The sequence below is a fragment of the Schistocerca serialis genome, chromosome 6 (assembly GCF_023864345.2).
Source record: "Schistocerca serialis cubense isolate TAMUIC-IGC-003099 chromosome 6, iqSchSeri2.2, whole genome shotgun sequence".
NCBI classification, from domain to species: domain Eukaryota; kingdom Metazoa; phylum Arthropoda; class Insecta; order Orthoptera; family Acrididae; genus Schistocerca; species Schistocerca serialis.
Window position 1 is genome coordinate 306,988,088 of NC_064643.1, and position 144,179 is coordinate 307,132,266.

The window sequence follows — 144,179 nt, forward strand, 5'->3', positions numbered from 1 at the left end:
GAGGCAGGATTCGAACCTGCGACCGTAGCGGTCTCGCGGTTCCGGACTGCAGCGCCCAGAACCGCACAGCAGAAAGGCGTTTGTATGTTAATATATAGTATCAGGTTAAGCGTTAGAAAGTATTTTCACAAAGTATTTGTCTCAAGGGTAGCTTTGACTGTGAGTGAAACGTGAACGACAAACACTGCAGGTAAGAAGAGAATAAAAGTTTTTCAAATGTGGTACTGCAGAGGAATTCTTAGTATTAGATCGGTAGATTGGATAACTAATGGCAGGTACGGAATCGAATTGGAGAAAAAAAGACATTAATGGCACATATTGACTAAATGAAGGGATCTATTGATACATCATATCCTAAACGCATGCAGGAATTTGGTTTTGGACGGAGGTGTGGGAAGTAATATTTGTGGAAGTTCCGAATATAGTAAGAGGGTTGAAATAAATGTAGGTTACAGTAGCTACATTGAGATAAAGAAATTTGCACAGTATAGACCATGGTGAAGACCTGCACCAGTTTTCGAACTGAGGTCCACAATAGATCAATATACAGGATGAAAAGTATTTAAACCGACAAACTCAGGGAGGTTGTAGGGGACATCAAAACAAATATTTTCCCCTAATGTCACTTTTTCCTATGAGGAGTATTTAAACCGGTAGAGGAAGATCTCTCTGGTCGAAAATTAATTAAACCAACAAACACTTTTACATTTTTTTATGACCAAGAGGCCAAACAATAACACAACCCAATTTCAGTTCCTCTTCTGATGCAACAGGAGTTGCGTAAACAGGGTTGCGCATCTAGCCCCAGACAAAAAAGTTCAGAGGGGACATATCTGGGGATCGAGCAGGCCATGGTACAGGACCACCTCTGCCAATCCACATTTATGGAAACTGTCGGTCCAGGAATCGACGCACACGACGACCGAAATGTGCCGACGCCCCGTCATGTTGGTACCACTTCCGTTGTCTTGTAGGGAGCGGGACGTCTTCCAGTAGTTCTGGCAATGCTCTGGCGAGAAAATTGTAATAGTGTCTGCCATTTAATGGGCTAGGTAGCAGATACGGCCCAATTAAACAGTCCCCAACAACACGGACCCACACATTAACGAAGAACCGCACTGATTGAAGGATCCCGCTCCACATGCTGCAAGACAGCTTCCTCGAATTGCAGCGTTCTTACCGTGCGACGGCGTCCCTGTCCAGGTAATCTGCTAAATGACCCGGTCTCACGCAGACGTTGGTACACAGCAGCAAAGATCGTATGATGCAGGATACGGCGATTAGGATATTGTTGTTGATAAACCCGTTGTGCAGCTCGTCCGTTGTGGTGCGCTACATAGTACGCACCAACCATATCAGTGTACTCACTCCAGGTGTATCGCTCCATTAGTAAACAGAGACAATGCACTACTACACTGGTGGACAGCAGTTGCCTTCAACTGAAGAGCGTAATACGCCCTCTAACAACTGAAGATCGTATTATGGCGTCTAACAACTGACGAGCGTAATACAGCCTCCACCGGTTTAAATAATCCTCATAGGAAAAAATGACATTAGGGAAAAATTTTTGTTTTGATGTCCCCTACAACCTCCCAGAGTTTGTCGTTTTAAGTACTTTTCACCCTGTATAAGGCAGTTGCAGAATAAAAGAAAATTCACATTTAATGGCGACTGTGTTGGAGCCGCAGACTTGGTAGTCATCACTGCCAAAGATGCAGCGCATGGTGTCCTGGAAGGCGGCCTCGTCCCGCATCGGAGAGTCGACGTCGAGCACCGCCGGGGCGGCGAAACTGGCAGAGACCATCTCCGCGCAGACGGCGAGCAGGGCGCCTGCGAAGGCCAGGGCGATGTGAAGACGCGCCATCGTGACCGCTGTCTGAGCGGGCCAGGGGTCCGCGTCTTATAGTGGGCACCAGACGTCCTTGAGGCGCGGTCTCAGGCTGACGTAGTAAGCAGCGCGAGAGGAGGCGGAACGAATGCAGCACCCCGACTTCCTGTCGCGGAGGTCGTTACTTGCCGTGCTTCGTCTTACGTCAAAGCAACGTTGCATACGTGTTATGTTAATCACAGTCCGTTGCTACCTCGGACCGCTCCGGAAAGCATGCGCTGTTATCTGCGTTGCAAACGGACGAGACTGCGGTAGAACCTATCGTAAGTGATGTGGTAAATTCACCTCGTAAGAATTGGAGACCGATAAAGCAGCGTTCAGACTAGAAAGAGTATAAGGCAGGGATGTAGACTTTCGCTCGTATTGGAAGAACCAACGTTGGAAAGAAAAGAAAGAGTCATGCGAAGGATAAAAATTTTGAGCGGAATAACGATAATACCACATAAAATCGTGGTGGCTTATGCCCCAGAGAGGAAAACAATTACTTCTGCCACGAATTGACAGCATGCAAAAAGTTCTTTTTCTTTTAGGACTGCTCCTCCTGTCGTATTTTTCTTTTTTAATTTGGTGGCAGTATTGAACACACAACAGACATATACTCAAAGTCACAAAAATACGTAACTATACTAGTATACAGGGTGGTCCCTCGATCGTGACCGGGCCAAATATCTCACGAGATAAGCGTCAGACGAATAAACTACAAAGTAAGAAACTTGTCTAGCTTGAAGGGGGAAAGTAGATGGCGCTATGGTTGGACCGCTAGATGGCGCTGCCATAGGTCAAACGGATATCAATTGCGTTATTTAAAACAGGAACCCACATTTTTTATTACATATTCGTGTAGTGGTAAAGAAATATGAAAGTTTTAGTTGGACCACTTTTTACGCTCTGTGATAGACAGCGCTGTAATAGTCACAAACATATGGCTCACGATTTGACGAACAGTTGGTAAAAGGTGGATTTTTTAAACCAAAATACAGAACGTAGGTACGTTTGAACATTTTATTTCGGTTGTTCCAACGTGATACATGTACCTTTGTGAACTTATCATTTCTGTCAACGCATGATGTTACGGGGTGATTATCTGTAAATACCACATTAATGCAGTAAATGATACCCGTCAACCGCAATGCATTTGGCAATACGTGTAACGACATTCCTCTCAACAGCTAGTAATTCCTTGATGTTCGCACATGCATTGACAATGCGCTGACGCATGTTGTGAGGCGTTGTCAGTGGATCACTGTACCAAATATCCTTCAGCTTTTCCCACAGAAAGAAATCCGGGGACGTCAGATCCGGTGAAAGTGCGGGCCATGGTATGGTGCTTCGACGACCAATCCACATGTCATGAAATATGCTATTCAATACCGCTTCAGCCGGCCGGTGTGGCCGAGCGTTCTAGGAGCTTCAGTCTGATGTCCTTAGGTTACTTAGGTTTAAGTAGTTCTAAGTTCTAGGGGACTTACAACCTCAGATGTTAAGTCCCATAGTGCTCAGAGCCAATACCGCTTCAACCGCGCGCGAGCTATGTGCCAGACATCCATCACGTAGGAAGTACATCGCCATTCTGTCATGCAATGAAACATCTTGTAGTAGCATCGGTAGAACATTACGTAGGGAATCAGCATACATTGCACCATTTAGATTGCCATCGATAAAATAGGGGCCAATTATCCTTCCTCCCATAATGCCGCATCATATGGTACGGGTGCAATCGTGTTGATGTAGCATTCTCAACACCGACGTTTTTGAGATTCCCGATTCTCGCGCAATTTGTCTACTACTGATGTGCGGATTATCCGCGACAGCAGCTAAAACACCTACTTGGGCATCATCATTTGTCGCAGGTCGTGCTTGACGTCTAACATGTAGCTGAACAGTTCCCGTTTCCTCAAATAACGTAACTATCCGGCGAACGGTCCGGACACTTGGATGATGTTGCCCAGGATACCGAGCAGCATACATAGCACACACCCGTTTGGCATTTTGATCACAATAGCCGTACATCAACACGATATCGACTCTTTCTGCAATTGGTAAAGGGTCCATTTTAACACGGGTGATCTATCACGAAGCAAATACCATCCGCACTGGCGGAATGTTACGTGATACCACGTACTTATACTACGTTTGTGACTATTACAGCGCTATCCATCACAAAGCGAAATAGTGGTCCCACTAAAACATTCGTATTTCTTTACCTACTACACGAATATGTAATAATAAATGGGGGTCCTGTTTTTAAAAAAACGCAGTTGACATCCGTTTGACCTATGGCAGCCCCATACAGCGGGCCAACCAAAGCGCCATCTGGTTTCCCCCTTCAAGCTAGACGAGTTTCTTTCTTTTTCGTTTGACACTTATTTCGTGAGATATTTGGCCCGGTCACTATCAGTGGACCACCCTGTATACTCCTAGGATCGTACCGGAACTCCTTTTGCCCGGCGTAGGACAGCAACTCGACGTAATACAAGTCGTTGGAAGTCCCCTGCAGAAATACAGAGCCATACTGCCTCTACAACCGTCCGTAATTGCGAAAGTGTTGCCCGTGCAAGATTTTGTGCGCGAACTGACCACTCGATTATGTCCTACAAATGTTCGACGCGATTCACATCGGGCGATCTGGGTGGCCAAATCATCCACTCGAACTGTCCAGAATATTCTTCAAACCTGTTTGATGGCGCATTGTCGTCGATAAAAAAATCGATCATTTGGTGGGAACATGAAGTCTACGAGTGGCTGTAAATGTTCTCCAAGCAGCCGAACAGAATCATTTCCACCAGCTAAACACAGCCCACATCACTAGGGAACCATCACGAGCTTGCACAGTACCGTGTTAAAATTTTGGTCCATGGCTTCATGGCGTCTGCGCCACACTCTAACCCTACCATCAGCTTTTAACAACTGAAATCGGGACTCATGTGGCCAGGCCACGGTGCCTCAGTCGCCTAGGGTCCATTAGATTTGGTCACGAGCCGAGGAGAGGCCCTGTAGCGATGTCGTGCTGTTAGCAGAGGCACTCGCGTTGGTCACCTGCTGCCATAGCACATTAACGCCAAATCTTGCCGCAATGTCCTAACGGATACGTTAGACGTATGTCCCACATTAATTTCTGCTGTTATTTGACGCAATGTTGCTTGTCTTTAATACAGAATAGGCAAACGCCGCTCCATTGCGCTGCCCATGGTGAGAGGTAATGCCTAGAATTTGGCGTTCTCGGCACACTCCTGACACTGTGTATCTCGGAATATTGAATTCCCTAACGATTCCCGAAACTGAGTGTCCCATACGTCTAGCTCCGACTACCATTCCGCATTCAAAGTCTGTTAATTCCCATCGTGCCACCATACTCTCGTTGAACACGTTTTCGTGTCAAAAAGTCTCACGCTAAAACTTACAGCTGGTGTGGCCCTTTTAGTGTTATCGTAAGATCTATACTGTTCTTCTGGAGAGCTCTAGCTTTTAACATGGGCTGGGGGGTGGTCCTAGCGGTTAGCTGGAGACGTGGGTGTCCGTACCTTATCGTAAGGCCTTCCAGCTTAACACGGTTCTGCTCTCGGCTTCTGTTCTCGTTTCTCCCCTCGGAACTGCGTCTGTCTCATGGTGGGAAGGTATGACATGCATTTAGGCATTCTTGTGTTAGTCTGTGGTATTCCATTTGCTCACTCGTTACTCGTATTACTTGGGTTAATTTAATGTCACGATTTATTCGGAGCTATGTGACATACTACTGGATTTGCTTATCATGTCAGGGTTTTCATGGAAGGTGTTGGATTTGCCTGACACCTTACAATCGCATTGGAAAAATTTTAAGCAAGTACGATGTGGCAACTGTTTTCACACCCACTACGAAAATAATAGAATGTTTAAGATCCGCAAAAGATGAACGACATCATCTAGCTACACCAGGCGTCTATAAAATTCCGTGCTGTTGTGGAAAGGTCTATATAGGCACAACGAAAAGAAGCGTCAACAACCGTCTGGGTGAACATAAAAGGGACTGCGCCTCGGACATATTGATAAATCGGCTTTAGCGGAACATGAGTTTCAGGAAGGTGATCATGAAATAAAGTTTAGTGAGACGACCGTCATAGCAAAGACGTCGTATTATTATGCGCGAATGTACAGAGAGGCCATTGAGACTGCCAAGCACTGCAATAATTTTAACAGAAAAGATGAAGGCATTAAGCTGGATAAGATATGGATGTCAACACTGCAGCAACAGCGAACAATCGCTTAATTTCAATTGAAAAAGTTGGCAGTATTAGAGATCATAGCACAGCCGACGTCACGTGATTGACAGCGGCGCCCTCTGGATGGCTTATATGTACGGCGCCACTCGTGCTCTCGTTGCAGTTTGCCGATTGTCCTCGGAGGGTGCCTTCCGCAGTCGAAGGCGAAACGTCAGGGGAGAGTCTTATGTATGGACCACGGCATCTCAGCCCGGAAATGTTAAGTGATGACAACACCTGCCGTGAAAGACTTCATTCTATGATCAAACGCCTCTACGAGGAGGATATGTCAGCAACGGTTCGACGGTTTGAGAGCATGCGCAAAAAGAAGTCACAACAAATGTGTTCGCACACCTTCTTGTTGCGCTGCAGGAACACATCAACTGTTCCGAAATTTCTGAAAGTGAAGAGGATGTTCCGCTCGGCACAAGCTCATCGAATTTACAGCCGTATGGAATCAGTAATGTTACGAGAGAGGACTCACCAGACGTGGCGAGCACTGGCGGAAACCAACAGTAAGCTATTTCAACTTCATATTCTCATTAGTAATACCATGCAGTATGACGATTGGAATAAGATAGACAACCTTACATTTAGAACTATGGAAGTAAGTGCAGAAATATCAGTGGTTAGACAAAAGAGGAAGTTCGATAGCTTACAGAAGATCACGTCGGGAGGCACAAGACAGTTATTAACCTGTCAGACAAAGTCTTGACAGTAGATGAAGTTTCGGTACTTGCTAAGGATAGAAATTTTGCAGTGACGCCCCGAATGGTTGTGGCTAATGTTGAGGCAGGTATCCGTCAGCGGTCACAGCAGTCCGCTGATGTTATAAGAATGGAAATAGCTAGAATCTTGCGCACATGTAAGACACCTAATAGTAATCTATCACAGGCACAAAGGAAGACACTGAGGGACATCGACACAGATGAAAACATCATCGTGCTTTCTGCAGATAAAGGCAACGCTACTGTCGTAATGAAAAGATTATCATGAAAAAATCATGGACATTTTGGATCCCAACAATTACAAACAACTTCAGAAGGAGCCGACATCGAGGATTTTAAAAATGATCAGTCAATTGGTGAAAACGTCTTTCCTCTCTTCAGTTGACAATAAGCATCTCTTTAAATCAGAAGCTTACTCGCCAAGACTCTTTGGGTTACCCAAAGTACATAAACCGCTGGAACCTTTGAAACCTATAGTCAGCGCAATAGAGTCTCCCACCCATGAATTAGCTGGATACCTTGCCTCGCTGCTTAAACCTGCTGTTGGTGGAACTGACAGTCATGTTAAAAATTCATATCACTTCATCGATATTATTAAGGATATTAGTGTGGGCCCTAATGATATCATGGTCAGTTTTGATGTGGTGTCGTTGTTTACCAAGATTCCGGTGAATGACGCTATCACACGTATAGCGGACATTCTTCCTAGTGATATTTTGCCATTATCCAGACATTGCCTTACAACAAATTATTTTCGATATAATAATGTTTTTATGAACAGATTGACGGGGTGGCTATGGGAAGTCCTCTTAGTCCAGCTGTGGCTAACTTGTTCATGGAGAACTTTGAACAATGGGCGCTGCAAACAGCTAGAAAAAGACCAGTCAGATGGTATCGTCATGTAGACGATACATTTGTTATATGGACCCATGGGGAAGAGGAACTGGATGCCTTCCTGTAACATCTGAATAGTATTAATCCAAGAATTCAATTCACTATGGAAAAGGAAATCGATGGCCACTTGACCTTCCTAGATGTGACTGTAATCAAACGTGTGGACGGATCATTGGGTCATAAGGTTTTCAGAAAAGACAGACACAGTGATCGTTATCTGCAGAAAGGTTCTAACCATCACCCAAGACATAAAAGAGGGGTGATTAAAACATTAATATACAGGGCGCAGAAAATATGTGAACCAGCTCACTTAGATGATGAGATTGAACACCTTAGACCGACCTTCAAGAAGAATGGGGATTCCAACAGAGAGATAGATCGTCCACTGTGCCCTAGACTGACAACCAGGACGGACGAGGATCGACACCAACCCAACGGGAAAGTGTTCTTACCATTCATCAGTAAGGCAACTGATCGTCTAACATTCAGCGTGGTGTCTGTTTGTTCTATATCGTGTCTCCCTACCACTTTCGCGCAACGACGCTCTGAGCGTGTTTTTTAGGGAATTGACTAGTTTGAACCTGGGACCTGTTGCTGGTAAGGAGACGCCAGACCACACATGACATGTAGAGTTCAGAAGAGTTCAGTGAGACTAGCAATGATATAACTAAATACTTAATGATTTCAGCGTCAGCTCCACTGCACTCCCTATAAAAGAATCTTAATACTAACTAAATTTAGTGAGGGGGGGAGGGGGGTTCAAGGCTTTCCTATTTTTAGTTAGCTGGTAAAATAACGTCGAAAAAGCAGTTAAGTTTACCATTGGAAATTTTATTCTACTCACAAAACATTGTTTATAAATTGCACTATTGATAAAAGGAAATATTTTAATACAGGATGGTAAAAACCAACTGCGTTCAACAAAAATGTGAACGAATATTCCCTGAATGGGTTTCCAAGTTCTACAATGGATCGAAGGATGACCTACGCCACATCTCATCTATAATCTAGGTTTAAATTAAGTTTCACAAGAGAGAAAACTATCAAAATGGTCTACAATGACCCTTAATTATCTTTAATTGCTTATCTAACTTGTCGTAAATTACAGTGGCTCATATGGCTTCTCAATAACTCTATAAGAGAAAAATCATCGCGTTTCAGATTTTTACTTCAAGTGGCAAATGTGAACACCATGAGCTTTAATTGACGATCGACACTAGTATTACGCAAAAAGGGGGTGTAACAGATGTGGCTTCTGCAGTTCTGAGTGAAGCTTTATTCGCTGTTATGCGGCATCGCGTGCGTTCATTACCTTGTCGGTGTTCGTCAGGGGGCGGCGGACAGCACAGCTCCGCTCACCTCGCCGTCTCGGAAGCAACTCCCTCCTAACTTCTCCTTACTACAATTTACCGAAGTTGGTTTAAAAAAAAACATCTGGCTGTGTTTTCATCTGACCAATCAGGGTCTCAATGTTAGCCTTAAGCTCCGCCTACAAAAATTCTGCATTCCAATGAGAAACGTTATACTTTTCGTGGTGGGGCAATGTATTTAAAGTTTGCAACGTAACAGAGACGCGAAAAAGTCTCACGCTAAAACTTGCAGCTGGTGTGGTCCTTTTAGTGTTATCGTAAGATCTATACTGTTCTTCTGGAGGGCTCTATCTTTTAACATGGGCTGGGGGGTGGTCCTGACGTAACAGAGGCGCGAAAAATTCTCACGCTAAAACTTGCGGCTGGTATGGCCCTTTTTGTGTTATCGTAAGATCTATACTGTTCTTCTGGAGGGCTCTAGCTTTTAACATGGGCTGGGGGGGTGGTCCTAGCGGTTAGCTGGCGACGTGGGTGTCCGTACCTTATCGTAGGGCCTTCCAGGTTAACACGGTTCTACTCTCGGCTTCTTTTCTCGTTTCTCCCCTCGGAACTGCGTCTGTCTCACGGTGGGAAGGTATGACATGCATTTAGGCATTCTTGTGTTAGTCTGTGGTATTAAAAAAAAATGGTTCAAATGGCTCTGAGCAGTATGGGACTCAACTGCTGAGGTCATTAGTTCCCTAGTACTTAGAACTAGTTAAACCTAACTAACCTAAGGACATCACAAACGTCCATGCCCGAGGCAGGATTCGGACCTGCGACCGTCTGTGGTATTCCATTTGCTCACTCGTTACTCGTATTACTTGGGTTAATTTAATGTCACGATTTATTCGGAGCTATGTGACATACTACTGGATTTGCTTATCATGTCAGGGTTTTCATGGAAGGTGTTGGATTTGCCTGACACCTTACAATCGCATTGGAAAAATTTTAAGCAAGTACGATGTGGCAACTGTTTTCACACCCACTACGAAAATAAAAGAATGTTTAAGATCCGCAAAAGATGAACGACATCATCTATCTACACCAGGTGTCTATAAAATTCCGTGCTGTTGTGGAAAGGTCTATATAGGCACAACGAAAAGAAGCGTCAATAACCGTCTGGGTGAACATAAAAGGGACTGCCGCCTCGGACATATTGATAAATCGGCTTTAGCAGAACATGAGTTTCAGGAAGGTGATCATGAAATAAAGTTTAGTGAGACGACCGTCATAGCAAAGACGTCGCATTATTATGCGCGTATGTACAGAGAGGCCATTGAGACTGCCAAGCACTGCAATAATTATAATAGAAAAGATGAAGGCATTAAGCTGGATAAGATATGGATGTCAACACTGCAGCAACAGCGAACAATCGATTAATTTCAATTGAAAAAGTTGGCAGTATTAGAGATCATAGCACAGCCGACGTCACGTGATTGACAGCGGCGCCCTCTGGATGGCTTATATGTACGGCGCCACTCGTGCTCTCGTTGCAGTTTGCCGATTGTCCTCGGAGGGTGCCTTCCGCAGTCGAAGGCGAAACGTCAGGGGAGAGTCTTATGTAGGGACCACGGCATCTCAGCCCAGAAATGTTAAGTGATGTCCAGTACCTTCTGATGCGAGATTAGTTTACCTGCACAAACATACAAAATGTATATAGCTATTGCTCTTAGTTTAGGCTCAATAGAACGTTCTTCATCATAGTCAAAGACAAGAGTTTCATGTCATTAACTATAAATGCGGAAGTTGTCTACGAATTACAGAAACACGTTTTATATAACTTCGACGAAATATTGAAGCGATGTTTGACATATTTTTGTTTCGCGTTTTTTTTTTTTTTTTTTTTTTTTTTTTTTTTTTTTTTTTTTTTTTTTGTATAACAAATGGCTCTGAGCACTATGGGACTTAATTTTGTATAACATCGACGAAAATTATTGAAGGAATGGGAATGTTTGATATGATATTCAGGTATTTTTGTCTTGCCTTTTCAATTTATCTTTTTTTTTTTTTTTTAAACTGCATTTTCTCGCGTTATAGATCTGTATTGTTTTCTTTATTTTCACTATTACATCTCTTTGTTTCACGTTACAAGTTACAAATCAACAGTATTCGAATTAAACCTAAATTAAACAATGACAGTTTCAATTTTTATATAAATACTGCTTATTTTTAAGCAACAGACAGGAGGATAACTTCGTAGAAAAAAAATGTTTCGTATGTTATATGGCTGTTTGTACATCCTCGCTCAGTTTCTAGGGGATTCTAGTAAAATACTGATCGCATACGCAAAGAAAGCGCTCGTTTGCAACACGCCTGTTGCTAAGGTAATGCATGTGCATCCTTAACTGATCAAATATACCAGGAAAATACATAGTACGCTTACTTACGATGGTCTACGGTAGTCTTACAACTCTACAGCTGACGCTACAAATTCTGTTTTTGTTGTAGCTGTATCCAGAATGACCACTCCTTTTTTTGCAGAATCACTACGGATCGATGCTGTACAGTAGTTCTTAAAAATCATATACACGTACACCAGAACAGTTACGTATATAGGGTTTCCCAAAGAACACGGTCAAACCTTAGGAACGAGTTCCATTTACAGAAATAAGTTAAATTGTGTTGTACATATGGGCACTAAAATGTTTACCTTAAGAGATATAAGTACTTTCTCGTCTTCGGTACTATGAAACACACATACATCCTTTTGCAAGATCTTAGCTATCCATATTTTCGGGAGGAGGAATTATTGACAAAAAAAAAAAAAAAAAGGAAAAGGGTTAGTACACAAGGAGTCTAAAGTGTATATCCTAAGAGGTGTGAGCACTTGCCCACCTTCGCCAGTGTGAAACACATCTCTTCTACTCAACAAATCGCCATATCTCTTAAGATACACATTTTAGAGCCCATGCTGGCCGCTGTGACCGAGCGATTCTAGGCGCTTCAGTCCGGAACCGCCTGCTGCTACGGTCGCAGGTTCGAATCCTGCCTCGAGCATGGATGTGTGTGATATACCTAGGTGAGTTAGGTTTAAGTATTTCTAAATCTAGAGGACTGATGACCTCAGATATTAAGTCCCATAGTGCTTAGAGCCATTTGAACCATTTATTGCCCATGTTTACTGAGCTGGTGCGTTTCTGGCGCCAGTTTCCATAGATTATCATTTTGATCTTTGAGTCGACTTCGATGCTTATTTGTCTTCTTCACATCTTTGGCGGTGGGATTTAACGGCAGCGCGTGCGCTCTTCCAGAGGCGGGTGTGGGTATCCGCCGTCTGAGATGGAGAGACGCCAGACTATGTACAGTATGTATGTGGCACGCCGAGAGGCCGAGTCGGCATCACGAAGGAGCGTGGCCAGCCACTACGACGTGTTTAATCATGTAAGGCAGATCCATTGCACATGGTGATGGGGTTTTCCTAGAGGTTGGAAGGACAAGTTCCTTCGAGTCTATTACAAGCTATACAGGCCGAATGAATTGGAGTCGTCGAGTTGCTTCGGTGGGTTTTGCGCATATTAACTGAATATTCCAGTGTACTAAAACCATTTGGGACTGTTCTACTTGTTTATCACTCAATTCGGTGTCGTGACTTGATACCTAGACGGCAGTTAAGGAAGCGTAGCTACGCCCAACCAACACACACGAAGAATGGCTACATACGTTGCTAGAAGTGCAACAAGTAGTGCGTAAGTCGATGTCTGGCGTTCCAAGCCACGCCGGGGTATTTCTCCCATTCTAACTTGTAGTTCATTATTGTAGTCTGGCGTTTAAATGTGCGTCAAGATAATAGTGTGTCTTTTTAACTTCTAGGTCATTATTTTATGGGTGCTTTTAAGCAATTGGATCATTAAATTTTAAGTCCTGTGACTGGCCAAGAAACTCACGGAGGTTAATTGTGCTTGCATTTAGTTGTGACGTATATCATTGAAAGTTACTGATAACCTGTTCTCTAGATAAGATTGTGTATCTCATGCCTCAGAATATTGTCTGCCGCTGATGTATTTTATGTTGCAGATCATTGGCAGTGGCCGACGCGAGAAAACCAGGAGCCGAGTACCACGGTGGCAGAGTGATAGTTAAGGACATGACTTCCCCCCCTCTTGCATATCGGGTTATGTTACTGTTTTGTGGCTCCATCCTTGGATTGAAGAGCTATGGTTTCTGAAGTTTAAATTACGGTGGAAAGTTGAGTACATTTCATTTTCTCTCCCGTGGATCTCTTGTATTGGTTAAAATCCTTTGGTGTGCTCGCGTCTGATTCATACGCAGAATTGAAGCGGCCTCATTTTAGGAGCTATTTGTCATATTGTTATGTTCTAGTAGCAATGGTATTATGAATATTTTTCATTAATCAACTAGGTTAACACAACTTTAACTCCCTAGTTGCAAGATCAGTGTTTTGGAATTAATGTATTTTCTTTGCGGTTGGAAGTAATTAGAGTTCTGATAGGAATCGTGTGGACATTAGTTTCATCTAAGTAATGAAATTTATCTGAGTTTGTTCTCATAGTCACATTCAATTTTTCAGGTTTTATGGGCATGGTTCTAATTAAAGAAATTTGTTTATGTCATTTGTTAAAGTTATGTGGCTTTATAAGGGAATCGCCTTTGTATTATTGTTATTATTGGTATTTGATAAAAGCTTTATAAATGTAATAAAGAAATATGTGGCAACTATAACGGATTACTCTTGCGATTTCGGTGTGTCCTTGAGGTCCTTTTTTGTTGTTTTGGTCCGTACCACCTACTCCCAAAACATGGTACTGTTACCGACGACTGTGCCGCTAAAGTGGAGTTATTGAACGCAGATTTCCGAAATTACTTCACCAGGGAAGACGAATGGAACATTCCAGAATTTGAAACACGAACAGCTGCTAGCATGAGTTTCTTAGAAGTAGATACCTTAGGGGTTGCGAAACAACTCAAATCGCTTGATACGGGCAAGTCTTCAGGTCCAGATTGTATACGGATTAGGTTCCTTTCAGATTAGGCTTATACAATAGCTCCCGACTGAGCAATCGTATACAACCGCTCGCTCACCGATAGATCTGTACCTACAGATTGGAAAATTGCGCAGGTCGCACCAGTGTTTAAGAAGGGTAGTAGGAGTAATCCATCGAACTACGGACCTATATCATTGACGTCGGTTTGCAGTAGGGTTTTGGAGCATATACTGTATTCAAACATTATGAATCACCTTGGAGCGATCTATTGATACGTAATCAGCATGGTTTCAGAAAACATCGTTCTTGTGCAACGCAGCTAGCTCTTTATTCGCACGAAGTAATGGCCGCTATCGACAGGGGATCTCAAGTTGATTCCGTATTTCTAGATTTCCGGAAAGCTTTTGACACCGTTCTTCACAAGCGACTTCTAATCAAGCTGCGGGCCTATGGGGTATCGTCTCAGTTGTGCGACTGGATTCGTGATTTCCTATCAGGAAGGTCGCAGTTCGTAGTAATAGACGGCAAATCATCGAGTAAAACTGAAGTGATATCGGGTGTTCCCCAGGGAAGCGTCCTGGGACCTCTGCTGTTCCTGAGCTATATAAATGACCTGGTTGACAATCTGAGCAGTTCTCTTAGGTTATTCACAGATGATGCTGTAATTTACCGTCTAGTAAGGCCATCCGAAGACCAGTATCAGTTGCAAAGAGATTTAGAAAAGATTGGTGTATGGTGTGGCAGGTGGCAGTTGACGCTAAATAACGAAAAGTGTGAGGTGATCCACACGAGTTCCAAAAGAAATCCGTTGGAATTTGATTACTCGATAAATAGTACAATTCTCAAGGCTGTCAATTCAACTAAGTACCTTGGTGTTAAAATCACGAACAACTTCAGTTGGAAAGACCACATAGATAATATTGTGGGGAAGGCGAGCCAAAGGTTGCGTTTCATTGGCAGGACACTTAGAAGATGCAACAAGTCCACTAAAGAGACGGCTTACACTACACTCGTTCGTCCTCTGTTAGAATATTGCTGCGCGGTGTGGGATCCTTACCAGGTGGGATTGACGGAGGACATCGAAAGGGTGCAAAAAAGGGCAGCTCGTTTTGTATTATCACGTAATAGGGGAGAGAGTGTGACAGATATGATACGTGAGTTGGGATGGAAGTCATTAAAGCAAAGACGTTTTTCGTCGCGGCGAGATCTATTTACGAAATTTCAGTCACCAGCTTTCTCTTCCAAATGCGAAAATATTCCTACCTACATAGGTAGGAATGATCATCAAAATAAAATAAGAGAAATCAGAGCTCGAACAGAAAGGTTTAGGTGTTCGTTTTTCCCGCGCGCTGTTCGGGAGTGGAATGGTAGAGAGATAGTATGATTGCGGTTCTATGAACCCTCTGCCAAACACTTAAATGTGAATTACAGAGTAATCATGTAGATGTAGATGTAGATGTAAAGCAAAGAGCTCGCAGAACAAGTGTTCATATCTCTTAAGGGATGAGCTTTAGTGCCCTTGTTTACTGGACATATTTTCTCATTTTCGTTTAAGGAATATGTTCAGGGCTGTAAGACCGTGAAACGTTTCTTCTCTTCCATGTATCGGAGGAACCGCTGCCAGACGACCAGTTCTCGGGCTCAGCCAGAATCCACACACACTTTGCCATAAGTGGCGTGCAGGACAAACTGCGTGACGTATTGCTCCGCAGTTTTTCTCGGAACCTTTATGTATGTGGTCGACCCGGATAAATTCAGTGACGCAAGTATACACTCTGTATACCAGCCAAACAGGGTTAAAATTGCCACGACTCCTATACCATTAATCAGTGCCCTTATTTCAGTTCAACTGCTTTCAAAATAAGAGGCTGAGAAACCAGCCAATCAGTTGCAAAGAAAGCTTTGTTTGCCCTTGACCTAGGTTTCAGAAAGAGTGGACCTTGTCACATCACTCGGTAGTAGATTAGAGTAGATGAAGCCGGGAGGCTTGACAAAACAAGAATCATCCCAAGCCATGGCTTTAGACTGCAGCCAGATTTTGTATATCGTACTTCGGAATGAATGCCTACTAGTAAATGCCTACAGGTAGAGGCCCTTCTCAACGTAAAATTGTAATGGGAGTCACAGGATAAAGTATTTGCGTAAGTTACATGTATATCTTGCCAGAGACTAAGGCATGATGTACACGTAAAAGTGCACGACTCGTGACCGCTCCCGATATCCAATGCTGCTGACTTGTTGATGTTCAGAAGACTGCCCGCAGCCCGTCGGTATCGCTCTATCCAGTTTTGTTGTCGTTGTACGTTCTATAATGAAAAGTGACGTCCCGCACTGTGATTTCAGATAGCGTGTGACTGAGATACCTCAGAAGTCGCTCGAGCGCGAGTGCGTAGAGGTAGGTAGAAAGGGGGTAGCCTTGTCGTAGAGGCCTCCTAATGGTCACACTTTATTAGTAATTGTAGTACAACGTAATGTCTCACGTTACTGTTACATTCTCAGCAAGTACGCCAGGTCCTTTCATCAATACATGTATTTTTCATTATTACTAACTTTTCTACAGGAACGAGTATACAATGTAAAAGGCATATTACTATGCACATAACTAGGTATACTTTGAGTCTTAGGGTCAATTCCAATATGCCACGTCTTGTAAGCGATAACATCTCGATCGGCGAAGGACTCCAGTCCAGGAAGGGAGGGGTTTTCACAACGAACGATAGCTAGGGTAAACCAACTACACTCCTGGAAATTGAAATAAGAACACCGTGAATTCATTGTCCCTGGAAGGGGAAACTTTATTGACACATTCCTGGGGTCAGATACATCACATGATCACACTGACAGAACCACAGGCACATAGACACAGGCAACAGAGCATGCACAATGTCGGCACTAGTACAGTGTATATCCACCTTTCGCAGCAATGCAGGCTGCTATTCTCCCATGGAGACGATCGTAGAGATGCTGGATGTAGTCCTGTGGAACGGCTTGCCATGCCATTTCCACCTGGCGCCTCAGTTGGACCGGCGTTCGTGCTGGACGTGCAGACCGCGTGAGACGACGCTTCATCCAGTCCCAAACATGCTCAATGGGGGACAGATCCGGAGATCTTGCTGGCCAGGGTAGTTGACTTACACCTTATAGAGCACGTTGGGTGGCACGGGATACAAGCGGACGTGCATTGTCCTGTTGGAACAGCAAGTTCCCTTGCCGGTCTAGGAATGGTAGAACGATGGGTTCGATGACGGTTTGGATGTACCGTGCACTATTCAGTGTCCCCTCGACGATCACCAGTGGTGTACGGCCAGTGTAGGAGATCGCTCCCCACACCATGATGCCGGGTGTTGGCCCTGTGTGCCTCGGTCGTATGCAGTCCTGATTGTGGCGCTCACCTGCACGGCGCCAAACACGCATACGACCATCATTGGCACCAAGGCAGAAGCGACTCTCATCGCTGAAGACGACACGTCTCCATTCGTCCCTCCATTCACGCCTGTCGCGACACCACTGGAGGCGGGCTGCACGATGTTGGGGCGTGAGCGGAAGACGGCCTAACGGTGTGCGGGACCGTAGCCCAGCTTCATGGAGACGGTTGCGAATGGTCCTCGCCAATACCCCAGGAGCAACAGTGTCCCTAATTTGCTGGGAAGTGGCGGTGCGGTCCCCAACGACACTGCGTAGGATCCTACGGTCTTGGCGTGCATCCGTGCGTCGCTGCGGTCCGGTCCCATCGAAATAAGTGTCCAAGGAATAGAAAAGCAACTGGAATCACTCAATAGAGGAAAGTCCACTGGACCTGACGGGATACCAATTCGATTCTACACAGAGTACGCGAAAGAACTTGCCCCCCTTCTAACAGCCGTGTACCGCATGTCTGTAGAGGAACGGAGGGTTCCAAATGATTGGAAAAGAGCACAGATAGTCCCAGTCTTCAAGAAGGGTCGTCGAGCAGATGCGCAAAACTATAGACCTATATCTCTTACGTCGATCTCTTGTAGAATTTTAGAACATGTTTTTTGCTCGCGTATCATGTCATTTCTGGAAACCCAGAATCTACTATGTAGGAATCAACATGGATTCCGGAAACAGCGATCGTGTGAGACCCAACTCGCCTTATTTGTTCATGAGACTCAGAAAATATTAGATACAGGCTCCCAGGTAGATGCTATTTTTCTTGACTTCCGGAAGGCGTTCGATACAGTTCCGCACTGTCGCCTGATAAACAAAGTATGAGCCTACGGAATATCAGACCAGCTGTGTGGCTGGATCGAAGAGCTTTTAGCAAACAGAACACAGCATGTTGTTATCAATGGAGAGACGTCTACAGACGTTAAAGTAACCTCTGGCGTGCCACAGGGGAGTGTTATGGGACCATTGCTTTTCACAATATATATAAATGATTTAGTAGATAGTGTCGGAAGTTCCATGCGGCTTTTCGCGGATGATGCTGTAGTATACAGAGAAGTTGCTGCATTAGAAAATTGTAGCGAAATACAGGAAGATCTGCAGCGGATAGGCACTTGGTGCAGGGAGTGGCAACTGACCCTTAACATAGACAAATGTAATGTATTGCGAATACATAGAAAGAAGGATCCTTTATTGTATGATTATATGATAGCGGAACAAACACTGGTAGCAGTTACTTCTGTAAAATATCTGGGAGTATGCGTACGGAACGATTTGAAGTGGAATGATCATATAAAACTAATTGTTGGTAAGGCGGGTACCAGGTTGAGATTCATTGGGAGAGTGCTTAGAAAATGTAGTCCATCAACAAAGGAGGTGGCTTACAAAACACTCGTTCGACCTATACTTGAGTATTGCTCATCAGTGTGGGATCCGTACCAGGTCGGGTTGACGGAGGAGATAGAGAAGATCCAAAGAAGAGCGGCGCGTTTCGTCACTGGGTTATTTGGTAACCGTGATAGCGTTACGGAGATGTTTAATAAGCTCAAGTGGCAGACTCTGCAAGAGAGGCGCTCTGCATCGCGGTGTAGCTTGCTCGCCAGGTTTCGAGAGGGTGCGTTTCTGGATGAGGTATCGAATATATTGCTTCCCCCTACTTATACTTCCCGAGGAGATCACGAATGTAAAATTAGAGAGATTAGAGCGCGCACGGAGGCTTTCAGGCAGTCGTTCTTCCCGCGAACCATACGCAACTGGAACAGGAAAGGGAGGTAATGACAGTGGCACGTAAAGTGCCCTCCGCCACACACCGTTGGGTGGCTTGCGGAGTATCAATGTAGATGTAGATGTAGACGGGCACGTGCACCTTCCGCCGACCACTGGCGACAACATCGATGTACTGTGGAGACCTCACGCCCCACGTGTTGAGCAATTCGGCGGTACGTCCACCCGGCCTCCCGCATGCCCACTATACGCCCTCGCTCAAACTCCGTCAACCGCACATACGGTTCACGTCCACGCTGTCGCGGCATGCTAGCAGTGTTAAAGACTGCGATGGAGCTCCGTATGCCATGGCAAACTGGCTGACACTGACGGCGGCGGTGCACAAATGCTGCGCAGCTATCGCCATTCGACGGCCAACACCGCGGTTCCTGGTGTGTCCGCTGTGCCGTGCATGTGATCATCGCTTGTACAGCCCTCTCGCAGTGTCCGGAGCAAGTATGGTGGGTCTGACACACCGGTGTCAATGTGCTCTTTTTTCCATTTCCAGGAGTGTATTTTAGAATTTCCAGTAGCGACATCCACAGTAAAACTAACCCTGCAGCGACAGAAGAATATAGGTCCATTTAATATAACTCCTTGGGCTGTTCCATTTCCTCCAAGTTTATTCTCCAGGCTAATAATACACTCCTGGAAATTGAAATAAGAACACCGTGAATACATTGTCCCAGGAAGGGGAAACTTTATTGACACATTCCTGGGGTCAGATACATCACATGATCACACTGACAGAACCACAGGCACATAGACACAGGCAACAGAGCATGCACAATGTCGGCACTAGTACAGTGTATATCCACCTTTCGCAGCAATGCAGGCTGCTATTCTCCCATGGAGACGATCGTAGAGATGCTGGATGTAGTCCTGTGGAACGGCTTGCCATGCCATTTCCACCTGGCGCCTCAGTTGGACCGGCGTTCGTGCTGGACGTGCAGACCGCGTGAGACGACGCTTCATCCAGTCCCAAACATGCTCAATGGGGGACAGATCCGGAGATCTTGCTGGCCAGGGTAGTTGACTTACACCTTATAGAGCACGTTGGGTGGCACGGGATACAAGCGGACGTGCATTGTCCTGTTGGAACAGCAAGTTCCCTTGCCGGTCTAGGAATGGTAGAACGATGGGTTCGATGACGGTTTGGATGTACCGTGCACTATTCAGTGTCCCCTCGACGATCACCAGTGGTGTACGGCCAGTGTAGGAGATCGCTCCCCACACCATGATGCCGGGTGTTGGCCCTGTGTGCCTCGGTCGTATGCAGTCCTGATTGTGGCGCTCACCTGCACGGCGCCAAACACGCATACGACCATCATTGGCACCAAGGCAGAAGCGACTCTCATCGCTGAAGACGACACGTCTCCATTCGTCCCTCCATTCACGCCTGTCGCGACACCACTGGAGGCGGGCTGCACGATGTTGGGGCGTGAGCGGAAGACGGCCTAACGGTGTGCGGGACCGTAGCCCAGCTTCATGGAGACGGTTGCGAATGGTCCTCGCCGATACCCCAGGAGCAACAGTGTCCCTAATTTGCTGGGAAGTAGCGGTGCGGTCCCCTACGGCACTGCGTAGGATCCTACGGTCTTGGCGTGCAACCGTGCGTCGCTGCGGTCCGGTCCCAGGTCGACGGGCACGTGCACCTTCCGCCGGCCACTGGCGACAACATCGATGTACTGTGGAGACCTCACGCCCCACGTGTTGAGCAATTCGGCGGTACGTCCACCCGGCCTCCCGCATGCCCACTATACGCCCTCGCTCAAAGTCCGTCAACTGCACATACGGTTCACGTCCACGCTGTCGCGGCATGCTACCAGTGTTAAAGACTGCGATGGAGCTCCGTATGCCACGGCAAACTGGCTGACACTGACGGCGGCGGTGCACAAATGCTGCGCAGCTAGCGCCATTTGACGGCCAACACCGCGGTTCCTGGTGTGTCCGCTGTGCCGTGCGTGTGGTCATTGCTTGTACAGCCCTCTCGCAGTGTCCGGAGCAAGTATGGTGGGTCTGACACACCGGTGTCAATGTGTTCTTTTTTCCATTTCCAGGAGTGTATGTTTGTAGACAGGCATGCGGTGGCAGCGTTGACGATACACACGTCGACGAGGCATAGTGCTTCAATGCTGTTGCAGATAGAGCTCACAGCGGAATGGTTCCGCTGGCGTGCACTGCCCGCTTATATAAGAGCATCTGTCCGTTGACCTGGATCTGAGACATGGCTGCTAGCAAACGGTGCCACAGGTTGTCGATGAGGCTCAGGGGAAGTCTATCACCTGCAGCGGTAGTTATGGGCAGCCTGTCGAATGCCCGATTAAAATCGATGGAGACGATCGCTGCTTTCAGGCGGCACACCGTGATGATCACACTATTAACTCTCACTATGTTTACTTTGGTTGTATAGCTGCATCGAGCCGTAGCCAGTAGTCCACCTTGGCACAGTGGCCTTGCACTTCTGCACGGACTACTCTTCTCAGCCCAAATTCCATTCGTGGCTCAGCTCACTTGGTACTCTCCCTAAACAGGAACAGCACTTCTGACGCTCTCCAACTGTATTGGAGTGGTCCCTCATTATCAAACAGATCCTGCCTGAAAGCCAGCCATAGCAGCTTTAACAAAATGGAACTATATGATTCCAGAGACATTTTTCAAGTCTCAAACATCTGTGATGTGTAGACTGAAGTGACGAACGAAGATTTGTCTCAAGGTCAGGACTCGAACCCATTTGATTGAAGCACCTATGTCTGGGCTTCAGGCAGGATCCCGGGTTTCTCTCGATTCTGAAGTGCTACTTCAATACAGCTCGAGATCCTCTGCAAGGCTGTTCGATTTTAGAGGAAATACCAAGTGGGCTGATGCATAAATGGGAATTTGGATTGACGAGGGAGGCGTACCAATGTAGTCCATGCGGTTGTAAAAAGCCACTGTGCCAGGGTGCCGTAGTGATTAGTTCATCTGCATAGTAAAAAGGAGATCCAGGTTTGAATCTAGGTCTTGGTACAAATTTTGATTCGTGGCTTCAGTCTGCATATATACGTCATGGATGTCTCTGGAACCATTTACATCTACATTTATAATCCGCAAGCCACCCAACGGTGTGTGGCGGAGGGCACTTTACGTGCCATTGTCATTACCTCCATTTCGTGTTCCATTCGCTTATGGTTCGCGGGAAGAACGACTGCCGGAAAGCCTCCGTGCTCGCTCGAATCTCTCTAATTTTACATTCGTGATCTCCCCGGGAGGTATAAGTAGGGGGAAGCAATATATTCGATACCTCATCCAGAAACGCACCCTCTCGAAGCCTGGACAGCAAGCTACACCGCGATGCAGAGCGCCTCTCTTGCAGAGTCTGCCACTTGAGTTTGCTAAACATCTCCGTAACGCTATCACGCTTACCAAATAACCCTGTGATGAAACGCGCCGCACTTCTTTGGATCTTCTCTATCTCCTCTGTCAACCTGACCTGGCTCGGGTCCCACACTGATGAGCAATACTCAAGTATAGGTCGAACGAGTGTTTTGTAAGCGACCTCCTTTGTTGAAGGACTTCATTTTGTAAGGACTCTCCCAATGAATCTCAACCTGGCACGCACCATAGTTTCATTTATTACAGAAGAATCTTCCCAGGTTGAAAATTACAAATATTATATCACATCTTGATTTTGAGTTATTAACGCTGGGACGTTAGACTATTACAAAATGGCTACTGGCAGGACATGAAAGGTTACCTTATCAGAATCAGCCTGGGAAACAGAAGAAAAAAAATGAGTAAAAGTTTAGCTTCCTTCTCTACAATAAAAATGATGGCTTGTGCCTTATAAACCAATACATGACAAACTGAAAATAGATTCAATTTTTTCTTTCAACATGAATTTAAGCGGCAGTAAATCAACCTCATGGCAGCTCTAGGAAACGGATTATTTAACCTGGTGGTTGGTACGTGTCTCTCGCGTTACATATAAAATCGGCAACGCAGGAGTTTTTGTGATATGAATATGGACCTTGTATTCGTTGACCTCTATTCACCAGCACTTGAAACAACAAAGACATTACGGTGCAATAAATCACGGCAAATGAATTAGCACAAATGGTAACGGAAAACGTTAAAAACGTTCCAAACTACTTTAAAAAGTACATATTCTCCTGATATCAGAGAGGTTTGCTACATAGCAATCCCTTGCTGATGAGGTACATTTGAATATATTAGAAATACAGCTATTGGTTGATGTATACAGTGTGTGCCAAAACGAGTGATCTGATTTCAAAGCTCCATATTTATTGATAAAAATTACTACAAAAATAGGATTGATTGCAGAATACAAAATCTTAAAGTTTTAGCTATGCTATTGCAAATGCTCCATTGTGACCACCAGCAGCAGCAGCACGAACAATATCTAGACGATAGCTAATTTCATCATAAACTTTACACAATGTATCTGTTTTTATACATGTTATGGTGGCTGTTCTGTTCATCACTTCTTCTGTGTCACTTTCTTTCACATATGCCCACAAGAAAAAATCACAAAGTGTCATGTGTGGCGGTTTTGGAGGGTAGGAATGCAGGGCAGTATCTTAGCGTACCATGCGCTCTATCAGCGTTGAGGCAGAGTGCCATTGAGAAACTGACGTACGTTATTGAGACATTGTGATGGTGGTGGTCATCGGAGTGCTCTTGAAGTTGTGGAAAAGGCCAGTTCTGCAACCTTTGAAGATATCTCAAGTCAGTTGCTGTGTTTTCCTCAAAAAACGAAGGGACCGTACACTTTTTCAAGAGAAATGGCACAAAAAACTTCCAGTTTAGTTGAGTCTCGTTCACACTCAGTAATGCTATGAGGGTTCTGGAGTCCCCATACGCGCACCTTACGTCGGTTTACTTTACCGCTAACATGAAATGTTGCTTCATCACTGAAAATTTGTCGTGGTAAAAATGTATTGTCTTCCGTGTTCCCTATCAGAGCGTTGCTGAAGTCAGCGCGATTTTCTTATCACCAATTCGAAGAGCTTGCACGGTTTATACAGCAAACGTCGCATTAACACTCGCCAGACAGTTGTATGAGGCACTGTCATTTTTCTGTTTGCGCGGCGCGCAGACCTTCTTGGATTTTGTTTTTTTTCTTCGTCGAGTTCCGATTCTCCCCGAAGGGGGCGGGCTGGCAGCAGCTTAGTACGCCGCTCTTCTGCCTACAGACTTTGTTTAAAAAAGATGAAGATAATAATAAAAGCAGGCGATAAAATCGGTGACCAAATGGTAAAACGGTGGAAAATCGTGGAACTTAAAACATAAAACAAATGGTTGATGATGCTAATAAAATACATATGAAGCAGACAGGTAAAAGAATAGACATACAATTAAAAGAAAACGGCGACAGTCTGGTTTCTGTTCGCAAGAGATAAAATTTACAGCCAGCGACAGCATGTTTTCTGTTCGCAACATTTTGGAAAGACAAACAACACTGAACATTCACTTGAACACTGCACTAAAAAATCGGCACAAATATGATATACCACAGCCGAGGGCAGATGGGGGGAACCTGGACAGATGACAGGAAAGGAAAGGGGGGGGGGGGGGAAGAAGAGGAAAAAAACGAGGTGGGGGGAGGGGCCGGTCGAAGTGGCCGTGCGGTTCTAGGCGCTGCAGTCTGGAACCGCGAGACCACTACAGTCGCAGGATCGAATCCTGCCTCGGGCATGGATGTGTGTGATGTCCTTAGGTTAGTTAGGTTTAACTAGTTCTAAATTCTAGGGGACTAATGACCTCAGAAGTTGAGTCCCATAGTGCTCAGAGCCATTTGAACCATTTTTTGGGGGGGAGGGGGGAAAGGAGCCGATGGAGGACGAGGGCCCATAAGATGGGGACATGTGCTGGGCAGACACGACAGGGAGTGGGGAAAGGCAGAGGAGTGGCATACAAAAGGACTCGGGGGTTGGGGGAGGGGAAGCAGGTTGAGGTTAGGTGGGGAGAAAACATGATGGATGGGGGGAGGGAACAGGGACCCTGGGGAAAGGAGAAGAAAGCAGGGGGGGGGGTGAGGATCAGAGTTGATAGGAGGGATAAATGGAAGGAGAGAGGGCATCATCAGGGAGGGGGAGTTGTCGGAAGCCACCTTGGGAAAGGAGATGAAGGGTGTAGAGATGGAGGGTAGGGGGGACACAACAGTCAAGGCGTGACAGAGGGTGGGTGTTGGAGAGGAGAGGAACAGCCAGGGTGTGAGGGGGATCAAGGGGGTGGGAGGTGTGGAGTATGCGGATATGTTAGAGGAATAGGAGCAGATGGGGACCTTCTTGGACTCCGCTAAAGCATTTGTCAGATTCTTTCCACCAAGTCATAACGAGTGCAGGATGGACCTGGACTTTTACTTTTGCACAAGCATCCACTCTCTTCATATTGGCGAGACCAACGACTATTGTTTTTGGATGCAGATGGATAGGTGCCAAAACGCCTACGAAAAGTACGCTGGACCGACATTACGGAACCACTCTTTTCAAACTGCAGCACACAGAGCGCCTTCTGTTGAGCGGACATCTAACGACGATTTCCTGAAACTCTAGGCTACGACCATTCGTACAACCACATTTCTTCGCCGGCTTGTCCCATGTTTTTCATAATTATTACCGTCCAAAGCCAGGTCATTCCTTTTGAAACACCATGTACTTTGAAGTGCCAGATTGCGACTGAACTATTACGGCAATTGTCGAAACGCCACGAGTAATGAGGGTAATGGGCAGACGCACTACGTCAGTAGTGTTTGGATGAGTTGAGAATTTGATTCTAAGGGAGACGTGGTAGGGTGGTCCGTGCAGCTGCGATGGCCACTGTGTCCGGATGGCTCAGTTGCCAGAGCACCTGCCCAGACAGCAGGAGACTTCGGGAAAATTTTTCAACTTTCCCCATTGATGTAAATCAATGCTCACTAGCAGCTAAATTAACAGCATTAATTGCTTTGTGACTTGATTATAACGGCTGCCGTATCAGAAATGGTGTCTGTTCTTTCAGACATGTCTGAAACAACAGAGGCCACATACATAACGTAGTTTCTGCCACATTTTAACAGAAAGAAACAGTTTGCAGCGCCTCCGCCATTACGAGGGCAGCATCTGGGAGGTGGTGCTGGCTGGTAGGCACAGCTTTTCATCATTGGGGGTAAGGCGACAACGATGTCGATTTATTGCAAGACGCACTGTTCAGAGTAATCTCTGTTATGTGGGTTTGGTGGAACGGCTTTGTCAATCTGGAGCCCCGATCTTCCACAGTCTACAACTGCTCGAGACGCCTGCAAGATTCCCATTCCGGAATAACATTATGACTACATTCTGCAAAAACGACAAATTCAAAAGGCTGTGTTCTGCCATTAATAGTTATTCTTGCAATACATAGTCGTGTCGGCTGGAAGTATCTTCCATTTGCGATTTCACGCAAAGCTACTATCGTATCATGGAATATAGTGTTTTTTAGCTGACGGCATTACAGCAAAAGAAGCCCTGGGTCGACTAACGCCCGAACAGGCTGGCTGTCAGTGATGAGTTCAATGAGAATTTCTGACATCTTGGTGACTGTCAGCCACGAAGATTTTCATCTGTGGCGGCCTCACTCGCAGAGATGATCGTGTTGCTTAGTTTTCCTGAATTTGACGGCTAGGAGAGCAGCCGGTACCTCTGTACAGCGATGTGGAATGGCTTCGGAGTGTTGGAAAGCGACCTGTTCAGAGTAAAGCTATGGGCTTCGCCCCACAGATCGACCGTAATCGTGTGCAGTTGACTTACATGAATAGGACGGTCGTGATGGGTGGCCCTCTGTGGCGTGATAGTCGTTGTTGAACACTCGTGGTGGGCTCCACAACTGCCATTGGGACCACATTTTGGCAATCGGCCATATTTCTCTCGTCCAGCTCGCTTCCTCCCCCACTCTTTCTCTCTCTCTCTCTCTCTCTCGTTCTCTTTCTCTCTCTCTCTCTCTCTCTCGTTCTCTTTCTCTCTCTCTCTCTCTCTCTCTCTCTCTTTTTCTTGATTCTGTGGCACCACTTGATGAATTCGTCTGTCTTTGTGACATCCTTTACCAGAAGAGCTTGGAACGTATCGTCTTTGATTCCTTACATCAAGGGTGAGATTTTGCCGTCTTCCGTCGTATTGGGATTCACTGTATCGTTTACCCATGACTTTGGGCCCTGTTATTCAATTGTTCTTCTACCAAGTGGACTTGATTATCGCCAAATATTTTCTTCAATTTTGCATGAAATTTGTCCCAGATATTTCTTTCACCGTTCATTAACCGTTCCTGGGCTGTGTCATCCAGGTGAAAGTACATATTTGCCAAATACATAATGTATCCCAGATTTTGTCTTTGGCAACTTGGTCGAATCCTTGCAACCATTTCGTCGAGTCCTCCCCAGATTTTCTGGAAACCTCTGTGGTATGCCTGAGGTGCAGCAGACCCACTGCTGTTTTGAAATCTATCTGTCTTCTGAATATACGGATTTTAGGAAAGATTTACTGTATGTATTCTGCTTCCTATCCGTGTAGTCGATAGGTTTTATGTTGCATTATAGGACTCATGCCGATTTAGATGTATTGTACTCCACCAAACAGTGTTATGTTGAAACTACAAGCAAGACTAAATCCAAAGGTAGGATCACTAGTGAAATACGACACTTAGGGACTTGAAAAACGATTATTATAGCAGCCAGAACAGAACTGATCTCCTGCACACAGAGTCTTTGTCAAATATTTGTTGAAATTTCTCAAAACCATCTTTATTATGGTTACTGAATATGTCAATTATGGCTCTCACCATGCAGTTCCTCAGTGATTATAACGTCCTGCTGTGAGTACATATCGTTCTCAAAGCTAAAGTAGTTATACAAAAGAGTAAGCTTCTACAGATTTCATCTGGACATAGTTTCTTGTACTTAATTCAGTTATTTTGAATTATACCTATTATTTTAATGGAAATATTTGTGTAAAGATTGAAAGATATCAGTTTACTTTTGTAAGGAATACTGGAATTTTGACTTGGTCCATTAGTTTTTGTGTGTTGTTTACTTTGGATTTATTTTCGTATGTGTGTCGTTCGTAGCTTAAATAAGTGAGTTGGTTTGCATAAAATATGTGAAGGGATGTCAATACTGTTAAAATGCGGTCAGATAGGTACATATTTTCTTGGAATTTTTGGTTGCACATGGAATATTGGTGTTCCACGGTTCGCAATCGTGCATTGCCTATTACCTTTGCCTGTGAAAATGCAAATGCTTTTCTAAGGGCTTTCCTGAACTGTGCATAAAATTAATTCTTAGGATCATGTTGTAACTTAATTGTAATGTTATTTCCAAAAAATTTGTAATTTTTATTTTCATTATCATCACTTTGTGTAATAAACTAACATGTAACCTCTGCCAACTTTTATACTTATTGCACCATGTAGTTTTAACTCCTTATTAATACACCACAGTGTACATTTGTCAGTTTTTACTTTGTAATAGTATTTGTTGTCACTTTTATTGGCTCTGAAATGATTGTGGGTATTTTAGAAACAGTTTTGCTTCGATCCACAATGGAGAGTTGCTCCAGTCTAAGATTACTTTTGTGTTAACTGTAAGCTTATTGATACCACTGCTCTGAAGGTTGAGACAAATTAAATTTTAATCCTTATTGAAAATTTGTAGTTATTGTTTTGTACTATTTCATCTTTATGAGTTCTTTTCGTTCGATTGTGAACTGTAAGATTAATTATTGTCTTTATATGCTTCTCCCCAACTTCCTTACTCACAACATGTGCAACATTATCGTGTTATATTGCAGATGAGACATAGGTTAGCTAGGTGTCGGTGTGACGGGTACAACTGACAGCTGAGCCATATTTTATGTTTAACACCTTATTCTAATTTCATACTTCATCCACATAATTGCACTTGCTTATAAACTGGCATTACCGGCTTTAATATTCACATAAAATTTTTTTCTCCTTCATTTGTAGCTTGAGACACTGTTTATTGCACCTAATATATTCCGTGAATCTTGACAGTTTAATCTTTGTGTGCTTATTACTGTCAGATTTATCCTTGTCTTCGTATAATAGCGTGCCATAGATCCTCTTTATTCAAAGTACCACGGCCATATACTTATTGAATGAATGTGACATTTTTCCCACTCAGCCTGTCACTTATTTAAACTTTTCTTTGGTTTGAAACCGGTTTCAGATTTTTAAGCCATTGTCCAGTGATTATCTGTGTAGAAACGCACACTATATTACCTCTACGAAATTGGGACACAATGGTGTGAAAACAAATTAGCAGAAAGATAATTACATAGAGAAGTGGCCACATGCTTAAAAACTGGCTAGTTGCCAGTAGGGCTCGCGCACTGCGGGTTCCGTATAAACTTAATTGAGTTTATAGAGATCGAGGATACCGATGATTTTTGTCTTTTATCGAGAATGATACCGACAAGGTATCTGTTTCAAGGATTCCAAGACTTTCGCGTATGTTTTAATTTCAAGTTCGACTCGTATAACAAATGACAAAAATACTTTCTTTCGTCAGATATATTTGAAAATTAACAATTTTCTGATTCTTTTTGCTTATTCGTACTGTGAAAACTTTCTTCTTGCCAAATTACACGATTCTAGTCCAACAAGAAGTACCCTATAAGTTTTGATTAAAGTTTGCGAGTACCGAAATGTGTGACATAAATAGTCTTATCTTTATTTTGCAATGACTTAAAAGATTAAATTTATTTCACCGCCAAGTGACTATGGACCTTAGTATGTGACATACATTTCAACGTGGTATGTCCACCCGTACCTGAGGAAAAGGAGGGTGAACAGGCGGATGGACAGACAGACAAGTCTGATAACAAATGACAAACATTTTTTCTCATGTGATGTAATTACAAATTCTCAATTTTCTGGTTTTTCCCTTTACTTGCACAGTAAAAACTTGTTTACTGACAAATTTCATGACCCTACGTCAAGGCGTAGTACCCTATAGGTTTTGATGAGTGAGTTTGCGAGTACCAAAGTGTGTGACATAAATAGCCGTACCTTTTGAATGCGTTGACTTAACAGCTCATAATTTTTATCCCGTTAAAGGACTACAGAAGTCAGCATCTGCGTTACGGTTATACAGCCACTCTAGCCAGCATTTCAACTTTGCGTTGTGCTCCGTATTGATCTGATCGCTGTCTCTGCTGCACTAGTGATTCGAAAAATTTTCTCAGAGGGTTACATCGTTTTCCTGGCTTATTTGTAGGTCTGTAGTCTATATAACCCCTTTTTTTGGACGTTGCAGTGTTGGAAAGACCGCGGATTCGTGTGTGGCGTATCCATTAGATGGACCGTCGTAGGTTTTGTAACGGAGGATTTGGGATCTTGGACAATTATTCCTTTATACACTGAAGCGCCTAAGAAACTGGTATGGGAATGCGTATTCAAACACAGAGATATGTTACAGCTGCTACAATGGCACGTTATCAAGATTTAAGTGAGTTTGAACGCGCTGTTATAATCCACGAACGAACGATGAGACACAGCATCTCCGAGGTAGCGATGAAGTGGGAATTTTCCCGTACGACCGTTTCACGACTATACCGTGAATATCAGGGATTCTGTGAAACACCAAATTTCCGACATCGCTGCGGCCGGAAAAAGCTCCTGCAAGAACAGGGCCAGTGACGACTGAAGAGAATCGTTCAGCGTGACAGAAGTACAACCCTTTCGCAAAGTGCTGCAGATTTCAATGTTAGGTCACCAACAAGTGTCAGCGTGCGAACCATTTAAGGAAAGGTCATTGATATGGGCTTTCGGAGCCGAAGGCCCACTCGTGTACTCTTGATGACTGCACGACACCAGGCTTTACGCCTCGCCTGGGCTCGTCAACATCGACATCGACACTGAACTGTTGATGACCGGAAACATATTGTCTGGTCGGACGAGTCTCGTTTGAAATTGTATCGAGCGGATGGACGTTTACGGGTATGGAGACAACCTCATCAATCCATGGACGCTGCATGTCACCAGGGGACTTTCAAGCTGGTGGAGGCTCTGTTGTGATGTGGGGCGTGTGCAGTTGGAGTGATATGGGACCTCTGATAGATCTAGATACGACTCTAACAGGTGACACGTACATAAGCATCCTGTCTGATCATCTGCATCCATTCATGTCCATTGTGCATTCCGACAGAGGAGTTAGGCAATTCTAGCAGGACAATGCGACACTCCACATGTCCAGAATTGCTACAGAGTGACTCCAGTTTAAAAACTTTAGCTGGCCACCAAACTCCCCAGACATGAGCATTATTGAGCATATCTGGAACTCGTTGCAGCGTGCCGTTCGGAAGAGATCTCCACCCCCTCGTACTCTTACAGATTTATGGGCAGCTCTGCAGGATTCATGGTGTCAATTCCCTCCAGCACTACTTCAAACATTAATCGAGTCCATACCAAGTCGTGCTGCTGCACGTCTGCGTGCCCGCGGGGGCCCTACACGATATAAAGGAGGTGTACAGGTTCCTTAGTTTATATCTTGTTCCATTTAGAGGTGGTTTCCGCTCCACTAATTGGGGACCACTATCTTTTATGTAGGTCCTCCTCTGTGAGAGGCTTTCTAGCAGAACTAGAATTGCAGAGGATATTCTCTCGCATGCCATGTACCATGGTTGCACTATTTTAACATAAGTTATGCATGCTTTGTGGACTCACATTTTAATGTACGTAGAAGGTCTTTTTTTGAAAGAATTCCTGTTGGTTCTGTTTAGCTTTGATAATGTTAACCATATGGGTAGGTATGGTCATCCTTTTAAAATTTTGCAGATACTCCTGAAGGTGGGGCATATGTCCTGAAATCGGGTAGCGTTATCCTGTTTAGAAAGAAATAGTTTTTTCAACTGTAGTGGATTTTATCATTGACGATCATTAGTGTAGGTTTGGCAATTTGACTACATTACCATAATAGATGTAGCTGTGGTGTAAAGAATAAAGTCGTATGGCGTGGTTGGCTGTAACACCCGCTGCGGGAGGTTCAGCCATCTCATTCGGAAGGTTTTTCCTATCCTACGTGCACGCTGGCTCCTTTCCTTTGCGAAGTGTGAGAGTCGTGTGTTAAGTGTATCTGATACGTGTATGTTACTGTGATGTATATATGTATGTGCGTTATCCTGTTTAGAAATAAATAGTTTTTTCAACTGTAGTGGATTTTATCATTGACGATCATTAGGTAATTTGGTAATTTGACTACATTACCATAATAGATGTAGCTGTGGTGTAAAGAATAAAGCCGTATGGCGTGGTTGGCTGTAAGACCCGCTGCGGGAGGTTCAGCCATCTCATTCGGAAGGTTTTTCCTATCCTACGTGCACACTGGCTCCTTTCCTTTGCGAAGTGTGAGAGTCGTGTGTTAAGTGTATCTGATACGTGTATGTTACTGTGACGTATGTATGTATGTGCGTGCGTGTGTGTGTGTGTGTGTGTGTGTGTGTGTGTGTGTGTGTGTGTGTGTGTGTATTGTGGTGTCATGTTTGCCTTGTATGATGATTAGAGAAGGGAGAGAGTGAAACCTCATGCCGACACACAGACTACTCTTCACGAATAGCATCAAGAGGCCCTCGGCAGTTAACGTCTCCACACGCCAGTCGGATCACCATCAGCTGTGTCACATGTCCTCACTGCATGAGACACTCTGGAGAGGACACTGTCGCAAAGTCTGCTGATCAGGAACCTTACGCCACCACCGCTCCTCCCCTTTGCCGAAAGGCATAGAGAAAACAGCCAACGGCGAGTGGCATAACCGGGTGTTTACCGATCCACGTACTGGCCACGGCAAGCGTTGCTCAACTTTGGTGGTCTGACGAGAGCAGGTGTATTCAACGAGGCAAGGCCGTTGCAAAATACACTAACACTCTAACATAGCATAGATGAAAGGAATTCTTACCTTGTTGAGCTCAGAATCATTGTAACATCAGTTAAAATGTAACTCGTGTAATGAGTTAGCTGCAACTCCAGACCAGCGAAGCCACGAGATTTGTGGCCTGGAAAGTGATTCGACTTCTTTATCCAGGACAGCTGTTGGGTTGCTGGACGTCATTGGGCTTTTCAGACAATGGTTCTGGCATTGGTGTGTAGCACGAGTTCTATTGTTGATGAATATTGTCTCCTGAAATTTTCTCTACAGGCATGAAAGCAAGATGATATTCAACTGGTCACACTCTAACCTGTAAGACATCAACCACACGTCATGCTGTCCATTTGTGTTCACTGCACCATCCTCCTTAACTGTGACTTAAATTGTTTCTCATTTGCCTTCTGACTGATGTCCGCCATGACTTCTTCAACCTCGTCATCTCGGAGTAGCACTTACACAAAACATTCTCAGTTGTTTCTACATCTGTATCCACATCTATACTCCGCAAACCACTGCGAGGAGGATGGCAGAGAGGACATCATATTCTACCAGTTATTAGGATTTCTTCCGTTTTCATTCGCTGGAAGTATGATCATTTTAATGCCTCTGTGCGTGCAGTAGTTATTCTTTTGTTTGTTGGCCATATTTCAGTCTCTAGCCCCCCTTCTATTCTTGCCCTCTATGGATCCCGAAATAGACACTGCAATTCAACATCTAGTGTGAAGATCAAAAAATGGAGCAGAAAGGGGTTAATATGCTGCACTAAATGTGTACAAGAACATGGGAAACTCCGGAGTGGCCAGAAGACTGGTCGAAGTCTCTCTTCAGTCCCCTACCCAAGAAAGGGTCAATCAGGAAATGCGCCGACTACCAGATTATTGCTCTCATATCTCATGCAAACAACATTTCGCTCTATATCTTCAACCAACGTTTGAAGTCATGCATTCAGCCTCAAATCCACAGAACAGACAGGCTTTTTGAAGGAAAAGAAACTCATGAACAGATTCTCAACGGACTCAAATAATAGAGAACTTGGGAGAATTCTGTGTTCTTGTCTTCATCTGCTCCCTTGACTGCAGGAAAGCCTTTGATTGTGTTGTCTGGGAAAATCTGTGGCGGATGCTTGCAGAGGTCGGTGTTCCACCACATCTGAGAGCACTGATCAGAAGTCCATACAGGTGTTAGACACGGTTATCTTCTATCCCACAACTTTACAACATTCATGCAGAACACGTAATTAAGAATACTCTCGATGGCTGGACTAAAGGCATCTCAACTGCTCATGATGTTGGGTTTCTGCGGCGCTCAATTGGGCGGTCATCAGAGCCCGGACAAATTCCCAATATGTACACACTCCAAGCTAGCCACTTTTAGGAATGAAGATGGAATGATGGGGACAGCACAACCCCCTCCCCACCCCCCCACCCCCACCCGGCCATGGGCAGAGAAAATCCCCAACTGGGAATGGAACCTGGGTCCCAGTGATCCAGAGGTAGCAACTCTAGCTACTAGCACGAGCTGCGGATATCTCAATTGCTGGCAAAACTATTAAAAAGTTTCAATTTGCTGATGACACCGTACTTTTAGCCAGCAGCGAAGATGAACTTGCTGAGCTACCAACAAAAGTAATGACATTCATCTATTATGTGGCTTAGATACCAGTCTCGGCAAATCCAGATTCATAATAACTGATCGAAGATCACAGATCCAACTCACTGATTGATTAAAACAACTGAAAGTCATGCATTCCGCCGCCTATTTTGGAAAAATTTGGGAATTTGTGGTAAGGCCAGATGAGACCAAACTGCTGAGGTCATCGGTCCCAAAGCTTACACGCTCGGCTACCCCGCGAGGGTGCCTATCTTGAATCAACGATCTGCAACACGGAATGCTGTGAAGATAAGCAGATGGATCACACTATGGCGTGTGGCAATGAAGAAGCTCACCAAGATCTGGCAGAACAGAGCAATTACGAACACCTCAAAGATCGGGCTTATTGAAACAGTCGTGTTATCCATCTATTTTTATGGTTGTCATACACGGACACTCAGGGCCAGAGACCAACCGTATACTGGTGCTTTTGAGCTTTGCTGCTGCTGCAGGGTGCCGCGCGTAAAATGGAATGAAAGTAGAACAAACGCGTCCATTACTGAGCAACTCAGTATCTTCAGGTGCCTTTCGTCTTGTGTCAATCAAAAAATTCTACAGTTCTTCGGCCATATTATGAGAGTAGGTGGAGAAAACCTGGAGAAAATATTCATGGAAGGGAAGATCGAGGGCAAGAGGCCGAGGGGAAGATCAGTGAGCAGGTGGACAGATCAGATCAAAAAGATTTCTGGTCTGCCTCTTCAGCAGGCTCTAAGAGAAGATAGCAACCGTCCAGGACGGGAACCTTGGGTTCACAGTGTCACAAGCTCAGCAGTGAGCACAATGACTTGCGATGATGGATCCCTCTAGTACCATCCCTGATCTCGTGACACATCTATCATCGTATCCCATTTTCTAGTCAGTGCTTTCCACAAAATCCTCGATGATCCTGAGAAGAACATCCTCATTTCATATCATCCCACCTACTTTTCAACATCCTTTTATGGGACCGCATCTCAAATACTTCGGCTGTCTTCTTTTTCCTTTTTCCCACACACCATGATTCACAACCATAAAGTGCTGTGTTCCATAAATACATTCCTGCGAATTTCTTCCTGAGATTAAAGCCTATGTTTGATACTAGTGGACTCCTATTTAGCAACTAATGTCTTCTTTCCCTGTGATAGTCTCCTTCTAATATCTTCCTTGTAGGCTACGGGCCAGTATAGGGGTTCACCCTCTCCCACCTCTTATCATCTCCAACACGAACATGACACTACACTCCACAAACACACGTTACCGAGGCTTAGATTTAACATATTATACACTTACCCACACAAGTCTCACTCTTCACGAAAGAAAGGCGCCTGTGGACGCGAAGGATAGGGAAAACCTTTCTGCTTAGTTAGCTTCGGGGTCTCCAAGCCATTCATGCCATACGACTTTTCTTGCTTTATATCTTTCATGACTCATACGCCATGCATAACTGTGCGTCCATGGTAGCATTTTTACTTCATTACTTTTTACTTGTTCGAGGTCATCAATTTTGATTTTACGTTTATTGCTAATCTAATTTTTGTTACTCCCCATTAGTTAGGTCTTTTTCTGGTCGCACAATTTTGATGCTGAGCTTTTCGAAGGTTATTTCATTGTCGTTGGTGCATGTGTGTTACACATTACATCTACATATATATTCCACAAGCCCCTATACGGTGCATGGTGTAGGTACTATGTACCTCTACTAGTCAGTTCCTTTGCTGCTCCATTCTCAAATAAAGCGAGGGAAAAACGACTTTCTATATGTTTCCGTATGAATCCTAATTTCTTGTATCTTACCTTCGTTATCCTTAAGCGGAACGTTCGTTGACGCCATTAGAATTGATCTACAGTCGGTCTCAAATGCCGGTTCTCTATACTTCTGCAATAGTGCCTCGCAAAAAGAGCGTTGTCTTCCCTCTTAGGGTTCCCACTTGAGTTCAGGAAACACCTCCGTAATGATTACGTACTGATCGAGCCTACTGGTAACAAATCTTACAGCACACCTCTGAAATGTTTCGCTATTCCCTTAATCCGACATGGTGGGGATTCCAAACGTTGGATCAGTACTCAAGAATGGGTCGCACTAGCTTTCTATACGCCGTCTCCTTTATAGAAGAGCTACACTTAACCAAAACTCTCCCAATAAAACGAAATTGATCGTTCGCCTTCCCTACTACCACCCGGCGTGCTCGTTCCATTTCATACAAGTTTGCAACATTACATATTTCGATTACATTTTTGATTTTTGTGGTAAGGTCTTTTGGGACCAAACTGCTGAGGTCATCGGTCCCTAATCTTATGCATTACTTAATCTAACTTAAACTAACTTACGCTAAGGACAACATACTCACTCATGCCCGAGGGAGGACTCGAACCTTCAACGGGGGAAATTAGATATTTAGTCGACGTGACTGTGTCAAGCAACATACTACTAATGCAGTAAGAACATTACGGGATTGTTTTTCCTACTCATCTGCATTAACCTACGTTTTATACATTGAGAGCTAGTTGTCATTTATTGCACCAATCAGAAATTCTGTCTAAGTCAGCGGATCCTACAGTCACTCAACGACGATAGCTTCCCCTACGCCACAGTCTCATCAGCAAACAGACGCAGATCGCCGCCCACCCAGTCTTCAAGATCATTTATGTATATAGAGGATAATAGTGTCCCTATTACACATTCCTGTTGCTCTACTGATGTGCCCTTGTCTCTGTAGAACATTCGCCATCGAGTATAACGTGCTGGGTTCTGTTACCTGATAAGTTGTTGAGCCACTAACATACCTGGGAAGCTAATCTGTATAATCATACTTTCGTCAACAGTCAGCAATGGAACACTGTGTCACACGCTTTCCGAAAATCTAGGAATATGGACTCCTCCTGTTGCGTTCTATCCATGGTCCGTAGGATATCGCTAATCTGCTGAATTTTATCCACTTGACATCTTGTGTGTGAGATTCAGCGTAAAATTTTAAGGCATGAAGATTACAGCAAAATCTGTTGAAACCTGTTGTCTGAAATAAAAGCTGTTGAATCGTTATTAACGATTAAAATAAATCGCCCTTCAGTACACTCAAACTGGAAAGATTCAAACAATTTGTGTAAGAAAAGAAAGAGAGGCGTAAGAAGAGTAGAGTCATACAGGGTGTTACAAAAAGGTAAGGCCAAACTTTCAGGAAACATTCCTCACACACAAATAAAGAAAAGATGTCATGTGGACATGTGTCCGGAAACGCTTAATTTCCATGTTAGAGGTCATTTTAGTTTCGTCAGTACGTACTGTACTTCCTCGATTCACCGCCAGTTGGCCCAATTGAGGGAAGGTAATGTTGACTTCGGTGCTTGTGTTGACATGCGACTCATTGCTCTACAGTACTAGCATCAAGCACATCAGTACGTAGCATCAACAGGTTAGTGTTCATCACGAACGTGGTTTTGCAGTCAGTGCAATGTTTACAAATGCGTAGTTGGCAGATGCCCATTTGATGTATGGATTAGCACGGGGCAATAGCCGTGGCGCGGTACGTTTGTATCGAGACAGATTTCCAGAACCAAGGTGTCCCGACAGGAAGACGTTCGATGCAATTGATCGGCGTCTTAGGGAGCACGGAACATTCCAGCCTATGACTCACGACTGGGGAAAACCTGCAATGGACGAGGCAATTCTTCGTGCAGTTGACGATAACCCTAATGTCAGCGTCAGAGAAGTTGCTGCTGTACAAGGTAACGTTAACCACGTCACTGTATGGAGAGTACTACGGGAGAACCAGTTGTTTCCGTACCATGTACAGCGTGTGCAGGCACTATCAGCAGCTGACTGGCCTCCACGGGTACACTTTTGCGAATGGTTCATCCAACAATGTGTCAATCCTCATTTCAGTGCAAATGTTCTCTTTACGGATGAGGCTTCTCAACAACAGATTCGGTGACCGATGGATTGGTAGAGGCAGACTACTTCCATGGCCTCCACGCTCTCCTGACCTCAACTCTCTTGAGTTTCATTTATGGGGGCGTTTGAAAGCTCTTGTCTACGAAACCCCGGTACCAAATGTAGAGACTCTTTGTGCTCGTATTGTGGACGGCTGTGATACAATAAGCCATTCTCCAGGGCTGCATCAGCGCATCAGGGATTCCATGCGACGGAGGTGGACGCATGTATCCTCGCTAACGGAGGAAATTTTGAACATTTGCTGTAACAAAGTGTTTGAAGTCACGCTGGTACGTTCTGTTGCTGTGTGTTTCCATTCCATGATTAATGTTATTTGAAGAGAAGTAATAAAATGAGCTCTAACATGGAAAGTAAGCGTTTCCGGACACATGTCCACATAACATATTTTCTTTCTTTGTGTGTGAGGAATATTTCCTGAAAGTTTGGCCGTACCTTTTTGTAACACCCTGTATAAACTCTTTAGAATTAAGAGGTAAAAGCTTCAAAACGAATCATACGTCTTCTCACAGGTAAAAGAGTTAGTGCTAGAAGTTCAAATTGCCATTGCCGATGACGCGGTAAATACTATTAAATATTTAATGAAGAAGTTGGTACACCAATTCTCACTCTAATCAACAATTTTGCAAGTCACGATCATGAAAATGTTAATCTCCAAGGTTTGATTCAACAAGTAACAGTGAAAACACGCAGGCCAAGCAAAGGAGAAGAATCAATATCTAGAACATACACAGTGATTCATTGTACTGAGATAGTACAAAAGTTCAAGTGTCTAAAAAAGCTTTCCTTAGCATTCGTGATGCAACATGAAAACGAACGCGAAGACTAATATCTCTACTAAAACCTGGAATGTCACGTAATGATGCAAGAAAAAAATATGAACAGAGGAACTACGGTTAAGTTTCCAGAAATACGTGAACAGGTTGCTCAGCGTGTACAACTGTTTGATGTTAAGGTAGCACAGTATTCAACTGAGCGAGTCAAGTACCTGAATGCTGGCCTAAATGTAAAAATTATGCATAGTCTTTTCAAACAAATTCAAATGTATCATATTGGTTCTATTGCAACTATTTAAAAAAAACTATTCCTTGAGATTTGGAAGACCGCAACTAGATGTCAGCAGCAAGTGCAAAGAGCTGAAAATAAAACCGAAAAGTGATACCTTTAATGGCAATGCAAAGAAAGCAGCAGCTTCAGAACTGATAGTGCACACCAGAAAGTGCATGAAGTTTTACAACAATCTTAGTGTGATAAGGCAGAAATGTGTGAATGAAGAGAATGTAACGGGAATTTCAATAGACTCTATGCAAAATGTTCCATTACCTCACATACCAAAAGAGGTATTCTATTATAGACAGCTATGGGTTTCCCTTTTTGATATTCATGATCTGAAAACTGGATCTGCTGATTTTCACTTGTGCCTTGAAGGCAGAGGGCGGAAGGGCCCAGATTGCATGTGTTCTTTAAAGAATGTGTATATAAGAGACAGTGTTCCAGAAAATTTCAAAGAATTTCAACTTATGGAGGATTTCGAGAAGAGAGCGTCTGAATCAGCTGCTCTTAAACCAAGTATATTTTGGAGGCATGTTGACGATACTTTTATAGTGTGACCGCTTGGAGAAGATAAATTGAAGGAGTTTCTTCACCACCTCAACTTCATTCATAATAACATTCAGTTCACTGTGGAATTTTTCGATATCTTGGTTAGACGAAAGAATGATGGTTCTCTGGGGCATTCAGTTTATCGTAAACCCACTCTTATTTATTTGTATTTTCAAGCGTGAACTTGTCATCACCCGTCGCAAACAATGAGTTTGTTTAAAACACTCTTTCCCACAGCTCTCAGATCTAGATGGTTTGTCTGCAGAAGTCGCCCACTTAAAGACAGTGTTTAAAAAGAATGGATATTGCACCCAGCAGATTAACAGTCAGTTAAAACCAAGAATCATGTCAATTAAAACCAGGAATCGTGAAATGGATAAAGGGGACATCTGTTTGATTTTTCTCCCTTTTGTGGGCAAAATTTCGATTAAAATAGCAAAAATCCTCCTCGAACTTCAGGTGAAAGCATTTTTCCTTTCACCATTTAAGACTGCACACTTTTTGGGATCAATGAAAGACTACTCGTCACTGCGGAAGGCCGGAATTTTCAAAATACCTTGTCAATGTAGTATGGCTTACATAGGACAGACCACGCGACCTATGAATGAATGCTGCACTGAACACCAGCGTTGCTCTCGCCTTTTGCCGAGCACTGTATTTCCAACGGAAATTCAATGGTGTATGGTAGAACTTAGATCATGACCACAGCTACATATTTTTGGAACTTCATCATTAAAGAAACTGTGGAAATATGCCTGGTGGAAAATCTGATCAACCGTGATAGCGCCTACTAGTTGGACAGTGTATGGAACCCCATCATCTCACCGATTTGTTGTAAGCGATAGACAGAGCGCGTCAACGACCGCGGCGAGCGGTAACACAGGGGAGAACTCCGTACTGCGACTCCATCAGCGAGGGCACTGCCGCCCTGAATTGTGGTCCGTCTTTGAACATGAATTTTGACGCATGTGCAGAATACTCGCTGCGCTCTGTAGAGGTCGGAACGGAACAAGTCTTCGTCAGTCTTCGATGGCTCGCCTGAAGATGACTGGCAGGTGCCTAATCAAAATATCGAGCAATGAGTTAAACGACGACTGGCTGCAAGCCCGAAATTTTTTTTGAACAAACTTCATATATTCTCTGATGGCTGTGCAGGCCAAAACAGAAATCATACAGGAATGCTTTTTGTACTGGCCCTGGCTCGACTGAAGAGCTTTGAGAAAATATGCCATTACTTTAGTAGCAGAGGTCACTGGTACTACCAACCGACCGAGGATTTGGCGTTGTGGGAAGAAAATTTCGTCGTCATGATAGACTTTACAGTCCCTTACAGTGAACTGGTTACTAGTGTCAGTTCACTCTGAAAATTTACTTCAACTCTGCACTTTGCCATCTACAAAAAGTGGTGGTTTAAGTTGTATAAAAAATACGCTCTCTACAGAAACATACGGAAAAAAAGTTCCAAAACATTGGAAGGTCTCATTTCAAATCTCCAACTATTGTATATTTGACTATGACAGCTCAGCTCCTGGTGGTATAAAAATTCGGGGCTACACAGAAGGAATAGCAGGAAATAGTTTTACACTTACCGCCTTAGCAGGAAGTGTACCATCATTTCCACGTGATAAGTTCTACAATGATTAACACCAGTGCCCATTATTGCAAAGAAGATACACGAGATCAGCAAGCCTATGTAATATGTTCCTGATGAACAAATGAATTTCTGTAGAGACATTTATCAGTGAAAAACTGTCGAAACATCGGAAGAGCTCGATGAAAATGAACCATACTAATATTGTTAAACAGAAAGTGTGTTAGCACTATCCATCCTCGTCATCATCATCGTCATCATCACCTCTGGTCCAGTCCTTGCCTCTTTTTCCAACGCACTCCTCCACATCTTTAAGCCATCTGTCCCTTGATCACTCTCTTGGTCGTTTCCATCGCTTCTCGATGTCATATATCTCCTACAGAACCCTCTTATTTTCTGTTCTCTTTAAGTGCCCATGCCATCTTAGACTTTATGCTTCTATTCGCGCTCTGCAAGGGCTCTTCTTTCACTATTTCCATTACCCTTTCATTCCTCCTGCTATCTCTCCTTTTTGCTCACATCCTACTTCTGAGGAACTTCATTTCACATGCCTTTTATCTTCTTGCATCTCTGTTCCAAACTAGGCTCCTAAAACTTAGTACGAATGCTTCTGGCTGTCTGCCACGTTCACTGATCTCTTTCTCGTATCTTCCATTTTCCTCTATTACACATCCCAAGTACGTGACACTCTTCACCTACTTCCATTGTTCACTTCCAATCCTTATTCCGGTAGCTGGTCAATCTTTATTCCTAGTTGTAACGAGGATCTCACATTTGTTTACATTAAATTTCATTCCATACTGTCTCATAGTTTCTTCCCAAGCATCCAGCTGTTCCTGAATCATATCATCCCTGTTTTCCCAGATCATTATCTCATCCAAGATCCCAAAGAGGAGGAAAGGTGACAATGCCCTGTTTCTCACCATCTGTTTATAGGAACCAGTCTGTCCTTTCATTTCCCACAGCTCAGATTTCATCAGTACATCTTCTCCACTCTGGTTGTTGTCTTTTTTTTCCACACACTCAGTTTGTTCTCAAGCTTCTCGGGTTCTGCTTTCTAGGACCTTTTCATATACATTGGCACAGTGTGGTATTGTTTGACTTCCCTGTATTTTCTAGAATCATTCTTACTCACTTTCTTCAATACACGGACTCTTAGTCCCCTCTTCCACTCTTCTGGAGTCTTCTCCTCATTCGACATCAACTTTATCGCTCTATACGGCCACTGTTTCCAAACCTCCCATACTGCCTTCACCATTTCGACACTTACTTTGTCCATAGTAGGTGTCTTTTCTCCTTTTATGTCATCTAATACCATTTCCATTTCTTTCCATGTCATTTCCTTTCCCCCTCAGGGTTTATTTTTAATTTATTTAGTCTATTATGATCATCTCAAGACCATTCGGATTTAGTAAGTGTTTAAAGTACTCCTTCCGCACTATCTTCAACGTCTCTTTGTATTAATTTTCCCCCTTACTATTCCTCATTGTTGCATCCTCTATAAAACCTCTCCTCTTAATTTTGAACGTTCCATGTAGTACTTTTCCTCCATCATCTTTGTCCATTCTTCCAGTTACATTCTTCTTTACTCAGCCACTGTCTTATTTACTCTTTCTTATTCTTCTTCATCTACTCGTCTTTTGCTAGCTCGGTCCTTTCTTGGAACCACAGTCCGAAGGTCTTGTTCTTTCTCCCACTATTTCCTCGGCTTGCTCATTCCACTGTGTATTTCCTGTCACCTTCTGCGTACACTACTGCAGCCTGTACCATAGCACTATTAAACCGTCTCCATTCCTCCTCTCCTGTTTTCGATTCATTCTTTGGTAACCTTTCTCTTATAGTCTCCTGGTACTCTTCCCTGACTTCCTTTTCTTTCAGTTTCCATACTCTAATTCTTCTTTCTTCTCATATTGGTTCAAAATTCTCATGCTCATAACCAGTAACCGGTTGTCCCATAGTGCTTAGAACCGTTTGAACAACCGATACAAAAGAGTTACATGCTTGAACCTGTTACTGTCCTTCAAAGTAGTCACCAGCGTTGTGCAGAACCCGTTGGCAGCGATGTGGCAGGCGTAGTATACCGTTAGCAGAGCCCGTTCTGTTGATGGTGCTAATGGAGCGGTTTACTGCCTGTCGAATCTCTGGAACAGTTCTGAAGCGAATGCCACGAAGCCGAAACTAAAACGCCAATCCAACGAATGGCGTCATTATGGGTCGCCGCGAAAGCCGAAAGTGCGTCAGAGCCCCAGTATGGTGAAAGTTATGGTGATTCTCGTGTACGCCTGTGATGGTGTTATCCTAACGCATTACGTTTCTCCACGGCAGACCGTCAGTGCACAGTATTACTAATCGTTTTTGGAGCATCACCTGCGACCAGCTTTGCGAAAGAAGCGGCGACACTTTCTGCGTAACCCACCCATCATTTTTCACGACAATGCGCGGGCGCATATAACGCAAGCTGTGGCTGCTCTGTTCGGTCGATGGGGCTGGGAAATACTGTACCATCCACCATACTCGCCGGACTTAAGTCCTTGTGACTTTGATTTGATTCCGAAGATGAAGGAACCACTTCGTGGCATTCGCTTCAGATCTGTTCCAGAGATTCGACGGGCAGTAGACCGCTCCATTCGCACCATCAACAGAACAGGATCTGCTAACGGTATACTACGCCTTCCACATCGCTGGAAATGGTTTCTACACAACGCTGGTGACTACTTTGAAGGACAGTAACAGGTGCAAACATGTAACTCTTTTGTATCGGTTGTGAATAAATAGTTGCCACTATTTAAATTCCAACCCTCGTAGAGTAGTAGCTATTTGTTGTCATAGCGAGATAATTACTGTTTACTTTGAGGCAGTGAATGAGTCACATTTTTATTTCTAGAATGCGTCTACGTCTGTTGCATAAACTTATAAATTTAAGCTGTTTAAAAGTAATTGATCCAGAATACTACTAGAGATGTGTTAATCAATTGCCCACAGTATTTTTGCATCACAGCTTACAGTACGTACTCGTTAATGTTTGTCTTAAGCAGTTTTTTACAGTTCCTGACAAATGTTCATTTTGATACTTAACTCGCTTTTCAGCATAACCAATTAAATTTTTGTTTCTCATCATTACTTCCGTCTTTTCTGGTTGCACAATTTTAATGTAAAGTTTATTGCTGATCTCACTTTTGCTACTTCTACCTGTTTTCACATTTCTTTGGTTTACTGTCCGTGTACGTTCTTTATTCACGAGACTATTGACTCAATTCAATCAATCAGGAAAAGAATGCCATCAGCGCATCTTATTACTGGTTGCTGATATTCTTTCGACCTGAGTTTTAATCACACTCCTAAACCATTCTACCGTGATTGCTCTTCGCTTTATAGACTCAACAGTAGAGGCGATAGACTGAACGCGGTGTCGTACACCACGGCTTCTCGACCTTGCAGTATTTCCCCCTGTTGGTTCTTTTAGATATTCTATATTACCCGTCTTTTCCTACGGCTTGCACCTATTTTCGTGTAAAGATCGAATATCTCTCAGCCTTTTCGTTATGGAACACTCTAAGTCGAGAAATCTCGTGAAAGTTTCTTCATTTTTATCCACCAACTCCTACCGTAGAAGGTGCACATGCCGGTGTTGTGCAAAGCCCTGTATGTCCGGTGTTTTTGTGTCGTTTTTCTGTATGTCCCCGATTCTTTAATTCACGGACCTTAGTTATTATTCTAATATGACCCACCGTATTATACAAGTCTGCTTCGTTACTTGCATCTTTATACGTACGGGGCATAGGTTGAGAGTCGCAAGATTAGCCGCCCCGTAAACACAAGGGTGAGTGTCTCACCGTCAGTTTCCGTCCATGACCGAAAGGACTGGGCACATTTCACTCAGGGCCACCGTCTGTGAGCGCTGACCTTCACCGGCTTGTTAAGTCAGCAGCCTCGAGTCCTTGAACCTCTGCTGCTGGTTGACGCATCGGGCAGAGAGGACTGAAACAACCTGAGCGAGGGAACCCCTTCTTGGAACTTCCTTTCTCTAAGAACTCGACTGTCTGTTTTACGTCAACTTCAGACGTATCAGCTTCGACTTCCGGTAGACGCAGATTGTGTAAGGATGTTGAGAACGAGTTTTTCTATAAGATACTCGTTTAACTTTCGCTATAATGTTTCCAGCTTACGGTGACGCTCAACACGACAAGAAATAGCTGTGCTCGCTCTGAGAGTCTTTAAATCTACGACTGTAGTCTGCAGCCGACTGTGAAGTGCGTGACATAGGGTGTTTCCCATTATAGCATTTCCTAGAGATTCATCCTGTTCCATTCCCGTATGGCGCACGGAAAGAATGACAGCTCAGACGAATCTGTGCCCGCTTTAATTAGTCTAATCTTGTCTTCGAAATCCTTACGGGAGCGATATGTAAGAGATTTCTAATATATTGCTGGATTCCCCATTTAACAATGGTTCATGAAACTTTGTAAGAGGACTTTGTGGAAGAGTTTATTTATTTATTGATTTATTTATCCTGGCAAGATTAGGACCTTCAGACGTTCTCTTACACCTATATAATTTACGAGAGGCGTCCAGTAAGTTATGGGACACATTTTGTTTCTCGGCCGTGAGGAATTTGTTTTGAGACATCGTGGAATATTCTGTGTCAGCCACTGTAGTTTCATGAAGTTCCGATCTGTGGCGCCGCTATAGGCAGCGTTCAAAGTGGCATGTGAAACGGAGGTGTGTTCGAAGCATATAACTGAGTTTCTTTTGGCGGAAACGCAGAAAGCTACAGGTATTCACAGGCGCTTGCAGAAAGAGACCTTGCAGTGAACAAAAGCACGATGAATCGTAGGGCAAGGAATCTCTCACATCGTAACAAGGTCTCGCAAACCTGTCCGACATCCCGCATGCAAATTAACTCCAAGAAACTACACTATTGGAAAATGAAAAAAAGATACATCTTGACAGAAACTAAGGAATGTCATACTTGCACAGAACTCTACGACAGGCCAGCTAATGCGATGATCAAATGCGCAGCGCTGTTGACAAACCTGGAGTCGCGTTATCAGCAATGGCATATTTTAAGTTCCACAGCCAGTAGCAACCAGTATTCCGTGGCATATGGAGCTCCGTCTGTGACTGCAACATTGTTAGCATCCTGCGACAGTGTGGACTTGAACCGCTTGTGCATTTGACGGTGTTTGAGCGAGTGCATATAGTGGGTCTGCGGGATGCTAGGTGGTAAGTGGTCATACCTCGGAATTACGCTGCGAGGGGGGTGGGGGAGGGAGGGGGTGAGACGTCTCCACGAGGCTTAGATGGTGGTCGCCAGTGGTCAGCAGAAGATGCACATTCCCGTCATTCTGTATCTGGACGCTGCGATGCACAGGTGCACGCGAGACTGTCGTATCGGACCGCACCGCGACTTCACAACAAATTAGGGACATTGTTGCTCCAGGTGTAACAGCGACGACCATTCACAACCATCTCCGTGAAGAGGGCCACGATCCTGAATGCCGTTAGAGCCTCTTCTGCTCACATCCCAAGGTCGTTCAGCCCGTCTCCAGTTGTCTCGCTATAGGCGGTTATGAAAGAGCGAGTAAAGTTAGTGATGAGAGTCGCTTGTGCCTTGGTGCCAATGATGGTTTTACGCGTGTGTGGCGTCATGGAGGGAGCTGCAACTTCTGCAATGTATACGAGAGAGGTGCACAGATCAACACATGGCCGTTCTCCTGTGGTAATCGTAGAAGGAACACTGATCAGTGCACGATACATCAATAACACCATTCAACCCCTTTGCTGCCGTTCGTGCACCAACAAGATGATGTGCTTTTCTTTTCCTACATGACAGTCCACAGCCACGTATATTATAAGCCACCCAACTTGCTCCCCAAGTGTAGGTCGAGTACCCTAGCCAGCACGATCCCCATATCTGTCCCCCGTAGAGCATGTTTGGAAGCGGATGACACGTCATCTCGCACGGTCTGCAACACCGTCGGGAGATCTGGCCCAATTGAGGTACAAGATGGAAACTGTAGTGCAGGTCATTCCTCAAGACTACATTCGTCACGTCTACTATCGTCTGCATGGGAGAACTGCAGCTTGCATTTTGCGAAATGCGAATATACAGGCTAGAAGCGCTGATATTTTACACGGCCTGTCGAATGCAATCAGACATGTATGGCTCTGTTGATGTGACTGTTTGTAGTGCACGTCATCAATAAGTATGTCAACAAAATTTCCATCTGCTGGGTCAACGAATTCATGGTGTTCTTCTTTCATCTTCCTGTAGTGTATATGATGCCTCTTCGCCGGGACACAGTATCATTTAATGCCGGATAAATGAATTTGAAGCTTGAGACATTATAGACGCATGAATCTATCCTCTGACAAAATTGTGCATAAAATTCGTAGTATGATGAGAGATGGTCATATTAATGCTCAAAACATTGTAAACGTAGTAGAATTCTCATAGAAACGGTTGTATGGATATAAACCATGAAAACTATGTAAGGAAGTTAATCCCAAATAATGGATGGAGAAATAGAAGGATAGTCCAGAACGCTTCTGTAGTCAGTATGTGGAAGAGAGATAAAATAGCGGTTGACTCTCTTTCATATAACTTTAATGAGTTGTCGCAGGTGTGATAATACGTGTGATGCAAAAATGTGACTTTGGACCGAAAAAAGCACCTGTTAACATAGACAGTGCCCGAGTGGATCTTTTAAATATTTTCGCGTCCTACCTAATAAGCACATCTGGTCTCGTAATTCTGTTTTCTAAGATTGCGTTACTGGTATGGAAGAGGATACATGTATATGTTGTGTTGAATGAACAAACTGTCTGTGCCGTAAAATTTGGCTGAAAAAGAAATGCGTGTATAGATGACTATTGAATATTTGTTGAAACAGTCCTGATCTGCATGTATGGCAAAACGAAGGAAGTTAAAGTTAAATTTTGCTGCCCAGTGGCAGCCGAGCAGCTCAGCTCGTCAGGTTAGTTGCCTTTGGCCGCTATGTGTACTGCTGCACCTGAGAGGGCAGCCTGGCGAAAGCTGTCGGCTCTCAGGCCCGTGGTACACTGTAAAAGAACTTTCCTTAAAGGACGTTTGTAAAATACACTGAGAAGGAGTTGGTAAGCGTGTTTCTACATCTGAAAGATATTGTCTATGCCAATTTCGCGTCATTAGATCCACTATGATGATGCAAATCAGGTTTGTTTTAAACACACGTTGTAACGGCCGTGAACGTTAGTTACCTTTGAGATTGGACGTGGTGAGTTGATGCTAGTCAAGAATGCCTTCAAGAACGCAAAGATGCCATTATGAACACCTCACTGTGTTTGAACCAGGCACTTATGAGAAGCTCGATATTCCTTCCGCAATAATGCAACGTGAGTTGGCAGGAATGTAGCTACTGTACGTGACTGCTGGCACTGGTGCTCACCAGAATGTAAAGTCGCAAGAAAACCAGGCTCCGGACGGCCACGTGATATTACCGAGAGGTAAGACCATCTTTTTCGGCGTACGGCTCTGGCGCAGCGTACTGCATTTGCAACAGCAATTTGAGCAGCAGTTGGCACCAAACTGACAAAACGAACCGTTTTATATCGCTTACCCCAAGGACATCTCTGAGGCAGACACCCTGTAGCGTGCGTTCCACTGAGTCCAAACCATCGCCATGTGCGACTTCAATGGGTCAAGCGAGAGCTCATTGGAGGGTAGAGTGGAGGTCTTTTGTGATTCCTGGGGAAAACTGGTTCTGACTCCGTGCCATCGACGGCCGAGTGGTGGTTAGAAGAAGCCAGTTGAGGGTCTGCAACCAAACTTTGTGCATGCTAGACCCACTGGACCTACAACCTGAGTTATGGTTTGGGGTCCGATTTCGAAACTCTGCGTCAATCTGGTGATTTGACCTGTCCTGCTTCCAGTCATGAACAGCAGTCCATGGGATGTTTTAGAACACGACAATGCTCGCCCATATACCGCCGTTGTAACCCAACATACTCTACTGTGTGTCGACATGTTGCCTTGGCTTGCTTGGTCCCCAGATCTGTCTCCAAAAGAACACATATCGGACATCATCGTACGACAACTCTAGCATCATCCACAATCAGCAGTGACCGACACTGTATCCACCGAACAAGTGCAACAGGCGTGGAATTCCATCACACACACTGACATCCGACACGTGTTGAACAAAATGTATGCATATATGAGGACAGTAACTGTTCTCGAAAGAACAGATACCATTGATGACCGTGCAGCTTCTCTAGAATAAATGATAATTAACTGAAACCCCCAGCTGCCGACAGGTGCTGTTGATTTACCTCAATGGGGACAGCTGAAGATGTGTGCCCCGACCGGGACTCGAACCCGGGATCTCCTGCTTGAGGTATATCAACAACACCTGTCGGCAGCTGAGGGTTTCAAAAAATGGTTCAAATGGCTCTGAGCACTATGGGACTTAACATCTTTGGTCATCAGTCCCCTAGAACTTAGAACTACTTAAACCTAACTAACCTAAGGACATCACACACATCCATTACCCAGGCAGGATTCGAACCTGGGACCGTAGCGGTCTCGCGGTTCCAGACTGAAGCGCCTAGAACCGCATGGCCACCCATGAGGGTTTCAATTAATTATCATATATTCTAGAGAAGCTGCACGGTCATCAATGGTATCTGTTCTTTCGAGAACAGTTACTATCTTCATATATAGTTAAAGGCTACCCGGCCATTGACCTCTGTCTGTGCGAATGCGCACAGCTTGTCCGAACTCTTACGGGAATCGTCACCTTAGTTAGCGCGAGTAATGAGTGGATGGGCAAATATTAGGAACATAACGAATGTAGATTGTGAACAGTTGGGAATGTGGGTTCAAATGGCTCTGAGTACTATGGGACTTAACATCTGAGGTCATCAGTCCCCTAGAACTTAGAACTACTGAAACCTAACTAACCTAAGGAAATCACACGCATCCATGCCCGAGCCAGGATTTGAACCTGCGACCGTAGCAGTCACGCGGTTCCGGACTGAAGCGCCTAGAACCGCTCGGCCACCATGGCAGGCGGAATGTGGGTCTCACGGGAAGCGTGCTACGTCACTGCAGTCGCGCTAATCATCCGTGTCCTTGGTGGCTCAGATGGATAGAGCGTCTGCCATGTAAGCAGGAGATCCTGGGTTCTAGTCCCGGGCAGGGTACACATTTTCAGCTCTTCCCAGTGAGGTATATCAACAACAGCTGTCGGCAGCTGAGGGCTTCAATTCATTATCAAAATGTTTGCACTTTTGCTTTCTTGCATTCAAAATTCTGGGGGATACACCGGTGGTGAACATACCTCAGTTTCACATTTGCAGCGGCTTATCTCACATATTAAACAGTGATCTTGCGATGTTAATCACTTAAATATGTTATATAGAGAAATGTATTATTCTTTGGTATTGGAGTTTTTTTTCCAATCATTTTATTTGACATTGAGCAGGGGTACTTTTGTAGCTTTTTTAAAAGATTTGTTGAAGATATTTGACAGTTCATCCGGTTACTACCGGGAACCAAGAGGACGGAAAACTTTATCAGCTGTAACTGAATTGGTTTGCTATCTGATATTAGCCACTAGGAATTAAAATAAAAGTTGTTGTCTGGACGTCGCCTCCGTTGCTCAGTGGTCAGCGTGTCTGGCTCCTATGTGGAGGACCCAGGTTTCGATTCCCGGTACTGATAGGGAACTGTACTTGGTGAGAGGACTGGAACGAGGTGCTCACCGCCTCGTGACGCCAACTGAGGTGCAACTTGAGTGAGAAGTAACGGCTCCGAGACCAAGAAAGCCAGCAATGACCAGGAGATCGGTGTGCTGACTTCACGCCCCTCCATACCGCATCCCGTGACACGGCGGTCGGTCGGTCTTGATTGGCCCATCACGTTCATAACCTGAAGGTTTGCTTTGCTTTGTTTCCTACCCATTCCTGTGACCCAATCAAAATAGAACTGAAAAGATGCTCCTGACAAACTGACTGTACAAACTGTATTAAATTGCATTACACCACCATGCTGGTGTCGGTTTAACTGTGGTTGTTTCTTCGCGTTCCCATCTCACAGTCGCATCACCAAAAATCGATTTGGGTAGCTTGAGAAGGGTTGAAATGCCCCTGATGGATTTATAGCTCATGTGATGTCGAGTGACTAGTCCACGTTCGAAGTCACTGAGAACTCTTGACCGAAAAATTCTGCTGTTACTGCTTCTCCACTGACAATGTAATACTCCCTGTTTCTTTTTATAATAGTGTGTCCGCCTCTCGTAAGATACTGTGGTCAATTTCGCATTACATAGGGTGCTACGATAGTTTTGATCAAATGTTAAGCCTCTATTCAAGAAAGTGGATAAAGAGATACCATCAAACTACAGACCGATTTCACTTTTGCCAGGATTCTCAAAAATTTTAGAAAAAGTAATGTACAGGCAACTTCTTAACCATCTGACCACAAATAACATATTATCGAGAACACAGTTTGGATTTCTGAAGGGTTCTGATATCGAGAAGGCTATTTAGACCTACAGTGAAAATGTACTTAATTCATTAAATAACTAATTACAAGCAGCAGGTATTTTCTGTGATATGTCAAAGGCATTTGATTGTGTAAACCACAACATCCTTTTAAATAAATTAGAATTCTATGGTGTCACGGACAGTGCTGCAAAATGGTTCAAGTCATACTTCGTTAACAGGAAACAAAGGGTGTCAGTGTAAGGGTTTAGTGACTTAAGTCATCAGTCATCATCAGAATGGGAAGAAATTACATGTGCTGTCCCACAAAGATCCATCTTAGGGCCATTGCTTTTTCTTGTGTACATTAATGATCTCTCATCAGTTACACTGCCAGGAGCAGAGTTCGTTTTCTTTGCAGATGACACAAGTATTGCAATAAATAGTATGTCGAGTGTAGTTCTAGAAAGATCTGCTAATGATATTTTCATGGATATTAGTAAATGGTTTAAAGCCAACTTACTGACATTAAACTTCGAAAAGACTCACTATATGCAATTCAGAACTTGTAAGAGGTTTCCACCCAGCATATGCATAAAGTATGAAGAAGAGCAGATAGAGGAGGTTGACAGTCTTAAATTCCTGGGATTACAACTTGATAATAAATTCAGTTGGGAGGAGCACACCACAGAACTGCAGAAACGTCTTAACAAATCTGTGTTTGCGATTCGAGTGTTAGCAGACATAGGTGACATAAAAATGAAAAAGCTTGCATACTTTGCCTACTTTCATTCCCTAATGCCATATGGTATAATATTTTGGGGTAACTCTTCAAGTCAAACAAAAATTTTCAGAGTCCACAAGCGTGTAATACGTATTATTTGTGGAGTAAATTCACGGACGTCCTGTAGAAACCTCTTCAAAGAACTGGGTATACTAACTACTGCCTCTCAGTATATTTACTCCTTAATGAAATTTGTCCTAAATAATATATCTCTTTTTCCAACAAACAGCTCAGTTCATTCATACAATACTAGGAACAAAAATGATCTACACAAGGACTTAAAAGGACTTACTTTAGTTCAAAAAGGGGTCCACTACTCATGAACACTCATCTTCAATAATTTGGCAGCAAACATAAAAAATTTAGTTACAAATAAAGATCAGTTTAAAAGGAGCCTGAAAGACTTACTAGTGGCCAACTCCTTCTACTCCATTGACGAATTTTTTAATAGAAACAAATGATGTATTGTATATGCTCATACTATTAGTATTGTTATTTCAGCTTAAAAAAAGTGACATGTTCCACATCCAAGAGGATCTCCTCAGCACGGATCTATGGGACGAAAAACTAATGTAATCTAAATAGTGCACATGAGACCTAAGCTCTGCACATGCACATTAGCAAATACATCTTTCTCATGAAGACCATTTGCAACTGTGGTCGAAACACTGGTTTTATAAACAACGTAACCACGTGGTCACATACCTGCAAACATATTATTGAAATTTTCAGGACCTATTGAATGGAGTGAACAGTGTAACTAGCGTAGAGAATAGGCAGGGAGTAAAAAACAACTTAGCATCAAAATTGGGATTCACGTAGAAGAAAATCTACAAGAATTCTGCTCAAACACAGAGAACCGAGGACTGTGTGAAACATGGAAAAGATGAGAATCGAATCGCCTCTGATGTAGTGAAAATTAAGTGAGCTAGTAAGAAACGCAATGAAAAGATTCTCCACAGAATCTGCGAGAATAGGTGTGTGGAAAACTCCGACTAGAAGAAGGGACAGAACAATAGTACGTGTCGACAAGTCAAGGAATAAATTCCATAGGACTTCAGGGAGCTATGGAGGGTAAAACTTATAGGGGTAGCCGGGGATAGAACATATTCGACAAATAACTGAAGCGTTGGATGCAAACGCTGCTCTGACATGAAGACGCTGACGGAGGAGAGGAAGTCGTGGCGAACCACATCGAACCTGTCGGAAGAGTGACGTTCCCGTCTTTCCCCCCCCCCCCCCCCCCCCCACCCCCCCTACAGGTAGCTGACATTTCCTCCAAGTCGATGTGAAGCGTTTGGGTGTTTCTGAGAATCGTGCTGGGAGTAGTAACTGATGACGCGCGGATCCGCTATAATGGTGGTGAGGGACTGGCGTCATTGACAGAGGTCGTGACCTTCTTAGCGAAGGCCGGCAAGGTCCATCTCTCAATTTTTATGAAAGATGAACAACAGACAAAAACATCAACCATGCAAGAATTTCACAGCTTTTGTTACACACAACTAGACGTTGAGGTTAGCAAGGAAACTGTGAGAAACTCTGTTCCAAGATTTAGTTTTAACGGGTGTGAGAGGACTTAGTTTCAAATTAGGCTAAGTACATTACCTTTTTGTGAGAAGATGAAGCATCAGAATTAAAGTGGCCTGTGGTTTATTCAAGCATATTACACTAAATGTTGTCGCTGTGATACTGTGTGAGTAGTATCGTAAGACGAAAGTGCTGGTCAGTGTTTAATTGCTGTGCTACGCAGGGTGATGGCAGATAGATGTATAGCACATGCAGCGCTACCACTGCAGTAATACTGGGGCCGCGATGCTAACCCTCCCACCCCTCGCGCCTCGCTGTTTTTAGGGTGTAAACAGAAGGTTGCTACCGCCCTGTCCGGATCTTCATTTCACTTTCTCTGGGTAGTAGTTACCTTTCGTTTTCGCTTCTCCTTATTTGTATTACACTTCTATGAAAATACCAATGAAAGGATCAGACAGTTCTCACCTACACATTTATGTAATTGATTAAGTGACAAGATCTGTAAATAACGACCTTCCCGTTTCTTTATTAAAGCTAAATTACAGTGTAGTTCCTTTAAAACTACTATAACTTCTGTCTAACAACAAGAAGGGCGCCTCCTTTGCAGAACCGTTATTAGTCTTTTGGTATTTCTTATGCAGTTACTACGAAAACATTGTTGACTTCGTAGAATTCTGATAGACGCTGGTACGTTTTTGTCAAAGTGTAGCAGAACTGGCGATGTCAGTGAAACTGACTTCAGTGCACTTATTTATTTCGTCTTTCTCGTTACATCTATATCATTTTAAAGTGTTCGTGTTCGCGTTGTTACCAATCAACGATAATATGACTTGGGGAGCATTTTTGGCAAATGTATATCAGTCTACTGTTACCATTCAAAGTGCAGTTCTTATTTATAGCGACAGAATAAGGAGACAGAATATTCTGCACTATCCACTCACATTAATGTGACGATCTGTCATAAGCCCGAAAAACCATCTTTTGCAGGACATGCCGGCTCGAGACGCGGAGGAAGAGCATCAGTGAGGTTCTGGAAAGTACCGAAAGTGATGTGGACGCATGGCGGCTCCAGTGCAGTGGACAGCTGCGACAGGCTTCTCCCCCAATGGTCCATGACGCGAACATCCCGATCGGAGACGATTCGAACTTGGGCCGGGAAGAAAAAACTATTCAACTGTGGGTGTCAAACTTTAGAAAGACAGGTTCAGAACTTAAAAGGAAACCTACTGCCCGACCTTGGACTGCAACAATGTCGGATCGTGTGAGAGTGTCTGAGCAACAATCACCAACGCTTTCTGCACTTAGACATGCAGCTGCCCTGAGACTATCAGATAGGAGTGTAAAAATAATTCTTCATAGGGAACTTCATATGCACCCCTTCAAAATGATGGTTACCCAGGAATTAAGTGAAAGAGATTTTGAAACTCGCAGAGCTGCGTGTGAGGAAATTCTTCAAAATATTCCACCTGGCGCTTTTTTAATTTCTTCGTATGAGGTCCATTTCCACTTATCAGAAACTGTATACAAACATAATTTCCGCTACTGGGCCGCAGAAAACCCTCTTGAAATCAGCAGCGACCACTACACAGCCCTCATGTGACAGTTCGGTGTGCCGCTACTGAGAGTTTTGAGTGGGGACCGTATTTTTTCGTGAAAGGTGACCACACAGTAATGGTTAATTCTGTGGTGTGTGTACTGTAAGACCTTCAGTACACACACCATCAGATTATTTGACTTGTCGCTCTAACAAAGTAGGCGAGTGTCCGCAATATGTCTCGTGGTCTTATTGTGACGTGTTCGCCTTCTGCCGTTAGGTCAGACGATAGAAATGCCACTTGCACACTTAGAGTAGCAGATTGACAGTGACCAACTTTAAATAGAACTTGATTAATTTTCACACCTATTTATTAAAATAATAACAAGCATAAAAACTACTTAACTTGGTTCTGGATGCTATTTACAACTGACAATTTGAAGTTCCTTTGGTATTGGTGTGTTAATATTATTCTCACACATATCTCTGATACTTGACAAAAGTGTCTATACATTTATCTTCATGGCTACGTACAGGAATATGGTAATCTTATTAGGTGCAGACGGAAACTTGACCATAGACTGGTGCAGACAAATGCAGACTGACTAATCGGCGGTCTGTACACTCGTTATAATACATCACGCATTCATGTATCACTGTGCGAGTGTGATCTGCGAGGAGAAAAGGTTCTACGTTAGCAGCAATCTCATTGGCTGAGTTACGTATTAATACGTGGATCAGCGAAAGCAGAATTTGGTCCGTCTCTATGGCAGCGCCATCTTGTAGTGCGGAGACGAACGAGCACTGCGCCTGCGCTGTTGTGCTTAGTGGGGCGCGCTCTAGTGGGAAAGTTGTGTACGCGCTGACTACGCGGAACTATGTACACAACAAATTCAAACCGTTATTGTCACATGCTAGAGACCTTCCTCCAACCTAAGCGAAACCAGCTGATTGCAGATCATGAAGATCAAGAAGTGTGGTTACAGCAAGATGGAGCAACATCCTACGCCTTTCGACGCTCTGTGGAAATGTTGCTCGAGTTGATTCTTGGACATCGTGTCTCTTTGCAAGGAGGCATCGCGTGGCCCTAAAGGTAGCCTGATTTATCGCCTTGTGATTTTTTTCTTTGGGGACACTTACGTGTACAAACATCGTCCCTCAACACTACAAACACTTAAAGAGGCCATTACCCAAGAAGTGGTAGCCATTCCAAGAGAAATGACACGAAGATTTATGGAGAACTTTCGGGATACACATCGTCAATGTTTCAACAATGGAGGACGTCATTTAGCAGACATAATTTTTAAAACAGAATAATCCAAAATGGTAAAGCATGTATTTTTCGTAAAGAAAAACTATTTTTCTGTGTCAGCCTATTAAAATTAAGGAGCTTTTATTGCCAGACCCTGTATAGCCAAGGCCATAAAGATCCCTCCACCGGTCTGGACCCTACGAACGATTAATGCCAGGTGTTTGCTTTCAGACTTTTCACTCCGTACACATCAACGGTCATCTGTCTGATGGAACATAAAGCGTAATTTGTCTGAAATTGTCACCTGTCACCACTCAGTGGACATCCAGTTGCGGCACTGGCGTTCAAAGTCCAGCCTCTGTCCCCAATGAATAGCAGTCAACAAGGGTGCATCAAACAGGTGCCTCCTTTAGAGGCCCATATGCAGCAACGTTCGCTGAAAGGTCGTTGAGTAGACGCTGTTGTTATCCCCGTGGTTCATCAGGGTAGTCAGTTGCTCAATAGTTGCACGTCTGTTCGCCCCTACATATCTCCACAGTTGTCTTTCATCCCTGTCATCTCTGGACCTTGGTGCCCCACAGTTGTCTCGTCGCCAGTTTTGGATAGCGCCATTTTTCCATACACGGTACACTTCAACAGTTTTTAAGGTTAGACGCTTCGGAAATGCTTCCACCCTTGGCCCCCAAAAAAAGATCATTCACTTTTGGACGTCAAATACATCGCTCTGATTCCCCTTACGACAACGACTGACTGCACTGTTTTCCGGTCCAGCCGACATGCTTTGTATACCCTCCACTGCTAGTGCTGCCACCTGCTTTCTGTGAGTGGTTACTACACGATGACGACCATAATCGGTGGTCACATCACATGACTGGACCGTGTAGAATGAGTGCAGAGACCAGGTCTAAGCTTCTGAATATTTGATTCTTTACTTATTGTTTTCTAGAATTTCACAGTTCATTTAATTTTGTTTCATATACAGGTTGATTGTTGCCAGCATCATATTTAAAGTACCAGGGAAGCAGGTTGCTAGCCTTACTTGCCCCGAGTCCCATTGGGTTTTACGCCTAACGGCTGAGGGACTAACAGGTGGATTTGGTAGTCTTTGCCGTATGAGCACAAAGGTGACCACGACTCAGAATATGTCCGAGATGCCCAGCCTTATTCCAAAGTAACTGGTATCCCGACTGTCGGGACCACTTACTTGGCCACTGGAAGCGAGGTGTAGCAAAGCTAATGCAGTGAGCGCTCAGCTACGATCTACTCTCTTCTGCAAGAAGGAAGTCAGTATGAAGACTAAGTTATCTGTGCACCGTTCAATCTTTCGACCAACTTCGTTGTATGGGAGCGAAAGCTGGGTGGAATCAGGTTACCTTATCAACAAGGTTGAGGTTACGGATATGAAAGTAGCTAGGATGATTGCAGGTACTAGTAGATGGGAACAATGGCAGGAGGGTGTCCACAATGAGGAAATCAAAGAAAAACTGGGAATGAACTCTATAGATGTAGCAGTCAGGGCGAACAGGCTTAGATGGTGGGGTCATGTTACACGCATGGGAGAAGCAAGGTTACCCAAGAGACTCATGGATTCAGCAGTAGAGGGTAGGAGGAGCCGGGGCAGACCGAGGAGAAGGTACCTGGATTCGGTTAAGAATGATTTTGAAGTAATAGGTTTAACATCAGAAGAGGCACCAATGTTAGCACTGAATAGGGGATCATGGAGGAACTGTATAAGGGGGGCTATGCTCCAGACTGAACGCTGAAAGGCATAATCAGTCTTAAATGATGATGATGATGATGATGATGATGATCATATACAGGTCACAGATTCATAAAGATCGCCAATGAAAATATATTCCACTGTTAACACTGTTTTCTTTTTCTGTTAACCAGATATCATGTGGACATTTATTGTCGATGGATGCAGCGTTCGTGATGACGAGAACAAGTTGGTGTACAAATTCGCCGGAAGCATTGCGACTAATTATAGAAAAGTTTAATCCATCTGGAAGATGAGATGTTCGAGTGTTTGGTGGGATGGAGGGGGGGGGGGGCGATGGAGCAACAAGGAACGCAACAATCGGTAGAAAACGTATGGTATTAATGCGTAACAACAATTAGGATTCTTTAACAACACATTAGATAAGCAAATAAATGTTCATTACTCTGCCAGCTCTTTTATTTCCAGTAATGTAAGTAAACGTTATTCTCAGTAAACACGAGAAAACAAAACACGGTACAGACCACATTGCTGAGATATAGCTATAGCTCAGAATGATATCTTTCACCAGGGAAAACAGACTTACACCTATAGAAGTTGCACGTATAAATTGCATCTAATGACGGGGCCAGATATGTAACATGTTTTGCATCTTCGAAATGTGTGTCTCGATATTTGATATTGCGTTAAAAAAAGTATAGTCGAGATCGCTAATACACCACTGTTCTCAACATGTACACCGTCAGTCCGAATCCTTGTGGTAGGATAGGTCTTTGTGAAGTGTTCTCAACGACAAATGTCTACATCTGCGTCTACTACCATCTCTGCGAGCCACTGTGAAGCGCATGTAAAGAGGGTGCGTTGCATTGTTCCTTGTAGCCTATTAGGATTTCTTCCAGTTCCGTTCATTTACAGAGAGCAGAAAGAGTAGCTGCTCAGAAGTGTCTGTGTCGCTGTAATTAGTGTAACCTTATCTTAGGTGGTCCCTATGGCTATGCTATCTAAGGGTCTGTAGTATATTCCTAGATTCCTCGCCTAATATTAGTTCTAGAATATAAGCAGAATTTCGCAGAACAATTGGTGTATGTCTCCAAGCGTCTGCCAATTCAGATTTTACTGTGTCTTAGCAATGCTCTCTCATGGATTAAACAAACCTGTGACCATCCATACTGCCTTTCAGTGTATGTGTTCATTATCGTCTGTTAACCGTCTATGGCATGGTTCCATGTATTTGAGCAACATTCCACAACGATTAATGAAAAGCCGCTCCATTTGATTTTTTGAACTTTATTTTCATACGACCTGTAGATTAGAGATTAGATTAGATTAATTTTTCGTTCCATAGATCCGTGCTGAGGAGATCCTTGTGGATGTGGAACATGTCAGTTTTTTTAAGCTGAAATAACAATACTAATAGTATGAATAAATACATCATTTGTTTCTATTAAAAAAATTCGTCAGTGGAGTAGAAGGAGTTGGACACTAGTAAGTCTTTCAGGCTCCTTTTAAACTGATCTTTATTTGTAACTAAATTTTTTATGTTTGCTGCCAAATTATTGAAGATGAGTGTTCATGAGTAATGGACCCCTTTTTGGACTAAAGTAAGTCCTTTTAAGTCCTTGTGTAGATCATTTTTGTTCCTGGTATTGTATGAATGAACTGAGCTGTTTGTTGGAAAAAGAGATATATTATTTAGGACAAATTTCATTAAGGAGTAAATATACTGAGAGGCAGTAGTTAGTATACCCAGTTCTTTGAAGAGGTTTCTACAGGACGTCCGTGAATTTACTCCACAAATAATACGTATTACACGCTTGTGGACTCTGAAAATTTTTGTTTGACTTGAAGAGTTACCCCAAAATATTATACCATATGACATTATGGAATGAAAGTAGGCAAAGTATGCAAGCTTTTTCATTTTTATATCGCCTATGTCTGCTAACACTCGAATTGCAAATACAGATTTGTTAAGGCGTTTCTGCAGTTCTGTGGTGTGCTCCTCCCAACTGAATTTATTATCAAGTTGTAATCCCAGGAATTTAAGACTGTCGACCTCCTCTATCTGCTCTTCTTAATACTTAATGCATATATTGGGTGGAAACTTCTTACAGGTTCTGAATTGCATATAGTGAGTCTTTTCGAAGTTTAATGTCTGTAAGTTGACTTGAAACTATTTATTAATATCCATGAAAATATCATTAGCAGATCTTTCTAGAACTACACTCAACATACTATTTACTGCAATACTTGTGTCATCTGCAAACAAAACGACCTCTGCTTCTGGCAGAGTAACTGATGAGAGATCATTAATGTACACAAGAAAAAGCAATGGCCCTAAGATGGATCTTTGTGGGACAGCACATGTAATTTCTTCCCATTCTGATGATGACTGTTGACTTAATTCACTAGTCCTAGACTTTATATTAGGCCATTAGAGTGTATCTGAGACTGCCATACGTTAATACGTAATATGATGGGCATATAGATGTTTTTATTTTTATAATAAGAGATGAGAGACAACCTTACATATGCACAGTACATGTGTAGAAATAATATACATCTTACACTATGCTGTAGAGAAGCGAACTCAAATGATAGAAACGGTACAAGTGAAGCGAATTTGAAAGAGCTTCGTGCCCAATGTTGCCTTGAGAAAAATGGCCATGCCGTAATTACAAAAACTGTGCACTCTGTTACTTTATATGTTTTAAAATGGTTCAGCTTAAATAGAGCCGTCTGATTTCTTTCAAAATTACATTGCATGTTTTTCAGGTAACATACTAATAGCAAACGATAAAACAGGAAACGTCAAATAGATTACTCTTTTTTCATTTGAAGTTGCTTCTCTGCAGCTTAACGTAAGTCACTAACGTGAGTCACTAACTATTGCCACCAAGAATAACTCCGAAATTATGATAGGAGCAGAAAAGTCGCTTCAGCTATATGAAGGTCAACTTTGTTTCTTTTTTTAAATGGGATGCTATAATTTGATATCTATTTTCTGATAGCGGCTATCGAGACGAATTCAATGATGTGTAACAGTAAGGTCTTTGAAGGTGGCATGAACATCCATTTACAGAAGGTGTTCGAATTGATGACTATTGCTATCATTGCAGTGATGCAATCTTCTTATCATGGATTGAGCAGTATTTATTATCACATCGACGCTTATCACAGCACATGCTTTGACAATTCTTTCTCGCATATCTTCAGGTGTAGTGAGAACGTCTTTATAAATAATCCTCACAAGAAAAGATCTAGAGGCGTCAAGTCTGGCGAACGAGCCAGCCGCGACACATCCCCTCCGCGTCCAATCCAACCATTTGGAATTGTCTGAACAGCTCATTTCTAGCCACCAGCGAAAAATGTGCCGGACACCCATCGTGTTGATACCACATTCTGTTCCTTGTTCCTAAAGGTATTTCTTCCATTAACAGACCTAATGTTTCTTGTTGGAATGTGGTGTAGTTCCTACCATTAAGATTTCCTCCGATGACATATGGGCCTATAACATTCACCGACCACGGATTTTGGTGTGCAACTTGCGCAGCCAACATGGATTTTCAGTTGTCCAATAATGCATGTTATGCAGATTAACATTTCCATGATTCGTGAATGTAGCCCCGTCAGTAAATAAAATCAAATTAACAAATGTGTCATCCCTCTTAATCTGAAGACGACTCAGCTGTTAGGTCCCATAAGACCTTACCACTACCATTCTGAAGTTGAGCCCGTCGGCAGAATTCAATGCGACGCATACAATACGTACCAGTTAATTCTTGGTGGAGACTGATATGGTAAGGATGATATTTATGGCCATGCAGAACACAAACAACACTACTCTGCCTCATGCCAGATTCCCTTGCGATTTGACTCTAACTAACACAAGGGTATCGAACCATAGTCCTGCCTCGTGATGACTGGGTGTTGTGTGATGTCCCTAGGTTAGTTAGGTTTAAGTAGTTCAAGTTCTAGGGGATTGATGACCATAGATGTTAAGTCCCATAGTGCTCAGAGCCATTTGAACCATTTGAACCACAGTGGCAAGAGTACCAATTTCCGTTTCCCCGTTAGTAACTTTCCTTTCCCGGATATGTTTCCGATGCGTTAAAGGTCCAGTTGTTCTCAATTTATCATACACATATTTAAATGTACGACGTATAGGGTGAGTAAGTTGAGAATATCTTTCAGCTTATAAGTATCTAGCTCTCACTGAAATTCGTTGGCATTCTCCGTAAATGAGAAGCATATCGATCTGTTCTTCGAAGGAGTACATCATTGACATTCGATTGTTTCGATAATACTAGACTTACCGTTTCTAGTAGTGTTGTATTGCGAAACCGTCGAATGGTGTTTACATGTCAACGGCACGTTAGATGGCTACGCCGTATTCGGCGAATATTTACTATTTGCACGACATACGAGAGAGAACTGTCAGGGCATGTGCTTCGGCAAGTGCCGAACTGATAAGGAATACCACTCAATCTATGATAAGAAGATTGCAGCACTACATTGATACCAATGGTCATCACATCGAACACCTTCTGTAAATGGACGTTCATACCAACTTTTTGATCTTCGTTGACCTTCAAAGACCTTACTGTTACACATCATTGGATTCGCCTCGATATCCGCTATCAGAAAATAAGTATCAAACTATAGCATCCTATTTAAAAAACAAAGTTGATCTTCATATCTCTGACGCGACCCCACCTAGCAACAGAAAACCAACGTCATATTATGGCCCCCGTTGTCCCATGCAACATTCGTCCCACAAACTTTTCAGCTACTATCATACTTTCGGGGTTATTCTAAGTGGCAATAGTTAATGACTCACCATGTATATCATTACTGCACTTGTGCTGTGCATGTATAAACATTGTCTCTCATCTCCTATTGTAAAATCCAAAAACGTCTCTACGCCCATCATATTGTATATTAATATTTGGCAGTTTCAGATAACTTGATAATGGCATAGTATGAAGGCGGAAACCAATGATGTCAAATTTACAACGTCCTAAAAAAGCAACTGTAACGACTTTTCATTATTTGAACAACACTTGCGGAATCAACAACATCCGGACACGGAGAAACTATTAATTCTAGGATGAGTTGCACGAGTCTTTCTTAAGCAAGTCTCCTTTCATAAAGTGACTGTTTTTTCCTTGTATTACACGAATGAACCGAATATTGCCACTTGATTTATGTATGACTGAGCATAGATGACGACTCTCTTTTGCATCTGCAAAAATTGTTACATCGAGGTATTTGCGCGAGTTGACTAATATCAAATCAGCCTCTTTAACACCACAATAATTTGCGATACCAGAACATCTGATGCTCTTTATCGTTCCCCGTGCATCATATGGGGACAATTATCTTGATGGGTCCTGTGGTGCTATTGGGGAGGAGTAGGTAGTAGACTCTCTTTCCTGTTCCAAACTCAGCAATAACAGAAAGAATAGAGCGCTACACTGGATCTACATGTGCAGCGTGGCCGACCTATTACAGCCTCGCTACTAACGTAACTCTGAGAACGCAGACACCACTGGATGGTTTTGCCTTAGCTGTATCCATAGGACGAGGCGCCGACATCTACACATGACCCCGTCATTGCATGTAGAAGATAAATAAGTGAGTAGTAAAGGTTGAAAACTAACTAGCTGTAAATGCACGTCTTGCATTACCCTGAGCTCCGACTATGCAACAAATGACGAATGTATAATATTGTAGTAGTAACACGTTTGTACTCTGATGATCGAGTAGGTTTATTTTTCAGTTTTCTATTGATATAAAATGCTCAGAGTCTCTCGTTGGATTATATCCCAAATGTATTTAAAGTGATATTACATTTCTTTCCTGTTTTCCTTCCGCAGTTTTCTAACAAGACCACTAGTGCACATTGGCAACACTTTAGCTTACAAAAACTGTTGTTTGGCTATTATAATACGCAATAGCAACCTGAGGAATTACGTGTGTGTGAACATGCACCAGGTATGCTCTCACTATTTAAAAGCTGCAGCTAATATGAGATCGACCTGTGTTTTTTTTATTATTTACTGCCTAATTGCACTTAAATAGTCTTTACTACAGATAGACCTACTTCATGTAGAAGCTTCATTGCAGAAATAATGACCGACAGTTACTTTGAGTTCCAGAAACAGAATATTCTGCAACGTGATGGATTCCTTGTGAGTTTGAATAACTACGTAAAATCGCCTTGAAAACCTGGGAACATAGTTACAAGAAACGAAAACATTTCTTGCTGCCTGAAGGTGCGTACAACGCGCAAAGTGACAATTTGTTTGCTTCGATAGATTATTTGATAAAACACACACACACACACACACACACACACCTTCATTTGGCGTGATTCAGGGTGACAGTATTTTTAACTCTCCTTGAATGAAAACATCTCATTGTATACTAATTTCGCGTGAACCAATGCCTGAGTGCAAGTGGTCACTCGGTGACTTGCGTGTTCCTGAAATGGAAATGCCGTGTGGCTAGGGCCTCCCCTCGGGGAGACCGTTCGCCTGGTGCAAGTCTTTCAAGTTGACGCCACTGCGGCGACTTGCATGTCGATGAGGATGAAGTGATGATGAAAGACACACAACACCCAGTCATCACGAGGCAGAGAAAATCCCTGGCCCCGCCGGGAATCGAACCCGGGACCCCGTGCGCGGGAAGCGAGAACGCTACCGCAAGACCACGAGCTGCAGACTTGCGTGTTCCTAATCTGCCTCACGTACCTATTCGGGGAAGGGGGATCAATAGCGCCTGGCGCCTCATCACATCATTAAGACTTGGAGCCAATATTAAAGGCAAACTGAAAATTTCCTTTGGCCCGGCCGGGATTCGATCTGTGTTCTCTCAATTTCCAAGCACGCGCTTTACCGCTAGATCACCATGCCCGACTAACTTCTCATTTAGAAGAATACACTCTTGTCTTTCGTACAAAGGCGATTCCGTAGCTACTCAGATAGATGTAAGACTTAAAAATGTAATCGGTTAGCCGCGCGGGATTAGCCGAGCGGTGCTGTAGTCATGGACTGTGCGGCTGGTCCCGGCGGAGGTTCGAGTCCTCCCTCGGGCATGGGTGTGTGTGTTTGTCCTTAGGATAATTTAGGTTAAGTAGTCTGTAAGCTTAGGGACTGATGACCTTAGCAGTTAAGTCCCATAAGATTTCAAGCTGCACTGTGTAAGTCAGGTTAAATGACGGAGGAAGGAGAGGTCATACCTCTTTCTGTAGGAACATACTTAGTTAAGCACTGTGGTGTCATCTGTTTGACAACAGCTTTTCTTTATGCCACATTGCGATGTGATCCCACACATTTCATATAAATACTATTATGATTTCTGTAGTATCTAAAAAATATCTTACATACTGTTTTGTGAAATAAAAGAAGATCCTTTCAGAAACATCAGAGAGAACCGAGTTGAGCTGAAATGGAGAAAATCCAATAAATCAATAATGTAGTTCAGAATTACGTATTTTTCAGCTATAGCCGGCAACTGCTTTTGAGAAGTGCAGGACACAGATGTCGCGCAAGTATGGTTGCTCTCCAGTGCAATAAAACTGTAATCTCGATCTTGCTGGAGAGTCTTTGGAGATATCTTATATGCTTAACTGTTTACGTAAATGCCATGTGATATTTAATTTCTGCATATATGATGTGGAGGCTAGTGCATGGGGGCCGCAACAGCTGCACAGACGAAGAGGGGAAAGTGTGCAGTTTCGTGGCGTACCTAATGAGTGGTAGCAAGTCCTGAACATGTACAGCCCACAGGGCGAATTCAAGAAGAAGGACGGCGCCCAATGGAAACAATATGGCATCGCTGTGTAGCCACACGACAGTGCAGAACTTCCGTAAACGAGAGCTTTATTCTTGTGATCTACAATAAAAACCTGTTTATTTTGTGAACTTTATTAATGCTGGTCTTGATAAGTCACACTCCAGTCAGGTTACCCATATTCGTAGTATTTTGAGTCTTGGCTTGTCCCAACAAATTTCCATCACATAGCAGCAGTGTGTGAAAGCAAAACGTGGATGAAACCAAAACGGGAGACACTAAGAGTCCAGAGTGCGGAAATGTGATTTATCAGGCATGTAGCAGGATGCAGAAGACCAGCTAGAAAGTGAAATATAGAAATAAGAACATTATTAGGATTAACATCAATAATATTGGTATTGGCTTCGTGTGACACTTTGTTCACATTTATGACGTAATATGATCTAGGACATCGATCTACTGCTTTCATTCTTATCAGTGACGTCATCTTTGGCGTAAGTACTGCTGTCAGTGATATCATCATCCTTGTCTGTGTGAAGCCACGCCCTCCTCTCCCCTCTCCTACCCTCCTTATCTCCAGTCAATCACAATGATGTATTAAAAAATTCAAGGTGGCGGAAATAACCCAATTGATTAGTGGAAAATTAAAACCATGTCCTCCTTTCCCTGTCTCCAACCAATCACAGTGCAGTACTCCGTATCCCCAGCTAATCATAGCACAGTATTTAAAAACTCCAAGATGGCAGAAACAATCCCATTGTGTTAATGGGAAATTTAAAACGCTCCTCTCCTTATATGGAAAAAGATCAGTTGTGTTCTTTCTACGATATGCCCTCTCCTCTATAAAACCAATCAGAGTGTAATATTTAGACTGTGTCAAATTGCATCATTTCCAACGTACATTTCCCTGTCCCCAACCAGTCAGATTCTAATATTAAAAACAGTGCAGAGTAAGCAGTAAAATATTGCTTAACTCTCAGATTAAAGTCAAAGATATTCATATGTCTTGAAAGACAATTATCTCTGGTGTAGAAATTGAGTCTATTTACCGACGACCTATATAAACAACATAGACTGGCTATGGCATCGCCATCTTTGAAGCAACTTGAAAACTGAGTCGCCATGTCTTGTAACGTCAAGGTGCAGCCTACACGTCGTCTGCTAATACTGAATGTTGTTATTGTTTACTACGCATGGCGTAAAAAAAAGCCAATCTGCACTGACAATATGATTTCTCTACTGTAAAACATGTAGTAATGAAGGCTAAAAGAAATGAAACACACTTCTGACATCGATTAATTGAAAAGTTTATTACGAAATGTTGCAGTTCATTTCGCTGCAGGCCATATAGATTAGGTCAAAAACAATTTTAAATAATTCAGTAGGTCCAAAAACGATCAATTGACAGCGCAGGACCTTTCATTGTCCCTTAAACAATATAAGTTTGTGTATTGGCCTGGTTTTTACACAAATGGTGTAACCCACAATTAAAATACCATTTTAACAGCACCCTGACTACAAAAGAGTAATGTTACTCTTCTCCAAATTCAGCTGGCACCATTAGATGGTCAAAATCTAGTAAATAAATTCGGCCTGTCACCCAACATTCTGAACAATTCCACACACAACTACAGAAGGAAGTTGTTCTACCATATTAAGGTTTGACATTCCCTGAAAATCCTTTCTGTCACTGTTAACAATTTGAATACACCCTTTGGAGCAGCATAAAAACTATTTTTGATACATTTTATCGCAATGAAAACTGTTTTCCATCAGTTTCCTCCAATTTACGGAGGTACTGCTGCAGTAAATTAAGTTTCACAATTGCTGTTAAACCATTAAGAAAACAATAGCCAACAGGAATTTTCCAACTCTTATTAATCCCAGTGACCATAAACACTAGTGCCTCTTTTGATATTTGGCTATCATCACTTTCCTCACATCCTTGCCCTAAGTCAACATAGCCCCAGACTTTATTACTATACCATATTAAGCCTTTTTTAAGAGCCACTTCATCGATCATAAGTGCAGCTAAAATAGGTCCTGAACTACGTTCAATTTCATGTGCTAATTTTTTTAAGCTTTCTTCTGTAAATCCAGGACTGCCTTTTACTGTAGTTGCCCACCTGTGGAGTGTTCGAGGATGGGGTAATTTAACAGACTTCCTCAAATAATATAATAAGCTTTGAAGGAGTAAAAATTGAGTGTAAGGGCAAACTGTCTTATTTCTTTAGGATATTCAGGAATTGAACATTTGTTTTGCATTGCAAAAAGTGCTTCAGAATATCACTATTTTTGTCACATCATATCACTTCAGAAGCACAGTCTTGAAGTCGCTTATTTAGGCCTACAACCACTGTTTTATATGTCACAATTTGTTTCTTCTTTCTTGAAACACATTGCCTTGCATGTTTCGCTTGCTTCCTCAGCTTCTCGGTCCTTTTCTGTAGTGCCTCATAATTCTGTTTCAATTTTTTGGGGCTAGGCAAACAATAAGAATGACCTGTATGATCATTCTGATTCACTCTTTCACCTACAAAAATGAAGTATTATCATTAAGCTTTATTTTTCTTTAAACATACATTGATTAATATTAAAATTCACACATAACCCATATAGCAAATAAATCATAGGAAAACTATTTCACCTGGTTCATTTGATAAGGAAACTGATTCTTCGCTGACAGGCCGTTTCCTTGGTTGTCTCTATACTACAGTTGTTTTCTGCAGATGGTCAGGAAACGTAAATATTACCGGTACTGCGTTTGCCAGAAGTCGCCTTTTCTCGTTTCTACTATACATGTATCTATCTTCAAAGTGAAACGAGCATATGTAGCTATATTGAGTTGGCTGCCACTTATCTCGCCTCATATTGGCTACCCACCGACTTAACAGCTCTTTCTTTTTCAGAGGAAATCTAAAAATAAAGAGACGTGTATACAGTAGCTTATTTACATTTTGTATACAGCTTAAACACGAAAATGATGCACAAGACGCTAAGTACAACATGCATTTAGATACTCACCTGAAATATGATACTCCAGTTGTTTTATCACTTCTATTAGCGCAATTGTACGCTGCACACACACTGGGCATGATTTGCGATCGGTCAATAAGACTTTCAAAACAAATTACAACCGGAAAACAGTGATTTTCTAACGCCAGTACTATACACCAAATGTAAATATACTGACATGTAGACGTTTCAAAAAATGGCGGCCGGTGTTGCTTTTTGCTGCCGCTGGGAGCGCTGTTACCTCACAGATAGCCACTCTATGAAGTTTATATACCTCCTTGCTATTTACATTATTTACGAACACACACATATCTGTAGTGTAATGTTAAGTGGCCTGCAAGGCATAGTATTCCACCTGCCTCTCCTCTCTTCTAGTCAGAGCGTAGTATTGAAATCCAACAACCTATTACAATGTAACACCATATGAGCTGTGGAGTCAAAAGAAACGGATCGATCTGAATTACTTATATAAAAATATACTTCATACATCTGTCTCTTCCCTCCTCCAGACTGACCCTGGTATTACTATTGCAACCCTATCTGGGCTGCGCTAAAAAGTATCCAAAATTTAATTTATCAACAGTACCTCAAAGTGTTTGAATTGGTTGAAACGCTGGTAATGTTGTCAACTATTCTTACATTACTGGCTTCCAAAAGATCATTTATGAAGTGGCTCACCTGTCACATAAGAAAATTTCATGTGGAGCTACATTAGAACGACCACATAGAACATTCTCCATAAATAATTAAAACCAACATTTGTTTGTAAAATATAAATAACAAATTAGGAATACACAGCTGTCAGATAGGAGTTTAACCCTCATTACTGCCACATAAATCCTGAATACGCAAAGTAGAATCTACTCCTGTTTCACATCCCAGTTACTTACTGTACCGAACAGATGGCTCCACAGAAGTTCGATCTCTATAAAACGAGTTGTTCTCACTGTCACCAACAGGTGTCTGCACTAGCAAAGACGTTCCATGTTCAATTTAACTTGATTTAAGACACAATAGAGCTTTAAATTAATTATTTTACGTACCTTTGATGTCACAATATTCTAGAATGTCTGCAAAATTCATAGAAAACACAAAAAGTATGATATTTATATCGACTGTTTGGACCCAGTTGAGAAAAGCTCTGTAAACCCTAGTTTACACGATGACACCAAGTTGCAGGCAACTGCACTACCGGCCACTGCGCATGCGCGCCGCGTGTTTGGGCAACTCGTTGGTGAAACTAAACACTTTCGGAGTGTTCCAACTTTGGCGACACTAGTTGCATGAGTTTTGAGGTTATGTGTGTTTCTAGAGTGTAGACAAACTGAAATATGAAGTGGGGAACTGAGAATAACGTTTGCTTTTTGGACATATATACTTTGCATAGGTGTTTGTGGGATTTCAGTAATGCTGACGGCAAAAATAAGCAACATATTGCTGCCGCAGAGGCCGTCATGTGCGATCATAACATAGATGGTTTGACAATATCAGAATTGCATGCCAAAATTTGTTGAGTTAGGAGCACATGTACAACTGAATTAAGAAAAATACAAGCAAGTGTAATTCTAGCTGTGGCAATGCTCTCGTCTACAAGACTAAAATCCCATAGTTTTGAGTTGGCCAACTCTTTGTTAAGGAATGTTGTTGACGGGAGGGAAGGCTATACAAATTCAAGAAGCTGCATTCTTTATTCAATATTCGTCTGTTTAAAATGTCGCTGCAGTGCTCCTCATTCACATATGTTAGAATTTTGAAATATTGCCACTGTACAAATCTATCTTCAAGAGAGTAGTTATCAAACTATTCTCTTCTTAATGCTGTCTGCTTCGAATAATTATTGTTCCCAATGTTAATAATTACTACTGTTAATGTTAATTATTATTGGTGTTAACGAAATAGCGTCATCACAAACTAAAACCGTATCTTATAGCATGCTGAGTGTTCTCGATTGTAATGCACAAAATATGATATGTAATTTCAATTCTGGCGACAGTACTTCATGCATTACAGTACCTTTATTCCTTCCTGCATAATTAACTCTATTTAGAACAAGCGTGAACAGTTCTTTTGACATTCTAAGATAATTAAAAGGATCTTTCGTTATAAATTATTTCATCAAGGATGCTGAGCAACTGAGCTGACGTCTTTTCTCCATCAGTAACGAATCGAAACACGTTTCTTTTTTTTATGCAGCGATTCCACGCAACAAGCTTTAACTCCATAACAACACGTGCGACGTGCAGCTGCCAAAACTTTCATTTCAGACACGACACAGGTACCCACAAAACGAGGAAATTGAAGTGTATACTGGTGTCACCGTGTCTACAGTCATATTTGAAACCACTTGCGTGCAACTCATTCCACACAACGAGTGGCGCAACCCAATGTCGTCGTGCAAATTAGGCTTAAGGTTCAAATTAATTACTTTACCTCGTCTGTAATGTTACAATATTCTAAAACGCATCAGAAATTGTAATGCTTACATTGCAGCAGTATTTAAATGCGTAAACCGTATTCGGGCTGTGCAAAAAATGCGATGTTTTATGTGTGGATTATCGTACCGTTTCCATCAAGTTATCTTTCACACAACTATCCTGTCATTGTTGTGTCAAGGGGGAGGATAATGAATCATTAGAAAAACGTTATCGATAGCACTTATTGCAAAAATGATTGGGAATTAGTTGAGGTTAAGTACAACAAAAACGTTCAAGGGCCCAATAATTACTTTAAATCAGTTATGATGATACAATATTCTAAAATTTTTTCTGAAAATGAAACACTAATTTTGAATTGAAAAGTAAAAACATTTTATTCGAAGTACTGACCATTGCTTTCTATACATTTTCACCACCTTTCTGGCAATTTGTGGACACCACGCCAATAGAAAGGTTCGTCTTTTTTAGCAAACCAATCAGACCCCCCAATTTTCGACTTCTTCGTAGGAATCGAAGTGTTCCTCAGCCAATGCGTGTCCCATTGATGAAAACAAATGGTAGTCGGAAGGGGCCAAGTCTGGTGAATACGGCGGGTGGGGTAGCAACTCCCAGCCAAGTGTATTGATTGTATCCTGAACCAGTTTTGCTTTGTGTGCAGGTGCATTGTCGAGTAAAAAAATTACTTTGCCATGTCTTCTGGCCCATTCTGGTCTTTTTTCGATCAATGCATAGTTCAAATTGATCATTTGTTATCTGTAGCGATTAGTATTCACAGAGTTTTAGAAGCTCATGACCCACCACACCTTTCTGATCCCACCAAACACAGAGCATTGTCTTCCTGCCGAATCGATCTAGTTTTGCCCGGATTAACCCATGATTTTTCCCGTTTAGGATTCTTAAAATAAATCCATTTTTCATCCCCAGTAGCAATTCGATGCAAAATTGATTTTCTTTCATGTCTTTGAAGCAAAATTTGACAAATGGTTTTTCGGTTTCCAATCTGTCTTTCATTCAATTCATGTGGCACCCATTTTCCATACTTTTGGATCTTTTCCATAGCTTTCAAACGGTCAGAAATTGTTTCTTGTGCTGCATTTAGCATTCCTGCCATTTGCTTCTGACTCAAAGTATCATCTTCATCCAATATTCCTTGCAATTCGGCGTCTTTGAACATTTTTGGTGGTCTTCCACGTTCTTGATTTCTTACATCAAAATCATTATTTCTGAACCGTTGAAAACATCTTTTGCATGTTGCTTTTGATAGAGCATGGTCACCATATGCCTCTACAAGCATTCGATGCGACTCTGCAGCACTATTTTTCAAATAAAAACAGAATATTAATGCTTTCCGCAAATCATCACTTTCTGGTACAACATTCGACATCGTTAACACTATGAAAACATATGACGTTGTTTGTTCAAATGGTTCAAATGGCTCTGAGCACTACGGGACTTAACGTCTGAGGTCACCAGTCCCCTAGAACTTAGAACTACTTAAACCTAACTAACCTAAGGACATCACGTTGTTTGTTCCATGACTTGATGTATACTAAATATCTTTGACAGATGTCATACCAACCAAACAAAAAAAAAATTAAGGCTCATTCACAACAAATGTTCCCTATCGACACATCTGTATCTTAACGCTCATTTCATACCGGTATACCTGGTAGTCTAAAAGTTCCTATCAGTAGTGCCAATATGCAAGCGAGTATTTTAATAAGCAGTACAGACATTTTAGATGTGACAGTGTTTAATTTGAAACTTCAGTGTGCTTAAAGTGAATGAGAAAGCTTACATATAATGCAGTTTTATTTTGCTCGAACATAGAGATCTTGCATATATTACGTAATATGCAATCTGTGTGCAATTCAATAAGTAATAGAGACAATTCAGATGCTGAAATATTTAACTTTTGAAGCAACATTGTGCTTGAAATATTAAATAATTTTGTTTACTTTGTAGATATCGGCTCTGACACAGTTGTTGGAAATTTCACACCATCCACTGTCACCATCTTTTGTCGTCTCTCTCATGAGTCTCTGTTTCTAATCAGTCGATGTTGTTCCACAGTCTAAGTGACATATCTGAGCGTTGATTCCGTTTGTTCTTTGGCATTTTGTCACAATCGAGTGGTATCTTATTTCTCCTTGAGTTACTACCATAATGAGTTGCTGACTTGCCTCTGTCAGAGGCAGAAGCAGCGCTTATCGATACTAGCACTGCTCATGGGAGGAGCTCCGTGCTACTGTTATAGCGATTTCTGTGTTGCCGCTTGCGAACGATGTACATCGTGAAGTTAAGGGTCAGGCCACGTGTTGTCAAGGGAAATTCCGAATTGCCTACATTGGCTGACTCTGTTAAAAGAGAACTCCAGCATTGCTTCAGGTGCGGTAACACGGTTCATTTGGTGCGCTCTTGCGTTCAATCTCGCGCTCCCAGAGCCAATAAATGACGCCGGGCTGGGCAGAAACCTGGGGATTGAGCCTTTAAACTTTGGTGTACCTGTGTTGTCGCTCCCTCATCACTGCCCTTGCCTTATATTTGTTCTCGAGTAGGTGGTGAACTGATTTGCGCTCTTTTGGATTGTGGTAGCTACCTTTCACTATTGAGCTTCGAATGGTTTCTTGAATGTGGTCATCTTACATAACTTCGGTTGGTCCCTTCTCTGGTTCAGAGATGTCAGGTGTCCAATGGACAGGTGTTGCCTCTGCATGGTTGGATCCGAGGGAGTGTATCGTTTGGTGATTCCTCCCGGCCATTAGTCTTGGTTAAGAAGCTGCCAGTCGATTTAATTTTGGGCTGTGTGTTCATCAATAAAACTGGGTTAGTCTTGGATTATTCTGGGCACACCTTCTTCTTTAAGTTCGCTCCTGCAGAGAAGTTTGATTTCTTTGAATGTGCTAAACATACTATGCATCGAGATGCCGGCATCCTGGCTGTTGAAGCTGTGTCTAATGCGTTCGATCTCGCCCATCTCTCCCCACATCAGGCTTCTCAGTTACAGGATTTGCTATAGAGGTTCACTGAGCTTATTTGTGATAGCTTGAGCGTTACTAATGTTCGTAATTACCATATCCGTCTATCTGACGATATTCCTGTTAGGCGGTCCCCACATCGCCTCTCAACCCCTAAATTGAAGGTACTGAGAGCTAAAATATCCAAAATGCTTGAGCAAGGGGTCATTAGGCCTTCAACATCTGCCTATGCTTCCCCTATATTCCTTGTCCTTAAGGATCAGGGGTGGGATTTTAGGCCTATTGTTGACATACTGGCTCCTGAACCCTAAGGTTGTCCTCTAGTCCCTTTGCCTGGTCTTCATAGCTCCTTTACTTGGTTTGCCGATACTAACTGGTTTACTGTCCTTGATCTGAACCAAGCCTATTATCAGATTCCCTTAGGTGAAGAATGTAAACAGGTTACTGCATTTTGTACTGATTGGAATCTTTTTGAGTTTAACAGGTTTCCCTTAGGTTTGGCTACTGGTGCAGCCGTTCTTACTTGTTTGCTGGATAATATCCTTGGGGACTTGAAATTAGTCTGTGTGTGTAATTATTAGGACGACTTAGTCATTTATAGTCGCTCGTTTCAGGACAATTTGGATCATATCCAGCAAGTTTTTTGAGGTTGCAGGGAGCTGGGTTAACTGCTAAACCCAGTAAATTGACGTTACCCAAGCTGCAGGTGTCCTTCTTAGGGCAACCTGCATGACGTCAGAGTATTTGCATCTACCAGGAACGGACTAAGGCATTAAGAGCTCTGCCTCAACCTATTGATAAACGTGGAATTGCTAAGTTCATAGGGATGTCGAATTATTTTAGGCGTTTTGTCCCTAATTTTGCTCATTTGGCGGCTCCCTTGAATGAACTGGGCCAGAAAGGAGTTTTGAATGGGGACCTTCACAAGAGGCCACATTTGAGCACATTAAGGCTGCTATAGCCTCTATATGTGTGAGGCGTTGGCCATTTTGTTCGCGTTGGTGAAGTACCGCTTTTACCTTGAGCATCGGGTATTTCAGCTAGAAACCGACAGTCAGGCATTGAGTTGGGTGTTAGCCTGGCAACGTAAAACTGGCCATATCGCCAGGTGGGCAGTACGCATTTCTGCATTTCAATTTGAAGTTAAAACAAGTAAAAGGCACAGAAAAGGTCCTTGCGGGTGTCCTCAGCTGGATGATCACTGAATCTACACCTAGTGAGGGCACCCGGGAAACAGAGGGAGGCAGTCTTAGTTGTCTCATGTTAGGGTGATATTCCTCTTTTATTTGATGATGTTGCTCAGCGTCAGGATCAGGACCCTACAGGGGCACCTGTTAAGCAACGCCTGCTAGCTGGGGAACTATTGGATGAGTACGTTATTAAGAAGGGCATTTTGTGTAATAGGGTGGGACGCGCTAACCAATTCAACTTCTGTTTGCCAGTAGCTCTGGTGCGCCCAGTTTTTCATTATTTTCATGATTCGTTGGTTGGTGGGCACTTAGGAACTTAAAAGACCTTGCAAAAAATTAAGGGGCATTTGACTTCACCCTCCATGGACCGTGACGTGAGAGAGATGGTTTCTCGATGTTGTGTAATGTAGCCAAACCCAAGAATGCTGTTCAACAGGGTCTGTTGAGTTCTGAGTGCAAATCGTGTCCTACGCAAAAAACTCTACATCGATTATCTAGGGTCCTTACGTCGTACTAAAAGAGGTCATCGGTACATATTGGTTATTATTGTTGCATTTTCGAGATTTACCTGGCTCCTTCCAAGCCGTAACGTGACTGCTACCACCACTATTTCGCATTTAACTAATGTTTTCAGTGGTTTTGGACTCCCCAAACAAATCATTGGTGATAATGCGCTCACCTTCAAGGCCTTCTGTTTTCAGAACTGTGTCAAGCCTGTCACTACTACTATCCGCAGGGTTCTTTTGCGGAGAGGGTCAATCGAAATCTTAAATCAGCATTGGTTATTTACCATCAGAGGACGCCTAGTAAGTGGGGTTCTGGTTTTCCTTGGCTTAGTTTTGCTTTCAATGCCGCCAATCATGAGGCCTTGAAAGTTACTCTGGCCTCCTTGATCCCTGCCTATCCAGTTAATCCCCCCCCCCCCCCCCCTTCGAGCATTTGGGGAATTCAAGATCTATTTCCGGCGTAGATTATCCCTCAAGTCGTCAAGGAGAGCTGGAACCGTGCCAGACGTAATATTCTCAGGGCCCATAACAAGCAAGCTGAGCGTTACAATCGTAATCGGCGAACTTTGAGGGGAAGGCCAGGAGATCAGGTATATGTCTATAATTTTCCCTGGAGGTAGGTGTGGGTCGGAAATCTTAGTAAATTCACTCCCCGTTTTTGGACCCTTGCACCATTGTGGGTAATCTACTGGTTAAGGGTAACTGCAGCGGTAAGCAGTACTGTGTCCACCTTTTTTTTTTTTTTTTTTTTGTCATTAGTCTACTGACTGGTTTGATGCGGCCCGCCACGAATTCCTTTCCTGTGCTAACCTCTTCATCTCAGAGTAGCACTTGCAACCTACGTCCTCAATTATTTGCTTGACGTATTCCAATCTCTGTCCTCCTCTACAGTTTTTGCCCTCTACAGCTCCCTCTAGTACCATGGAAGTCATTCCCCCATGTCTTAGCAGATGTCCTATCATCCTGTCGCTTCTCCTCATCAGTGTTTTCCACATATTTCTTTCCTCTCCGATTCTGCGTAGAACCTCCTCATTCCTTACCTTATCAGTCCACCTAATTTTCAACATTCGTCTATAGCACCATATCTCAAATGCTTCGATTCTCTTCTTTTCCGGTTTTCCCACAGTCCATGTTTCACTACCATACAATGCTGTACTCCAGACGTACATCCTCAGAAATTTCTTCCTCAAATTAAGGCCGGTATTTGATATTAGTAGACTTCTCTTGGCTAGAAATGCCTTTTTTGCCATAACGAGTCTGCTTTTGATGTCCTCCTTGCTCCGTCCGTCATTAGTTATTTTACTGCCTAGGTAGCAGAATTCCTTAACTTCATTGACTTCGTGACCATCAATCCTGTTGTTAAGTTTCTCGCTGTTCTCGTTTCTACTACTTCTCAATATCTTCGTCTTTCTCCGATTTACTCTCAAACCATACTGTGAACTCATTACACTCTTCATTCCGTTCAGCAGATCATTTAATTCTTCTTCACTTTCACTCAGAATAGCAATGTCATCAGTGAATCGTATCATTGATATCCTTTCACCTTGTATTTTAATTCCACCCCTGAACCTTTCTTTTATTTCCATCATTGCTTCCTCGATGTACAGATTGAAGAGTAGGGACGAAAGACTACAGCCTTGTCTTACACCCTTCTTAATAAAAGCACTTCGTTCTTGATCGTCCACTCTTATTATTCCCTCTTGGTTGTTGTACATATTGTATATGACCCGTCTCTCCCTATAGCTTACCCCTACTTTTTTCAGAATCTCGAACAGCTTGCACCATTTTATATTGTCGAACGCTTTTTCCAGGCCGACAAATCCTATGAAAGTGTCTTGATTTTTCTTTAGCCTTGCTTCCATTATTAGCCGTAACGTCAGAATTGCCTCTCTCGTACCTTTACTTTTCCTAAAGCCAAACTGATCGTCACCTAGAGCATTCTCAATTTTCTTTTCCATTCTTCTGTATATTATTCTTGTAAGCAGCTTCGATGCATGAGCTGTTAAGCTGATCGTGCGATAATTCTCGCACTTGTCAGCTCTTGCTGTTTTTGGAATTGTGTGGATGATGCTTTTCCGAAAGTCAGATGGTACGTCGCCAGACTCATATATTCTACACACAAACGTGAATAGTCGTTTTGTTGCCACTTCCCCCAATGATTTTAGAAATTCTGATGGAATGTTATCTATCTCTTCTGCCTTATTTGACCGTAAGTCCTCTAAAGCTCTTTTAAATTCCAATTCTAATACTGGATCCCCTATCTCTTCTAAATCGACTCCTGTTTCTTCTTCTATCGCATCAGACAAATCTTCACCCTCATAGAGGCTTTCAAAGTATTCTTTCCATCTATCTGCTCTCTCCTCTGCATTTAACAGTAGAATTCCCGTTGCACTCTTAATGTTACCACCGTTGCTTTTAAGGGGAGCCGGAGGTGCCTATGCTGCCCATGTTAAAATCACTAAGTTTGAGGAACATTTATGAATAAACTACCAAATAGAAAAATTTGAATTTTTTTTACGTATAGAGTGATTTAGTATTGCAGTTATGACAGAGGGATTTTGGAGTATCTTTTCTAGTTTCCTTCCAATTATTTTTTTTTATTAATGACCCAAATTTTTTTGCAAATACTTGCTTTATAATTAAACTGAAATGAAACTACTGAACATATTGCCAAATGGCTTTGTTACAATGTAAGTTTGACCACTAGGGGTGCTGTATAAAAATTTCATCCCTCTAGCTTGAGTGGATTTTGAGAAAATGTTCCTTATATTCGAAAAATTCTAATTTACGGGAAATGGCTATCAAAGTTTCTCAATACATTCCTGCACTATAGGATGGATTATCAGGGTCTTCTCCTTCATCCTCCAAAAGCTTCCTCTTCTGTCTTCTTTTCTGGCCTGTTGTTCCATCATACTTCATATGCCTTTCTCTTCTTTCTGCTCCTCTTATCCTTTCTCTGTCAATATTTCTTAGTGCTCGTACAGTGATCATCCCAGCTGTAAATCCTAATGCCTTCAGAACTTCACACTTCACACTATTCCCTTGGTTGTAGGTTGTTATTGCATCACAAATGCCAAAGTGTAGTGTTTTTATGCTTACAAGCACCCTTTTAGGAATCACTTTCCAAATCAAATTGTTTACGCTCTCATTAGGATTCTGCGTCTTTCCGTGTAGACATTTGTGTAACAATTCTGGCTGTGCTAAGTCATGAAAAATTGGTTTATTGTTCCCTCCTGATTCTTGCACATACTGCATATTACCCGCTTTACACAAGAAGTATAATACTACCAACAACAGGCGCAACACTGACCTAATTCGAAACGGTAAACAGCAAAGAGACGATGTTCCGAGCTCTTATTCATTGTAGTATCGCAACATGGTATTAGTGTTAATTTTCTTTTCCCTACGTTCTTCCTCTTCTTATATACACGGTTACTAACACGTGGCATCGTAACCAGAACAAAAGTGTACGACAATATTAAATGGAGCAAGATGTTCGAAATTCTGAGGAAAATAGGAGTAAGCTGTAAGGAAATACGGGTAATATTTGTCACAAAAAACAATGTAGCCAACACTTGCACACTCGCTGTATCTACATCTACATTGATACTCCGCAAGCCACCCAACGGTGTGTGGCGGAGGCACTTTACGTGCCACTGTCATTACCTCCCTTTCCTGTTCCAGTCGCGTATGGTTCACGGAAAGAACGACTGTCTGAAAGCCTCCGTGCGCGCTCTAATCTCTCTAATTTTACATTCGTGATCTCCTCGGGAGGTATAAGTGGGGGGAAGCAATATATTCGATACCTCATCCAGAAACGCACCCTCTCGAAACCTGGCGAGCAAGCTACACCGCGATGCAGAGCGCCTCTCTTGCAGAGTCTGCCACTTGAGTTTATTAAACATCTCCGTAACGCTATCACGGTTACCAAATAACCCTGTGACGAAACGCGCCGCTCTTCTTTGGATCTTCTCTATCTCCTCCGTCAGACCGATCTGGTACGGATCCCACACTGATGAGCAATACTCAAGTATAGGTCGAACGAGTGTTTTGTAAGCCACCTCCTTTGTTGATGGACTACATTTTCTAAGCACTCTCCCAATGAATCTCAACCTGGTACCCGCCTTACCAACAATTAATTTTATATGATCATTCCACTTCAAATCGTTCCGCACGCATACTCCCAGATATTTTACAGAAGTAACTGCTACCAGTGTTTTTTCCGCTATCATATAATCATACAATAAAGGATCCTTCTTTCTATGTATTCGCAATACATTACATTTGTCTATGTTAAGGGTCAGTTGCCACTCCCTGCACCAAGTGCCTATCCGCTGCAGATCTTTCTGCATTTCGCTACAATTTTCTAATGCTGCAACTTCTCTGTATATTACAGCATCATCCGCGAAAAGCCGCATGGATCTTCCGACACTATCTACTAGGTCATTTATATATATTGTGAAAAGCAATGGTCCCATAACACTCCCCTGTGGCACGCCAGAGGTTACTTTAACGTCTGTAGACGTCTCTCCATTGATAACAACACGCTGTGTTCTGTTTGCTAAAAACTCTTCAATCCAGCCACACAGCTGGTCTGATATTCCGTAGGCTCTTACTTTGTTTATCAGGCGACAGTGCGGAACTGTATCGAACGCCTTCCGGAAGTCAAGAAAAATAGCATCTACCTGGGAGCCTGTATCTAATATTTTCTGGGTCTCATGAACAAATAAAGTGAGTTGGGTCTCACACGATCGCTGTTTCCGGAATCCATGTTGATTCCTACATAGTAGATTCTGGGTTTCCGGAAATGACATGATACGCGAGCAAAAAACATGTTCTAAAATTCTACAAGAGATCGACGTCAGAGACATAGGTCTATAGTTTTGCGCATCTGCTCGACGACCCTTCTTGAAGACTGGGACTACCTGTGCTCTTTTCCAATCATTTGGGACCCTCCGTTCCTCTAGAGACTTGCGGTATACGGCTGTTAGAAGGGGGGCAAGTTCTTTCGCGTACTCTGTGTAGAATCGAATTGGTATCCCATCAGGTCCAGTGGACTTTCCTCTATTGAGTGATTCCAGTTGCTTTTCTATTCCTTGGACACTTATTTCGATGTCAGCCATTTTTTCGTTTGTGCGAGGATTTAGAGAAGGAACTGCAGTGCGGTCTTCCTCTGTGAAACAGCTTTGGAAAAAGGTGTTTAGTATTTCAGCTTTACGCGTGTCATCCTCTGTTTCAGTGCCATCATCATCCCGTAGTGTCTGGATATGCTGTTTCGAGCCACTTACTGATTTAACGTAAGACCAGAACTTCCTAGGATTTTCTGTCAAGTCGGTACATAGAATTTTACTTTCGAATTCAATGAACGCTTCACGCATAGCCCTCCTTACGCTAACTTTGACATCGCTTAGCTTCTGTTTGTCTGAGAGGTTTTGGCTGCGTTTAAACTTGGAGTGGAGCTCTCTTTGCTTTCGCAGTAGTTTCCTAACTTTGTTGTTGTACCACGGTGGGTTTTTCCCGTCCCTCACAGTTTTACTCGGCACGTACCTGTCTAAAACGCATTTTACGATTGCCTTGAACTTTTTCCATAAACACTCAACATTGTCAGTGTCGGAACAGAAATTTTCGTTTTGATCTGTTAGGTAGTCTGAAATCTGCCTTCTATTACTCTTGCTAAACAGATAAACCTTCCTCCCTTTTTTTATATTCCTATTAACTTCCATATTCAGGGATGCTGCAACGGCCTTATGATCACTGTTTCCCTGTTCTGTACATACAGAGTCGAAAAGTTCGGGTCTGTTTGTTATCAGTAGGTCCAAGATGTTATTGTTGTGTCGGTATCTGGGCCGACACCGTGAAGTTGAGATGGCTGAAAATGCACGCTAGACTAACGCAGACGGGCGTGAAGTACTGGAACAGGCTACGTAATTAATGCTAAGAAGAAAAGTACGTAGCTTGATTAATACTTATCTTTAATATCATTGTGGTACATCGATCTTGACTATACACAGGAGACTTTAAGTACAATCACTGTATGGCTAATGGCGCCTTGCTAGTTCGTAGCCATTAACTTAGCTGATGGCTATTCTGTCTCTCGGCTAATGAGAGAGAAAGGCTTCGTACATCTGGTCGGTAGCTAGGTTCTCGTACAACTGGGGCGAGTGCTCTCTCGTATCATGAGACCTGCCTTGGTGGTGGCGCTAGGTCTGCGATTACACAGTGGCGACACGCGGGTCCGACATGTACTAAATGGACCGCGGCCGATTTAAGCTACCACCTAGCAAGTGTGGTGTCTGGCGGTGACACCACAGTTATCTCCACGAGTCGGTTCTCTGTTTAATTGCTCGAGGTAATTTTCGGATAGTGCACTCAGTATAATGTCATTCGATGCTCTGTCCCTACCACCCGTCCTAAACATCTGAGTGTCCCAGTCTATATCTGGTAAATTGAAATCTCCACCTAAGACTATAACATGCTGAGAAAATTTATGTGAAATGTACTCCAAATTTTCTCTCAGTTGTTCTGCCACTAATGCTGCTGAGTCGGGAGGTCGGTAAAAGGAGCCAATTATTAACCTAGTAGTATGCGTAATATAAGGGGCTGTATGCGTAACAGGCCGAGAAAATCCCAAGCAGTTCGCCAGGAAGTCACGAGAGGGTGTTAGATGCATTCAGCGGCCGCCCGTTTCCTCTGCAGGCGTGGGGGAAAATGGTAATAACTCCACTTCTAGGGCGAGTAGAACAATAATTCAAAGTTTACATTAAAGAGGAATGTTCCAATTAATTTTCGGTAGCAAAAAAAATCGTAATTTTTTGGATTTGACCACCTCCGGCTCCCCTTAATGTCACCAAAGGCTGTTTTGACTTTCCTGTATGCTGAGTCTGTCCTTCCGACAATCATATCTTTTTCGATGTCTTCACATTTTTCCTGCAGCCATTTCGTCTTAGCTTCCCCGCACTTCCTATTTATTTCATTCCTCAGCGAATTGTATTTCTGTATTCCTGATTTTCCCGGAACATGTTTGTACTTCCTCCTTTCATCAATCAACTGAAGTATTTCTTCTGTTACCCATGGTTTCTTCTTTGTACCTATGTTTTCCTTCCCAACTTCTGTGATGGCCATTTTTAGAGATGTCCATTCCTCTTCAACTGTACTGCCTAATGCGCTATTCCTTATTGCTGTACCTATAGCGTTAGAGAACTTCAAACGGATCTTGTCATTCCTTAGTACTTCCGTATCCCACTTCTTTACATATTGATTCTTCCTGACTAATGTCTTGAACTTCAGCCTACTCTTCATCACTACTATATTATGATCTGAGTCTATATCTGCTCCTGGGTACGCCTTACAATCCAGTATCTGATTTCGGAATCTCTGTCTGACCATGATGTAATCTAATTGAAATCTTCTCGTATCTCCCGGCCTTTTCCAAGTATACCTCCTCCTCTTGTGAATCTTGAACAGGGTATTCGCTATTACTAGCTGAAACTTGTTACAGAACTAAATTAGTCTTTCTCCTCTTTCATTCCTTGTCCCAAGCCCATATTCTCCTGTAACCTATTCTTCTACTCCTTCCCCTACAACTGCATTCCAGTCGCCCACGACTATTAGATTTTCGTCCCCCTTTACATACTGCATTACCCTTTCAATATCCTCATACACTTTCTCTATCTGTTCATCTTCAGCTTCCGACGTCGGCATGTATACCTGAACTATCGTTGTTGGTGTTGGTCTGCTGTCGATTCTGATTAGAACAACCTGGTCACTGAACTGTTCACAGTAACACACCCTCTGCCCTACCTTCCTATTCATAACGAATCCTACACCTGTTATACCGTTTTCTTCTGCTGTTGATATTACCCGATACTCATCTGACCAGAAATCCTTGTCTTCCTTCCACTTCCCTTCACTGACCCCTACTTATCTAGATTGAGCCTTTGCATTTCCCTTTTCAGATTTTCTAGTTTCCCTACCACGTTCAAGCTTCTGACATTCCACGCCCCGACTCGTAGAACGTTATCCTTTCGTTGATTATTCAAACTTTTTCTCATGGTAACCTCCCCCTTAGCAGTCCCCTCCCGGAGATCCGAATGGGGGACTATTCCGGAATCTTTTGTCAATGGAGAGATCATCATTACACTTCTTCAATTACAGGCCACATGTCCTGTGGATACACGTTACGTGTCTTTAATGCAGTGGTTTCCATTGCCTTCTGCATCCTCATGTCGTTGATCATTGCTGATTCTTCCGCCTTTAGGGGCAATTTCCCAGCCCTAGGACAAGAGAGTGCCCTGAACATCTATCCGCTCCTCCGCCCTCTTTGACAAGGTCGTTGGCAGAATGAGGCTGACTTCTTATGCCGGAAGTCTTCGGCCGCCAATGCTGATTATTTATCAAAATTTAGGTAGTGGCGGGGATCGAACTCAGGACCGAAGACGTTTTGATTATAAATCAAAGACGCTACCCCTAGACCACGGGTACTATGTCCACCTGAGTCAAGTTAAATTTGGTTAGCCCAATTCTTGAGTCACCCCTCCTGGGTTGGTGTTTGAGGGGGGGTGGATGAGCCATGGCTAGCTCATGTTCTTTGACGTTTTGTCACAATCGAGTGGCGTCTTATTTCTCCATGAGTTACTACCATAACGAGTTGCTGACTTGCCTCCATCACTGGCAGCAGGGGCACTTATCGATACTAGTACTGCTGTACCATCTTTGGTGTGACTGCTATATTTCCGTGTGGTGGTGTGTGTTTCAGTCGGTCGGTCGGGACATAGCAGCGAGAAAGGCTCCGCGGCGTGAGGTCAGGCTGGGACGACTGGTGACATGCACGTGTGGTGAGATTGTGAGGCACTAGCTGTGAGGGCTACAAAGTTCGTTGCCCACCTATCCTGGACTCTGAAGTTGAGTGATCAGTTAACCTGTTTTGAAACCTCAACTGCTGTGACATCTCTTTGTTCATTTCCAGTTGTTGCTTCCTGGGCCATTCCCCCTAGCAGCTATGTATGGTGTGTTGGAGTCAGCGATTTTGCAGCTGTCTTCCTGTATGGTCTTTAACTATTAAATTGGTTGTTACTTATCAGTGAAGTGCACCAGCGGTATTTCCTGCCTTGTGGCTGTTAACGCCCCAGTTACCTGCCCTGGTCATTAGCATAGTTTCCGGCAGTGTGTTTTTCCTCGCTGTGTTGATGATGTCCAACACGGCATGTAGATGGACAACCTTTTAGTTGTTTGTTAATATTTTTTTCTTAGAGTGATTATTGTGCCTTGGCTGCTTTTAGACGCCAATTTTGAAGCTGTAGTGCTGCTGGTATCTTCGTCCTCGGCTGATACTTTCTGTTCTCGTGCCATTGGTCGGGCGGAAGGGAATTGATTAGGTTGTTGGTTGGTCCTTCAGCTGCCCCTGGGTCGGGTTGCCATCCGATTATTTAACCTTACTCTTGGCTACCTGTCTCACCTCACCTTACATTAGAACTACGTCCTCAGGCCAATCCTTGGAACACTTCCGAGCACCACTGTTCTGTTAGTTTGAGATTGTGATTTTTATTTTAGTCTGAAGTACCGTGCGAGGCCTTCAGCTGTCTATTAATTTAGTTTCCTATAGTTTTAAAATAACGCCTTCAGCTGACTTAAATTAAAATTTGAAGACTGATTTGTTTAAAAACTAACATTTGAAAGTTTGTTCTAATCTGAAATTCTTGTTATCCAGACCTTAAGCCCTGAGTTGTTCAATGTCTTGTGTGTGGCCTTCAGCCGAGTAATTACGTGAAATATTTTTGAAGTAGGGCCTTCAGCTGCGTGTATTCTTTAAAGCAATTTTTTATAACTTCTGTTCAGGCCTTCAGCCGTTCTGATTTTTGGTGGTATTTTGGGCCTTCAGCCCAGGGGGTATCTCAAGTTTTTTTAACTAGGCCTTCAGCCATATTGTTTCATTTCGATCCTTTTAAAGCTATGTGTAATTAAGGGGTTCTTACGAAAATAAAAGTTTGTGTGTTTTGTGCAACTGACAGTAACTGTTTACGGCCCCCTCTAAAAGCATAACCTGGTCCGCTCTATCTTTCTAAACCAGATTTCAATATCATGATAAAGTGGCTTATTTCTTCCAAAAATCGAATACCTTATTTCGCCTTTTATTAAAAGAAGAATCGTGTTGTGCATCTGTGTTGTTTTATTAGATGTTGCTATACTTGATTACAGGTTTTATTTTAGCGAGCCATATTTTCCTAAATAACAACAGCTTTTTGTCTGTACATAGATTTGTTTTGTTATTCTGATGCATTATGATCTCTCTCCCCTCTCCTAAACTGGTGAGGAAAGAAACAATGTCAGGTGATGACCGTGCAAACACGCTATCACACTGAATATACTTTATGTATTTCGTTGCGTTGCAAGACAAACCTTACATTTTCTGACGCATTTTAGTGGTGACATTAAGCAACTGGGATACGAAACAGCAAGTGATGTTTATCTCATGTATTCAGGGTTTATAGAATAGTGCTTCAACTGCTGCATATTACTATTTCGTTATTTATATTTTACAAGCAAATGTTGGTGTCCAATTATTTACAAGAACTGTGTTATACAGGGTGTTACAAAGAGGTACGGCCAAACTTTCAGGAAACATTCCTCACACGCCGTTGGGATCCAGCACGGCGTTCCGTATTACCCTCCTGAAACCACCGATTCCATATTCTGCTAACAGTCATTGGATCTCGACCAACGCGAGCAGCAATGTCGCGATACGATGAACCGCAATCGCGATAAGTTACAATCCGACCTTTATCAAAGCCGGAAACGAGATGGTACGCATTTCTCCTCCTTACACGAGGCATCACAACAACGTTTCATCAGGCTAAATTTTGTGTCTGTAGCACGTCATCTTCATAGTGTAGCAATTTTAATGGTCAGTAGTGTATATAGATAGGGTGAACGTTAGGAAAACCGTCAAACTACGGAGACGGATCCCTGACTGGAAATGGAGGAAAAAATTCTATAAACAAGTGCCCGGAAATCAATAGTTTTCACCGTAAGTGGCGCTGATGAATGAAAGTTCCTCTGACCACGTGCCGTGTGTTTCTTGTGTGTTGCAGGTTGTGTGATTGACGCAGAGTACTGTAAGCAGCAGAATGGGCCGGTATTCATGTTGTGAACAAGCCGTGGTGGTGTTTGTGTATGACCAAGCAGGTCGAGAGGCAGCACGGCTGTACAAAGACAAGTACCCTCACAGACACCAACCACATAATACAACAATTCAAACCCTTTGTTGGCTTTTATGTGATCATGGTTCTTTTCAGACAAAAGGACGCTCAGGGAGGCGGCGGACTAGATTTCGAGGACCGGGCTCCACAGGGTATTGTAGAACCCAGTCCTCCAAACCTGGTGTACGCGCAGTCCGCGACCTCCCTGCACATTGATCCCTCTGAAAGGACCCGTGATCACACAAACGGCAAATAAGGGCTCGAGATGTTTTGTGATGTGGTTGGTGTCTCTGAAGGTACTTGTTACTTGTTTCGGTAAAGCCATGCTACCCCTCTTGACCATTTCCGTCTGCTTGGCCTTACACGAACACCATCTTGGCTTGTCCCAGACCTGAATACCGGACCACTCTGCTGCTTACCGTACGCATCAATCAAACAGCCCGCACCACACAAGTAACACACCGCAGGTGGTCAAAGTAATTTTCATTCATCAGCACCATGTACCGTGGCAACTATGCATTTCCGGACACATGTTCATAGGACCTTCTTTCCTCAATTTCCAATCAGAAATCCGTCGCTGCAGTTTGTCTGTTTTATTAATGTTCACCGTTCAGTTCTTCGACTGCCAAGCTTCGACTCTCTTTTTGCTATGTTCGTGTATTGTGATAATAGAAAAATATAACTGTTTTAAAGGAAAAGTTAATTTCTACACTGATTTACCAAAAATTACCTATTGGGAAAATACTTTCAGAAAAAGCTGTTTGGTGTATGAACAAGTTAACTGCGTCTGCTAGCAGCAATTAATATCTCTGGTTGCATTTACGAGTTACTCAACATTTTTCATTTTAAATGAAATTCCATTTAACTTGTGGGAAACTAATATGTTCACAATTACGAAACGGTGTTTTACTCGTAATTTGAAAGACTCAAAAACGTTAAGAAAACTTTTTGAAAACTAATTCTGTTTTAGGTATAGCTTCTTCTGTAGAACTTTTTACGCGTGTTTCATAGCGAGTACATGTATTCTACGGAACTTTACGTTACACTGACAATTCCAATTAAAGAGCTAAATAACAGAACACTGTTCTGTTCTTGTGATCTTCTCCTTATCACATACCAGAGAAATGCTCGCCAAAGAAATAACCGGCGTGATTACAGTAATCCACAAACACGTGCACCAACGAAGGAGACGGCACATTGTCCTAATGCTTTTATTTGCTTAGCCTCTGGAGGTAAACCGGTATCATTAACAGGCTGTAAGTTCTAAAGTATCTGCTACATCTTGTGCAGCGCAGCATGGTCATCATTGAGAGCATTTTCTTCGGTGTGTTCTCCATCTGTTATTTCATCTGCAGTGGGTGGAATAATCACCAATTCTAAGTCATCAGCTCCATCTTCACTCATTTCGTAGCTCTCCAGTTCTGCTACAACTTGTTTAACTGCAAGTACGCGCGACATGTTTACATCTTACTGTAATCAGAAAATGTGAAAGAGATTATTGCACTCTACTATTTATCCCTGGAGAAAACATCATACAATGTTAAGACAGCTCATTTCAACAATAAATAGTAATTTTTGCATATAAGACGTGTGTGGACAGTAATATGCCACATAAAAAGAGGAGTGGTTATGTGACATGCCATTGTACCATTTTTAAGACGCATAAAATAAATTCATATGGCACGTACTTCCGAAATTCTGAAATGTACCAAATATTACATGGACATCCGTATGTTCATAACGAATACACCCAGATAACTAAGTGACATTTCACTGTTGTACAGAAACTACTAGCAGCCAAGTGCGAAGATAGAAAATAGACAAATTGTTTCCTTTCTTTAATTAGCGTAATTAAAGAAAAATTATTTCTTCTCAATTTGAAGCCATTATAGCAGTCGTTTCAACCCTTAAATATAACAATTAAAGCTAAGCGTTTCATTGCTTATGTAGAACTAAATTAAATATTTGTGTCCAAAAAGAGGGACAATGGTAAATAATCAGTCTCCTTGGACCCATCATGGACTCGAGACAGCCATCGAGCGAACAGTATGTAGAACAACAACTAGCCAACAGCCGTATTCTTACCTATTTTTATTTGAGGTACCAGTTTCGATACTTCACTCGTGCCCTATTCAGGTCCCTACGCACAGTGTGAACGAATGAACCACAGAATTTGGTGCACTATAACAGGAGCCATTAAATAAATCTGGATTCCATGAATATTTTTTCAGAAGTGGGTTCAAATGGTTCAAATGGCTCTGAGCACTATGGGACTTAACATCTGTGGTCATCAGTCCACTAGAACTTAGAACTACTTAAACCTAACTAACCTAAGGACATCACACACATTCATGCCCGAGGCAGGATTCGAACCTGCGACCGTAGCAGTCGCGCGGTTCCGGACTGCGCTAAAAAGTGGGTCCCCCAAATTAATATGGCACCGGAGAAGCGCCGGAAATGGTAGCGTAAAGAGAAATAAATAACTCTAATTTTCAATGCAATAGCGTCTGCAGCTGCGATGAATTTTTTTTAAGATTTCATGATGCATTCAGCTGCCATTCTCTTTATTTCATGTACGATTGAAAAAGTTCGGCCGTAGGCCATTTTCAAGTATTTTATGGATGATTTTTTAGTAGTAAATTATGTCATGCATGTCGTTGCTCCTATAACTCCACGTTATGCTCATAAAATAAAACCGAAATGTTTTATTCTAATTTAGGAGCACATTACTTTCGAGCAGTTGTTGCAAAACATGAAATAAAGCTTTGCAACAACTGCTCGACAGTAACGCGCTCCTAAAATAACGTAAAACATCTCGGATCTATTTTACGAGCATAACATGTTGTAAGAGGTCCGAGCAGATGTAATTTTATGCAAGAGGTCCGAGCAGATGTAATACAGATGTAATTATATGTAAGAGGTCCGAGCAGATGTAATTTCGATGTATTGCTCATGCGCTGCCTGCGATATGCAAGGTATAAGAGAATCGCTAACCAGAGAGCAGTGTTGACTCAGTAGGAACTGTGTAGCTGTAGCAGTAAGTTGTCGCTAGTCTGCGCTAGTCTGTGTCTGGTCTGGAGTCTGCTCTGGTCTGGTATAGTGTATCATGTTGGCTGGGCCGGTCGCGGTGCAACGATGCCGGAGCCTGAGTATTACTGTATAAGGTAAAAAGCAGCCTCGCGCATATCTAGTAATGTTACGTTAACTCCGATGTAAATGTTTTAAAAATGTCCTAATAATAATCTTTGTGATATAAAGTAATTTTTTTTACAAGCATTTATTTCAATTTAAAGAATTTACTAATTTCTCCAATCCATGATCATTCCGATTGTTGCAAAAGAAAAATTAGTTGCTTCCTTTCATAAATGACAAATCTATCGGCCAGCATTGCACAGAGCTGTGCCGGAAAAAGTTATTGTAAGAGCAGATAGTTGGCGACTTTATTGAGGTAAGAATTTTTGCTTTTTTATTCAGAATGATCTTACAGGGCCATGACGCAGCACTGCTGTCGTCCAAAATTTACCAGGTTACTGAATTTATTTTTTATTACGAGGTTTAGGAATTTTTCTGTTTCGAGCTTACATTAAATGAGAAAAGAATTTTGTGGGTACATTAAATGGGAAACAAATTTTGTGTGGAGGTTAAATGTGAATGAATTTCTGTAGGGAGGTTATAAATGGGAACCAATTTTGTTCTGAGGTTACACTGAAATTAGAATCATATTGTTATTATTATTTATTTTTATTATTATTTTTTGTGGGGAGGTTACACTTGGCGACAACCGGCCAGGTTCGTATTCTTTGTGAATCTCTGAGAAGTAGTCATATATCTGTTCTTATTTACTTAAATGTAGTTTGCATCTGGTGCAACGCATTTACTAATTTGTCACTTTTTCTTTCACAGACCATCAGCAATTTATTGCTCTTTGTTGTAATTGTGTTTGTTCCATTTTTTTTGCTTTGTCATTGTTTCATTTTTGTGCTTATTTTTGATTTGTGAAAAATACCGCGAAAAACTGTTAACAGTACCTGCGTTGTGCAATGAGTGAAAAAGCCGACTCGAATAATTTGACCAATAATACTTGCGATACTCAGTGTCTTAATGATAGTCCTCCATTTACAGATAATCAGTGCGTGCCGATCACTAGTAATGATTTTAATTCTAATGATGAGCAAACAAATTCAACTATGTCCACTGTAAATGTAACAATTGATGATGCAGCACGTTCCGTTACAATGAACGCTGCTCAGTTTGTCACACCCGGTTTGCAAAATTTGAATTGTGAGCAAATAATTTTCTAACGAAGGTGAACAATGTACTCAAAGTACGTCAAATTTATTTGATTCCGATTTAGCGACCAATAGTGCACATCTGATTAGCAAACCTTTCCACAAAACGTGACACATGTAGATACACCATTACACAGCATAGAAAATAGAATCGCTAATTTTGGCTTGGATCAAATTATGGCAACATTGCTACAGTCTAAGAAAGAACAAGACGACAATTTCAAACAACTTAATGAAAATTTCAAACAGTCGAAGAAAGAACAAGACAACAATCACAAACAACTTAATGAAAATCTCAAACAACAAATTAATGAAATTAATGAAAAACTAGATAACAATTCCAAACAACTTAATGAACAGAACAAACAACTTAGTGAACAAATTACAGCCGTTGCCGCGCAATGTCATGATTCTAAAGAACAATTACGTGAGGAAATTAAGGCTTGTGCTAGGAACAGTATTGAAGAAATTAGATCTGTTGCTCAAAAATTAAGTAGTACACATGCAGCCACAACTAAATTACTTAGAGGTGAAATTAGTGCAGTCGCTAAACAATGCTCTGAAAACGCAACACAGTTACGCGACGAGTTTAAATTAATGTCAGCAGAACTTTCACGCACGCTGGATGCAAAAGTAGACGCGAAATTTGACCAACAGAACAGCCAAATTGACGAACGGTTTAATCACCACCTACAAAACAGTGAAACGCGTTACCAAAAATTTATACAGGAACAGAATAAAGTAAAGCAACAAGTCATGGGAACAATTACTGCACAGAGACAGGAAGATAAGCGTAAATTGTTTACGAAAGCAAAAACATACGTAGACAACAATATTGCTACAGTATCAGACGAAATTAATACTATCAAACAGTTGAACATCGAATTACATGATGAAGTCTCTGATCTTAAAACAAAAACAGACACACACAGTAGACTCTCAGACAGTTACCGACAGACTTGAACAATTAGAACTAATACAGGATCCCGATGTCATCAAAGCAGACGTTAAAAAATTGAACAAAACCACACGTAAAATACAAAAACAAATTAATGCTTGTGATAATAAAAACGATGATCAGGTAAAAGCACTGACTGAAAAATATGATGAATTGGCCAGTCGTATTGACGTTATCGAAAGTAATAATGACACCAAATCAGACGATACGTCACCAGTTTCGTTTAATCAAACACCCGAATTCCAAAATTTACAACAGACGATCAGTGAGATAGGTTCGTCCAATGATACATTATGTAGAAAATTGTCATCTTTACAGCAAGAGGTGACGGAGATGAAAAATATTTCAGCCTTTAACACATCACAGCATACGCCACTTTGCGAACATTTGTCAGACTCACACAGCCAGTATAATTTAGGTAATTTACAGAGAGTACATGACTTAGATTCCGAACAGTCACAGACAAACAGATTAGCATTCAATCCTGAACCTGCTAAGACATACAGAGACGATAATTTTGATTACAAGCACTTTTTATCCGTGAGAAAATTTAAGGTATTTAAAAATGACAGAACACAGATTCACCCATTGGATTGGATACAACAATTTAGCTTTGCTTTTCCACCGACTTGGCCCGTAACACACAAACTTGAATTTATTTGCAGTTTTTTGGAAGGCGAACCGGCAACTCGTATGAGACCGATCACGAGACAATGCTATTCGGTAGAAGAATTTCAAAATGCTTTTCTGTCAGCGTATTGGTCGAAGACGACACAGCGCGGAATCAAGAATCAATTAATTAGTTTACCGAATTATGAGAACTCAAATTTTTCCACTGTCACGCAATTTTTTGAACACATGGTCCAACAAAACCAGTACTTAAGTGAGCCATACAGTGAATCTGCACTTATCGAATTATGTATTTCTAAATTACCTCGATCATTAAGAGTATCACTTTTAACAGGTCAACAGAAAGAAAATATTTCGGCATTCAGAGATCTATTACAGCTTTTGGAAGTTCATCAATCAGATCATTCCTTCATAAACAAAAATTTTTCATGTGATAACCAAGGTCAACAAGCATACAGCAATTACGATCAGCCACGCTTTTTCAATAGCAAAGGTAATAGACGCTTCAGGAATGACGACCACCAGAACTTTAATAATAGACAAAATTTTAATTATCAGTGTCGTCAAAATTATCAGCAACAGGAACCACATTTTGGTAACAATAGAAGTTTTTCCCAACAACAGCAACAAAACCAACCGGTTAGCATACCTAACCAACAATGTAATGTGCAAGGTCAACCAAGCTTTAATGTCTCGCCGCCTACACGTATAGCGTCGGCCACATCAAATAGTAACGCACAGCAGCAAGGAAATCACTACGTACAGAAAACACACCATTTCAACTCATATGGCAATGCACCGTATAGAAATGACTATCATGACAGACGTAAAAGTAATGAGCACAGTTTTCAGCGTACGTTTAATAACAGTCGGTCTTACCAGCAGCAAAATCATCCGCAACAACAGATTATCGTGAGTGAACCAGACAGTCGGTATCATCCTGAACCTAATGCATCAGTACGAAATAACAGAACAGTACAAATAGTCGAAATGCCACAGCATCCTCCGGCAAATAATAGTACGTCAGATAGAATTTGACTAGATACAGTACAGGTTGCATCTTCCAGCAACGCAAGCAATACTTTTGACACGCAGAATCTTGTTCACGAAAATGTTATTACTTTGAGGACATCCGAGACACTCTTTTGCAGGAAAGATCAGTTATTCAAAAAACCATTTCACACCCTGTCATTGAAGTAAAGATTGGATCATCCAAATTTTCAGCAGTAATAGATTCTCGATCACCTATGTCAGTTATAAATGAGGAAACTTTCAACGAATGTAACAAAGAGAATACTTATCCTACGTTACCCTTAGCAAAACTAAAGTAAAAGGAGCAGTATCTGGTAAAGGAGTAGATTGTAAATTACAGACACATTTATTATTTTGTATTGCAGGTCATACATTTCACTCAAATTTTTGGATTGTTCCCTTATTGACAACAGACGTTATTTTAGGCACGAATTTTCTGGTACAACACGACGCAATTATTGACTTTCAAAACTCCTATTTAATGTTAAAGGATGAAAATGTACAACTGGCTTTAGAATTTCAGCACTCTTTATCTGCAGAAGAACAAACAATTAATCGTACAGAGGTCATTTCCGCATCACGTAACATAGACTGTCATTCCACATAGTTCACAGATACGTACGTACACAACTATAATACTCCAGTCGATGCCGACTATGACGTTATACAAATGATTTCTGATAAAGGTAAACAGAGCAGTGCAAATACAGACGACGAACGTACGCAACTACGCAAAATTCTTTTACAGCAAGCTCCAGTTTTTGACAACGTCCCTGGTACTATGTACGGTTTTATATATGAATTTCAAGTTAAACAGCACGACACATTTAAAGCCAAACATTATCTCATTCCGTATATTCAAAGAGAACAAGTTAAGAAAGAATTGCAAGCTATGCTTGACCAAGGTATTATTGAACCGGCAGTTAGTCTGTACATAAACCCGCTCCATATTGTTAAGAAAAAGGATAGTTCACTTCGTCTCGTACTTGATTCGCGTCACATCAACGACATTATTATTAATGAAACAGATCGCCCACAGACACTAGAAGAACTTCTACAGAAATTTCATGGTACTGCTATTTATTCTACATTAGATTTGAAATCGGGATTTTGGCAAATTCAGCTCCATCCGAACTGCAGAAAGTACACAGCTTTTCTCTGTTTTGGTGACTGTTATCAATTTTGTCAATTACCGTTCGGTTTAACTATTTCTTCAGCAGCATTTATTCGCTGTTTGAATACTATACTCCCGACAGAACTTAAAGACAGAATCACAACGTATGTAGACTACATTCTTATTGCAGAAGCTAACTGGTCTGAACACAATCTGATTCTTGAACAACTGTTGCTAACTTTTCGTGCACAAGGCCTCACAGTTAATCTTAGCAAATCACACTTTGGCAAAACTTCTATAAAATTTCTTGGACACGTAATTTCAGCAGAAGGCATTGCGCCTGACCCGGAAAAACTTCAAGCTTTACGTGACATTACTGTTCCTACGACGAAGAAACAACTACGCAGCTTTTTGGGTTTAATTAACTTTTTTCGTAAATTTATTCATTAATCTGCTTTAGACACTCCTAGATTATGTCAATTGACGGGTAAAAACACTATTTGGTCCTGGGATAGCCAAGCACATTCTGAATTTGTCAATCTAAAACAAGCTTTGTTGAATGCACCACTTTTATCACATCCAGATCTTACTAGAAATTTTTCCATTGCCACCCACAGTTCTAACACCGCTTTAGGCGTACACATTTTTCAGGAAATTGAAGAAGATGGTTGTACAGTAATTAAAAACATCGCCTTTGCGAGTCGCATTCTGTCACCTGCTGAACGCAATTATTCTGTTACAGAACTTGAAACATTATGTGTTGTATGGGCATTTACGAGATTTAGGCATTTTCTTTATGGTAGACACACTACCGTTTACACAGATCATAGAGCTATACAGGTTTTACTTTCCGCAAAATTTACACACGACAGGTTAAGCAAATGGAAACTTTATTTACAGGAATTTAATTTTACAATTCTTCACATTCCCGGTACACAAAATATTGTAGCAGACGCAGTATCCCGTTCTCTCAGCAACAATCAGCAAGACATCGCAACCAACTTCTGCAAAGCAAATTTCAGCGTCATGTATATTCAACAAGTTGCATTCGAAAATTTCATTTCGTCGTCATTACGAGACATAGCACAAGAGCAGAGTAAAGACAACGTATGGAAAGAAATTAAACACCTTTGGCAAGATAAGAATAATGTTACCATCAGAAACCATTACACTGTACGCAATAACATTCTGTTTCGCCGCTCTCACCCTGACAGCAACAACTGGTTACTATGCATTCCTGACGAGCTTGTTAACAAATTAATTTGGTATAATCATTTAAGTTACGCACATTATGGAACCAGAAAATGTTTTCTTATACTGAAACAGAACTGTTATTTTGCCAATGTGGTGAAACGTAATCGAGGAGTTTTAGCGTCATGTAAAATCTGCCAGAAAGCTAAGTCAGATACGACTTCACATATTCATCCGTTACATCCCATTGTACCTGTTAAATTAAGACACATGGCCGCTGTAGACATTTTTGGTCCAATTCCCAGATCTAATAGACGTTTTTGTTACATCTTTGTCGCAGTTGAACTCACTTCGAAATTTGTTACCTTTACTCCGTTATGCAAAGCTACTGCTAAATCTGTTTCGAAAGCATTTATAAAACATTTTCTATTTCATGTAGGACATGTATTGAAAGTAATTTCCGACAATGGATCACAGTTTCGATCTGCTATATGGACACGTTTGTTACGAGCTAGAAACATTTCTCCGATCTATATATCCAGGTACCATGCTTCTTCGAACCCTTGTGAACGACTAATGAAAGAAATTGGTAAACTGTGTAGAATATACTGCCATAAAAGACATATTGATTGGGACACACACATACTCTCATTCCAGGATGTAATTAATTCCATACCAAATGAATCTACTATGTTATCTCCAACTGTTATACTGAAAAATGTCGAACCACCTAACAAAATTAAAGAATTAGTATCCTTTCCTACATCTCATCGACTTCGACACCATGAAATGATTGACATTGCGCTGAACAACATCAAACGTGCCACAGAGCGCCGGAGAAGACAGCAAAACAGGTTTGTACACGCCGTGACTTTCACATTGGACAGAAGATATTAGTACGCACACATTATTTATCCAACAGAGGAAAGAGTAGATGTAGTAAATTTGAGCTTCTATACGCAGGTAAATATCGAATTCGCAAAATTCCTCACCCCAATGTAGTACACGTCGAAACTCTGAGAACCAGAAAAAGTAAAGGCAATCACCATGTCTCCAATATTAAACCCTTTATTGAATGAAAATACTTTTTGATTTATCACACTGTAATGCCATTTCCTGATTTTTATATGACCACTCATGCAATTATATTTATATGAATACTTACTGATGATTATCGTATTTTTTCTTGGCAATTGCCCGGCAAGGTAAGGTTAGCAGGTCGCTTTTCTTGTCGTTACACATCAGACCGTGCACATTTTTCCAGATGAACTTACATATTTTATGACCAATTATGCAATTCTATCTAGTGACATATTAATTTTATCAAATTCCTTCTCCATTAAAATCTTCATCTCTCGCCTCTATCAACTACACAACATACAAGCTGAACACAAAGAAAGTCATTTCTTGTTATATATCAGACCATGCACATTTTCCATTTTTCGTGTATGTATGATTGTTTTCCTGTTTTGTTTGTATGCACTACGAAATCTTTAAGATATAACAAACACCAGTTGACTTTGACATTTTGCCTTATGATATCTCAACATCGTGACTAGTGACGATTTTAAATTTTTTTTGCTACTACATTATGATACTCTGTGTACATTTTTGCACTTGAAAACTGTCTATGTTTTGACATAATACGTTTTCTGTCATGCTATGCTGTATGCTTAATTATATCATTAGAAACAAGTTTTTATTTAATGGGTATATGATTTAAATGCAAGATATTAATCCCTATTCATCATTTCCAGAAACCAATAATGTGTAAAAGAAATAAATTAAACAAACCACAATGGATTACTATGAAATGGGAATTTGACCTTCGGAATGAACGAAAGAAAATAGAATACCTAGTGGTGAAGAGTAAATGGATCAGAATTAACAAGCATTAACAAGAATATACTATACACATCGTATGATAGCAGTCTTAACTAATTATTTTTCTTTCAGAATACGAGGCGATTGATGCAGGCTGTCAGACAGAACTACACATCTTAGTTTTAGTGATGAAATATGCTAGAAATAAGAAACTCTATACTATGAATAGCTGTATGAAGTAAATGGTGATATGAATAATGAAGTGTCTTTTTTGCAGATGATAATGAATGGTGATGAATAGTTATATGAAGAATATGCTAATATGAATAATAAAGTTTTTCTTTGCAGGTGATGATGGTAATGAAGTTATGCTAATATGAATAATGAAGTTTTTCTTTGCAGGTGATGATAATAATGAAGTTATGGTAATATGAATAATGAAGCTTTTCCTTGTAGATAGAATAATGATGAAGTTTATATCTTTACTATTAGTTAAGAGATGCTATGTAGTTATTTAAGCATTTGTTGCAGTTCGTTTTGACAGTATGTCTTATGTCACATGGTATAATGACTGAATGTTTTGGAAAGGACAGATAGAATACATACATATTGAGTACACGTTTCATTACCTGTTAATTCGAAGTTCACCACTTTTCGGCATAATATGCATTTCTTCTTTCAGCTTAATAATCCATTTCGTATTTTTTCTAGGAGAAGCTATTCATGAAATTAATGTGCTATAAGCAGTTAGTCATTAAACCTGTTCTAGTACTTGCATTTTTTTACCCATTTGTGTGTGTCATTCGTGAATGTGATCACATATACTCCACTTGTTTCATAACCTTGCTACAGCTGACTCATGACGAATGACGTTACTAATCATTTGCAGCAATAAGTCAAAAGCAAATATTTCCATGCCCCAGCAATTAATTATCGATCCCAACGTAATGCATTGCTAGCAAAAAAAATATATATATTACCAGTCCCAAATAATGCTACCAGTTTAAGAGAGTTCTGAGTAATACTGAATGATGCTTTCTAATCACAGACCTTGAGTAATAGTTACAGTGTGTTACATTTTCAATATGTCCTATGTCATTTGAATGATGAGTTCTGAGTAATGTTTTCTAACCACAGACCTTGAGTAATAGTTACAGTGTGTTACATTTAAAATATGTCCTATGTCACTTGAATGATGAGTTCTGAGTAATACTGAATGATGTTTTGTAGCAATGTATAAATGCTATGCCAATAATTTCTGTAAATAATATTTTGGTTATACTCTATAAATGCTATGCCAATAATTAACTCTCATTTTGAATGATGACTTCTGAATAATACTGAATAATTTTTATAAAAATATAAGAATACTTTGTAACTGGCCAATGAGTGCCAATAATTACCGCAATCAGATGAGTGATGAAAAATGTTTTGTAATATTCAATACTTGTTACATGTTTAGTAATTGGCCAATGAGTGCCAATGATTACTATAATTAGATGAATTATGTAAATACTATGCCATTAATTAACTCCTGTTTTGAATGATGACTTCTGAATTATGCATAAAAATGGTTTGTAACTGGCCAATGAGTGCCAATGATTACTCTAATTGGATGAATTATGTAAATACTATGCCATTAATTAACTCCTGTTTTGAATGATGACTTCTGAATTATGCATAAAAATGGTTTGTAACTGGCCAATGAGTGCCAATGATTACTATAATTAGATGAATTATGTAAATGGTATGTCATTAATTAACTCTTGCTTTGAATGATGACTTCTGAACAATGCATAAATATGAATACTGTTCTGTAATACTCCATACATAGTACAGAAATTTTTAGTAACTAGGCAATGAGTGCCAACATTTACTCAAATCAGTTGATAGACTAGTGTAATTCTCAATGATGACTAGCATAAGACTTAATGTCCTTCACCTTCTGACCTAATTACCAGTAATCACTGCAATATCCGTTTGTCCTGTCCAGCCTTATGATCATGGACCACTATATTTGGTTTTTGCACTAATTCTATGTTGGTGAAAGAGTGTGGTGTGGACACATCATGCTGTCCACCACCTTGAACAATGGAAATGTTATTATGATCCCACTGTTTGGTGTACCTAATGTACTACCAAAATGATAACATTGAATATTAATACGACATTTCAGTGTCTTGGGTACACTGATTAATACTTCAGGGAAGAGAACTTCAGATTGTCTCACTTGGTGATGTGCTTCTGTAGAAAGATATGGACTTTCAGTGCAGCTACATGCAACCTACTGTGCTACAACCATGATGCAATCCTTCCCTTTCCTATCCTAGTTCTTGTAAAATGGTAAAAAAATACTACAGTGCGTGTGCACTTTATGTCATTTGTTAACATGTTTTGTACTCATTGCGTATACTAGTTCTTGTAAAATGGTAGAAATATATACAGTGCATGTGCACTTTATGTCATTTGTTAATATGATTTGTACTCATTGTGTATACATTTTGTCATTGCTTGATATGTTCTGTACTACAGTGTGTATGCACTTTATGCCATTTGTTAATATGATTTGTACTCATTGTGTATCCTAGTTCTTGTGAAATGGTGAAAAGGTATACAGTGCATGTGCACTTTATGTCATTTGTTAATATGTTTTGTACTCATTGCATATACATTTTGTGATTTCTTGATATGTTCTGTACTCAGTGCATGTGCACTCTATTTCATTTCATGTTCTGCACTTACATGTATATGTATATGTATATACTCTGTGACTGTAAACTTAGTTAATTAAGAAAAATTTGTTGCTCATGGCAAGTCCAATTGACTCACCATTGCTGCCAAATTTTTGCCCCTGCAGTGGAGGGTTATGTAAGAGGTTTGAGCAGATGTAATTTTATGTAAGAGATCCGAGCAGATGTAATACAGATGTAATTTTATGTAAGAGGTCCGAGAAGATGTAATTTCGATGTATTGCTCATGTGCTGCCTGCGATATGCAAGGTATAAGAGAATCGCTGACCAGAGAACAGTGTTGACTCAGTAGGAACTGTGTAGCTTTAGCAGTAAGTTGTCGCTAGTCTGCGCTAGTCTGTGCCTGGTCTGGAGTCTGCTCTGGTCTGGTATAGTGTATCATGTTGGCTGGGCCGGTCGCGGTGCAGCGATGCCGGAGCCTGAGTATTATTGTATAAGGTAAAAAGCAGCCTCCCGCATATCTAGTAATGTTATGTGAACTCCGATGTAAATGTTTTAAAAATGTCCTAATAATAATCTTTGTGATATAAAGTAATTTTTTTTACAAGCATTTATTTGAATTTAAAGAATTTACTAATTTCTCCAATCCATGATCATTCTGATTGTTGCAAAAGAAAAATTAGTTGCTTCCTTTCATAAATGACAAATCTATCGGCCAGCATTGCACAGAGCTGTGCCGGAAAAAGTTATTGTAAGAGCAGATAGTTGGCGACTTTATTGAGGTAAGAATTTTTGCTTTTTATTCAGAATGATCTTACAGGGCCATGACGCAGCACTTCTGTTGTCCAAAATTTACCAGGTTACTGAATTTATTTTTTATTACGAGGTTTAGGAATTTTTCTGTTTCGAGCTTACATTAAATGAGAAAAGAATTTTGTGGGTACATTAAATGGGAAACAAATTTTGTGTGGAGGTTAAATGTGAATGAATTTCTGTAGGGAGGTTATAAATGGGAACCAATTTTGTTCTGAGGTTATACTGAAATTAGAATCATAATCATATTATTATATATACAATTTTGTGTGTGGAGGTTACACTAAAATTAGAATCATATTATTATTATTATTATTATTTATTTTTATTATTTTTTTGTGGGGAGGTTACAATGTAATCATAGGAACAACGACATACGTGGCATAATTTACGCCTAAAAATCATCTGTAAAATACGTGAAAAATGCCATAAGCCGAAATTGTACAATCTTACATGAAATAAAGAGAATGGCAGCAGAAGGCATGACGAAATCTTTCAAAAAATAAATATCTGATTGAAAAACGGCTGTTTGGCTTTGTTCTACGTAATGGTAAATAATGGATTAATGGACAGCACTGTAAACTGAGCTTTTGAAGTAGGAAAAAAAAAGTCTAGGTTGCAAGGACAGTAGAAACTTTATTGACACGTTTAGCCTCTTTGAAGGATCTTGAGATTTTATACATGGCGAAAGTACATAAAATAGGGGTAAGATTTTATCTAGCATAAGAAGGTCGCAAAAACCTTTTTAAAATACTACAAAAAATTCAAGCTGAAGAGCAACTTAGGTTCAGGAACTGCTGGTAACTCATTAGTCATAAGTAGCCAAAACTTTTGGTGTGCACCAGAAAGGGGAAATATGAAAGTTTTTTCAACTGTAGAAGTTCTGAAGATGCTCCAAAAAAGGCGAAACGCCTCAGTAAAGCTTCTGCTGTCTCTGAAACCTACAATGTTTTTTCCTACTGAAAATATACCACTATTGCCGCACCATGGTCATAGAGTGGGAGGATTTATATGAGCATTTGAAGTTTCATCGTGTAATTTTAGTGCAGACCGCGGACACTGGCGGTGCTTGCCAGTTACGTTGCGAATTCTAAATGCTCTCTTCCCGGACCGCCGCGCTGTCTGTGGCTGCTGACCCTGGAGTGCTGTTACGTCAGCGGCATCATGGTCTCGAAAGCATGCAGTTGGCTGACGCACAGAACTCTGGCAGAGAGGAAAGAAATAATCTGTGTGATGGACTAACCCCTCCCCCCCCCCCTTCCGCCACAAATCTCATTACTCATTACTCGGTTTTACGTCGTACTCGTTTCTGGAAGACGTCATTTCCGCAGAAATTCTGTAGACGACCTGCAATTACATGACGTTCGTCACTTCGTGCTAAAAGTTACGCTGCCTTCAGGCAGTGTACTTACTATATTTATACAGTACTTAATTTTCAGCATACTTCGGAAAAAACTACGGCTGTTCTTAACACAGATATCGTTTGCCTTTAACGCGCTTGAGAGGCTTGTCGGTTGTGTGAAGGTATATTTTCTATTAAATCATGTAACAGGTTATATGGTTTCAAATGAGCACCTTGTATTAAATTCGAATATCAAAGACAGTTCTTTGTATGTAAAACATTAAAAAAAAAGCTATTCGCTTGCTGTTGAAGTTGTTTTACTCGATTTAAAAAGTTCAGATTTTGTATCTGTATGTCAATGACAGAAACGTTGATGTTAGAAGCGTCGAAACCAATGTACATGATTTGCCAAAGAGGGCAAGGGTAACACCAGTTTTCCTCTTAACGGAGAACAAATCATCTACATCTACATCTATATCTACATTTATACTCCGCAAGCCACCCAACGGTGTGTGGCGAAGGGCACTTCACGTGCCACTGTCATTACCTCCCGTTCCTGTTCCAGTCGCGTATGGTTCGCGGGAAGAACGACTGTCTGAAAGCCTCCGTGCGCGCTCTAATCTCTCTAATTTTACATTCGTGATCTCCTCGGGAGGTATAAGTAGGGGGAAGCAATATATTCGATACCTCATCCAAAAACGGACCCTCTCGAAACCTGGCGAGCAAGCTACACCGCGATGCAGAGCGCCTCTCTTGCAGAGTCTGCCACTTGAGTATATTAAACATCTCCGTAACGCTATCACGGTTACCAAATAACCCTGTGACGAAACGCGCCGCTGTTCTTTGGATCTTCTCTATCTCCTCCGTCAGACCGATCTGGTACGGATCCCACACTGATGAGCAATACTCAAGTATAGGTCGAACGAGTGTGAAGAGCCAAAGAAATTGGTACATCTGCCTAATTTCAATTTCATGTAGGGCCCCCGCGAGCACGCAGAAATGCCGTAACACGACATGGCATGGAGTCGACTAATGTCTGAAGTAGTGCTGGACGGAACCGACACCATGAATCCTGCAGGGCTGTCCGTAAATTCGTACGAGTACTAGGGAGTGGAGATCTCTTCTGAACAGCACGTTGCAAGGCATCCCAAATATACTCAATAATGTTTATGTCTGGGGAGTTTGGTAGCCAACGGAAGTGTTTAAACTCAGAAGAGTTTTCCTAGAGCCGCTCTGTAGCAATTATGGACATGTGCGGTGCCGCATTGTCCTGCTGGAATTTCCCAAGTCAGTCGGAATGCACAATGGACACAAATGGATGCAGGTGATCAGATAGGATGCTTCCGTACGTGTCACCTGTCAGAGTCGTATCTAGACGTATCAGGAGTCTCATATCACTCCAAATGCACATGCCCGAACCATTACATAGCCTTCATCAGCTAGAACAGCCCCTGCTGACATGCAACATCCATGAATTCATGAGTTTGTCTCCATCCCCGTACACGTCCATCCGCTCGATACAATTTGAAACGAGACTCGCCTGACCAGGCAAAACGTTTCATCATCAACAGTCCAATGTCGGTGTTGACGGGGCCATGCGAGGCGTAAAGCTTTTTTTTTTGGTGCAGTCATCAAGGGTGCACGAGTGCGCCTTCGGCCTCGAAAGCCCATGTCGATGATGTTTCTTTGAATGGCTCGCACGCCGACACTTGTTGATGGCCCAGCATTGAAATCTGCAGCAATTTGCGGAAGAGTTGCACTTCTGTCACGTTGAACGATTCTCTTCAGTCGTCGTTGGTCGCGTTCGTGCAGAATCTTTTTCCGTCCGCATCGATGTCGGCGATTTGATGTTTTACCGGACTCCTGATATTCACGGTATACTCGTGAAATGGTCGAGTGGGAATATCCCCGCTTCATCGCTACCTCGGAGATGCTGCGTCCCATCGCTCGTACGCCAACTGTAGTCCCACGTTCAAACATTCTTATATCTTGATAACCTGCCATTCTAGCAGCAGTAATCAATCTAACAACTGCGCCAGACACTTGTTGTGTTATATAGGCGTTGCCGACAGCAGTGCCGTATTCTGCCTGTTTACATATCTCTGTATTTTAACACTCTTGCCTACACCAGTTTCTTTGGCGCTTCAGTGTACAACTCCCGTAAAATTATTGTAATACAGTGAAGGAAACGGTCGAGTTGTCCGTTTTACACTCTATTACATGTCCGTAGATAGATGGGAAGATTTCTTAAAAGTATCACATTCCTTATCCTGTGCTGAAAATCATACTAGTTCGAATGTTGTGTGATTTGAGTACTTCAAATTTATTAGTCTAGTATCATACTTTGGGGTCACAAATTTACAAATGATAACCATGGTCCAGGAAACGGCAGTCAGAACGAACTGCAATGTTACTTCACAAATTTCGAAGAGACAGTATCTCAGAATTGTAGCCTTATAATCTCTGTATATGATATATTTGGTCAAAAAATAAATTTATTTAAACAAAAATCTATAATTCTACAGAAAGCCATTGACTGAGTGGCAAGTTCTTCATGTATAAGCATTCCGTAAGGCATAGTGGTTCTGTAGCACAATTTAAAGAATGTGAATGGTTTCGAAATTTTAGGTAAGTATTGTTTTGGACACATCGTCTTTGTCATGTAGGGCTTTTGCTGTATTTTGTTACTGATGAGTATATACAATTGTTGTTTGCCTGATGTCAACTACAAATATACACAAACCCTGAGAAAACATGATGTGTGATAAAAACCTAACAGATTTTTACTTCTAACTCATATTGACGCATATCGATTTGATACATTATATATTATACATATTATCATATTGATTCAGTTATAAGATTATTCCACAGCACAAAGTGCATATATTCATACTTCAATTTTCATTCGAATTGTAAATATGGGGGCTTTTTTCTACCGACTGATCGCGAAATTGAAACCACAGTGAAAATAAAAATTGGTTTATTTGCTACATTTAGTTATACTGTAAAGCTACTTCTCAACATAGTTGTCGCTCCGACTTGACATTTCTCGCAGCGTGGTACCAACATTCAATACCCTCGGCATAGATTTCCATCAATTCTCTATGCTGGTCTCAGCCGATTGTCTGTGGCAGTATGGTGCCCTCATAGTCAATGCCGTTCATGTGCGTGAAGGCATTAAAATCATGGGGAGCCAAATCCAACCTGAATGGCGGGTGATCAAATGCTTCCATCGAAAACGATTCAGAAGCATCTTTCTTCCACCTGCACTGTGCAGCCAAGAATTGTGATGAAGAAGAAATGCATGACAGTTACGGTGTGTGGGCTGTAAGAAACCAGGAGAAACCCCTCAGTGGCACTCCACACTTGGCGGGAAAATTTATTGTTCTAGCCATCTCTGTGTGCTCACTGAGTGCTCAGAATCGAAAACTGCGACGTGATGCGATAGACGGGCATACTAGAGACATTGTACAACACATCTGTGCAAAGCGTCACATGATTTTCACTGCGGTCTTAATTTAGAGACGGATAGCAGGTGGAAAAAAATAGTGCTACTATCATGAACAGTTGGATCTGTATACGTAGATATAAATGTCATGTTTGAGTTAATTGCATTTGGAAAGTAAAGCACCTGATGTAACTGCAAGAGTAACATGATCTTTGTGGATATAAAATTTTGGGGATAAAATTTCATATTAACCGTGAAACATGTAGTATTACATTGTAATGGGGCATGTTTAATAAGTAATGCTAGTGTAACCTGTGTAAGCCTCTTAATTCTGAATAACGGCTACAAACCCAAGTCCATTTGCACTTGCTTACTACAGTCAAGACTTGGCCTCCCTTTACAGTTTCTACCCTCACATTTTCTTTCACTATTAAACTGACAATTTCTTGATGGCTATTAAGCGATCCCATATTTTGACCAAGTTGTCATAAATTTCTTTTTTCCCCAAATTTGATTCAGTACTTTCCCATTTATTATTTGGTATATCCATTTAGCCTTCAGCATTATTGTATGGCACAAAATTTGAAAAGCTTCTGTTCTCTTCTTGAATGAACTACTTATCGTACATGCTTCAGTGACACACAAGACTACACTTCAGACAAATGTCTTCAGAAAAGATTTTATAGCAGTGTGATATTAGATGTCAACGTGGATATCTCCTAATATCGTGTCGAGCTCATTTTGGCCCGGCGGAGTGCAGAAAATCTATGTGACATGTACTGGGTGTGCATCAAAACGAAAAATGAACCTAGTAAACATGGGCAGCAAAATGCATACTTTAAGAGCTATGAGCACTTGTTCAGTAGAGGAGATGGGTTTCACTCTAGCGAAGATGAACAAGTGGTCACAGCTGTTAAAATATGCATTTTATACCCCACGTTGACTGGATATTTGTTTTCTTTGGTCCATACTACCTCCTCCCAAAATATGGAAACCAAAGTTATTGCAGTATCGAAGATGCAAATGTGCTCACAGCTCTTAAGGTAGGCATTTTAGAGCCTATCTTTACTAGACATTTCTTTCTTCTTTTAGTGTAAGGAACCTGTCCCTCAAGAATGTCAGTGGTTTTCTGGGACACTCTGCCTATCTTTTGTCGGTGTGTTTAACATTATTATCATGTATGTACCCATGCGGAGCACACAAACCTGTTGATGCTTACCTTATGTCATGTAGTCAGTCATTCTGTAAAATGAAGTCAAAAATTCAAAAATTAACCATTTTCTGGAGCTTAAATTTAAAACTTTTACAAACTTTACGTGGCATAAGACGTCATGCAGGGTGATTCCAGAGATGACGGTGAAGGATAAGTATACCAGTTTCAGGTACAGAACACTGGGCCGGAAGTGACCGAGTCAAAAGTAGTAAGCAAAAATCGTTCCGATACCTCTGACAGCGGATCTCTTCTACTGCAAGTTTCTTGTTATGCGCATTGTGAGAGGAAATACTGTGGATGAAGACAAGAAAAATAAGTGCAGCAAACATGGGCTCTAAACATAAAACTTCCGGGCTGATAGGCCATGGTCGATGTATAAAACTCTCCCCTGACGTTTCGTCTCCGACTTCGGGAGACATCCTCAGGGGAGAGTTTTACTCATCGAGCATGGCCTATCAGCCCGGAAGATTTAAGTGAAGACAATATCGGCCGTGAAAGCCAACACTATATGATCATGGGCTGTAAAGTCGCATACCTTAGGAGCTAAGTGAACTTATTAATCTATCTTACTGTGAAGCACATCTCTTCTGCTAAACAAGTAGTGCTCGTAGTCCATAGCTCTGAACTTTTGGTGGTCTCATTTCCTACTGTAAATTCGGTTCGTCATGTAGGCTGTTAAGATGAGAATGCGTCGTGGTAACATGCCAATGATGAATAAATGGCTCTGAGCACTATGGGACTTAACATCTGTGGTCATCAGTCCCCTAGAACTTAGAACTACTTAAACCTAACTAACCTAAGGACATCTCACACATCCATTCCCGAGGCAGGATTCGAACCTCCGACCGTAGCAGTCGCGCGGTTCTGGACTGAGCGCCTTGAACCTCTAGATCACCGCGGCCGGCCAATGCTGAATAGGTCGCTAGAATAACTGATCACTTGTTGTTTAAAAATTCTTATTCTTATATCAGTACTGACACCGACAAATGACACATGTGACCCCATACATTGTACGATTAGTTTTCTTTTTGACGTTCTGATGGTGGACTGTGTTTCAGAAGATTCAATAAACAAGAATTTTTGAATAGCAGGTGACCAGTTATTTTAGCGACCTATTCAGCAGTGGCATAAGTCTTCTCAAGTTTACATCATCGTTGCATGCCACCTGCGATACTTCATGTCACACCTTAAGGAGACAACTTTTGTTTCCCACCTAGTAGTACCAGCGTTTCATCCACATAACGAGGGTAATACAGCCTAAAATTCAAAAAGAGGGTTTGTCGATTCGACCAATCATAAGTTGTATTGATAGTCTGGTGTACATACTCTGCAACAAAATATGAAGCATACTCAAAAACAAAAACCCTGGCAAAGGTGTAGCGACTGTTTGTCAGCATATCTCTGAACAATTGTCTATTGTAAACGGGATAGAGTCGAATCAACCTCTGTGAAGTAATGTTCTGTGCGTCATATTACGAACTTTTACGTTTAAAGTGCACATGCCACTTTGGTAGTAACGTTATTTTAAAGAATTGATGAATATGGAACCTCATTATCAAGTGTGAATTCTATGACTGCGGTTATTTATTAAAATGACATATGTACATCTGTAAACACTAACTAAGTGAACGGTGTAAAATTACGAGAATGGGAGTGAGCACCAGAAAGTGGTAAACAGCTGTAACCATCTACAGGGGGTAGGTAAAATAATGTGAACACCTGTACATACTTGGGAATGGTTTGTTAATAGGGGATTGGACTCCCATTTGCCCGTAACACAGCTGCAAATTCTTCTTGGAATAATGGCATATGACTATATAGTCTCCAGTGGAATGTTATGCCACTCTTCGATCACAACCTTTCCTAACTCCTGTTGTGATGAAGGAGGCGGAAATCTGATTCGGAGCTTGCGCTGCAATACCGCCCTCAAGAATTCGATAATGTTCCAGTCCGGGGATTGTGCTGGCAAGGGAAGACGCTGCAGTTCAGTTGCATGCTCCTCATACCACGATTGTTCTGTCCTGGGTCTGTGAATGGGTGCATTATCGTCTTGAGGTATGGCATCATTGTCGGGGAAAAATACTGTATTTGAATCATGGGATGCACCTGATCATCTAAAATATTCACATAAACGTTGGCTATAACACGGCGTTTGGTAGTAATGAGAGGATCAGCAGAATACCACGATATGGCTGTCAACACCATCCCACCTCCATGATTAACCGTTGGAGCTGCGCGGTGTAGCCGCGCGTTCTAAGGCGCCTTGTCACGGTCCGTGCGGCTCCCCCCGTCGGAGGTTCGAGTCCTCCCTCGGGCATGGGTGTGTGTGTTGCCCATAGCGTAAATTGGTTTAAGTTAGGTTAAGTAGTTGAAAGGTGGCTACACTGAGCCACAGCGCCAGAGATTGCGCCAAAGAGTGTTATTCAGCCGCCTCCACTGGCAGTGCTTGCTGAGAAGTCGTGGTGGACAGTTCTTGTCGAGAAGTCGTGGTGGGCAGTGCTTGTTGAGAAGTAGCAGTAGTCGGTCGTTGTTGAGATGTGGTGGTAGTTAGTACTTTGGAGAGAGGATGTTGATACCTGTAATATTTGAGGCCATGTTGTGTGCAGATGTTTGATGGGCTAGACACCAGATGCTGTTCGAATGGAGATATTGTAATGATCAGAGTACTTTTCGTCAAGATATATAAAGGTAAAAGAAATTTTCTTATTTTTTTAATTTCAAATGTGTTAAACAATAATGCCCCTTGGTCACAGGTTCAGTCAACAAGGCATTTGGCTCGTGTTCTTGTATTGGACTGTATTTCTGGTTTCGATGTGCAATTATAGTATTTATGTTTATTTTTTTAATTTCTTCATGGTAAATGGCTTGTATTGAGGAAGAACCGTGCCAGATGTGTACGTTGAATCACACTTCCACACACAGAACAGGTACACTTGTGCTTTGGTTTCGTAGGTTTTATATTTGCTGGGGACTTAATTAATTAATTAATTGTATTAACGGAAATTTCCTTTCATTCCTTGTTGTTGTTCTATGCATTCAGATTGCGTAATAATGCTAGTCAGGGCCAACCGGTTACGAGACTTCGTAATCGGACAGACAGCGACGAAAATTAAAAAGTATTTGCATTCACTATATATATATATATATATATATATATATATATATATATATATATATAATTAAGCCCACATGCACGTGGCGACCGCTGCTTCGGATCGTCCCTCGGAATTATTCTGATTGTAAAAATAGCAGACAGTAGTATTGTTGTAGTAATTTGTAGTTTAGTAATTGTAGTCTATATTGCATGTGTAGATTTGGTAATTGTCATTCTTCTAATGGTATTTTTTGCTGAATTTAATTTTTGTTGTCTTGTGTATGGGTTTGACAATTTTGTGCAATTATGAAGATTTCAATTGTTCGTTAATCGTGTTTGAGGGAAGCATTTCGTGTGAATGATATTGTTGGTGATAAAGTGTCATTGTGTGTAATTTTCATATAGTGACGAGTTTTGTATGTTTTGTAAATGATTACGCGATCGATGAAAAAGGCAAAAATGATGGATAGTCAGAATGACGAAATTGTTGACATGGCGAACTCGCCAACACAGGAGAACAGTATGATGAATAATGAAGTTGAAAACAATTTAATATGTCGGGAAAATAGGCCGGAATCAATTCAAAATTTTTCACAATCAAAACATTTTCAGTATACGAGATTAACAACAGAAGACTCTGGAATAGTATCGAACACAGATAGCTTTATGGCTATGCCGAAGGAAGCTAGTTTTATGGGAAATGTTAGGGACGAAAAGAATTTCGAACCAGTTAATATGGAGCAGTTGATGGGTGTAATATTAAATTTGGGATCTGAATTAAAAACACGGTTAGACTCACAAATAGTAACAATTAGAACTGATATGGGAACAATGGAAACACGGTTAGACTCACTGGGATCACAAATAGGAACAATTAAAACAGAGATGCGAACTTTGGCAACACGTTTAGAAACTGATATAGGAACAATGGAAACACGGTTAGACTCACTGGGATCACAGTTGGGATCTGAATTAAAGCAGTGGGATCACAAATAGGAACAATTAAAACAGAAATGGAAACAATGGAAACACGGTTAGATTTACAAATAGGGACATGTTTCAAAAACATGAAAGATGAATTAAAGAAAGAAATTAGAGAAGAAGTACAACCGATTTTGAATTCTCACAATAATAGATTAGTTGCAGTGGAGATTAGACAAAGGGAACAGGATAGAGAACAGGAAGAAGAGATCGCGTGATAGTACAAAAATTTTCAGAGTTAAATTTACAACGTGCACACGATAAGGAAGAAATATTTGAAAGAATCGAGGAATCCGTACCAAATGACAGAATAAATAACTTAACGCAACAGTATGAACAGTTAACTACTAAATGTGACAATACCAAAACCCGAGTCGCGACACTTACGAAAGACGTAAATAAACAGAAAGAACAAATAGGTGACTTATCAGAAAGAATTGAGGGGATTGCAGATAAATTGACAAGTCTTAGTTTAAATGGGGACAGAGATTCAGATGATACAGCACCATTGCCATTTGCAGAAACCGAAGAGTACCAGAACATAAATAAGCATGTTGAAAATCAGGGAAAATTTAATGAACGCGTCAAAAGGGAATTTGAGGCATTACAAAAGCAAGTCAAACATATTGAAAGTGAACTCGTAGGAAAAGACAGCAGAAGAAGTTTAGAATCACAGATAGCAGAGGGGTTTGAAGAAAGTAATTTATTTCATTTACGAGAAGCAACAAGAGAGCGCCAGGCGCGCGAACTTGACAATAATCGACATTGGGACAGGGAGAGACGCGGTAGGTCTTTGTCGCCACGAGGAGAAAACTTGGACTATAAACACTTCTTAACTGTTCGGAAATTTAAGATCTTTCGCAATTCTAAGAACGACATACATCCAAGTTCATGGATAGATCAATTTATGCACGCACTTCCACCAAACTGGCCACTAAGTCACAAACTGGAATTTATGTGCAGCTATTAAGGTCCTCAGGGGATTCAGTACACTAAGTGAATATGTGCCGTAGCGTGCACAGGGCTCCGAGCTGTAGTAGTGCTATTTCCCTTTTAGTTTTCTGCACTGCTGCCTTCTCTTTTACTATTCTTTGTATCTATCAGAACAACTCTTCAACTATCATTCTATCTAGAGAGTAGGTAAAGAATAACCGGACATGACTATTTTACCCAAAAGTGATTTCGGAAATTACCATTTGGACTTACTGTATCTTCAGCAGCATTCATTCGTAGTTTAAATGAAATTTTACCTGTTTATCTTCGTGACAATATTACTTCATATGTTGATGATATTCTTATTGCTAAACGTTCTTGGAGATAGCATAACAAAATTTTGGACTCATTATTACGTATTTTTGCAAGAGTTGGCATTACAGTGAACTTGGAAAAATCTGAATTTGGTCGTTCTCAGGTGAAATTTCTTGGTCACATTATTTCTACAGAAGGTATTCTTCCTGATCCAGAGAAACTAGACGCTATTCGTAATTATGCTGTTCCTACCACAAAACGTGATGTTCGTAGTTTCCTTGTTGTTGTTGTTGTGGTCTTCAGTCCTGAGACTGGTTTGATGCAGCTCTCCATGCTACTCTATCCTGTGCAAGCTTTTTCATCTCCCAGTACCTACTGCAACCTACATCCTTCTGAATCTGCTTAGTGTATTCGTCTCTTGGTCTTCCTCTACGATTTTTACCCTCCACGCTGCCCTCCAGTACTAAACTGGTGATCCCTTGATGCCTCAGAACATGTTCTACCAACCGGTCCCTTCTTCTTGTCAAGTTGTGCCACAAACTCCTCTTCTCCCCAATCCTGTTCAATACCTCCTCATTAGTTATGTTATCTACCCATCCAATCTTCAGCATTCTTCTGTAGCACCACATTTCTAAAACTTCTATTCTCTTCTTGTCCAAACTATTTATCGTCCACGTTTACTTCCATACATGGCTACACTCCATACAAATACTTTCAGAAACGACTTCCTGACACTTAAATCTATACTCGATGTTAACAAATTCCTCTTCTTCAGAAACGCTTTCCTTGCCATTGCCAGTCTACATTTTATATCCTCTCTACATCGACCATCATCAGTTATTTTGCTCCCCAAATAGCAAAACTCCTTTACTGCTTTAAGTGTCTCATTTCCTAATCTAATTCCCTCAGCATCACCCGACTTAATTCGACTACATTCCATTATTCTCGTTTTGCTTTTGTTGATGTCCATCTTGTATCCTCCTTTGGAGACACTGTCCATTCCGTTCAACTGCTCTTCCAAGTCCTTTGCTGTCTCTGACAGAATTACAATGTCATCGGCGAACCTCAACGCTTTTTTTCTGCCCCCTGGACTTTAATACCTACTCCAAATTTTTCTTTTGTTTCCTTTACTGCTTGCTCAATATACAGATTGAATAAGATCTGGGAGAGGCTACAACCCTGTCTGACGGATTTGGACAATTCCAGGAGTACTATGCGATACCCCACACGTCCAGAATTGCTACACAGTGCTCCATGAACATGAACATTATTGAGCATATCTGGGATGCCTTGCATCTCCACCCCCTCGCACTGTTAACATCATCCGAGTAAATACGGGAACCAGAATTACACATTAAGGGTGGCTGAGTTGCGTCGAATACAAATTTAACAACGTAAAACATGTTCTTCCAGCCCCGGAAAGCCAAATTCATACGAGTGAGTGACACGAGGAGCAGAATACACAGCACCTACCGTTAACGCCAGCCACGCCCTCTGGCCGAAGATAAAATGCCCTTCAAAGCGCGACGCGCCCCATTGATTGGCGGCACGGCTGATACTGTCAAAACCATCCTCTCATATTATACCTAGCCCCACAAGCCAGACCACTGAACGCAGATGTATCCGTGAAATGCAATTTGGTTAATTTTGCCAAATGCCATATTTTTTTCCAAATTCGGTGTTTTCGACGAAGTCGATATGTTCTCTCAAATTCGATACTTTTTGCTATACTTGATATTTTTTGCCAAAAATTGATATTTTTGCCAATTTTTGGGTAGTTTTTGCCAAATACGATATTTTTTTCCAAATTCGGTGTCGTTTTTGCCAAATTAATTGTTGTCTTTTCAATTACGGTGTTGTTTTTATCAATTTAGTTGTTGTGTTATTGCCTGATTCAAAGGTGATTTTTTTCAAAATCGATGTTTTTAGCCAAACAGATTTTTTCCCAAATTCGTTACTGATTTCCTAAAATCTGTTATTAACGTCATCACATCGAAGTTCGGTACTTTGGATATGGACTGTCATTTCAATATTATCCACGAAACTCAGCTTTGAGGAGGGTAGACCTCAAAATGAAATTTTAACATTCAATAATTATTAGTTGCGAATATTAGTAAACTACAATCCTTAGATGTACAACACTTTTATACAACGAAATTACATATTTCTCTACGTCTCGTAAAAGTCGCTAATTTCGCTTTATACACTGAAGAGTCAAAGAAACTGGTACACCTGGCTAATACCGTGTCGGGTCCCCGGGACAACGCAGAAGTGCTGCAACACGACGTGGCATAGACGCGATTAATGTCTGAAGTAGCGCTGGGGGGAATTGACACCATGAATCCTGCAGGGCTGTCCATATATCCGCAACAGTGCGAGGGGGTGGAGATCTCTTCTGAACAGCACGTTGCAAGGCATCCCAGACATTCTCAATAATGTTCATGTTCCTGAAGCACTCTGTAGCAATTCTGGACGTGTGGGGTGTCGCATTGTACTGCTGGAATTGCCCAAGGCTGTCAGAATGCTCAATGGACGTGAATGGATGCAGGTGACGAGACAGGATGCTTAAATACTTGTCATCTGTCACACCCGTATCTAGACGTATCAGGAGTCCCCTATTACTTCACACACCATTACAGAGCCTCCACCACCTTGAACAGTGCCCTGGTGACATGCAGGGTCCGTAGATTCATGAGGTTGTCTCCATCCGCTCGATATAATTTGAAACGAGACTCGTCCTACCAGAAACATGTTTTCATCCTCAACAGTCCAATGTCGGTGTTGACGTGTCCAGGCGAGGCGTAAAGCTTTGTGTCGTGCAGTTATCAATGGTACAAGAGAGGGCGTTCGACTCCGAAAGGCCATATCGATGATGTTTCGTTGAATAGTTTGCACGCTACCACTTGTTGATGGCCCAGAATTGAAACCCGCAGCAATTTGCGGAAGAGTTGCACTTCTGTCACATTGAACGATTCTCTTCAAGGGTCGTTGGTTCTTGCAGGATCTTTTCAGGCCGCAGCGATGTCGAAGATTTAATGTTTTACCAGATTCCTGAATTTCACGGCACACTCGTGAAATGGTCATACGGGAAAATCCCCACTTCATCACTAGCTCAGAGAAGCTGTGTCCCATTGCTCGTGTGGCGAGTACAACGCCACGTTCGAACTGACTTAAATCTTGACAACCTGCATTTTAGCGGCAGTAACCGATCGAATAACTGCGCCAAACACTTGTTGTCTTGTATAGACGTTGCCGACCGCAGCGCCGTATTCTACCTATCTCTCGATTTGAATGCGCATGGCTATACCAGTTCCTTTGGCGCTTCAGTGCATTTCGCGTTATCCTTCTCGCGAAATTACAATGTACCCAGTTTACGGAATTACAGTTTCAGTTCATCCTATTAAGAGTTACACTCAGCTGAAGTGGAGACGGAGAGATGGGGATCATGCGGTAACATGAAGAATCGTTGATGCTGGTAGGGAAGTCTGTTTCTTGTTCACATGTTACACATCCTCGAGGCTGCCCAGAGGCCTTCGCGTGGCCAGTGTTGTTTGTGAGAGAGCCGGTCATTACGTGGCTGGCAGGGAGCGTTCCGAAAGCGTTCCAGAGATCAGGAAGCGCGCAGCAGTGGCGGTCAGGGACGCCCGGGAGAGCGGGGCAGCCAACGGCCGCAGCTGGCGTCGCGATTGGTCGGCGTCCGCTGCCTCGACTGGGCCTTCGCTGCCCGAAGAGCTGCCTTCAAGTTATTGTTAGGATACGAGAGTGTTTGAACACAAGTCATTATTTAATGAGATGCATATTAATCAGAATAAACAGCTTGTTGAACGAAGAAATTAATTTATTATTATTATTATTGTTATTTTCGATTATTCCCATTTAAAAAGAGCGTTTGAACTTGAATTCCTTTATGATGATTGTTTATGTTTTTTCTGAGCCCAGATTTTCTTCATGTGTTCACTATGTTGTTTCTTTCGCTCCGCAGTCCATTTGCATCCTGGTCTCTTCTGTGTTGTGGTGTCAAATTTATGTTTTTTGATGATGTTCCTGAATTCAGTTAGATTTTCTGCATCGTTTACTGTTGTGTGTGCTTGTCTGAGGTCCTCTTAAACATCTTTTATCCATTTTGTTTTTCCCCTGCCTGAGTTGATGACTTTAACAAATCGCTTTGAAATTCTGTTTCCATTCATCCTGTGGATATGTCCGTAGAACTGCATTTTTCTTTTCCTTATTGTATCCGTAATCATGTCTGAGTATTTATATAACTCTGACGTTGGTATCTTCTTCCAGATTCCTTGCTCTTGTATCGGGCCAAAAATTTTCCTGAGAGTTTTCCGTTTTGTTTCTCTATTTCTTTGATTTTAGTTTGCCCAACTATTTGTGTTGTTTCAGATGCATACAGTGCCTCCGGAAGTACGACAGTGTTGTAGTGCTTCAGTTTTGCGTTAATGGATATGGACTTTTTGTTATAATAGTTCCATGTGAGTTTATAAGCTTTCTGTAGGTTTTTTATTAGTTCCTCATTGGCCTTTAGGTTGATCCCTGATGGCTGGATGATTTCTCCCAGGTGCTTAAAATGTGGTACTTGTACGATTTTCCCATGGGTTGTCACAATAGGCAATTTGTCTTGTGGCATTCTTTCTATGTACTGGGTTTTCTCATACGAAATTCGCAGGGCAATTCTTTGCGCAGTTTCGTGTAACTTCTCTATATCGTTAGTGGCTTATTTTCTATTATTTGTGAGGATTGCAAGGTCATCTGCAAAAGCTAAACACTTCACATTGAATCTACTATGTTTTCTAATGCCAATTTGGATTCCTTTGACTTCTTTTTCCCATATCCAGATAATTTTTTCAAGAATGATATTAAAAAGTAATTGTGAAAGTCCGTCACCCTGTCGCACTCCGGTTTGAGCTTCAAATGGTTCAGAGATATCCCCCATAAATTTAACCTTGGAGACCGTGTCAGTTAAAGTTTGCCGAATGATCGCTCTTGTCTTTCTGTCAATGCTGAATTCTTCCAGCGTGTTGCAGAGCGCTACTCTGTCTATTGAGTCGTAGGCCTTTTTAAAATCTACAAAAGTGACCACTGTCTTTCGGATGTTTCTCATCTGGAGAATCATATTCAGTTTCCAGATCTATTCTATGCATGATCGTCCCTTGCGAAAACCAGCCTTGTATTCTCCTATTTGTGGACCAGCTTGTTCTTCTAACCTATTCATGAGAAGTTTTGATGGGATTTCATATGTGACCGGCACGAGTGAGATATCCCTGTAATTATTTGGTTCAGTTTTGTCCCCTTTTTTGTGGAGTGGATGGATGAGTGCGCATTTCCATTCAGAAGGGATCTGTTCTGTTCCCCAAATGTTTAATATGATTTTGTGGATTTTTCCTGTTAATCTTTCATCATTTAGTTTCCATAGTTCTGCAATAATTCCATCTTCTCCTGGGGCTCTACTGTTTTTCAGTGTCTTGGTAATTTCTACTATTTCGTTGATGTTTGGTGGTTTAGCGTCCGGATTTTTTTGTAGACGTCTCGTAGTGAATATCCTCTGTAGGTCTTTCGCAGTTAAGTTTCTTGAAATAGTCTGCGACGATTTGGCAGTTATTCTTCGTGTTAGTTTCTAGTGAACCGTCCGGTTTCTTGAAGCAAAGATTGGGTGGCTGGTATCCTGTAATATGTTCTTTAAATGCGTTATAAAAATTCCTGGAGTTGTTCTTGTTAAAGTCTTGTTCTCTCACATCTAGTCGCCGTTTGTCATAATTTCTTTTTTTCCCTCCGAATTGTTTTCGATGTTTATTTTCGGATTACTAGAAATTGTTGCCATTTTTCTCATGTTTTGTGACAATTGAAGTTTTTTCAGGCATTAGTCCTATTGCTTGGTCACATATTATATTCCACCACCTGTGTTTTCTCCTTCTCGGGGGTTGACCCAATTTCATCGCGGATTTGAGGACGTTCACAAGTTCTGTCCAGTTTGTGGTGTTTGTCTGACTAATTTCCTGTAAGATATTTTCCTTTATTATTGTTATTAGTTTTCCGTGTAATTGGGCCTGCGATATGAAGCACATCGTAATGTGACATTTTGAATTGAGTCTTCCGAGTCAGCTGCTTACAATTTTAATATACTTCGTACAGTAGGCCTATTTCGGCTGTATTGCCACTGTCAGGTACAACAGTCAAACAAGGTGAAGCATACACACAAAAAAGGAGCATTCAGAACTACTAGCAAACTAAACACGAAACTTCATAGTAGGAAAACAAAAATACCAGTATGCTCTAATCCAGGCATACATACTGTTTCCATTCTACCACAATTTCAACTGAGATGTGTAACGCGTCCACAGCTGCTAAGTGAAAGAGAAAAGTCAGAGTTCGTTGGCACGGTATGCAGGAGGGTAGGCAGGATGATGTGTACCACATCAGACGTTTAACTGATGTGGGGTCGTATTGCAACTTTAATTTACGAGACTTATGTAGCACGAGAGGAAGATCTGTTGGCACGAGTTCCGGTCGCTGCACTGGAAACCGAAGAACCCAAGAGATATCCAGGTGGGCTAGAGAATGTGTACCAGAACATGCTTTGTTGGTACAATGACTAACAACGTTGGCGGTCGCCACATCGAGCTGCTGTTGTAATCCAATAGTACTGTTCTGTATGTACAGGATGCTGGGTTCTTTCTTGTTCTGAAATAACATAAACAAGCAATGTTCAAGTGTTAATACAAATGTGCTTAAGCGATAAATGGATGTTTCGTTATGTTTCCTTTCGAATAGTTACCTAATACTTAAACTGTGTCTAATTCAATTCCTCAAGCGGAAGTGGATGAGTTAAACATGTGAAATGAAACCGTCGTAGAACGGAAATGGTTGAAATGGTATGTTTCCGAATAAGGTTCGAAATGGTTCAAATGGCTCTAAGCAATATGGGACTTGACATCTGAGGTCAACAGTCCCCTAGACTTAGAACTACTTAAACCTAACTAACCTAAGGAAATCACACACATCCATGCCAGAGGCAGGATTCGAACCTGCGACCGCAGCAGCAGCGCGGTTCCGGACTGAAGCGCCTAGAACAGCTCGGCCACAACGCCCGGCCAGAATAAGGATTCCTATTCAAAATATTACGTACTCACTCCCCTTTACATGCCTCAGAAGTTTGTAACGGGAATTTCCGAACACACTTTATACAAAACTACTTGTGATAATTCTAACAAATTTTACTTGGACAAACAGGACGAAAGTTTAACATCAGATTTAGAGAACATACGAGAGCTAGTGACAGTAATCAGTCGAATCTCTTCATGCATTTAGAAAACTAAAACTATAAACTCGACAAAATCGCAACAGCACTTCAAATCTTACGTATGATACCAAAAGGAAGCGCCATGAACTTACTGGAAGAACTGGAACTTTATATAAATATGAGAAATTATCCACACGACATATTAAACGAACAGGCAAACTACAAACATAAATATTACCTAGAAAATTTTATTGACTTTCTGGAACATGACAACGGATAGAAAATAAACAACTGAAGATTACACAAACAACTAAATTACCAGTAATTCAGTACCGCTGACTAAGTTATAACCACTTTCTAAACATACAGCATCATTGAGAACTGTCACATACCTGTCAAATTACTATGTGACTTTATTTTCCCAGAAAAAAACCAGCGACTGCTGAGAAAAGGTTCATCAGTGATACTATACGTACGTCTCGCCCAGCTAGACGGAAATACGAGTATATACGCACAATTAACTGCACATACAAGTATCGCAAAAGTAAACGAAACTTACGAATTGTAATATTCGCAGGTGTCCTTCACAATGGCAGTACGTCGAAATAAGCCTATTGTAGGAAATACAATGAAACTATTAGCAGCTAACTTGAAAGATTCAATTCAAAATGTCATAATTTACTATCATTTTTGATGGTGCAGTTAATCATCTGGTACCATTAAAAGATTATTGAGATTGCTTAACATATATGATACCGGTGGTCAATTACATTTGGGACTCGACATCCAGAATTAGTGCTAAAAAAATTTGCATGACTCTCATAAAACGACCAAAAATGTGTATCTATGACAGTGCCTCTAATCATTGCATCACTTTCGCTGAATACCAAGTATTAGCCGATTCAGAGATAAACATGATCCTACGGGAAGAGAAGTGTCTTTCATTTCTGTTAGCTCAGTCGTTATTGACAATTTCCTTTGTAGAATGATGTTTTACTCTAATGGTAGAATGTATGATCACCAGATGAGTAGAACAGTATTCGTGAAACGCGTGTATAACAAAAAGCCTACTGCTCATAGGTTAAAACAAAAATACAGTTTTACTCTTATCATCCTTCTAAATAAAAGGAAATGTGGCGGTATTTTATGGTATTAGGACTGTGGTGTGCGTACTGTAAGACCTTCAGTACACACACCATCAGATTATTTGACTTGTCGCTCTCACGAAGTACGCGAGTGTCAGCAATATGTCTCGTGATCTTATCGTGGCGTGTTTATCTTCTGCCGTTAGGTCAGACGACAGAAATGGCACTTGCACGCTTAGAGTAGCAGATTGACGGTGACCAACTTTAAACAGAACTGGATTAATTTTGGCACACATTTATTAAAACAATAACAAGCATAAAAATTACTTAACTAGGTTCTGGATGCTATTTACAATTGAAAATCTGAAGTTCCTTTGGTATTGGTACGTTAATCTTATTCTCACATATATCTCTGATGCTTGACAAAAGTGTCTATACATTTATCTTCATGGCTATGTACAGGAATATGGTAATCTTATTAGGCGCAGACTGAAACTTGACTATAGACTGGTACAGACAAATGTAGAACTCGTACAGACTGGTACAGACTAATGCAGACTGACTAATCGGCGGTCTGTACACTCGTTATAATATCTCGCGCGTTCATGTATCATTGCACGAGTGTGATCTGCAAGGAGAAAAGGTTCTACGTTAGCAGCAATCTCATTGGCTGCGTTACATATTAATACACGGATCGGCGGAAGTAGAATTTGGTCCGTCTCTATGGCAGCGCCATCTCGTAGTGCAGAGACGGTCGAGCGCTGCGCCTGCGCTGTTGTGCTTAGCAGGGCGCGCTCTAGTGGGAAAGTTGCGTACGCGCTGACTACGCGGAACTATGTACACAACAAGAACTTACTATTTTATATTTCCTCTTGTAAACCTTTCTTCTTTCTCTACACGAAACTATACACCAGTGAATTTCATTGTATCAAAGCTAATCGTGATGCAGACAAACCCTTAAGTTACTTGATGAGGGTCGGAATTAGCTCATAATAATGTACTGGACTTTCCCAAAATTAACTCAAGCTCCCTTCACATCAGCTGTTTGCTTGACCAGATATACCAAGCAGCCTATGCAACTAAAAGTGCTCTGACGAATATGGGAAAGTGAATCAGAACACAGTTCTGAATTTCTAGTTCCCGATGGTCCCAACATATCGAAGCTGCAAGTTATGTTCACCATCGTCGTCTGTGCGACGCGAGCAAATTGGTGACACCATATCTGGCTGCCATCAATTAAGTGGCTTGGACCATTCTGCAAGGATTCAGACACTGAACTTCACTCTATTTTCTGTCCAGTTGAGAGCGAAGCCTGCAGAGTACTAATGTGTTCAGAGCCAAGGCTAGACACGAAATCCATCGTTTAGAACTGACTGTTCACTTATTCCCATCAAGAATCTCGACAACCAATGCTCTTAAACTGGTTTGCCAATGCCATAATTTTTCTTTGTAACAAAATCTTTCACCAGAAGAGACGGAACATTCCATCTCCACTTTTGCTAAAAACCTCACACAAAGTGTAAAGTCCTTCATTTCACCAGTCGTTGCCTCCTCAAGCAGCAGCTAGCTTTGGATCACGTGGTAAAAGCTAAAAAACTGTGCTTGAGGCTTTCCGACAACTCTGCAGTGCCAAAAGAAACTGTAACATGCTAGAGCTGATATTCCATCATCTGGAACGAATGCTTGCAGCTTTGTCAAGCAATAAACTGCACAATAGGCTGGGCACCAGTATGGCGGTCGCCAAGGTGACTTTCAATAAGACAATGCGAGTGTAGCTTCCACCTGTCGACCGCTAGCAGTTCTGTGAAGAACGCTTTCCCTTGCCCTCAGGGGATCAGTTTTGGCGTGCCACTCTTTACAGCCCTTCTGTCCAAGATCCTCAATACATTTCAGTACTAAAGGTCACCCAGAAAAGCAACTGAAATAGCCGGCACCAGATGAAGTTAAAGAATTATAAAAAGTGTGTACAGCATTGTACTGACTATAACTCTAGTCACTTTAATCCTTATTCATCATACTCTGTGAACTCAACTTGCGTACAATAGTCTGTTTATCAAATATGAATGAAAAGAGACGAACTACTGCCGATTCTTGCTCCATCTGGTCTTGCAACCTATCTCTGGCCCAGGCATTGATGGGGCTTTCAACCTAACGAAATGTTCCCTCTTCGCAAGTGAGGCTTTAGTGAATTATGTCAATTACGCTTCAGGGATAATAATATGGGGTTTATGAATTGACTTTTAGCATGTTAGTAGGATGAAAAGGCGGGTTCAGCTCACTAGCTCCCTTTCTGGCTCACCCTCTGGGTGACGCCAAACACTGAGCTACTTATCCAAAACCCGCCTTTTCATCCCACTCTTCCCAAAATATTCCTACTCTCATACACATTTTCAGTTCTAACTTATCCTAAAATAATTATTTAATATCAAAGTTGAATGTAAGAAAACCAAATTTAATATATTTTTTATAAAAGGTGAACATAAGAAAATAAAATGAATGGTTACTTTTTACTTTCTCTGTCTTTTTTTAAAATGTTTCAAAAATGTATATAAGCATGAAGTTGACACTTTTATAATTTTTTATATTTTAATTCATTTATGTAGAAGTAAAAATTAATAATTAAAAATTTTCAATAAGTATTCTGTGTTTAGCATCAAATGTAAGATTCTTCTTTCCGTATAACTACATATGCTAAAGTGTCTGCACGAATTTTGTCATTAAAAGTTGCACACAGTTTCATAGTCGTTTAGTGTGATTTTACAATCTTGGAGTCATATTAATGACATAAATCGGATAATTTGTTATGAAATTATATGGACTTATATCTAGATCTGCTTTCAGTTGTGTAACTCGTTTAAAATCGAGAAATGCATCGTATACTTTGAGAAAATTATTTGGAGGATTAATATTCCAAATCTCCTGTGGGACAATTTCAGTTCTTCCATTTTTCAAGTATATATTCTGTTGGTTATGGTGATCGAATAATGAAGAGTTGAGTAAGAGATCACTTCTACAATTTGTCTGATATCTAACAAATACGAAATATAACATATTAAATTCTACTGAGGTATAATAATTCGCGATATCTAGTTCAAAATTATTCTTACCACTCAGTCCTGCAACCTCTGCAGTTTGTAGTTCATAAAAAGATGTCGGAAGTATCGGATTTTTCAGTATATTTTCCCTTCGTTGTAACTTGTAATCTGGTTCATATTTAACAATTTGTACACGAATTTCCAAGGATTATACAGCAATTTTTCCTTCTTTTGGAAGAGTGTCTTTAATTTCAACTCCAACGTCATTACAAACAGACCATCAAAGAATAGAATCTCTACCACTTGATGACCTTGTAAAACTTACTGTTAAATCTCCTTCTCTCTTAATTTCCTTATAATCTTTAAAAAAATCCTCCAAGCATTCCTTATGGATAAAGCACTTAATTTTTCTAGCTCTTTATTTTTCCATTATTATTGTATCAGCAAGAGATGACGTCAAATGTAGTAAAACTGACGAGGAAACAAAAGGATGTTCGATTCTAGATAAAATATTATTTCCTTTCTTTATGGTTATATAATAAAATAGTTTTGCTACATAATTATCGATTAATTTTTTATTGGATTTTCCATCGTATGTTGGATAACACAGGCCAACAAAAATTTTTTGGAATACTTTTTTACTTTGATAGCTGATCTTTACAGATTTTTATGAGCTCAATCCAAATCTAGACTTAATTTTTTGTATCACCTACAGTTTTGGAGCAATATGCTTTTTATTATATAATTTAAAAATCCTATGCTATACAGTAAATGGGGAAATTAATGAAAGGCTTTGTTACTACTTATGCAGGGTTTGTATTACAGTAAGCTACTTGAAGCAATGATATGTGTCAATAGAGGTTTCATTTGTCAGCTGCAATTGGTTTGTATTTTCATTCTCTTTCTTCACTGAAGCTTCTTGTGTAGTTTTCTCTGTGATGAGTTGCTTGCTGAACTTCTCGGTGAAGTGACCAAAAGTAGTCCCCCATGTTGGTGTTCCAGCGGCCTTGGTAGCGCTTTTCCATCACTGTAATGGTGAAATCACTCTCCTTGCTCCTCACTTACATCTCCCATATTGTCCAGGAAGTAATCAAGGTGACTGTTCAAGAAGAGAATTATGATGAAAAAACTTGGAAAATTGCCTCTCTCTCTTTCTAAATATATATGCTGGTTCCAACTGCCAATAAGTTCTTTTCTTTTAATCTAGAGCCAAGAAATTCAGCTTTTTCTTTCTTTAAGCACAGATCCCTAACCACATCGTTAAGCTAGGCCTGAGTAAACAATTTGGGCTCTATTACAATGTATTACAATGGAATTCATCATCATCTGGTTCATCTAAATCAAATTGCACATCAGAAAATACTTATCTTGGAATGGAATTTAAATCATCTGTTGGTTTAGGAACCTGCAAATGTACACCATGCCCCACTGGCTAGATGGCGATGGAAGGTTAGAGTAGCCTATTACCTTCTTGATTTTCGAATTATGACCAGTAATATCAACACTACAAAAGTAGCAATCATCAGAATGATTTCTTGACTCCCTCCATATCACAGGAACAGCAAATCTAAAGGCATTTTTCCCATTTGGATCATTTTCTCAGATCTTCAACAGAAACATAACATACCTTACGTGGCGCCCAAGATTTAACTTGATCACCAAACTTAGATTCAAAGTATGATAGATAAATTTTTTTCACGAAGTCTGTAATGTTTCTTTGGTGTTTTTAATCATAAATTCACCACAAATGCAACAAATACTATCAGTAGAGTTTTTGCAACCAGGATTAGACATTGTACTGACAAGGGAACCTCCCCATCGCACCCCCCCTCAGATTTAGTTATAAGTTGGCACAGTGGATAGGCCTTGAAAAACTGAACACAGATCAATTGAGAAAACAGGAAGAAGTTGTGTAGAACTGTGAAAAAATAAGCAAAATATACAAACTGAGTAGTTCAAGGGAAGATAAGTAACAATAAGGACGATAAGAAGGCAGGAGTGCCGTGGTCTCATGGTAACGTGAGCAGCTGTGGAACGAAAGGTCCTAGGTTCAAATCTTCCATCAATTGTAAATTTTAATTTTTTATTTTCAGTTTATGTGACAAACTCTTATGTTTTCATCACTTTTTTGGGAGTGATTATCACATCCACAAGAAAACCTAAATCGGGCAAGGTAGAAGAATCTTTTTACCCATTCGCCAAGTGTACAAGTTAGGTGGGTCGACAACATATTCCTGTCATGTGACGCACATGCCGTCACCAGTGTCGTATAGAATATATCAGATGTGTTTTCCTGTGGAGGAATCGGTTGACCTATGACCTTACGATCAAATGTTTTCTGTTCCCATTGGAGAGGCACGTCCTTTCGTCTACTAATCGCACGGTTTTGCAGTGCGGTCGCAAAACACAGACACTAAACTTATTACAGTGAACAGAGATGTCAATGAACGAGCGGACAGTTAATAACTATGCAAAAATAAAGAAAGTAAAATTTTCAGTCGAGGGAAGACTTGAACCAAGGATCTCTAGTTCAGCAGCTGCTCACGCTACCACGGGACCACGGCGCTTCTAAGCACACTTCGTCCATGATGTTGCTTATGTGGCCCATGGACTACTCAGTTTGTATATTTTGCTTATTTTTTCACAGTTCCACACAACTTCTTCCTGTTTTCTCAATTGATCTGTGTTCATTATCAAGGCCTATCCACTGTGCCAACTTATAACTAAATCTGAGGGGGGTGCGATGGGGAGGTTCCCTTGTGAGCACATGTACAGGAAACGGGAAAGTGAGGTTAGGTTGACAGTAAACAAAACACAATCTGTTAACACAAAAATAGAATCGACCTTTTTTTGCCAGCAAATGTTTTTCAGCAGTGCTACCAACGCCATCTACATTCATTACACCTCCTTTTTAAATTATTTTAACTACATAAATCTGTTAAATTCTTTAAAAATCCCTTATTTAATAAATTTAAGTGTGAAATGAAGAGGAATGGTGGGTGATACAGTTTTTTAGGTATCACATTTGGATGTCCCACCCTAAAAAACATAAGAATAAGGTATTTTCAGCAAAAAAGTTTTCCCATCGTTGGTCAGTGTCATAAATACCACCAGCTCATGTATAACTGAGCATGATTAGGATGCAACCATCCATCACCAATATTTATATTAAACTTTGTATCCTTGTTGGGCACATTCAAATTATTTTTACTTTTCTCATTCATAGGGGATGAGTAGAACTGATAACTCTCGGTTTTATTCATGACTTACTAAGGAAAAAAATTATTAAGACATTTCTATAACAGCTGTTACATAAGTACCACTGAAGTCAATCAAATTTTCATCAGTTATAGTTATTTCTACATTTTTAATTGGACGAAAAATAGGAATATCTGCAGGATAATGTGGTTCATGAATTATTGGTCCACCAAATTCTGATTTAGGCTTGAATGAGGCAATGACATTAAGTTCTTGATGAAAATTATCAGTATACATTACAAACACCCCATCAGCCAAATTAAAATTTATATTTATTAATTCAAATGGAATAATTTTAGGAACATCAATTGCAATAGTCTTTTTATTAGCTACAACAATTTGGTTACTAAATCCAAGTACACTTCCAATACTATCTTCCTTATCCCTACACAACTTAACATCACTCTCAATGAGAACTATTTAAAATTTTGTAAATGTAAATATTAATCTTTTTCCAAGTCTTTCAAACTATGAAATTTCCATTGTTTCTCCATCACAATAAAGTTTATTATTTTTCAATGTAAAATTTGGCGTTAAAAAGTTGAATAAAACCAACCAGTGCAACATTACTAAAGCTGTCTCATATAGGTACAGTCAATCCTTTTTTGAGAACAGTTGACTTACCACACAATTGAAATAGACAAGTCATTTATATTAATAAAAATTTATTTAAATAAATGATAGATTGGGATCCCAAAACAAGAATTCCAGAAAAGAAACATGGCAAGTAGTTCCTGAACTCTATTCGGTGTGCTGTCATAGGACCAAGTGGTTGTGGAAAAGCTACATTAATGATTGACAGTTATATTCTAGCTCCAGGTGGTTGAACTGGAATAAAATTAATCATTTGTATGTATATTCTAAAAGTTTAGATCAACCAAAATATCAAGAATTTATAAAGAGGTGTGAAAAAATTGAAGATAAGCATAAAGAGAAAATTGCTACTTTTATGGAAAATAATGATGAAATTGTTCCATTTGAAAAATGCCAAGAAAGTTCTGTAGTGGTATTTAATGACTTCTAGAAAATCGAGATATAGTTAAAGAATATTTTACTAGTGGAAAACATAAAGGAATAGACTGCTTTTATTTAGCTCAAACTTACCTAAAATACCGAAACAAGAGATAATCTTAGTTTTTAAATATCTTCAAACAAAATGACGCAAATTGAAATCACTTTTACCATGAGTTCATTAGAGAAGATTTAAAGTTTGATGTTTTTAGAGAAATGTACAGTAAATGGTGAAATGATAAGTTTGGATTTTTTACAATAGATATGACTAGGAAAGCAAACAAGGATTAGCCAATTGGGTTTTAAATAATGTACCAATGCCAGAGATGCATTTGCCTGGGTATTCCTACTGTGGACCTTTTACTAAACTAGAAGAAAAATCAACACATGGTGAGCCACGAGTAAATAAATTAGATGAAGCTTGCAAACATCATGACATTGTCTATTGTGATCAAAAAGATTTAGAAAAAAGACATGAAGCTGGTAAAGAACTTCAATTAGCTGTGAAAGAAAGAATGCATATAAGTGACACTTCAACCAGTGAAAAAATAGCTGAAGCTGCAGTTAGAGGAATAATGTATGGAAAAACGAAAATTACTAATGAGTCTTGATGTTGCGCCAGCTGAAGCGGGTTTAAGCCTTTGGTTTGATGAAAATGGTTGGGGATTATGAAAAATATTAATAAATTTTTAATGTACATAGATGAATAATTTTTCAGTTGATTATACTTTTCTACCTAGTGGCAAAACTAAACCAAAACCAATTAAATTTAAACTGAAAATGATAAGTTAAATAGTATTGAACCATTTTGATCTGTTGCTCAAAAAAGAAAGAGAAAAAAGACTGGTGGTAATTTACTCATTACAGGAGGTATTCCTGTCGTGAAAAAGATTATTGAATATCTAACAATAAAGAAAGAAGGCACTGGATTAACAAAACACGAAGGTGGATTGTTGGCATTACTTTTAGCTGCAAAATGAAGGCTTCATAGATGTTGGACATAAACCGCTGAAAATCCGTTCTGTGTTACCTGGTAACCTATGTGGGCTCTGATTCAAGGAACGCAGGAAATGCAATAGTAATCTAATTAAATTATAATTATATTTAGTGTAAAATAAAAACACAAAAAATTGGCCAAGTGAAAATAAAACTTACGTTGTCAGGGTTTCATAAAAACGAAATTATACATTTACTGTCTATCCATTTCTGTAATCGAGAATTTCGACGATTTTTGCCCAATACTGAAATTTGTACTAGCAAGATATCGGTCCTGGGAATTCTATAACGTCGTAATGAACAATTTCCGGATTTTTTCCCCTTTAGTTGTACTGTGAAATCCTGCTTCTTGTCAAATTTCACCATACTAGGTGAACGGAAAGTACCCTATCTGTTTTAGTGAGTGAGTCAGCTAATATTAAAATATCTGACATCATCACCCCCGAAGAGATCTCGTCAGCAATAAAAACACAAAACCAGGTAAAACCCCCAATTCAGCTGACGTCCTCCCAGAGTTTATCAAGTCTGGCAAATATACGAAAATATGGTTATCGAAGTTCTTCACATCACTACTGCAGACAGGAAACATACCCCAAGAACTTAAAAGTGTCACCTCCTACAGCCAGGAGAACCGGGAAATCTTCCGCTAAACTATCGGCCCATAGAACTGCTTAACATGGTGTACAAACTTCTGGAACGAGTACAACGTAACAGGATAGGTCAGACAATACTCACGGCCATCCCAATAGAACAAGCCGGCTTTCGCCCCAGCCAAAGCTGTGCAGACCAAGTGCTGGCCCTTACAACACATACTGAAGCGGGATTCCAAAAGAAATTAAAAACATCTGTGGCCTTTATTGACTTGTCAGCAGCCTATGGTACCATCTGGAGACAAGGCCTACTCTGTAAACTGATGAAAATAATTCTCTGTAAAAAAGTGACAAAGCTTATTGATAACATGATTAGTAACAGATGATTCCAGGTCATCAAGGGGAAAAAAGTAAGTATCCAGGAATTCCTTCAAAATGGCTTACCTCAAGGCTCAGTATTAGCCCCACTGCTTTTCAGCCTACACATTGCCGACATCCCAGAAACAGCTCTTACGAAATTTGCCTATGCTGATGACTGGGCCTTTGCGACAAGGCACACCGATTTTGATACAATGGAAGAATCCCTGACATTCGATCTGTCTGCCCTGGCAGCATACTTCTGTAAATGGATGCTTACGCCTTATGCCACGAAGACAGAAGTAACTTGCTTCCATCTCAGTTACAGAGAAGCCTCAACCACAACAAGGAGGAAAGGTACGTAGGGGTCAAGTTAGAGAGAACTTTGACATTTAAATCTCACCTTACAAAAACAGCTGCCAAGGTGAGAACAATAAACAACCTCATCCATAAACTGAGCGGAACTACCTGCGGATTAACGGCAACAACTCTGAGGACGTCTGCACTGAGCCTGGTAAACTCTGTGGCGCAAAACTGTGCACCATTATGACTAAACAGTAGCCATGTTAATAAAATCGGTATTGAATTTAACAACACAATGCACATTATTTCAAGAACCATTAAGTGTACACCTAATATATGGCCACCTGTCCTGAGTCATATACCAACGCCAAAAATGCGACAAGAAGCAGCCTTGGTCAAGGAATACAACAAGATCGAAAAAAACCCTGAACTACCGGTACACATCGATATACCAGATCTGAGTATCAAGAGGCTTCGTTCAAGACCTCCTCCTCTTCCTCTCGACGGCCTCACTGTGGCTGAAATCAGCTCTTGGAGAAGAGAATGGCTCCAGAATGCCCCAACAACTTGGCACCTAATGCCTTGTATTACTGAGGCAGTTCCTGGGTTTGATTAACCCCTCAAGATCCGGTCAGCTCTGAACCGACTAAGAACTGGGCATGGAAGATGTGCTGACTCACTCTTCAAATGGGGACTGCTGTCTCCACCAGCATGTGACTGCGGCGCGCCTATGCAGACCATCCAACACATCAGAGAAGAATGCAGTGCCAGAGCTTTCAGTGGGGACTTTGAAGAACTCCTCATGGCATCCCAAAAATCCATTAACTATATACAAGGACTAGATGATTGTCTGTGAATGTATGTAATGTCATGTAATGCATAATAACGTGATCCAATACTGAAATGTACTTAATACCATAGGCTAAACAAATAAATAAATAAATCTGATATAAATGACCGTATCTTTTGATTTTATTGACTTAGAAGCTTATATTTTTTACACCGCTAAGAGACCATAGACTCTAGTATCAACTTGATACGTCAACCCGTTCCTGAGGTAAAGGGGTATCAACAGGTGGACAGACAGTCGGAAACAAATGACAAATTTTTTCATTTGAGGTATTTACAAATTATTAGTTTTCTGATTTTTGTCTGTAGTTGTATTGTGAAACCTTGCTGCTTCCCAAATTTCATGATTCTAGGCCAACGGAAAGTACCCTATAGGTTCTGATGAGTGATGGTAAAAATATGTGATGCACGTGGCCGTATCTTTTGATTGCTTTGACTTTGAAGCTTCGATTCTTTACACCAACAAGGGATCGTAGACCTTAGCATGTGGTACACTTTTCTGTCCAATACGTCAACCTGTTCCTTAGAAAAATTGTTTTTAAGTGTCAAACAGACAGACAGACAGACAGTCGGACAACAAGGTGATCCTGTAAGGGTAACGTTTTTACCGATTGAGGTACGGATCCTTAAAAAGTGCACATCTCTGATATACCTGTTTTGATGGGTAGAGTTCAGTAACGTGTCGTTCTACCCCATTCGTTGTAAGAACTCACCTTGCCGTGCCCTCGACAGAGAAGACGATACACTGCTGTCCAGGCCTTTCCCATTCTGCAATGGCGAGCCTTCTCAGTTCAGGGAGTTTCGTGGTATCGGTCGTGGTCAACGTAGTTCATTCCATTTGGTCGATTCCTGCCTATGGATGAAGATTTACTTTAGGCTGGCACAATGTACTTGCACATTATCGTCTTGGAAAACGAGCACATCACTGAAGGGTTCTCTGTGGGCCTGGACAATAGGTTGGGGCATCTTGTCTGTATAGTGCAAAGCTCTGAAAGCACCCTCGACTGTGGTGAGAAGTGATGGGCATCCGATTGTAGCCCAAGTCGTGACTGACACACGTCCACACTTCAAACGAGAGACTGCATGTCTAAGAAGGGCGCTAGTACCTGGGTGACTCCACACTCTTCAGGCTGTCTCAGCACAAGCACATGAAGAGAATCCGACGCCACTGATTCAGGTTCCAGCAATCTAGGTGTATCCTCTCATACTTTTTTCGTGCGTCTGGATTTTTTCTATTTTTAGGGTTGTGAGACAGAGAGACAGAGAGAAAGAGACTGTACTGTTCCACGTAATGGACGCCTATAAGCCACACTGATCGTGTTAGAAATGATTGGTATTGTCTGATTCGATACAGACCTCCAAATTGTCATTTAAAAGCCAGAGAGCTGTTCTCTTACTTTATTCTCGGGATAGCTATGACACATCATTTGTAAGTAATAGTAATCCGACGATGCTGTTTACGCCATCATGAGACGTCACTCGTCCGTGGCGATCTAAAATACCGCGAAATTACGTGCTGCAGTTCTCTCGCTCCATATTGGAGGGCGCTGCTGTCACCAGCAGTTGAGCTGCAGCGCCGTTCGTGGCTAGGCCGGCTGTGGCTGCGAAACAGAATATTGTTGTGGATCAGCCGTATGGGATGGACTTGAAGACACACCTGGGTGGCCGCTGGCACGTGGGCGGCAAATAACACGAGGGTACACAGATGTGGGAGGCCTCACAACATTCCAAATGAAGACATAAGGCTGCGATACAGCCGAGCATTCTCCCAAATCAAGCTATCCAGACGACATACCACTACTACAACGCTCATCCGGCTGGGTCACGGCTGTTATCCTTCACATCTTTAGGGACTGTAGGATGACACTTCAGCCATCTTCCGAGTGTTAAGTTCACCCAGTTGATATCGCAGAACTGAACCATGGTATACCAAGATGTTCACAAAGTGCCACACAGGGCCACAGGTTTCTTAAGACCTTGTCACAGCAGAAACTCCCCAATTTACCTCGGTGACAGAGTTGTTTCGGCAGCTCTCCACAACGGAATGTTTTTGTATTACCCGGTTTCTGTAGGAAGCAGGTATCCATTTAGAAGTCAAACATAAAGCATCCAGCCTTAGAAGTTATATATCGACTGTGAACTACGAAGCATACTTGGAATTAATGTAATTTATGATGCCTGCGCTGTATATAAGATTGTGTATACCAATTCTGTGCCGGCCGAAGTGGCCGTGCGGTTAAAGGCGCTGCAGTCTGGAACCGCAAGACCGCTACGGTCGCAGGTTCGAATCCTGCCTCGGGCATGGATGTTTGTGATGTCCTTAGGTTAGTTAGGTTTAACTAGTTCTAAGTTCTAGGGGACTAATGACCTCAGCAGTTGAGTCCCATAGTGCTCAGAGCCATTTGAACCATTTTTTGAACCAACTCTGTAGTTACCAAATACTCTGGCGAAACGTTTAATTACCAATAAATAAACACAAATAAAACATAGATTACACTAGAGTACATTTCTGAAGGGTAGCACGGAGTGTCTGGTGCTGTTTTGGTGTCCAGCGTCCTGCTCCTTGCTGTTCCTGGTGAGCACGAATCGAGGCAGCTCCTGAGGTGTGTATGTGTGTGTTTTCATATAGCGCTTGCAGAACCAGTTGTTGTTAAAAGAATGAGATTTTCACTCTGTAGCGGAGTGTGCGCTGATATGAAACTCCCTGCAGATTAAAACTGTGTGCCGAACCGAGACTCGAACTCGGGACCTTTGGCTTTCGCGGGCAAGTGCTCTACCATCTGAGCTACCCAAGTACGACTCACCCCCCGTCCTCACAGCCTCACTTCTGCCAGTACCTCGTCTCCTACCTTCCAAACTTTACAGAAGCTCTTCTGCGAACCTTGCAGAACTAGCACTCCTGAAAGAAAGGATATTGCGGAGACATGGCTTAGCCACAGCCTGGGGGGTGTTTCCAGAATGAGATGCGTGGCAGTCAGATGCGCTGACCACTCGGGTAAGCGGGGCCGGCAGTATTATGGTTACTATCCCTTTCATCTCTTTGGTCTTCTCCTCTTGCTTTGGATGTTAATTGTCTTTGTACTCACGTTTACGTTCGCTCTTGATTGAACAACGAGTTGTATTTTGCTACATATCTCTGTTATATGAAAAGAAATGACGGATTTAAATTCATTTTGAGCTGAAAATTCGTTCAAGGTGGGTGAATTAAATGTTAAAGCTTACGTTCAGTCACGGCTCAAACCAGCCCTGACACTTCTCTGTGCCATTGTACAGTCATGCTCAAAAGTATCCGAACGACCTGAATTGCATTTCTCCTTATTCGCAAGCAACCCGCATAACGCAGCTGTCAAGCATGTCCTCTAATCGCTATGTATCGCAATAACACAAGATGTAAAGTAATACCACGATACTACAAATATCACGGAACACCTTATCACATAAGACTGTCCTTAAGGCTTGTAAGTTCACATTTATTACAATAAACGACATATCTGGAATGTTACCACTCTCATTACTGCGTCAGATAGGTAATGCACCTAGTAAGTTGGTTATATCCATGATTTCCTCTTCAAAGTAACATACCGTACTTTTTATTTAACACAAAATGACATTAAAAATCACAAGCAGCTAGTTCAGAATATGTATGAACTTCAAATGACACAACGAACCGTCTCGTTCTGCATATGGATTCAAACCCAGGTCATGAAGACTAAGAAGATTTCATGAGTGACGGAAACTAACAGTCATTCCTGACTAGGCATGCAGAGAGTGATATACCTCGATTTTAGACAGTATCAGTTAGCAAATATCAACTTTAAATTACATATCGTAAACATTTTTAACGGACGCGAATTCCTACCCAGCATCTATTGTCCCTGTTAACGAACTACGAGAGATGTTAAATATTGCTTCTTCACAAGTAACTTAGTTGAAATACTGTGTGGTAAAGCTTTGTATTGGAGAGGGATTCGAACCCAGAACCTAATCGGATTGTTATCGAAGCACAATAAACTGTGACATATTGGATTTTCTCAGCAGTAGCTAGATGTTTTAACTGAAATGACGAGACGAAACATTAATTTTTTCCTTCCCAGGACTCCAACTCGGCACCTATCGCTGTTATCTTCTAGAGAAAACGAACGTTTGTTACATCAGCAGCGGCATGTGAGCATGTTTGAACTAGAAATAATATGACGAAAGTTCAGTGCTGAATGGGAATCGAACCCCACTCATATCGTTGTTGATTACACACAAAGAGAATTTTTCTCCACCAGCAGCTCGGAATAACGTCATTGAACATAGAGTGATCTCGCAAATAGTTCTGTGTCGCACTGGGAGTCAAAAACTTCATTCATTACAATAAATGACATACCTGGAATATTACCAATCTCATTATCAGGTCAGATAGGTAATGCTACTTTTAAGTTCGTCATATCCATGATTTCCTCTCAAAAGTAACATACCGTGCTTATTATTTAACGCAAAATGACATTAAAATTTAAGTTATTCACGAGCAGCTAGTTGAGAATATGTATGAACTTCAAATGACACGACGAACCGTCTCGTTGTGCACATTGATTCAAACCCAGGCCATGCAGACTAAGGAAAGATTTCGTGACTAACAGAAACTAACAGTCATTCCTGACTAGGCATACAGAGAGTGATATGCCTCGTTTTTAGACAGTATCAATTAGCAAATAGCAACTTTAAATTACATAATGTAAACATTTTTAACAGACGCGAATTCCTACCCAGCATCTATTGCCCCTGTTAACGAACTACGAGAGATGTTAAATATTGCCTCTTCCCAAGTAACTTACTTGAAATGCCGTGAGGTAAAGTTTTGTGTTGGACAGGGATTCGAACGCAGAACCTAGAACCTAATAGGATTGTTATCGAAGCACAATCAACTGCGACATATCGGCTTTTGTAGGTAGTAGCTAGATATTTTAACTGAAATAACGGGTCGAAACATTAATTTTTTTCTTCGCAGGCCTCCAACCCGGCACCTATTGCTGTTATACTCTAGAGAAAACGAACGTTAAATATGGGTTTGTTACACCACCAGCGACATGTAGTTTTGTTCGAACTAGAAATAATACGACGAAGAGTTCAGTGTTGACTGGGAATCGAACTCCACTCATATCGTTGTTGACTACACACAAAGAGACGCCAGCTACCGAATTTTTCTGCACCAGCAGCTCGGAAAAACATCCTTTAACTTACAGTAATCTCGCAAATAGTTCTGTGTCTCACTGGGAGTAAAAAACGTCAGATATCGTTAGTGTTGACAATGAATGAAAATACATTAAAAATCAAAATTATTATCAAACAGCAGATAGGTGTTCTCATGCTAGAGCTTGATAATACATAATGAAAACTTTAGTGCGGAGCCAGGATTCGAACCCATTCAAGTGCAATATGTGGAGATGTTGAGGGATGTGCGGTTTCGACAAACAACAAATTGCAACCGATCTGTATTGTCACGAAGGTATCAAGTTCAGCGTTAAGGGTGGTCTGAGTTGGATTCCCAGTTGAGAACCAGTTTTATCCACAAACTGAAGACCAAATAAAAGATGGAATAAGTGTCCTGTGACCCTACATAGCGGCTGTTTCGTCGCTCGAAATAAATAACTAGTATAAAAAAGGTTACTGGTGATAGAGTTTCTACATGTCGCCACTCCTGACTTTATTGTGGTTCAACCTAACGTCTACTTGGTAGAGAAGGAATATCATGTTTAATGTGAGTTTCAGACCACAATGCCATTATACCTTCTTCACTTGGCGTAGCCAGAAGAGAATAGAATCTGTCTCTCCCTAGCAAATATCATCAGCAGAAGTCGGAATCGACACACACCATAAGTATATGAACCTATCATCAATCCATCAGAGCACCAAATCCTCTTCTCCGTGACTCATTTTTTTATCGTAACGCCGTTGCGCCACACTGGATGAGAATTCTGACACACAGGCTCCCTGTAGTGGTTTGCAGCATGTTCAGTACATTCATTTACTTGGTTGACCGAATCGCCATGAACTAGCTGCCTCGGCTACCCAGTGCATACATTCGACTCTACTTCTGTAATCACCGATATAAAATCACTTAACTGCCACCTACACAGAACTGGCAACAGAGTAGGATGCAGAAATTTAAATAGAAAGTGTTACTTTCCACTTGAGCTACTCTATTGCGCTATCTGTTAGTTGAAAATGTCGTGCAAAGCAAAAGAAAAGCTGTAACTGCCTGTCTCTCTGAAGTCTAGATCCGTTCGTGGCTAGGCCGGCTGTGGCTGCGAAACAGAATGTTGTTGTGGATCAGCCGTATGGGATGGACTTGAAGACACACCTGGGTGGCCGCTGGCACGTGGGCGGCAAATAACACGAGGGTACACAGATGTGGGAGGCCTCACAACATTCCAAATGAAGACATAAGGCTGCGATACAGCCGAGCATTCTCCCAAATCAAGCTATCCAGACGACATACCACTACTACAACGCTCATCCGGCTGGGTCACGGCTGTTATCCTTCACATCTTTAGGGACTGTAGGATGACACTTCAGCCATCTTCCGAGTGTTAAGTTCACCCAGTTGATATCGCAGAACTGAACCATGGTATACCAAGATGTTCACAAAGTGCCACACAGGGCCACAGGTTTCTTAAGACCTTGTCACAGCAGAAACTCCCCAATTTACCTCGGTGACAGAGTTGTTTCGGCAGCTCTCCACAACGGAATGTTTTTGTATTACCCGGTTTCTGTAGGAAGCAGGTATCCATTTAGAAGTCAAACATAAAGCATCCAGCCTTAGAAGTTATATATCGACTGTGAACTACGAAGCATACTTGGAATTAATGTAATTTATGATGCCTGCGCTGTATATAAGATTGTGTATACCAATTCTGTGCCGGCCGAAGTGGCCGTGCGGTTAAAGGCGCTGCAGTCTGGAACCGCAAGACCGCTACGGTCGCAGGTTCGAATCCTGCCTCGGGCATGGATGTTTGTGATGTCCTTAGGTTAGTTAGGTTTAACTAGTTCTAAGTTCTAGGGGACTAATGACCTCAGCAGTTGAGTCCCATAGTGCTCAGAGCCATTTGAACCATTTTTTGAACCAATTCTGTAGTTACCAAATACTCTGGCGAAACGTTTAATTACCAATAAATAAACACAAATAAAACATAGATTACACTAGAGTACATTTCTGAAGGGTAGCACGGAGTGTCTGGTGCTGTTTTGGTGTCCAGCGTCCTGCTCCTTGCTGTTCCTGGTGAGCACGAATCGAGGCAGCTCCTGAGGTGTGTATGTGTGTGTTTTCATATAGCGCTTGCAGAACCAGTTGTTGTTAAAAGAATGAGATTTTCACTCTGTAGCGGAGTGTGCGCTGATATGAAACTCCCTGCAGATTAAAACTGTGTGCCGAACCGAGACTCGAACTCGGGACCTTTGGCTTTCGCGGGCAAGTGCTCTACCATCTGAGCTACCCAAGTACGACTCACCCCCCGTCCTCACAGCCTCACTTCTGCCAGTACCTCGTCTCCTACCTTCCAAACTTTACAGAAGCTCTTCTGCGAACCTTGCAGAACTAGCACTCCTGAAAGAAAGGATATTGCGGAGACATGGCTTAGCCACAGCCTGGGGGGTGTTTCCAGAATGAGATGCGTGGCAGTCAGATGCGCTGACCACTCGGGTAAGCGGGGCCGGCAGTATTATGGTTACTATCCCTTTCATCTCTTTGGTCTTCTCCTCTTGCTTTGGATGTTAATTGTCTTTGTACTCACGTTTACGTTCGCTCTTGATTGAACAACGAGTTGTATTTTGCTACATATCTCTGTTATATGAAAAGAAATGACGGATTTAAATTCATTTTGAGCTGAAAATTCGTTCAAGGTGGGTGAATTAAATGTTAAAGCTTACGTTCAGTCACGGCTCAAACCAGCCCTGACACTTCTCTGTGCCATTGTACAGTCATGCTCAAAAGTATCCGAACGACCTGAATTGCATTTCTCCTTATTCGCAAGCAACCCGCATAACGCAGCTGTCAAGCATGTCCTCTAATCGCTATGTATCGCAATAACACAAGATGTAAAGTAATACCACGATACTACAAATATCACGGAACACCTTATCACATAAGACTGTCCTTAAGGCTTGTAAGTTCACATTTATTACAATAAACGACATATCTGGAATGTTACCACTCTCATTACTGCGTCAGATAGGTAATGCACCTAGTAAGTTGGTTATATCCATGATTTCCTCTTCAAAGTAACATACCGTACTTTTTATTTAACACAAAATGACATTAAAAATCACAAGCAGCTAGTTCAGAATATGTATGAACTTCAAATGACACAACGAACCGTCTCGTTCTGCATATGGATTCAAACCCAGGTCATGAAGACTAAGAAGATTTCATGAGTGACGGAAACTAACAGTCATTCCTGACTAGGCATGCAGAGAGTGATATACCTCGATTTTAGACAGTATCAGTTAGCAAATATCAACTTTAAATTACATATCGTAAACATTTTTAACGGACGCGAATTCCTACCCAGCATCTATTGTCCCTGTTAACGAACTACGAGAGATGTTAAATATTGCTTCTTCACAAGTAACTTAGTTGAAATACTGTGTGGTAAAGCTTTGTATTGGAGAGGGATTCGAACCCAGAACCTAATCGGATTGTTATCGAAGCACAATAAACTGTGACATATTGGATTTTCTCAGCAGTAGCTAGATGTTTTAACTGAAATGACGAGACGAAACATTAATTTTTTCCTTCCCAGGACTCCAACTCGGCACCTATCGCTGTTATCTTCTAGAGAAAACGAACGTTTGTTACATCAGCAGCGGCATGTGAGCATGTTTGAACTAGAAATAATATGACGAAAGTTCAGTGCTGAATGGGAATCGAACCCCACTCATATCGTTGTTGATTACACACAAAGAGAATTTTTCTCCACCAGCAGCTCGGAATAACGTCATTGAACATAGAGTGATCTCGCAAATAGTTCTGTGTCGCACTGGGAGTCAAAAACTTCATTCATTACAATAAATGACATACCTGGAATATTACCAATCTCATTATCAGGTCAGATAGGTAATGCTACTTTTAAGTTCGTCATATCCATGATTTCCTCTCAAAAGTAACATACCGTGCTTATTATTTAACGCAAAATGACATTAAAATTTAAGTTATTCACGAGCAGCTAGTTGAGAATATGTATGAACTTCAAATGACACGACGAACCGTCTCGTTGTGCACATTGATTCAAACCCAGGCCATGCAGACTAAGGAAAGATTTCGTGACTAACAGAAACTAACAGTCATTCCTGACTAGGCATACAGAGAGTGATATGCCTCGTTTTTAGACAGTATCAATTAGCAAATAGCAACTTTAAATTACATAATGTAAACATTTTTAACAGACGCGAATTCCTACCCAGCATCTATTGCCCCTGTTAACGAACTACGAGAGATGTTAAATATTGCCTCTTCCCAAGTAACTTACTTGAAATGCCGTGAGGTAAAGTTTTGTGTTGGACAGGGATTCGAACGCAGAACCTAGAACCTAATAGGATTGTTATCGAAGCACAATCAACTGCGACATATCGGCTTTTGTAGGTAGTAGCTAGATATTTTAACTGAAATAACGGGTCGAAACATTAATTTTTTTCTTCGCAGGCCTCCAACCCGGCACCTATTGCTGTTATACTCTAGAGAAAACGAACGTTAAATATGGGTTTGTTACACCACCAGCGACATGTAGTTTTGTTCGAACTAGAAATAATACGACGAAGAGTTCAGTGTTGACTGGGAATCGAACTCCACTCATATCGTTGTTGACTACACACAAAGAGACGCCAGCTACCGAATTTTTCTGCACCAGCAGCTCGGAAAAACATCCTTTAACTTACAGTAATCTCGCAAATAGTTCTGTGTCTCACTGGGAGTAAAAAACGTCAGATATCGTTAGTGTTGACAATGAATGAAAATACATTAAAAATCAAAATTATTATCAAACAGCAGATAGGTGTTCTCATGCTAGAGCTTGATAATACATAATGAAAACTTTAGTGCGGAGCCAGGATTCGAACCCATTCAAGTGCAATATGTGGAGATGTTGAGGGATGTGCGGTTTCGACAAACAACAAATTGCAACCGATCTGTATTGTCACGAAGGTATCAAGTTCAGCGTTAAGGGTGGTCTGAGTTGGATTCCCAGTTGAGAACCAGTTTTATCCACAAACTGAAGACCAAATAAAAGATGGAATAAGTGTCCTGTGACCCTACATAGCGGCTGTTTCGTCGCTCGAAATAAATAACTAGTATAAAAAAGGTTACTGGTGATAGAGTTTCTACATGTCGCCACTCCTGACTTTATTGTGGTTCAACCTAACGTCTACTTGGTAGAGAAGGAATATCATGTTTAATGTGAGTTTCAGACCACAATGCCATTATACCTTCTTCACTTGGCGTAGCCAGAAGAGAATAGAATCTGTCTCTCCCTAGCAAATATCATCAGCAGAAGTCGGAATCGACACACACCATAAGTATATGAACCTATCATCAATCCATCAGACCACCAAATCCTCTTCTCCGTGACTCATTTTTTTATCGTAACGCCATTGCGCCACACTGGATGAGAATTCTGGCACACAGGCTCCCTGTAGTGGTTTGCAGCATGTTCAGTACATTCATTTACTTGGTTGACCGAATCGCCATGAACTAGCTGCCTCGGCTACCCAGTGCATACATTCGACTCTACTTCTGTAATCACCGATATAAAAACACTTAACTGCCACCTACACAGAACTGGCAACAGAGAAGGATGCAGAAATTTAAATAGAAAGTGTTACTTTCCACTTGAGCTACTCTATTGCGCAATCTGTTAGTTGAAAATGTCGTGCAAAGCAAAAGAAAAGCTGTAACTGCCTGTCTCTCAGAAGTCTAGATCCGGCCATATGCATTATCTCACAGCAATGTGGAATGCGTAAGTTCTGGAGGAATTGTTGGTGACTTCTGGAGCTGCTGTAGCTACGTGTGAGGTAGTTGGATGTGAAAAAAGGGCTAACTTCAGCGACATCTTGTTTTTTTTTCAGGTTCAATAGATGGCCAGGCAGCAGATGCATCTCGAAACTTTTGTATTATGTATGGGGAGAGCTCATCGTGCCAAAATACGCCAGAAAAGTATTTTCTACATTAGCTGTCGTGTGTTAGTGGCATTTTATTCTTCTTCAAACCTTGTTTGACAGCTTTGACTGAGAATAAGTTTCCTACATGCAAGTAATCAATAAACTGCATGTGCATTGTCAGACT

General features: G+C 41.5%; 1 protein-coding gene across 1 annotated transcript in view; it reads right to left on the reverse strand.

Moving 5' to 3' along the window:
* The window catches only part of LOC126484330 (allergen Tha p 1-like), a 6,408-nt gene extending 4,519 nt beyond the window's left edge, over positions 1 to 1,889 (reverse strand). Inside the window, exon 1 of the mRNA XM_050107775.1 lies at positions 1,660 to 1,889. Coding sequence (XP_049963732.1) covers positions 1,660 to 1,864 — 205 coding nt within the window. The 5' untranslated portion in view covers positions 1,865 to 1,889. The remainder of the gene's footprint in view (positions 1 to 1,659) is intronic.
* Between the last annotated feature and the right edge of the window lie 142,290 nt (positions 1,890 to 144,179).